Source organism: Pongo abelii, chromosome 22, assembly GCF_028885655.2.
Source record: "Pongo abelii isolate AG06213 chromosome 22, NHGRI_mPonAbe1-v2.0_pri, whole genome shotgun sequence".
In the NCBI taxonomy this organism is placed as follows: Eukaryota; Metazoa; Chordata; class Mammalia; order Primates; family Hominidae; genus Pongo; species Pongo abelii.
The window spans coordinates 32548110-32692288 of NC_072007.2; positions in this window are offsets into that span (position 1 = coordinate 32548110).

Sequence of the window (144179 nt, forward strand, 5' to 3'; positions counted from 1 at the left end):
AATAAAATATTTTAGCCAGTTTGCCACATCTGTTCTGACTGATAGAATTGACAAAGTGGAGACATCAATAAGTCAGCTCACTTACTACTTGTGGAGGGATGCCAAACATCAGACAAGCTCAACTGAAAATGAAAACACTGAAAGAAGTGTCCATGACATAGCATTAAAATTGTCAATGCTTGCATTTTCTCTATCATTATTCCTTTTTTGAGTTGTTGTCTCTTATACTTTGTAATATTATGAGTTCTGGGACATAAAAACTTAGCAAGGCCTGCAACTCATTTCCTCTCACTTGCAGTGATGCCTGTAAAAAATGAACAACCTCAAACAAATCTTTTAGTAAAAATGTCAGAAAGCAGACCTTATAAACACACAAATGGAGTTTATGGCATGAAGTGGAGAGTTCTTATCTATGAGATGTTTGGGGGCTGAATAGATCTGGTCTTTCTAGTTTGCTTATTGCAATTACTCTTAAAGTTTTGTGATCTATGGGGTTGGGATTATCAGCTTGTTAGAGAAATGGGTCAGTTACATGTGTTGATTATTTAATGAGGTATAAAATAAAAATTTTATTTAACCAAGTGGCTTACCCTATGAAGCAATGCTCCATTATACCTTACTCAATACCCACCCACATACTAAATCTGAGATTGGGAAGCATTCTAATGCTATTGAGCAAGGAGCTTCAAAGGACAGGTGCACAGGAGGGCCTCAGATTTCTCCAAGGGAAATGCCTCACCTGTTTGTTTCTTATAACATTAATAAAGTTGACATTGGTTTCAATCATAAGATCTATAATTCATGTGAGTCATATTTGACAATTCAATCTTACGTGTTACCATGTTCTAATTTTAGGCAAGATATTTTGTTCTACCATAGAATGAGATACTTGGGACTTCGTAATTCTTGGTCAAAAATAGACAACTGTTAGTCATTTGCTGATAATGAGATTCTTGAGTGCTAAAAACTGCCAAGTACTCTTCTAGGAAAAGTTACAACTTCATGGTATTTAAAATTAAGTGACTAAGTTACATAATAAACATGCAAATGAAGTAGCGTTAAAGAGTAATGAGGGAGTACGAAGTGCTATCCAATCCAAGGAAGGGCTAGCTATAAAGTAGATGTTTGGCTAAAGTTCTGAATAAATTGAAGAAGTAAGCAATGTTTCTTGTGGGCAACAGAATATTGGGAAAAAAAGAAAAAAGTTTTCATCAACTTAGGTGGAAATTAGTTTGTTGTATGTGTTTGAGGAATGAAAAAGAATGCCAGTGTCTTAAACTGGATTCACTCAAAATCAAAACCTGAGATAAAGATGTACATGCAGTAAGATTATTTCTGAAAATGAGCCATTTGTCAAGAGTGGGAGGCAGAAAAGAGTGAAATAGGCAAGTAGGAAATGCTAATCTAAGCTGTTAGCAAGCTGAACCCTTCTGTAGGAAAATGAGACTTAATCCTAGCGGGGACTCTGAGGGATCATGTAAAATTGATTGCAGCATCTTCCACTAAAGGAACACAGAAGATGCAATTTAATCTATCAGCACCTATGGATTATTGGTCAAGATTCACTAGGGTTAACACTCACATTTTTGGGTTTGTAAATACACAGAATAGCTAAGATTTTTTACATGAAAGTAGAAGAGAAGTCCCTTGGGCAGATAGCAAAAGACGTGTGGTAAATCCTAGGCAGACGCTCTGTTTGTGTCTGGATGCAGCTGTTCTTTGAGGTGATGGCAAGAGCATGAAGGTGAGCTGGAAGATTGGATAGCATGTAAAAAGTTCCTCCTACCCAGCGTCCAATACACTCCACCCTTTGCACTAATCACCTTCAGTCCTTCTGTGTTTAAATTCCAATATATTCTACAGCCTTCCAGATTGTGGCATGCCTCATTCTCTAGGAAATATTTAATAAACAAAGTTAATTGTAATGAGCTTAAGTAAGTGGTTTTTAAGACCGTACTTAATATTTATCCACTTCAGAATTTTCTCATTTTTATCCAACTCTTCAAAATGTATAGATTTCTGGCAAAACGGGGATGGAGGGGGGGTGGCTCTAACTCATTTAACTAAAGAGTCTTTAGTTGCCTTATTCTTGTTAAGATTTAGTCATTACAATTGTTCATTTACAGTTATCATTGGGCAAGAAGCATCCAGGAACACCCTAGGCAATACCTCGATGTACTCCTTGCTTCCACCATTGTGTAGTAGCAATCTCAATATCATGTGGATACAATTAAGTCCTTTTCTCAGTGGTAGAATTTTCTAGCTTTGGTCTGAAAAGTGGGTATAGATCTCAATTTTTAATATGGCAGCTAAGTTAGACATTTGCTCAGCAGCTTTCAATTTTTTTCTGGTTAGAGAAATCAATTAACACCTTAATTATCTCCCATCTGTCTTAACATTAAGCAATATTCTGATCTATTAGTCATTCTTGCAGGTCCTTGTGGGTAAAGGCACACGATTGACTTTCTAATCTTGATGCTCATTATGACAGTTACTTTGAAACTATTTCTGATGATGTGTTGACCTTCTGGCCTCTTCAACACAGAATCCAAGCCCAGTGGTCCTAGGGAGCTCAGTTCCATGGCAGTGTCTTCTAATGTCAGCTCTGGCCTAGAGAAGGAGGCACACCTGGGCTTCTCAGAGATGTCAGCATATATCTTAGCAGTTTATTTTTTATTGTTATTGAAAGAAATACAATAATCTTTGCTTATCTGAAGTTTCACTTTTCACAGTTTTAGTTATTTGTGATCAATCACAGTCTGAGAATATTAAATAGAAAATTCCAGAAATAATTCAGAAGTTGTAAATGGTGCACCATTTTGAGTAGCATGATGAAATCTGATGGTATTTCACTCTGTCCCACCGGGGATGTGAATCATGCCTTTGTCCAGCGTGTCCATGCTGTAGACACTACCCACTCATTAGTGATGAAGTATCCATCTTACTTATCTGATCAAAAAAGCCATAGTATACATAGGGTTCAGTACTATCCATGGTTTCAGGCTTCCACTGGAAATCTTTGAACCTCCATGAATAAAGGGGGATTACTATATCCTCTGATATTTCCCATGAAACATGCTTCACTGGTAGGGTTTCTAATCTCAAATACTGGATTTCTTCCATTTTCCTCATCTACCTGAATCTTCTGAAATTGTTCTGAATATTCTATTTCATCCACCATAGATAATCATTGTTTTTAAAATTTAAATAGCAATTCTAAGCATTGTCTACAGGTGTCCTTGCCAGGACATTAAACATTGAGTCACAGTGGCATGCTCCTGTGTCAATAATAAGCCAATTATTTTGTAGGCCTTGTCCAAATCTTAACTTCCAGATACATTCCAACATATGCTCCCTAATATTTTTCAATACTTATCAGTCATATCTTTTAGTTATTTGGATGTGCTTGTCTTTTTTCTCCTGGATAAATTACTATATTATCTTGCCTTTGCTGTGTTTCACTTGTCCCTACTTAGAGACTAGGAAACTATGAGAGGAGATAGGGTCAGATATTGAATAATCTAAGCATCATCCTGCAAGACACCTGAACCAGATGAGGCCTTTACTAGAGCTCTATGTAAGAACAGCATTTAATATGGGAAGGGAGCTATTTCTTCCAAACTAGATATTGAATCTGACTGTGGAAATTCAATATTCTCAGGGTTTTTCAGATAATTGCGCACATCCTGGGTCCCTTGGTCTTTCTTTCCTACAAATTTGGGCTCTTCTCTGGCATAGGAGTCACATGGGAGTTAAACATCTTTATATTTAAATACTGAGTCTTATTTTCATCAATATCTGCTCTGTTCTGCCAGGATGACTTTACAGTATGCCTTCAGTTGATAATTTAAGGCTGTAATTTTCTTTTCCTTTTTTTTTTTTTTGGCTTCTAAAACTGTAAACTAAGGACAATGAATTGCACAGTCCTTAATATTACTATTGCTCTTATATTGATAACGTGTGTTGTTACTATGCAAAACAATGCTTCATTTTCTCTTTGTACCAAATTCTAATTTATCTCCTGTAAAAATCTTAACTATAATGCAACTACATGACAAGAATTACTGCTTCACTTACCACTGGCAATGGGAAGCTTATTGGAGTTTGGAGCAACATTATTCACCAAAACAATAAGGGCCACTGCTGTCACTAATTGTCTTAGTTTGGGTTACCTGAAAAAAAAAAAAAAAAGCTGATAAAAGCATTTGCATGCATCTGGAGCAAGAGCAAGAGGACAGGAAAAGTGGAATAGTGAGAGACAGAAGAAAGAAAAGTCAATCAGAGGCTGAGTGACTTTATTCATTATTGTAGTTGAGAGTTGAACACTTAAGGCATAAACCTTTTAGTAACCTTTAAGGAGCAGTGTAAAATAGACCTCTTAGTTGTCCAACAGAATGAGCGTGGTTGAAAAAAAGTTGAACAAGCAGAAAATGAGGTTACAAAGGTAAGCACGGATGAGATCACATGATACCTTGGACTTTGGATTTTATTTGCGTTTAATGGGAACTCACTGTTGGGATGATGGCAAAAGAAAAATAACAAGATCTTATCTATATTTCTAAAAGATGCCTGTTGATGCTGTGTGGAGAAGAAAGAGTGGTGTTAGGGAGACTAATAGAAACCTGCATAAGTAGTCCAAACAAAAAAGTGGCTAGTGGTGGCATCAGAGCTAGTCAAGATATTCTTTTGTTTATGAGACAGAGTCTCACTCTGCTGCCAAGGCCGGAGTGCAATGGCACGATCTCAGTTCACTACAACCTCCATCTCCCAGGTTCAAGTGATTCTCCTGCCTCAGTCTCCCTAGTAGCTGGGACTACTAGGGAGGAACCACCATGCATGGCTAATTTTTGTAATTTTTTTTTAGTAGAGATGGGGTTTCACCATGCTGGCCAGGCTAGTCTTGAACTCCTGACCTTGTGATCCACCCGCCTCGGCCTCCAAAAGTGCTGGGATTACAAGTGTGAGCCACAGCACCTGGCCTTTGAAGATCTTAACATCAAATGAATTTTAAAAGTAGGTTCAACATGTGATATGGAAATAAAGACCATGACTATGACACTGAAGTTTTTTGTTTTTGTTTATTTCCCCTTTGATTAGGTGGGTGATTTTTGGAGTGATTTACTGGTACAAAGAAGACTGGCAGGCATATGGGATTGCTGAAATTGATGCTTTGCCTTGGACATGTGAAAGATGCTTGTTTGATTGGCATTCAAGTACAAATGTTAGGTGGAAAGTTGGATACAAAAGTAAAGCTTAGGGCCAATTGGGGACTGGCTATATAAATTCAGGAGTAATTAATCAATAGATGTTAGTTAAAGCCATGGAAACTCACTACTAACATAGTGAGTCATAGGGAGAAAATAATTTCTAAGCATGTAGTGAATAATCCTAATGTTTACTGATTAGAAATTCTAATACTTAGAGACTGAAGAGAATGACAGGAGAAGGAATAGTTAGTAAATTGTATGAAAAACGAGAAGACTTTTATGACCCAGAAAACAAGTGAAGAAAGTGGTTAATGAGAGAGGCACCTGTCACCTTTGTCAAATATTGTTGAAAGGTACCAAGTTTACTTTAGGAAATTAAAAATGGTGAGATTGAAAAGAATGGTTTCAGTGGTTTGACCTTGATGAATGTTTAATTGCAGAGGTATAGCAAGAATAAGATAATAGTCAATAATGGTGAATATATTTATATATGTATGTATGTGTATATATGTATATGTCTACACGCATATACAGATAACTTTAAAAGTTTTCTTTAATACACAGGGACAAGTAAATGAGGAATTCGCATAATTTTAAATTTGATTAGTATGCATCAAGTTAAATAGTGGTAGAACTAATCTAATAAATTATTTAAATATGCCATGGCATGAGAGAGAAGAAATAACTACCAAAAGGAATACACTGATTTGCTAAGTTAGAATGAGATTCAGTGTACAAACAGAGGACTTGATCTTAGATATAAGCACTGGCTGTGTATTCACTGTGAGGAAAGGGAAAGAATGGTTGGGCCTATAGATTCCAGTGGATTGGTTCATTTGGTGATGTAGGTCCAGGAATTCACTTTTAAGTTGTACTATATTTTCGGTAAAATAATAATATTAGCTTAAAATAGGGAGTGAAGAAATTTTCTCACTGAACAGTTACGTGAATTGGCTAGGAAATGTAATAGCCTTGCCAAGAAGTCCTGAGCATACACTCCATGCTTGTGATTATAAATTTAGAGTGAGACAAGTCCATACCATTGTGTGTGCATATGAGTGTGTGTGTGTAAGCAAAGTTAGTTGCTTTCAAATTCACTGATGTAGTTAGAAGGTTATATAGAAATAGATCTTTCCGGGTACGGGATTTACTCAGGTTAAACATGGAAGTAAAATTGAAGTTATCTGAGGAGAAGTAATTATATTAACATACCTTGAATTCTAAGTTGGGTAAGGAGGGGAGGATGAAGAGTGGTAAAGGTGATAGAGTTAATAGACTGGAGTTCAAGGTGAAGTCAAAGTTTTTCTTTTTGTTTCAAGTGGGAAGAGTAAGAGAAATAAGTTGCAAAGTTAGAAATTTTAAATCATAGCCGAGATCCATGAATCTAGATTTCTGAAGATGGTGGAGGAATTGGCAATGATAAACACTGAGGTATGAGAAGACTAGACTATGAAGTATGGAAGAAGAAAATTGTATGATTGATGAAGAGCTCAAGGAATTAGAAGGCCCAAGAGGTGCATAAATGGCACATATATGAAGCAGACCTTACATGTCTCATTTTATATTTCCTGTCTGTTTAGTTTCACAGGGAAAAAATGAAATTATTACTTCTTTTTTATTGAACCCCCTATGATAAATAGCAAAAATGACTACAAATTATTTCATTTATCAAGAAGTGGTATCTATTTCTCCATCTTCTAAATTGGTGTGGGTTATGTGAATTGCTTTGGCCAATGGGAAATAAGCAAATGTTAAAAGCAGAGACTTGGAAAGCACTTGAGCATTTGGGTTTACTCTATGTGTAGTGTTTTGACCTTTCAACTACCATGTGAAGATGCCCAGATTATCCTCCTGAATAACAAGAAGCAAGAAGCAGTCTCTTCCAAATTGCCAAGAGCCTGCTTGCTGTCAGTCATGTGAGCTAGTTCACCACAAATCATCCAGCTATTCATTGACAGCAGAAAACAGCTAGGCTGGCACAGTTAAGACTTTCCAACAAACCCACAGAATTAGGAACCACATACATAATTATTGTCTCAAGCCACTGACATTTAGGAAGTAGTGTGTTATACAGCAATAGATAATTGAGAAACATGTTGTGCTTAGAAGTGGTATTTTCTTTGGAAAGGGAGATGGCGATGACTGGAAACAGCAGGGAAGAAACTATTACGTGATGCTAGAAAAACGTGCATAATCTGTAAATGAAGGTGAGAAAATTATTCTGATAAGATGAAAAAAATGATAACCCTTATTATTTTGTAGTAAAACAGCTGCAAAACTATCACCCCCTCTAACTTTGAAGGTTGTTACATGTATGTAATGAACATATCTAGCACAACACTAATATTGGATGTCTTTGGGGGAAGGGGAAGGGCATGGGTAACTTGACTGTTTAGACCAGAGGAAGCATATCCAAGTCTGCCTTCTAGACATGATTTTAGATTCCTTTTTTTTCCCTGAAACAGAGGCCTACTCTTTTGCCCAGGCTGGAGTGTTGTGGCACCATCATAGGTCACTATGGCATTGACCTGGCCTCAAGCAATCCTCCCACATTAGTCTCCTGAGTAGCTGGGACTGTAGTTGTGCATCACGATGCTCGCTATCTTTTTTTTTTTTTTGTATAGACAGGGTCTCCCCAGGTTGCCCAGCCTGATCTCAAACTCTTGGTCTCAAGGGATCCTCCCACCTTCGCCTCTAACAGTGTTGGAATTATAGGCGTGAACCACTACACGTAACTAGAATTTTGTATTTTGACCCTAAGGGCAGAATTATGTGAAACATTTTGGATCCCTGGAGTAAGAGTGAGCACATTATTCATGTGACAGAAATGTAAACAAATAGCAGGCAGCAGAGAATTGTGATTGAATATCAAATGCTCACAATGCTTCCCTTCCTATGAAGATGGGCATTTCCCATCTCTTGGACCTGAAACAGTCATGTGACTTTCTTTGGAAATGTGACTTTATAGTAAATGTAACACAAGCAAAGACTTGATAAGTGCTTGTATATTGGGGTTGGCTTCTCTTGCAGCTTTTGTAAATGTGCAATCAGTATTTGAAGAAATTCAGAGTAGCTTGCTGAATGACAAGAGAAATAAAACTCAGATGTCTTTGTCACTCTAAATAGCCTGTAGGAGCCACACATGTGAATGAGGATATCCTTGATTGTCTGGATGCAGGATGACCCACCAGTTGATAGCAAATATATATATGTGTGTGTGTGTGTATATGTATATGTATATCTGGATATATATGCGTGTGTGTGTATATATATACATATATGTGTCTATATATGTATACATATATGTGTGTATATATAGACACTTATATACATATATACATATGTGTCTATATATACATATATAGACACATATATGTATATATATACACATATAGACACTTATATGTGTATATATATATACACACACACATATATATCCAGATATACATATATATATACACACACACACACATATATATATTTGCTATCAACTGGTGGGTGCTATCAACTGGTGTGTGTGTGTGTGTACATATATATATATACACACACACACACACACACACACATATACACACATATATATCTGGACAAACCCCACAGCTATCAGCTGACCTGTCCCAGACCCAAGAATCAAGTGGACTCATATAACTGTATGATAATTAAATGGTTAACGTTGAAACCACTAAATTTTGAGATGCTTCCTTAAGCAATGAAATAACTGGAAATCTTTTCTCTCTAGGGATCACTTTGCTGTCAGTGGGCTTTGAAACCACCACTGTATTTTATCCAACCATAGTCACACAAGAACATTCTCATAATGTGGTAATGACATTGTCTTTTTAATTTACCTCAGTGATATACACTTAAAAAAAACTAAACTGAAAAAATAATTATGTCAATGTGCAGGAAGCTTTTGAGAAATATTTTTTAAAAATCCATTCTGGCACTATTCTGTATTATATGAGTTATATTTTTGTGGAAATTTTTTAAGTATAAGCTTCTAAGATATGATTATACACATAGTAATTATAGCATTATCTATCAGCTCCTTATTTCCACATGCTCAGTCTACTTTCTTGGTAGAGATATATCTTATCCAAAAAATATACATTAAGGATTTGTAGTATTATTGTATGTAGTAATTAAGCATGGCTTAAAACCCTTTGAAGTGACTTAATTCATTGTATTTATGCCTATAATTTTAACAATATGTATAAGAAAGAAGACCTCATGGTAGTTCATGTTCTAGATATTTTGCAACAAATGATATGGCACATAATAAAAATATGTGTTGCCTCATTATTCAAAGAATTAAAAACCTTTATCAGACTTACTAGAATTTACTGATCCAAACTCCTCAAACAATTAGACTTTGAATAGTCAATGAGAATATATTTCTTCTCCTTTTTCAGCACTATTCACAGAATATGATATCAATTTTCTGTCACTCTCTCTCCCTGGAGAAACCAATATTACTTTGATTCTATATAGAAAATAAAAGAGGTATCCTGAAAAATAAAAATGGATTTGACTTCTTTTTTTCTGTGTAAGAATTCAGACATTAGCAGCACTGAATCTTATCAGATCAATTCCCCACAGAAGGCTAAAGCCTGCAGTGGTCCAGGATCTGTAAACTCTACAGACGTGAGAAAAGAATGATAAAGGAAGACTACTAAATATTCCTTTGCTAAACCGTGCATGCAATGCATGTCGATTGCCCCTGGTTTTAACTATCTGCACTGTAAATAAGAGCTCTATAAGCCAAGTAGTTAAAGGTGAAAGACTCTTCTATTATCCTTTTAATTCCAATAAAACTATTCAACCAATTTTATTCACTTACACTGTTAATAAAATAGACTCTGCGCTTTAGAAACCTGGCTCAAATAGAAAACAGAAAAAAAGTTCTTATCTTTAGTATTTTTCTCTCCAACTTCTACATATTAATTAATCTTGTCGTCTGTATTTGGAACCATGAAAACAAATTTTATTTTTGTATTCGGTAAAGTAAAAATACTACGTATAGAAAAACTCTAGACAGAGTGAGACTCCATCTCAAAAAAAAAAAAAAAAAAAGAAGAAGAAGAGAAGAAGAAAACTCTAAGAATGAGAAATTGCTATGAAGTTTAATATTGATTCCAGAACATACCCACTGAATAGGAGGAGCAAGGCATCAATGTTAGCTAGTTGAAATACAAATTGAATTTTTAAATTAAGTAAAGTCAGGGTAATCCAGATGTCACCTTGGAAAGGAGACTAAACAAGAAATTTAGGATGTGTTTGTCATAATTTATATTACTCTAATCAGAGGAATCAATGCAATCAAAAGCACCTTATCATTCAGACTACTTGGAGAGAAATGCCCAAATCAAAGTTGTAGCACCACATGTTTCCATTCATATTTCCGTGGTGATATGAACTTCAAATTACAGTGCTCGTATTGAATGCATGTGAGACTAAACATGAATTGGCCTGGCAAGCTGACTCATACCTGGAATCCTACCACTTGGGAGGTCGAGGTGGGAGAATCACTTGAGGCCAAAAGTTCAAGGCCATTTTGGGCAACATGGGAAGACCCTGTCTCTACAGAAAAGAAAAAAAAAATGGTGCGCTTTTGTAGTCCTGGCTGCTCAAGAGGCTGAGGTGTGAGGATGGATTGATCCCAGGAGTTCAAGGTTATAGTCAGCTATGACCACACCACAGCACTCTAGCATGGGTGGCAGAGTGAGACCCTGTCTCTAAAAGATGAGTTGATCATTAAGTAATTAAAAGACATTAATTAAGACAAGAAACTCAAATCAGCGAGTAACAACTAGGAGAAAGGTGTGTGGAGGATTTTTGTAGCAGTTTGCCACAGAACAAGCATAAAGGCTGGAAGGGATGGATATGACAGGTACAAAGAGAGTGACTTAAGTAAATATTCAAGACAGGGATTTTCTGAATACAGACAACTTTTCTCATCTCTGGCGAACTTGAACTAGAATCAGTATTAAGTAAAGATTATGTGATGAATATCTGGCATACATCATTGAATCTACTTCCAAATCTCTTGTGGATCAACTTCTAGAAACAAGGACTGAGAAAGGAGAGGTTCTCACACTTCAGGTACTTTCCATAAAGATTTTTTGAACCTAGGAATCTACTTCTGGGTTTGTTTTCTACTTTCACTATCATCCCAGAGGTCCAGGGCCTGCTGCTCATCGTATTTGAAAAGGAGGCTAAGAGTCAATTGTTTCTAAATTCTGAGGCAATTTACAGTTGATGTGATCTTTTGTTCATGAGCGTTTGAGGCCAAATTTTCAAGTTAACCAATTTTAGTTTATTTTTTCCTGTATGCATGAAATAGATGAGACAAAGAACAACTGATATTTACTGAGCTTCATTTGAATTTTGATGGGAACCCTATTCTCAGCTCTTACTCTAAAGTGCAGTAACCTATCAGTGGTTTCCAAATCCCTGGGGCTTATCTGAATGCATCACTTAAGCTGGAGTTGGTTTCTGAGACTGGGGAATAAAACTTGCTGAAACAGGAATGGAATACTTGAAGAAAATACTGAGGACAATTTTTTTATTAATATTTCATTTCTGGTCTAAAAAAATGATATGTGTTTGATCCCTTCGCTTCACTAGGCATTGTAATTTAGTGAACATTCTGATACTTAGATTTCAGAAATCTTCCCCAGAGTCTCTTCGCAAATTGTGACTCAACTACATTCACAGATGGAGTGCAAAAACTGAGATCAGATGTTGATGTTGAAAGTACTGCAGAAGGCACAAGTAAATGACAGTACAGAAAAAACAGGTCATTAACTGGTGTATGAATAAAGTAACCGAAGGTTTTTCTGATTTTTGAATAGAAACCTTTTGCCTTCAAACACTTTTCTCTTACCCATTTCAACTGGATTTTCTTTTACTTCAATTAGACAACAAGCAGACAACAACACAACTACCTTTATACTAGTGAAGAGTAATCATTTCTATATGAGCAATAATGCAGCATGACAATCCCACAAAATATTGTTTAATAAACTAAGTCTTGTGGATGTGTGTGAAAAAGCAAGCCAGAAATATTCTTTTTTCTAATTCTGTAGTAGAAGGATTTAATGTGATGACTTTAGGTGTGTGTGTATGTGCCTACATGTGTGAACAAGTATAAATGGGTGTACTGTGTGTGTATCACGTGGTGCAAAAGTTATTGCGGTTTTTGGACTTACCTTTAATGGCAAGACCAGCAATTCTTTTTGCGCCAACCTAATATTTAAGTTACATGTTCTATGAGAATTATAACGTCTTCTGCAATTAATTGTTAAATATGAAGTCAGAAAATCAACATTAATGTGTTTGATAAATCTTTGTTGCATATGCATATCAGCTAAGTGTTTATTATACATGACCTCACCTCATACACCTGAGAAAACACATTACACATCTACCTTCATGAAAACATGAACTTGCTACTCCCACCATTATTAGTGTAGACAGAGAAGTATCACAGGTTATGTAGGGCATCATAACTTATCTGAATCTTGTTTCACAGTGAAATTACCGTTTCTGTTTGGGATATTAGAATGCACTCACCTTTTTTTCTCTAAAGTCTCATATAAAAGTGAGTTAAAATAAGTTCCTTTTGGGTATTGTTCATAAATATTAAAACATTAAATATGTTTATCATCACCTAAAAAACATAAGATTACAAAGCTGTGGTTTTAGCCAACTTTTTTAACTTTATGTGCCTAGAGTGTAATATTTCCGGCAATCTGGCAAGAGTTCACACACCTGTACCTCTTCCAGTTTCCCGTGGCAGGTGAGTTTCTCCTTTGTTAAATTGTTTGGCAGGCAGCTGTGAATTTATAAATTTGCAACAGATGTCTCCAATCAGAATCATATACATTGTGTAGTCTAAGGCTGAGTCTGGGAAAGCTGATCAGGACATGGAAGGATGTATAATTTTATTTTATCTAAAAATTTATAAATTTTATTTTTTATGTGAAAGTTGTGCTTTTTACACCTAGGTAAACAATCTAAGTAAAATAAATAAAAGAGTATTCCATAAAATGGATTCAACTGAGAAATTAATCTCAAAAACTTTGGTTTTAAAATATATATGCTTTTTTAAAAATATTTTTCTTGGTAGAATTAAGAATAATATATGTCCAAAAATCATTTTACATCCTTTCAGGGAAATAGACCTCTAATATAATATGAGGTCATCACGCTGACTAAAATGCTCATTATATCTTTATTCTTACTACAAGTAGGAAAATTCATGAAGCTATAGATTACTACTGGGGGGAAATGAACAATTGGAGTTATTAGTTAGTTTAATTATATTTTTAAATGGTGCTCCTGTCTAAATTATTATAATAACATTCTACTTTGATTTAGTGATTCAAACACAAATATCCACATGGAAGCAACTGAGACATAAGCTGAGTCAGGCATGGCCGTTGCTCAAGCACTACCAGTGGTATTATCTTCACATCACTTATCCCAATACACCCCAATGTTTGTCTTTTATGATTTACATAATATTAGATTGTCTCTCTGCTGCCTCTGTCTTGGTCCCCCATTAGAACAAACATACCTTTCTCTGTACTCAACAGATCCCACTTTCTGTCATCCTGCTTTTTTACACTTAGTCTATATTTTATTACTCAGTCTTTCTCTGCATGGCAATTCATTCGAATTCATATAAATACCTACCTCACACACATACACACTTTAATGTACACACATAAAAATAATAAGCATACACAAAAATTCTCAAGATATTCACATACGCATGACCAGAATAATAGAATGCATATTAGTATTAACATATAATTAGCTTATGTTTTAATGGGGTTTTGTTTAATTCAATTTTGCTCCAATCTTCGCTCATCCAACTCTCAGACACATCCTCCAACACACATACATAAACACATATACTCACACAGAGTAAAAACATAGAAAGAAAACAAAACACCAGATTAACTGGTTGTATTCTATGTTAATTTCTTGTTACTATCACATTTATATTATTGTATATAATGTTGTTTATAATATATAATATTACCACATAGATATAAATATTTTATTAGGTATAAGTGGATTTTAGGATTTTTTATTTTCAATAATAATATTGTATAATATCTACTTTTTCTGTATTTTGCCATTCTTACCTTCAAGACAATAATTACTTATAGTCTGCTAAATTCCATTCTAAGCACTGTGGACATAACACTGAACAAAAGAGATCCCAAAGAGCTTAAATCAATGAAAAGCTTTCTAAATAGAAAAACATTCTTTAGTTATAAATTTCTTTCTAAACTCTTCCTTTTATGTTGGAAGGAAAAACATTATTTCTTTATATAGATTTGCTTCCAAGCTATTACATCCATTTTTACTTTTGCTTTTCTGATAGTATAATTTTCAGCTGTTTACACATCTGTTTGGACACAAAATGAGCAGGTAGGGCCCACTAAATCCTAAAATATACAGTTATTTCAGCCAGTATTATCCTATCATTAGCATACTAATTGTGGGATAGTGGCAAGGAAAATTCAAATGATGTGGTTTGGCAGGAGTCCCAAAAGATCAGATGGTTTGTATTATTTCCTAAACTCTATGTTTTATTATTTTATAACTTTATTTTTGTCTCATTTCCTCAACTTCACTACCACAAAACTTTATCTAAATAAGGGTTTCTTTTGGTACCTCAACAAATAATATAACCTTTAATATTTAGAGTTTAACTTTGGACCCAAATCCTTTCACATATTTACTCCCTTGTATACTTTATTATCATACATTCTAGTATACTATCCCAAGGTCTTCCTGTCGAGTTGCTGTCAATATACATGTATAGTACATCAAAAATTAATTGCTTTCTTAGAAATCAGAGTCTCTTTTGATAATCTAAACATCTTCATTCATAGGTTTTAACTATTAGAGGCCACCTCCATTACCTTCAGAAGCAACATAGAACTTCACAAAACTATCTTTCTATTTAAGTTTCCTTCATTCACTTTGTAATTTCTAAAGTGAAAGAAGAAAGTGTAACAGCGACTAGTTTAGAATAGAGAGTGTAGAGACTAATGTAAGGAACACAAAAGAAAATTGAAAAGACAAATGGGGCTTTGCAGGCAAATGAAAAGTTTCTTGAATCAGAGGTAAAATTTAAGGTTAGCTATCTGAGCCAAAGGAAAGTTATTACCATTTCTTGAATATTTGCCATATGACAAGCCTTGCAAGTAACTCTTTATGTGTAAAAGTGTGCCTCATTGCCATTAATATTACCACAAATCATAGGCTTCAGACATGAAGTGTCCAAAGGAATGGAACACTGGACTTTGAAGTTATTCCTAATGATTTAAATTGTCAAGAGTAGTCACTTCATTATAAACTTTGTAAGTTTTATTTAATTACTGATTGGTTACTGGGAGAAACTAATGTGTTAATCTTTTATCACCAAACACAGTTACATGAATTTACTTAGTTGACTTGCCTTAGGAGGGTAAATCCCCTGATAAAATGGGGCATATGGGGTGAACATTTAATTGGGATTGAGGTGATTCAAGGACAGTAGAACCAAGTAAAAATATATTAAAGAATTAGCTATTTTCATACACAAATGCAAATGAAAATGTCCTCTTTGGCTGGCTCTAGAGTGAGAGCTAGCAACATGACATTTTATATTAAAATGTATATTCCTCTTTTTGGAAATTATTATTTATCTGACAGTTAAAAAACAATTGATGAAATCTGGGACAAATAGAGAAACATGAGGAAATATAAACATTTCAAATAAAGGGGATTAAAGAGGGTTAAGGTACTAATTGTACATTTATGTATATAGCATATTTTCATTCATGTTCTCATGTAAAGACAATCCCTTTTGACTTTCACAACTCTTTAAGATAAACATGTTGATGTTTTGTTGTTTTAATTGTTAGCAACAACAACAAAAGTTGAGATTCATAAAATTTAAAATAAATTATAAAAAGCCAAGAATTAATAAACTGACTCAATTTGGAAAAACTAGGTCCAAGATGAGTTCAAAATTAATACGGATTTTTAACTTAAAAGATATTATCTAATGTTTCCTAAAGATATATTTTTCCTCACTAAAATATCTTTGGAGACATGTAAAGAGCTGACCGTTATAATAAAATTAAGCTATAATTCTAATTTTGACCCAATATTTAAGAAAATTCCACTGACAAAATCTTGTGTAGTAAATTAATAAACGCAATGAGAAACTGGAACATAATTTACCATTAAAAGAGAGAAAAACATACAAAACTCTGGAAGATTGAAAAAAAACAGGGTGGTGATGCTATATATTTATCTGAATGCTTACAGCGACCATTCTATCATGTTAAAAATTTTTTCTCTTTTTTCCAAAAGGGTTACTTTTCCACAACTCCATTCATAGTTCCTCTTATAATACACTTCACATATAAAATAACAAGTATATAAAGCAAATCTAAGGGATCAATGGGTGTAAATTAGGATTTACTTTGTATGAAGCAATTTATAATTAAAACAATTCTACATATAACTATAAAGAATAGAGAAGTTCTGTTTAGTAGAGGAAACACTAACTGTAATTTTATAGAGCACTATTTTTAATAAGATCATCAGAGAAGATAGAAAAAAGGTTAGGAAATGTCTTTATCTCAACCCATTAGAGAGAGCGCAGTGAATTTCTGCTATATATTAGGGAAAAAATTATAAAAATTGATCTGATCTTCATCTATGGCCCTGAATGTAGTCCAATGATAAAGATTAAAACCACCCACTACAAATATGTTCATAACCACTTGACATGAATTATTGCAGTTAATCATTTAAAAACCTGTACGAAAAGTATATTCTCTGCAACACATGAATATCTTGAGCCAAAGACATTTTAAATAATATAACTAAGGTCAAATAGTAGTTTTCAGAGCCTGGAAACACACCACCAACGAATCAGCTAAAGACAACTGAAAGAAACTTATAATAAACTAAGTTAAGTTTATTATTTTACAAGTAAAATAAATACAAGAAAAAATAATATTGAAACTTAAAGAAAAACCAAAGATCAAGTATCCCCAAGAAACTTTAAGCAAGGTAAAGAAAGAAAAAGAGAGAGAGAGAGAGAGATAAAAAAATTAAGACATATAAAAATTAACAAGGAGAATTCCTTGACTTTTTAATTTATTTTTATTTATTTACATAAACATTTATCTTGACTTTTATTTTTAGCTTTTGGGGTATTTCAGTTTTTTAGAATTATAAATATTGATGGTCATGAACATGTTTGCACACAAATGCTTTCATAGATCTAATTATTTCCTTACAGTTGATTCTCAGAGTTTAAACAACTTGGATAAAAGATGTAAGCATTTTTAAGTCTCTTTATAACTGTTTCAAAATGAATATGGTGTATGATAGTGTCTTTTAAAAAAATGCTAAATAGGTATGTGCTTAGCAATGGAGCTTCAAAATGCAAGAAGCAATAATTGAGAGGGCTCAAAACAGAAGAGATACTTTAATTTTAAAATATTTGGGTATTTTAATCTCTCAACTTATAGGGCAGACTAATTTCTCAATTTACAGGGCAGACACAGAAAATTGGTAATGTTAGAGAAGTATTGGACAACATTATCAATACACTGATCTTATTGCCATTTATAGAACACTCACTCCATCAACAGCAGAGTATTACTTTCCAATCACATGGACCATTTTTGTGATGCCATATTCTGGTTCCTAAAACAAAGTCAAATATTAAAAGAATTGAAATCATGCAAAACACATTTTCAGAGCGCAGGACCATTGCACTTAAAAGCAATTAATAGAAGATAGCTGGAAAGTTTGCAAATGCTAAGGAGTTGGGTACCATTTTAAGCCTTGAAAATCCCATCTTGAATTCTGGTGGAAGCTGAAACTTGCAGAATTCGGCAAATGTCAGGTAATTGTACAGGTGTAACTAGATGGGTAGACTGGAAAGTCCAAGAGCATGACTTAGGTATCTGCTTGGGTTATGGTGAGGGCCCCATGCTGCATCACATGATGGAGAAGCAGAAGGGGAAGTGGATGTGTGCAAAGACAGCAAACACAAGGGGAAATCTGCTTTACCACAACTCACTCTTGTGGTAGCTAATCCAGTCATACAAGAAAAAGAACTCGCTACTGCAAGAATGTCATCAAGCCACTCACCAGGATGGAGCTCCCATGACACAAATGCCTCCTATTAGGCCCTACTCCTGAAAGTTTCCATCTACTAACATTGCTGCACTGGAAATTAAGGTTCTAGCATGAGTTTTGGTGGGGACATGCAAACCACAGCAATATATATTAGGAAACTATAAATATTGATCTACTGCAGTTGCAGTAATTAAACAAACTTTGAGAGTGTTCATCTAAAATTATAACAGTAACTTTGAGAAGTTATGAAAAATTGTACCACTAGCAAAACTGAAGTCAGAAAAGATTAGGAAAAAATAATAATGTCAATAGACTTATTTATTAAATAAGTTAAATCAGTAAAAAATATTTAAAAGTTTTGAAAACATTCATGAACAAAACACTTATCAAGGCCAGATTAATGTTAAAGTACTATCAAACATTCAAGGAGTAATAATAACAATTTAATTTTACTTTTTATATGTAACATATAAATGTAATAACAGGCTAATTTAGAAGTGTGACTATCACCATACCAACTTATAAATTGAACAGAACTTTCTTACAAAAACTAGACAAGAAAATTACAATCCATCTCCACATTGAGGCACATTAAATGATTCTAAATAAAATATCATAAAAATGAACTCAACAACTTATAAAGAGAATAACACATCAGAACAAATTGGTTTGTCCCTTGAATACAAAGTTGTTTTTTAATATTAAAAATCTCACTCACATTAAGAGATTAAATATATAATATATAATTTTATTAAAAATAAAACAGAAGTAGAAATTCTAAATGTATTTCATATTGTCTAACATATATTATTGAAAAAGTCATTTGTATATTACAAATGAAGGGAAGCATCTTTTATCTGATAAAAGTTTTATAAAGACTGTTATAAATTATTCTTCATTGTGAAGTATTTAAACATTTGTCATTGTCCACAAAAGAAAAAACACAGAGTATCTGTAATTATTCTACCTTATACTAAAAACCTAAGTACATGTATACTTGAAATGATTATTTTAAGATAATAATTGCCTGTATACAGTTTAATATCCTATCTACTAGTAAAGGAACAGAATTTATAAGATGATTAAGCCATGCATTGAATTAAACACATAAAATCACATATAGAACACACATTCAATGTAAAAGTCAATAAATTTTCTTCACATTGGTAACAAGATGTTGAAAGATATAATTTAATAATATTAGAATTCAAGATAGCAATTTAAAAATATAGAATACATAAAAGAAGTCTACAATATATGAAGAAAATGAAAATATACTGTTTTGGATAAAATGAATCAATATTTTAAAAATTTCAAATGCATTCAAAATTGATCCATATTTGTCAATCAAAACATTTATAAAATATTAAGTTCACTTAAGTGAATTCTTCTTGAGACAACACAATAACAGATAGTATAAATGTTTCTGAAGAAACAAAGTAAGCATTAATCTTTTGACTACCAGCTAACAAATGTAGTATCAGAAGGTTTACATAAATAAAAACAAATCAATTGATTATAAAATGATGCCAGATATGAAACTGATCAATATATATGAAACGTGTGTGTGTTTCTGTGTATCCAGGCTGACATTGCAGATGAGAGGAAAACAGTGCTTTAATAGTTACACAGTTCCAAAAATATATGGATCCCTACCTCACTCCATACACAAAAACTAAATCTGGTTAATTACAAACTAACATGGTGACTAAATTAAATTAATTTTATTTAATATTATGTTTTGCAACTGATTAATTCCATGTGATTTAATTTATTAGATTATTTTGACTGGGTTTGTATCTCTTTTGTTGATTTTTTCCCCAAAATAATTTCTTTCTGTTTGTATGAATTGCTATATTCTCTTAACTTGAACTTTCAAAACTTCAGTTTAAAATTTCCTACTTTTTAAATACTGCATTGCCTTTTCTACAATTTAGTGAGTTCTTCTGTGTTTAAGATAGAGAGTAAATATCAAGGGTGAATTTCAATCATTGTGACTCTCTCTAGGATCCAGAAATATATTAGTACTTTACTCTCTTAGGTGCAAAAGTGGAGGAAAAGTTTGACTCCTACCAGCTGAGCTCTTCCCTGGGGTTAGACTAATGTCTCTAGAGCTGAGATTTCAGAAGCAGGAGGAATTACACACGGCTGCCATAGAAAACAGGCAACCAGCTGTTGGCAGCCTCACACTCCAATGCGGGCATATCTCAGTGCCCACTGGAGAACATAACAGTCACAAGCCATATGGCTAGAACAACATTATCTCCCCCCAGGTTATTCTTTTCTCAACCATCTATGAAAAGTTCCTTATTTTTTCCATGTAAAACAATAATGCATTAATATGAAAATTTTTGTACTTGGTAAATTGCATATCTGAGAAAGTGAAAGACAATTTTATTTTGCTGAAATATAATTACTTCATCTAAATTTTATATGTTAGGACAAAAGATAATATGGGGAATCTAAAACAAATTGAATACACAGAAATAGTACAAGTGTGGCTACCAGAGGCAAGGGTAATGGGCTGGGGTGTGAGACAGGGAGGATGGGAGATGTAGGTCAAATGATTTAAAGTTGTAATTACATTGGGTGAATAAGTATTTAGATTTAGTTCACTGCATGAAACCTATAGCTAATAATGTTGTACTGTATAATGGAAATTTGCCAAAAGAATAGATTTTAGATATTCTTGCCATAAAAAAATAAGAAAGGTAACTACATGAAATAATGGCTATGTTAATTTGCTTGAGTGTAGTAATTGCCCCATGGTGTATATGTATATCAAAATATCATGTTGTAAATCTTAAATGTATAGAGAAAAAAAGATATACAAATCATGCTGTGTTGATCAAAACCTCACATATATAGTCTGAGTTTAGATTCTCTTGTGAATGAATATTTGAGCTATAGTGACATTAAAAATAATCATTAAAGATTTGTGTTTTGCAAATTATTTCCTTTCCTTTAAGAAGTCAAACCAAATAATATGGTATTTGTGCTGGATAAGTAAAAAAATAGTAATGTATTATTTTGGAAGGTAAACCTTCATGTGCATTAAATATTAAGAATAGAAAAAAATTTCTTTTGTCATAATTTATAGACTTCATTCTTGAATTTATGAATATCAAAAGATGTCTCTGGCATAACAAAAATTTGTATTTGCTAAATAATAACAAATAATGTTAGAATGAACACTAAATAATAAAACAAACCATAAATATATACAATTGCATCTGAGGAATTCAAATTAACAGAATCAAATTGTAACAAAGCATTTTTTGATATCAAAAATTGTGAGTGAATTAATAATGAAGCAGTGACAAAACCACCAGCAAATAAACAAATGAAGGGGCATCATTTTATACAATATTTTTGAACATTCAGATAAACACATAAACAGGGAGTAGATGACTCAGAAAGGAGGAACACGGAAAAAAAGAGGTCTCACATCCAACTACTGTGTATCCCAGAAAGCAGGACTGGCAGATCAGCAAGATCCTGAGAATACTCGGTAATGACCACAGATTTCGTGACAATAAAACAGAGAGGGTATCTATTATTTTCTTTTTCAGATTAAGAAATAATGGAAATAGTTTCTAGGAAGAAACTAGTGAATTAAAAAATAAACAGCACATCAGATTCCAAAAAATATATGTAAAGGATCAATAAACATTCAATGAATTCAAGAAAAATATCTAAATCTCTGGCTATCACCTTACTAATTTATTATAAAAATATGTGATCATATTTTAGAAGGGAGAAAAGACTGAGTTTTCTAACAAACAAAAAATGTATAGTACTTTATTACACATTTTTGTGCTTCATTTATCAATATTTTAGATCAGTTTACCAAAAAAAGTACATAGCAAAAACACTCAACTCTCAAATATTAACTAGAAGAGAAAACAAATCATTCTTAGATAAAACATCTGCAAATAACCATAATCTATGAATAAAGTATAAATGAAAAGGTGAAAAAGAACATTATAATGTTTAAAATATTATAATGCTTAATCCCAGCACTTTGGGAGGCCCAGGCAGGTGGATCAGCTGAAGTCAGAAGTTTGAGACCAGCCTGGCCAACATGGGGGAACCCCACCTCTACTAAAAATACAAAAAGAAATTAGCCGAGCGTGGTGGCATGTGCCTGTAATCACAGCTACTCGGGAGGTTGAGACAGGAGAATCATTTGAACCTGGGAGGCGAAGGTTGCAGTGAGCCGAGATCGTGCCTCTGCCCTCCAGGCAGGGCAACAGAGTGAGACTTTGTCTCAAAAAAAAAATAATAATAATAAAAAGTTTTAAAAAAGTTAAATTTTAAGGAAAAAAACTCAAAAGAAGGACATTTTTAATGTGGTCTTAATTTTTGAAAAATAATGAAATAATTGCAATATAGTAAAAATGTTTGAAGGTGAAAATAATACACAGAATAATTAGATTAAAGGGAAACTGTAGAACTAAGGAAATGAATTTTAAAACCAAACACCATTTAGAGAAGTAATTAATGAATTTGAAGATAAATTTGATAAAGAGTGTAACCACTACTAAATATCAAAACAGATCTACAGAAAAAGAATCGTGTTTATCACAACTAAAACAATACATTCAAAGAAATTTAAGCAATTACAGATAAATAAAATTAAAAAATAAGTCAAAGATAATCCAACACAAAACAGACCATTAAAGTAATAGAAATAAATATGCTTTCAATTATCTACTATTATAGCATTTTCTTAAGATTGAGAAGAAAAAATGTTCAAATCAAAGGACAAACTGTGTTTTAGATCCCTCCCCACAAAAAAGCATTCAAGCATTCAATACCCTTCAGCTTTGCATTCTTTAGATATTTTAACATATTATTTAAACACATTTGAAATGCGACAATCAAATTAAAGAGATTCTAAATTTAAAATTGTATCATAAAAGCAGTCATATTATGAGTAATTAACAACTCTAAATGTGTATACCTCTAATAACAGAGCTTTTTAATACAAGAAACAAAACCTGATAAAACTGCCCAGAGAAGTAGACAAAATCACAAACAAGTTGGAGATTTTAATGCATTCCTTCAATAATTGATAGTACGAATAGACCAAAATCAGTCAGTGTACATAAAATGTGAACAAAATTAATCAACCAGCTAGACCTTATTGAGACTCTTACAGCACATGCTACTAACAACAGTAGACTACAAATTTGTTTTACGTGATTACAGAACATTTACCAAGCTACGTTGTTCTGGGCCATAACAAGTCTCATACATTTAAGATGAGTCAAGTCATTCAAATTATATTATCTGTCCATATAGAAATAAACCAGAAATCTGGCCTGGCACGGTGGCTCATGCCTGTAATCCCAGCACTCTGGGAGGCCGAGGAGGGCAGATCACGAGGTCAGGAGATCGAGACCATCCTGGCTAACACAGTGAAACCCCGTCTCTACTGAAAGTACCAAAAAAATTAGCCAGGCATGGTGGTGGGTGCCTGTAGTCCCAGCTACTCGGGAGGCTGAGGCAGGAGAATGGCTTGAACCCAGGAGACGGAGCTTGCAGTGAGCCGAGATTGTGCCACTGCACTCCAGCCTGGGCAAAATCACAAGACTCAGTCTCAAAAAAAAAAAAAAAAAAAGAAAGAAACCAGAAATTCATACAAGAAATATCTCTGTTTAAAGAAGAAATCAGCTGAGCACAGTGGCTCATGCCTGTAATCCCAGCACTTTAGGAGCCCGAGGCAGGTGGATCATGAGGTCAGGAGATCGAGACTGTCCTGGCTAACATGGTGAAACCCGCCTCTACTAAAAAAAAAAAAAAATATATATATATATATATATATATATATATATACACAAAAAAGAAAAATTAGCCGGGCATGGTAGCACACTCCTGTAATCCCAGCTACTCGGGAGGCTGAGGCAGGAGAATGGCTTGAACCTGGGAGGCGAGTTTGCAGTGAGCCAAGATCACACCATTGTACTCCATCTGGGCGACAGAGTGAGAGCTGTCTCTAAAAACAAACAAACAAACAAAAACAAAGAAGAAATCAAAAGGAAAATAATAGAGTATTATGTACTAAATAAAAATGTAAACACAGTATATTGAAATTTGTGGGATGCCACTAAAGCAGTAATTTTGAGGAAATTCATAGGCTTGGATACACATATTGGAAAGAATGACTCAGTTTCTACAGAATAAAAGAAAGCAAGGGAGAGAGAGAGAGAAAGAGAGCAATAGAATGAAAGAAAGAAAAGAAGGAAAGAAAGAAAGAAAAAGAAAAAGAGAGAGAGGCAAAAGGAAGGAAAAGAAAAGAAAAGAAAAAAGAGTGAGCTAAGGGGCCAAAAAAAACACAGAAAATTAAAGAGTTCAGGTCTTTGTTAAAAATCTATGTGATTTTTTTCAGGCCTGGCTGTAGGTAATTCTAACGGCTTTACCTGGAGGATCTCACAGGAAGAAGCTGCCCACCTCACACCTGACTTCGTGCACAGCCAGTGCAATGCAGTCTCTGAAGGGAGTTGCAGTCAAGGACTCAGGTCCCTTGGCCAAGTGTACTCTTAAGCATGTCTGTGTTCCTAGCCTAGATGCCTTAATTTGGAGATCTCTTTATTTATGGCCTTAGGGTGAGACCTTCCTCAGGTACCCTTGCAGGAAATTTGTTTATTAGGGAAGAAGTGGAAAACTAGGAAGATAGTTTTCTTCACTCTGACTCAATACTCTTCCACCCGTAAAACTTCCTCCTCTCCTCCTTCACCCACAGGTCCACCAAACTGCAAGAGACTTTCATTTGGGGCTGCCTCAGCCGCGAAATGAACTCCGCATGTGTACTCATCCACCTGACCCTCCACCAGTGGGTACGTTTCAAGTGGGGAAAATGAAACAGTGTGGAGCAGGGCTTTCTCCAGTTTATCCTGTTGTTTATACAGAATGAGTAATGGAATACATACTTGGTTAAAACATTAATTTTGGCTTGGTTTCATTGGTGGCTGGTCTTACACCTTAAAGCTCAGTTCGTTCCAGCTTTAGCAGAGCTCCTGGTAAAAAATAGCATATTAAACACAAAGTAAGTAAAAGAAAAGAATTAATAAAGATCAGAGTAGAAATCGATGTAATAGTAAACAGAAAAGCAATAGGCAAAATGAATGACACCAAAAGCTGATTCTTTGAAAATATCACCAAAGTTGATAAACCTCCAGCTAGACTGATCAGTGAGAAAATAAAAAATAGAAAAAGAAAAAAAAATTGAGAGAATGTGAAAATGGCCAATATCAGAAATGAGAGAAATGATTTCATTTTAGATAATATAGATACCAAAAGGATAAAAATGGAATATTATAAATAACCTCATGCCAATAAATTTGACAGTTTATATAAAAGAAACAAATTTCTTAACACAAACTAGAGAAACTACCTCAAGAACAAGAAATTCCTATGTAACATGAATAGCCTTCTATATATTAAATATATTAAATTTCTAGTTAAAATCCTTCTCACATAGAAACCTCTGAGCCCAGATGTCTGCACAAGTGCAGTGAATTTTCCAAAACATTTAAGGTAGAAATGATGCCGATTCTACACAAACTCCTCCAGAAAATTAAAAAAAAGGAAAGACTTCCAACTCATTTATGAGCCCAGTATTATCCTAACACTAAAATTAACAACCAGATTACAAAAAGCAACAGAAAAAAGCAGATGAATATTACTTTTGAAAATAAATTAAGAAATTCTAAACAATGATTTAGCAAATGGGGTTCAGCAATGTAAAAATAATAATGCATCATGATTGCATCATCCAAGGGAAAGCTTCCCCTCCACCCTTTTCTACAGGCTCACTGGAAATGAACTGACAATAGAAAATCTAATAGGAGAGAAGGCATAAAGATTTATTTAATGCTCATAAGAATGGGGGAATATCATGAGGATTACCCAAGAACTCAGTGAAATCTAGAAGTTTATATACCCATTTTCACAGGAGAAAGAAAGATGAGAATGTCAGAGTAAATGATTTTGGGAGATTCTCTTCAGAAATTGAATGGACTGAGGAAACACACAATGGCTTGAAACGAAGTTTGAAGTTTATTTGGGCTCTAGATATGGTGTTTAATTTTCAGTCTCTTTCTCTGTGAAGTGAGTTTTAATCTCTGATTAATGAAATTTTACAGAGGGGATGGAAGGTAACTGTGTTCCTCTTTGGTGATCCACTTTCGAGGTAGATAAGGAAATTTCTGAGAACAGATACAGAAAATTAAGAGACAGGAGGGAATTGAAGTGGGTCAGAGAGACTATCAGGCTGCTTTTTTAGTTCAGCATATCAAAGCACCATATTTCAGAATATCATTGTCTGGATCATTTCCCAACATGATCAAGAAGAATTTATCCAAGGAGTGCAAGGCTGATTAGAAAGTCAATCCATGCAATTCACTGACTTAACAAAAAGGGAGGAAAAAACAGAAGAAATTATCTGATGAAGTTTAGACAAAGCATTTCTCAAAATCCAATACTCATTCTTCATAAAATGTTTTCATGACTGATATGGTTTGGCTGTGTCCTCTCTCAAATCTCATCTTGAATTTTAGCTCCCAACATTCCCCACATGTTGTGGGAGGGACCTGGTGGTAGGTAACTGAATCATGGGTGTTGGTCTTTTCCATGCTATTCTGGTGACAGTGAGTAAGTCTTATGAGATCTGATGGCTTTACAAAGAGGAGTTCCCCTGCACAAGCTCTCTTTTTTCGCCTGCCACCATACATGTAAGATGTGACTTGCTCCTCCTTGACTTCTGCCATAATTGTGAGGTCTTCCCATCCATGTGGAACTGTAAGTCCACTAAACCTCTTTATATTTTGTCTTGGATACGTCTTTATAAGCAGTGTGAAAACGAAATATTGCAGTAAATTGGTACCAATTGACTGGGGTGCTGCTGAAAGGATACCTGAAATTGTGGAAGCAACTTTGGAACTTGGTAACAGTCAGAGGTTGGAACAGTTTGGAGAGCTCAAAAGAAGACAGGAAAATGTGGGAAATTTTGGAACTTCCTAGAGATGTGTTAAATGGCTTTGACAAAAATGTTGATAGTGATATGAACAGTAAGGTCCAGGCTAAGGTGGTCTCACACAGAGATGAGGAACTTGTTGGGAATTAGAGCAAGGATGACTTTTGTTATGTTTTATCAAAGAGACTGGTGGCATTTTGCTCTTGCCCTAGAGACTTGTGGAACTTTGAACTTGAGAGAGATGATTTATAGTATCTGGCAAAAGAAATTTGGCAGCAAAGAATTCAAGAGGTACTTGGGTGCTGCTAAAGGCATTCAGTTTTATAAGGGAAACAGAGCATAAAACTTTGGAAAATGCGCAGCCTGACAATGCGATAGAAAAGAAAATCCCATTTTTCTGAGGAGAAATTCAAGCTGGTTGCAGAAATTTGCATAAGTAACGAGGAGGCAAATGTTAATCACAAAGACAATGGGGAAAATGTCTCCAAAGCATGTCAGAGACCCTTGCAGCAGCCCCTTCCATCACAGGCCCAGAGGCCTGGAAGGAAAAAATGGTTTTGTGGGATCGCCCCAGGGTTCCTCTGCTTTGTGCAGTCTAGAGACTTGGTGCCCTGCATCCCAGCCACTCCAGCCGTGACTGAAAGGGGCCATTGTAGAGTTTGGGCCATGACTTCACAGGGCACAGCCCCAAGCCTTAGCAGCTTCTTCATGGTGTTAAGCCTGCAAGTGCACAGAAGTCATAAATTGGGGTTTGGGAACCTCCACCTAGATTTTGGAGGATGTACGGAAATGCCTGGATGCCCATTCAGAAGTTTGCTGCAGGGGCACGACCCTCATAGAGAACATCTGCTAGAGCAGTGCAAAAGGGAAATGTGGGGTCAGAACCCCCATACAGAGTTCTCATTGGAGTACCCGCCTAAGGGAGCTGTAAGAAGAGGGCCACTGTCCTCCAGACCCCACAATGGTAGATCTACTGACAGCTTGTGCCATGAGCCTGGAAAAGCCACAGACCCTCAAACGCCAGCCCATGAAAGCAGCCAGGAGAGAGGCTGTACCCTGCAAAGCCACAGGGTGGGAACTTCCCAAGACCATGGGAACCCACCTCTTGCATCAGTGTGACCTGGATGTGAGACATGGAGTCAAAGGAGATAATTTTGGAGCTTTAAGATTTTACTGCTCCACTGGATTTTGGACGTGCATGGGCCCTGTAGCCCCTTTGTTTCGGCCAACCTCACCCATTTGGAATAGCTGTATTTAACCAATACCTGTACCCCCATTGTATCTTTGAAGTAACTAGCTTGCTTTGGATTTTACAGGCTCATAGGTGAAAGGGACTTGTCTTAGATGAAACTTTGGACTGTGGACTTTTGAGCTAATGCTGAAATGAGTTAAAACTTTGGGGGACTGTTGGGAAGGCATGATTGGTTTTGAAATGTGAGGACATGAGATTTGGAAGGGGCCAGGGGCAGAATGATATGGTTTGGCTGTGTCCCCCACCAAATCTTATCCTGAATCTCACAACATTCCTACATGTTGTGAGAGGGACCCAGGGGGAGGTAACTGAGTCATGGGGGAGGGTCCTTCCTGTGCTATTCTTGTGATAGTGAATAAGTCTCACAAGATCTGATGGTTTTATAAAGAGGAGTTCCCTTGCACAACTCCCTCTCTTTTTGCCTGTTGCCTTCCATGTAAGATGTGACTTGCTCCTCCTTGCCTCCTCTCATGATTGTGAGGCCTCCTCAGCCATATGGAATTGTAAGTTCATTAAACCTCGTTTTCTTCCCACTCTTGGGTATGTCTTTATCAGCTGTGTGAAAATGGACTAATACAACAACTAAATATAAAGGAGACTTCTTCAACATAGTAAAGATAATCTATCATAGCTCAATGACTAAAATATATTTAATAATGAAAGAAATAAGTGTTATCAGTAAAACAGGGGAACAAGAAAAGAGAGGTCACTTTCACTTTTTCAATTCAACTTTGTACTGGAGATCCTAGCCAGGAAAAAGAGACAAGAAAATAAAAAAGGCAACTAAATAAAAAAGGAAAAAAAATAAAGCTTTCTTTAAACCCATCTATACATATTTTATATGTCAGAAATTATAAATAATCTTCAATTTATAATCAAATGTCATTATTTAAAAGTAAAGTGCACTCTCAAAGTCTCAAATATCACTTCATAGTTCTAAGTTGGATTTATTTAAAAGTACTTATAAAAGGTATTGCCTTTTAATCTGAAGTTAAAAGAGAATATAGAGATACTTATAAAATGATTTGTTTCAGAAATAATTTTTAAAATCTACCAAGCATGAGTTCAGCACTTTGAAAGAAATAAGAAATGTGTTCCCATGTTTTCATATTTTAAAAATATTTCTATGAATCTTATATGTTTTTATAGATATTTTCACATTATGCATTATAAAAATAGTTTTAATTAATCACCTGCATTTTTACTGTAATATTATTCTTTATAGTATAGATTTTCTTAGCAGAGTTAGTTTTGAAGCCTATCAATGAGATCTAAACTTAAGATAATATTTTATAGCAAAAAATAATCTTTCCATGCATTTTTCAAATTTATGACTATAATGTGTGCTTTAAGGATTCTTCAATGAAGCAGAAGAAAAAGTTAAGCAAGTAATCATCCATTGTATGGATAAACAGCTTCCTTTAAATTGAAAAAGATATTAACCTAGGTATTTACACTACTGAACAATACCTGTAGTAAGTAATTCACATAATTATCCTGGAAATATCATTATTATGTGACTAAATATCATGAAAAAGCCATTTTTAAAATTTGGCTTAAGCAAAAGCAAAGTTTTCCAGCTGATTGCCTTATTATAAAGACTACTCAGAATAGTTGTCAGGTAGCATGTAATACATAAAAACATACAGGGACAAAACCAGCAATGATACTATGACATCAATAAACACATTGAAATTGAATTTCTTTTGTTTCTTCCTATTTCAACTCATTTAGACAGACAGCATTTATTTTAGTATATTTTGAAGGTTAATGGATCTATTTTTATAGTGGCATTATTTATTTCTTGCTGCCTGGTAAAACACTGTCACAACAGTGTTAGCTTTTTATTTCAATAACCTTCACCTAATTGCATTTACTCATTTCAACATTTCATTTTCCTTTTCGAATTCACTATTATCTGTAAGCATGTAAAACTTTTGTTTTAGGAGAATATACCAAAATATTACAGACTTCGCTTTTTACTTCATGAATTATTAATTTGTATATATGCCTCTTTATTTGTCTGAGGCCAGCAGAAAAGGAAAGGATAAGATGTTAGATTTTTATTCACCTGTCTTAAAATTATCACATAAGTGTAATAATTCCGTAGCCATGTTTTCTCTGTTGTTTCTCATTAAAAATTTTGGATAGTGAAAATGGTGCCTTGTATATAATATGAATGAAATATAGCCTCTTGAGAATTGTTCTTATTTTATGTGCTTAAAGAAGATCCATATACACTTGGCCCAATCATGGAGATCCCCTGAAAAAATTTTCTATACACATAAATGGACTATTACTTTTTCTTTCTTTCTTTCCTTCCTTCCTTCTTTCTCTTTCTTTCTTTTCTTTCCTTCTTTCTTTCTTTCTTTCTTTCTTTCTTTCTTTCCTTCCTTCCTTCTTTCTTTCTTTTCTTTCTTTCTTTCTTTTTCTTTCTCTCATTCTCTCATTCTCTATGTCTCCATCTCAGTCTAAGGGGATCTTTGGCCACAAGGAAGTTTTTTTACACCTATGCTGGTTGGACTGGCAGTATCAGAGAGGTAATGATCCCAGAGTGACCCTACATTAATGAGGGAAAAGATTTGGCGAATAAATACTCTAGCATCCTCAGAAAATAAAGCCATATTTTTAAGGCATGTTCTCTTGGTATTTCAGAAAGTTCTCAGCAGAATTGAGCCCCAATATCCCTTTGGGATGATATGCTCATGAGTACCTCCTTTGTTGGCTCCTTTCTTCTTCTCTGTGTTTCACTTCCCCACCTCTCTATCACACCCGTGTTCACCAGGATTACCTTAGAAATACTACTTGTCTCAAGGTCTCCCTTTAGGTCAATCTAAACCAAGATTGTACAACGTAAAACAATGCATGTTCCAGGATGTCGTAACTAGTATAATTTGAGATGCAACTGTATTTGAATAGGATTGATTATTTTGAAATACAAAATACACAGTTTGGAAACATTTTGTTTCCATTCATTCATGAGTCTATTCATGGAATCTTGAAAATACTACAAAACACAAAGGAGCATATTTTAAATCCAGTTTATATATACAAACTAAACAACCATAAAAATAAATCATAAATCTCACAGTATAACAATGATACTTCAAAAAATAAAGAAAAATTATCTCTTTATATTGAAAACCCCCAGTCTTTGTTATTTACTTAAGGTAGCTACTCTTAGAATTTTTGGAGCAATATATGTTGATAAGATTTGAGAAACTTTAAATTGAAATTGATTGCATAATAATAAGAACAAAGGAAGCAGTATATTTGAGTGCACTGAGTGTAGTACATACTGACAAAAGCTCTCCTAGTCTGAAACCTGGTTGGCATTCTTTCAGCCCGCTTCTCAATTAGTTTTTAACTTTGGCCTGTAAAAAACTACAGATTCTCAACATAAATGATCCATTATCTGATATTAATATCTGATATTAATATATGCAGCATAATATATATAGCAGTTTTATCATGGTAACATTTTCTATCCTATTGCTTTTAATCTACTTTGTATTTATATTTAAATTGAGTTTTTGTAGGAAACATTAAGTTATTATTTTCTTATTTGATCTTTCAATCTGGCAATTTAATTGTCATGTTTAGATCACATATATTTAATACGATTATTGGTATAGTTAGTTTGAAATCTATCATCTTGATAATTATTTTAAAGTGATTCCTTATGTTCTTTCTTTCCTTTTACCTCTTTCTACTGTACTTTTTTTTTGGCTTACTTGAGTATTTGTTTCAGATTCTATTTTATCCCTGTTACTGGCCTATTACTTTAACCCTTACTTCTGTTATTTTAGTTATTGCGTTTCAGTTTATAACAAACATCATTACTTATAAAACTTAACTCTCGGCTGGGTATTGTGACTCACGACTGTCATCGCACTTGAGAGGCCAAGGTGGGTGGATCACCTGAGGTCAGGAGTTCAAGACCAGCCTGACCAACATAGAGAAACCCTGTCTCTAATAAAAATACAAAATTAGCTGGGCATGGTGGTGCATGCCTGTAATCCCAGCTATTCGGGAGGCTGAGGCAGAAGAATCACTTGAACCTGGGAGGTGGAGATGGCGATGAGCCGAGATCACACCATTGCACTCCAGCCTGGGCAACAAGAGTGAAACTCCATTTCAAAAAAAAAAAGTCAACTCTCATTTAATATGTTACCACTTTTTTTTTTTTTTTTTTTTTTTTTGAGACAGAGTATCCCTGGGTTGTCCAGACTGGAGTGCAGTGGCACGATCTTGGGTCACTGAAACTTTCACCTCTTGGGTTCAAGCGATTCTCCTGCCTTAGCCTCCTGAGTAGCTGGGCTTACAGGCATGTGCCACCACACCCTGCTAATTTTTGTATTTTTAGTAGAGATGGGGTTTCACCATGTTGGCCAGGCTGGTCTCAAACTCCTGATCTCAGGTGATCTGCCCACCTTGGCCTCTCAAAGTTCTGGGATTATAGGCGTGAGCCAACATGCCTGGCCTATGTTCCCTCTTAAAATATAGCATAAGACTCTTAAAATAGTATGCTTCTGTTTACTTCTTAGCAGGCTCTGTGCTATAAAAATTTGTTTATACACATTTTATTTCTTCCTGTGTTATAAAGTTCAGACTACATTGGTATATGTTTTGTTTAAAATGTCAGTTGTTATTTTTAATATTCAAATAATAAGAAATAATCTTACATAGTTACCAACTGTTACCATGTTATTACTCTTAATTCATTTTTTTCCTTTAATATTTCCGTCTAGTTTCATTTTCTGTCATTTTTAAGGGGTTCCTTTTCATTTCTGGTGATGGTTAATACTGAGTGTCAAATTTATTGGACTGAAGGATGAAAAGGATGAAAATTGATCCTTGGTGTGTCTGTGAGGGTGTTGCCAAAGGAGGTTAACATTTGATTCAGTGGACTGGGAAAGGCAGACACACCATAATCTGGGTGGGCACCATCTAATCAGCTGACAGTGAGGCCTGAGTATAAAGAGGGAAGAAAACATGAAAAGGCTAGACTGGCCTAGCCTCCCAGCCTACATCTTTCTCCCATGCTGGATGCTTCCTGCCCTGGAACATCAGACTCCAAGTTCGTTAGTGTTGGGACTTGGACTGGCTTCCTTGCTCTTGAGCTTGCAGATGGCCTATTGTGGGACCTTGTGATCACGGTTCATTCTAGAGAAATGGAATTCTTTCATTGGTTTTGGGGTTTCTGGAGTGGCTGGGACACAGGGCACTAAGTCCCCAGACTGCACACATCACAGGGACCCTGGGCCTGGACCATAAAACCACTTTTTTCTCCTAAACCTCTGGGCTTGTGATGGGAGGGGCTGCCACAAAGGTCTCTGATGTGCCCTGGAGACATTTCCCCCATTGTCTTAGTGACTAACATTTGGCTCTTCCTTACTTATGCAAATTTCTGCAGCTGGCTTGTATTTCTCCTCAGAAAATGATATTTTCTTTTCTATTGCATTGTCAGATTGCAAATTTTCCAAACTTTTATGCTCTGTTTCCCTTTTAAAACCAAATTCCTTTAACAGCACCCAAGCCTTCCACCAGAAACCCTAAATCATCTCTCTCAAGTTCAAAGTCCCACAAATCTCCAGAGCAGGGCAAAATGCTGCCAGTCTGTTTGCTAAAATATAACAAGAGTCACCTTTGCTGTAGTTCCCGACAAGTTCCTCATCTCCATCTGAGACCACTTCAGCCTGAATTTCATTGTCCATTTCATTATCAGCATTTTGATCAAAGCCATTCAACAAGTCTCTAGAGAGTTCCAAACTTCCCCTCATTTTCCTTTTTCTTCTGAGCCCTCCAAACTGTTCCAAACTCTACCTCTCACCCAGTTCCAAAGTTGCTTCCACATTTTCAGGTATCTTTTGAGCAGCACCCTACTCTACTGGTACTAATTTACTGTATTAGTTCGTTTTCACACTGCTGATAAAGACATACCCAAGACTTGGCAATTTACCAAAAAAAGAGGTTTAGTGGACTTACAGTTCCATGTGGCTGGGGAGGCTTTACAATCATGGCAGAAGGTGAAAGGCATGTCTCACATGGCAGTAGACAAGAGAAGAGAGCTTGTGCAGGGAAGCTCCCATTTTTTAAACCATTAAAAAAAATTCTCCATTTATTTAATGTGTTTAACCATTTATCTGGATTTTTGAAACTATGCAATACAATTATAATAATGTAATTCATGTAGTTGTATTCTAATTCTAGCATCAGTGTCATATGCAATTTGGCTTCAATTGGATTATTTTTCCCTATATTTTCCTTCTTCTTTGATTGTCCAGATAGTTTGTTAGATGTCAGAGCTTGTGAATTTTGCCTTGTTACTTGCCCAATATATTTGTATTTCTATACATATTAAATCTTATTCATGGATATAATTAATTTATTTGGGAATAGTTTAATCCTTTGGGGCTTCGCCTTTAAGATTTGTTAGGTATGAACAGAGAAGTGTTTAATCTATAGCATGTTATTACAAATACCTGAGGCAAGAACCTTCCGAGTACTGTAACCATACTCTGTGAATTACAATGTTTTTCAGCTGGTTGGTGTAAACAGGATATTTCCATCCCTATATGAGCATCTGATCTTGATTTTTCTCATCTTTTCACCTGCTTCTTTCCTCTGGTATTTTCTTTAAGCACATGCACCAATCAGTATTCTACTGAACACTAAAGGAAAACTCTGTGGTCTTCTTGAGTTTTTTACCTGTACAGGTCTTTCCTCTCTACTATTCTGTCTTGGGAACTCTTGGTGAATAGGATAGCCTAACTCTCAGCTCTGCCTTCACAGTTCAGGACTCATCTGGGGTCTGCCTGATTTTCCCCCTCCATGAACTATAAACTGCAAACCCTTTCCAGGTGGTTAAATGGAATAATTTAGGACTCAACTTGTTCATTTCCACCTCTCAAATATCCCACCTGTTGTTTAAATGTCGAAAACTATTATTTTATATGTTTTCTCAGTTTATTTTGTTTTTGTTTTCCATCTGGGAAAGTAAATTGGGTGGCCTCCTTCTTATCTTAGCCAAAGGTGGAAATTCCTATGACATTGTGTCTTGACACTAAAAACAAAATTGTGAATTAGTAGTAGAGAATCTTCTAACTAATATATGATAACATACTGCTGACCTGAGTTGCATTGTGAGAACAGATGAGTAAGAATAGGAAATCTCTTTGATTATGTTTGGATTGTAGGTAGAAAACTTAGATCAAGTGAAATTGTTATATATGCGATGGAGCCTGATATTCACCATAGCACACAATAAAGATGAAACAAGTTTGTAAAAATGTGAAACACTTCAGTCCAGTTGGCAAATAGCTGCTTCATCAATCTTCCCCCAAATCTCCAGCTGACATAGCTACTGAGCCTCTCTCCCCATACCTCTCCAGTTTCAGATTCTAACAAGGTTAACCTTGCATAACAGGTATTCCAGGAACCCGCTTTTTCTCTCTGCCTGGGACCAGGAAGCTTTCCAGATTATGATGATTGTACCATACTTAATGTTAAATAGTTTCCTATGGCCCCCATGATGATGCTTTTTGTGTTATTTTATTCTCAAACTCCTGGAGTAACTCTTTATTTAACTACTTCTTTAATACTTTAAATAAAGTAGTATTTAAATAAAGACAGTTTATTTATCTGAATTCTTCATTTAAATACTTCTTTCTTTAGAAAACCAAGCATTTCTAATAAGCCTTTCTACTAAGTATAATTGTCCTCCAGATTTTACTATTTAGCCTGTTTCCTGAATCCTATGTCGTGGTGACATGTTCAATAGTTCATGAAATCCAGCCTGACCTGAAAATTCAATATATTATGCAATTTGTTTTTTCAGTTAGAAAACTATAAAGAGCAAGAGAGTCCATGTTAATAGTGTAGGGTCAAACTTTAACATGATGAATAAAGTTAGGGAAATAAATAGCAAACCAGTTAAAATTCATTTTGGAGCTCTATTATTTTCACTTCTTCATTTTTTTTCTACTTTTCTGTCCCTTTATTTCCCATTTTGAGAAACATAAGTTTCAGATATTTTTATTCACCTACTAAATATTACTGTTCTGGCAGCAGCTTAATATTACATGTCTTTAAGAAATAGTTGCATTTTAATAGTAGTTCTTAGAAATTAGAAATTTTATTGGGCCCCTATAAATTATTGAAAGTTGCATTCCAAGAACAGTGAGAAACAATAAGCAAGGTGTTTAAAAACTCATTTTTGGACACGTATCTTAAATTATTTTACTTAGATGCAGAAAAAGAATTCCACTTAATTCCAAGGAAGTATATAGCACTAGAAATCTCTTTCTGGAAGACAAAATTCAATCTGTGAGGTTATTGCATGTGATTAATAAACATAAATCTCTCACAGATATCCAAAAGCATTAAAACTTCATGAAGCTTAATCACAAATGTGATAGTTAATGCTACTTAAAATGTTATGTTTATTTTATCAATATATCCAAATATACTGTATATTTGATTTTTTGTTTATTTTGCTTTTGTTTTACAGTTTGGAATTACCATTGAAGTTTACCTGTTGGGTTTGTTTTTATCAAATTACAGCATGTCAAATAGCTTTCACTATTATCAATTAATTAATAAATCAATACGTTGCATGAGAAGAAATAACTGAATAAGAAGATATTCAAAAGCCACTGTAAGTTACTTCAACATTTTTGATGTTTCCAGTTAATTTAATTTTGACCTTCAAATTGCAAGGAAAATTCCACTGAAGTTTTGAAATTTGAAATTAAACTAGTAAAACCCAGCATATTTTGCATTTGTTGGATTCTTAAAACTATGTGTCCTTTGAAAGTGTAAATTCAACACACTGTTTGAAGTTTCAGACATTTTTGTAGTCATTTCAAACATATTGTCGACCATATAAAAGGTTATGCTTTGCCCTCAGTCCATTCACAGAGAATTCTGATTGATGTCAATGGGAGCCATGTGCAAAGTTTGCGGGCACTGTAGTTTGAAATTTTATGGTGTTTTCAGAATATCTTTGAAGTCTAGTTTCTGTGAAAAATATAAAGTTTAAAGAGTAGCTCTTCAGGGCTTATTCTTATCCACAGAGAACATGTTTAGATTGCCTGTTTTAAATGCAGAGCTAAGCTGAAATTTCAAAAATCTAGTATGCGTTTGGAGTGGTTGATTACAAAAGAATTATTCCATTGAGTTCAATTGCTAGACTTGGAGACAACGGTGGCAAATCTATGTTGGTAATCTATCTTTTTAGACTTTGATTCTGCTGCAATAGTGAAAGGTATAAATTGCTATTCAATTTAATGCTAAAATTAACTATATTGCTACCATTAATTTTCTATTTAAGTATCTTCAACAAAGCAAGTAGAATCACTTTTGCATTGACAAATTCAATAGAGTTTGATTTTTGCATTATTACTGAGGAAAGATATTAATTGGTAACAATGCTCTATTATTAATTAAAATTTATTTTTGCAAATATGTTCCAATGAAAAGTATTTAAGGCTAAGTTAAGGAAGGATAATTTAAACCCATTTCCTAAAATTCATAATACTTTCTTGGGCTTGCAGACTGTGGAGTAAAATGCATATTATATAGAAATAATTTTATCAGAAAGAAATTATTATGTTATAAAAGTTATTCAACATATTTTTCTATTTCAAGACACAACTGTCATTTTCAAAATCAAATTCACTAAAAGTATGTTTTCTAAAAGACCACGGTTTCCATTTTGCAGTATAATTAATTTGTGCTTAAAATTAATGAAATCTGTGAGTTTTTTCTAAAGCATTCTTTATAGTTCTGGTACCTAAGAATAATTTGCACAATGCAGGCTTAATGTCCTTGATAGGTCATCTAACATGAGCCTAATAATCCATCTCACTGTAACCGGAAGAAAGTGCTAAAGCAACACTCAAGAAAAGAGATTCATTTGGGTGAAAACAAAAGCACAGGTGACTCTTCAACTAGGAAACAAACATTATGTTGGGGTTTTAGAGTTGACTAGAATTCACTTTTAAGACAATTTAGGAACATAGAACAGGGAGACGTTTAAAAAATAAAAATACAACAAAGATATATTTGGGTTACATTTCATTGTTGTACACCACAGAAAATCAGATTATCTGCTGCCTCAACAATACTTTCAATCGGTTATTGATAACTGAGTGAATAATTCCTGTACAAGACTGTAGATCTCAGGCTGGGCATGGTGGCTTATGGCTGTAATCCAGCACTTTGTTAGGCCAGTGTGGGAGCATCACTGAGGCCAAGAGTTCAAGACCAGCCTGGGCAATATAGCAAGATCCTCTATCTTAAAAGATTGCAAATCTTTATTTTCTTCAATGCAGACTCTCTACTGCAGACTCTCTACATAGCCATTTGTACACCACATATTTCCAGATAATCAGTCTGTCTTCACTCCCATTATCCAATTACTTGCATAGTATACATTTCCAGGGGAGATAGTTTCCTCAACTCATGAGAATTTTGAATTATATCATCTCCTAAGACCATGAGAATCTATTCTCCCACAGTAACTCCTCATAAAGGTATTCTTTTATATCCCCTTTTTCGAGATACCAATGAACGTATCTTCAGTTTCATGTATATTTTTCTTTAAATCATTTAGAGCCATCGACTTCAAGCTACCTTTTCTTTCTGCTCTATAAACATTATCAGAATCAAGAAAGTACAACATCCTGGCTACATTCTTATAATTTAAGGAGTACTGGGAAAAACAGAGAGAATAACAAACATTTTTATCACAAATAATCCATACAAAGAAAAGCAAAGTGATGGATCCAATTCAGATACAGAGAAAAAACTAACCCTTTGAATTAAAAAAATTTCCAGTCTCATGTTTTGTTAATAAGAAGAGTTACATCGGAAAGTGAAAAGTGAATCAGAGAATAAAATCTGAAAGCACTACACATAAAAATTAGGTACCACTGAAAATACTAGTGAACACCTATTTTGATGTACTATTATTTCATCACATTTTTTTTGAGACAGGGTCTCACTCTGTTGCCTAGGCTGGAGTACAATGGTGTAATCATGGCTCACTGCAGCCTCAACTTCCTAGACTCAGGTGATTCTTCCAGCTCACTCTCCCAAGTAGCTGGGACCACACGCACACGCCCAGCTAATTTTTTTGTATTTTAATAGACACAGGGTTTTGCCATGTTGCCCAGGCTGGTTTTGAACTCCTGGACTCAAGCAATCTGTCCCCCTCGGCCTCCCAAAATGCTGGGATTACAGATATGAGCCACCACTCTAGGCCTCATCACATTTTTAATTGCCTACACAGTAGTGATACTCCCTCACCCTCAATTCTGTTTTTTTCCATTTTTATAAAATACACAACTACACATACCAGAGACTATCTTAACAAACACAGTTCTGGCCTGTGTTGTCACATAGAGTAAGTGCAATGGTTTGAATGTCTTCACCAAAATTCTTGTTGAAATTAATTGTCAATGCAACAGTATTGGGAGGTAGGGCCTTTATGAGGTGATTAATGATTTATGCCATGAATGCATTAATTATCACTAGAGTGGGTCAGTTATTGTGAGATCGGGTTAGTTATAAAAATGTGTTCCATCTGATTTTTTTTCTTTCCATCTCACATGCTCACTTCTGCCTTCTACTCTTCTACCATAAGATAACCCTTGCCTGATATCATTGCCATCTCTTTAACTTCCAGACTCTAGAACCATGAGCTGAATAAACTTCTTCTTCATTAAATTACTCAGTCTTTGGTATTCTGTCACAGCAACAGAAAACAACCTAGTATATTAAGAATACCATGAATGGTAGCATAATCTGGATCAACATTATCCAAAGTAAGTAAGGTCAAGTCAGGTTAAAAGTACTATAGGACTGTGGAAATAAACAAAGACCAACCAAATGACAATAAGTAAAGACTATGTATTTGAATATTGCCATACAAAGTGAGTCAGCCACAGCCACTTGCATTTTGGTAAAGACTCAACATCAAGCAGAGGAATGGCAAAGCTTCATAGTGGAAACATGAAGGCCTTCCCTGATTGGAGACTATTAGCATGAAAGAGCTGTGAGTGGGGTAATTAGAAGCCAGACATTGTTGGTGATTGATTAGGGGTACATAGTTGCCTTTCCCTCTCTCTCAAGTTGCTTTGGTCATAAGTTGAAAATGGGGTCAAAAATTTAGAAAATTGTCAAGTCATGGCCATTTTGGGTACAGAAGTTATTGTTTAGCTTTCTGGACCAGTAACTAGAGATAACAGTAAGACTACATGTGTGATTTATAGATAGCAGACCGTCTTCCTGGGTTGCTTTCTGTAGACAATGGGTTGGTCCCTTGGGCTGATTCCTGCCCAGATTGTGGACCAGAGTTAGTTCTATTTTTAAATATGGTGCCTAGCCATTGTCTGTTTCTATATCCACTCTCTCTAAATATTGACATTAGTGGTTCTGACTTGTGCTTTCCTGGTCCTATAATGCTTACAATAAAACATAGCATTTTGAAAGAGAGAGAAAGCTTGTCAGTCATTCATTCTGCCAGTACATTTGAGGTTGTATTATTTTCTATACAAATATCTAGGTTTCTGTTACAAACATAACTAAGAGTGTCAACCTAGCCTCATGACTAAGTACATGGTTCCAGGTCCAGATTGTCACTCCCTGAGTGATCTTCAAAAATTCATGTAACATCCAGTCCCACAGGTTCTTCATTGAATAAATGGGGTGATCAGTAGCTACTTCACAGTGTTGTCAAGAAGTAAACAAATTAATACCTCAAAGCCTTCAGAATGTTGTACAGCACATTAGAAGTGCTCTTATTATTTAGAAAAGATGGTGTATAGCTTAGAGGAATGGATCCTAGAATGGGAGTAAAGAATTTTTTGCCACAGTAACAATAACTTTGTCCCTCTGAAAAAAAAAGTGACTACGATCACAGGATTGGCTTCATAATAAATATAAAAATCTATAGTTTCTCAGGGGCATACATGTAATACTAGCATTTTGGGAGGCTGAGGCATGCAGATTCTTGAGCCAAGGAGTTTGAGACAAGCATGGGCAACATGGCAAAACCTTGTCTCCACAAAAAAGTACAAAAATTGGCCAGGTGTGGTGGTACATGCCTGTAGTCTCACCTATTTGGGATGCTGAGGTGGGAAGATCACTTGAACCTGGGAGGTTGAGGCTTCAGTGAGCTGTAATTGCACCACTGTACTCCAGTCTGGGCAACAGAGCTAGACTTTGTCTCAGAATAATAAAAGATAAAATAAAATTTCTCAGGGAGTTGGTGGGAGGGAGGGGAGGGATGAAAAATTACTTACTGTATACAATGTACACCATTCAGATGATGGGTACTCTAAAAGTCCAGACTTTATCACTATACAATTCATCCATTTAAGCAAAAACCAGTTCCAGTTGTACCTCTAAAGCTATTGAAGTAAAAAAAAAAAGTTTAAAGTTTCTCATAACTATAGCATTTCAAAGTTCTGATTTTGTGTTCATGTATCTAACTTTGCTATCAGAAATCTAGACCAAAGAAATGGAATCTTTAGCACAGATAAATAGATGTAGTTATGTATGAATAAATACAAATCTTCTTTGAGATTGAGCATGAACAATTTCTAAGAACAACAGAACAAGTTTTAGATATATTTTCTAGTAATGCTCTTGGGTTGTGTTATTTGGTTTCAATTGCTCTAACCACCATGACTCAGACCAGATGCTCTTAATCCTGTCTGAGATTCCAAACTTAAAAATAAATTTGGCAGCTAAAATTCTCTCTGCGTTTTCAGTAGTTGTTGGCTTTATTTTTTAGTTCGGTAATAAGCCAAAAAGAAAAATGAAGATGTAATAAATCTAGGGAAATTCACTTCCAAAAGGGCACAGACTGAGTACAAGCAGTTTACTGAAAAATTTTAAATTAACAATATACACAATAAATACATAAAAATGGACAAGTAAAACAGTATCTACTATATTTCCAATTAAAGCAGAGCATAACTGCTCCCACTTATAAGTGAGAACATGTGTTGTTTGGTTTTCTGTTCCTGCATTAGTTTGCTGAGGATAATGGCTTCCAGCTTCATCCATGTCCCCGCGAAGGACATGATCTCATTTTTTATGGCTGCATAGTATTCCATAGTGTATATGTACCACATTTTCTTCATCAAGTCTATCATTAATGGATGTTTTGGTTTATTCTGTCTTTGCCATTGTGAGTATTGCTGCAGTGAACACGTGTGCATGTACCTCTGTAATAGAATTATTTACATTCCTTTGGGTATACACCCAGTAATGGGATTGCTGGGTCAAATGGTATTTCTGGTTCTACATCTTTGAGGAATTGCCACACCATCTTCCACAATAATTAAACTAATTTACATTCCCACCAAAAGTGTAAAAGCATTCCTATTTCACGCAACCTCACCAGCATCTGTTGTTTCTTGACTTTTTAAAAATTGCCATTCTGACTGGTGTGAGATGATATCTCATTGTGGTTTTGAGTTGTGTTTCTCTAATAATCAGTGATGACTGGCTTTTTTTCATATGTTTCTTGGCTGAATGAATGTCTTCTTTCAAGAAGTGTCTGTTCATGTCATTTGCCCACTTTTTGATGTGCTTGTTTGTTTATTCCTTGTAAATTTGTTTAAGTTACTTGTACGTTCTGGATATTAGACCTTTGTCAGATGGATAAATTGCAAAAATTTTCTCTCACACTGTAGGTTGCCTGTTTGCTTTGATGATAGTCTATTTTCCTGTGCAGAAGCTGTTTAGTTTAATTAGAACCGATTTTTCAAGTTTTGTTTTTGTTGCAATTGCTTTTGGTGACTTTGTCATTGAAGTCTTTGCCCATGTCTATGTCCTGAATGGTACTGCCTAGATTTTCTTCTCAGGTTTTTATAGTTTTGGGTTTTACATTTAAGTCTTTAATCCATCTTGAGTTAATTTTTGTATGAAATTTAAGGAAGGGATCCAGTTTCTGTTTTCTGCATATGGCTAGCCAGTTCTCCGAGCATCATTTATTAAATAGGGAATCATTTTTCCATTGCTTTTGTCAATTTGTCAAAGATCAGATGGTTGTAGATGTTTGGTCTTATTTCTAAATTCTCTATTCTGTTCCATTGGTCTATGTGTCTGTTTTTCTACAAGTACCATGCTCTTTTGTTTACTGTAGCTTTGTAGTATAGTTTGAAGTCAGGTAGTGTGATGTCTCCCAGTTTGTTCTTTTTGCTTAGGATTATCTTGGCTATATGAGCTCTTTTTTGGTTCCATAATGATTTTTTTTCTTCTATTTCTGTGAAGAATGTCAATGCAATTTAAGGAGACTGTCATTGAATCTATAAATTACTTTGGGCAGTATAGCCATTTTCACAATATTGATTATTCCTGTCTGTGAACATGGAATGTTTTTCCATTTGTTTGTGTCCTCTCTGATTTCCTTGAGCAGTGGTTTGGAGGTCTACTTAAAGAGATCTTTTACTTCCCTTGTTAGTTGCATTCCTAGGTATTTTATTCTCGTTGTAGACATTGTGAATGACAGTTAATTTATGATTTGGATCTCTGCTTCTCTGTTGTTGGTGTATAGGATTGCTTGTGACTTTTGCACATTGATTTTGTATCCTGAGACTTTGCTGAAGTTGCTTATCAAATTAAGAAGCCTTTGTGCTGGGATGATGGGGTTTTCTAGATACAAGATCGTATCATCTGCAAACAAAGACAATTTGACTTCCTCTCTTCCTATTTGAATACTCTTTCTTTCTTTCTCTTGCCTTATTGCCCTGGCCAGAACTTCCAATATGATGTAGAATAGGAGTGGTGAGAGAGGGCATTCTTGTCTCGTGTGAGTTTTCAAGGGGAATACTTCCAGTTTTTGCCCATTCAGTATGATATTGGCTGTGGGTTTGTCATATATGGCTCTTATTATTTTGAGGTATGTTCCTTCAATACCTAGTTTATTGAGAGTTTTTAACATGAAGGGATGTTGAATTTTATTGAAGGCCTTTTCTGCATCTATTGAGAAAATTATGTGGTTTTTGTCATTGGTTCTGTTTATGTGATGGATTACATTTATTGACTTGCATATGTTGAACCAGCCTTGCATCCCAGGGATGAAGCCAACTTGATCGTGGTGGATAAGCTTTTTGATGTGCTGCTGGATTTAGTTTGCCAATATTTTATTGAGGATTTTTGCATTGATGTTCATCAGGGATATTGGCCTGAAATTTTCTTTGTTTGTTGTATTTCTGCCAGGCTTTTGTATCAGGATGATGTTGGCCTCATGAAATGAGTTAGGAAGGAGGTCCTCCTTTCTAATTGTTTTGAATAGTTTCAGAAGAAAGGGTATCAGCTCCACTTCATATCTCTGGTAGAATTCAGCTGTAAATCCATCTGGTCCTGGGCTTTCTTTGGTTGGTAGGCTATTTATTACTGTATCAATTTCAGAACTTGTTATTGGTCTATTCGGGGATTCAACTTCTACCTGGTTCAGTCTTGGGAGGGTATATGTGTCCACGAATTTATCCATTTCTTCTCGATTTTCTCATTTATTTGCATACAGGTGTTTACAGTATTCTCTGATGGTTTTTTATATTTCTTTGGGGTCCGTGGTGATGTCCCCTTTATCATTTTTTATTGTGTCTATTTGATTCTTCTCTATTTTCTTCTTTATTAGTCTAGCTAGCAGTCTATTTTATTAATTTTTTCAAAAGAAAAAAGCTCCTGGATTTATTAATTTTTGAAGGGCTTTTCATGTCTCTATCTCCTCTAGTTCTGCTCTGAGCCTGGTTACTTCTTGTCTTCTGCTAGGTTTGGAGTTTGTTTGCTCTTGGTTCTCTAGTTCCTTCAGTTTTGATGTTAGGATGTTGATTTGAGATCTTTCTGTCTTTTTTTTATGTGGGCATTTAGTGCTATAAATTTCCCCTTAACACTGCTTTAGCTGCGTCCCAGAGATTCTGGTATGTTGTATGGTATTTTCTTGATTTCTGCCTTAATTTGATTATTGACCCGAGTCATCCAGGAGTAGGTTGTTTAATTTCCATGTAGTTGTGTGGTTTTCAGTGAGCTTTTGAATTCTAATTTGATTGTGTTGTGTCTTAGAGACTGTGTGTTATGATTTCAGTTCTTTTGCACTTGCTGAGAAATTATTTACTTCCAATTATATGATCAGTTTCAGAGTAAATGCCATGTTATGCTGAGAAGAATGTATATTATGTTGTTTTGTGGTGGAGAATTCTGTAGGTATATATCAGGTCCACTTGATCCAGGGCTGGGTTTAAGTCCTGAATGTATTTGTAAACTTTCTGTCTTGATGATCTGTCTAATATTGACAGTGGGGTGTGTTAAAGTCTCCCACTATTATTGTGTGGAGTCTAAGACTCTTCATAGGTCTCTATGAACTTGTTTCATGAATCTGGGTGCTCCTGTATTGGGTGCATATATGTTTAGGATAGCTCTTCTGGTTTAATTGACCTCATTACCATTATGTAATGCTCATCTTTGTCTTTTTTGATCTTTGTTGGTTTAAAGCCTGTTTTGTCAGAAACTAGGATTGCAACTCCTATCTTTTTTCTGTTTTCCATTTGTTTGGTAAATTTTCCCCTATCCCTTTATTTTGAGTCTATATGTGTCTTTGCATTTGAGATAGGTCTCTTGAATACAGCACACTGATGGATCCAGCTTGCCATCTGCACCTTTTAATTGGGGCATTTAGCTCCTTTACATTAAAAGGTTAATATTGTTATGTGTTAATTTGATTCTGTCATCAGGATGCTAGCTGGTTATTTTGCAAACTTCTTCACGTACTTGCTTCACAGTGTTATTGGTCTGTGTACTTCATTGTGTTTTTGCAGTGGCTGATAATGTTCTTTCCCTTTCCACATTTAGTGCTTCCTTCAGGAACTCTTGCAAGGCAGGCCTGGTGGTGACAAATTCTTTCAAAATTTGCTTGTCTGAAAAAGATCTTATTTCTCCTTCTCTTATGAAACTCAGTTTGGCCAGATATGAAATTCTAGGTTGGAAATTATTTTATTTATGAATATTGAATATTGGACCCTAATTTCTTCTGGCTTGTAGGGTTTCCTCTGAGAGGTCTGCTGTAAGTCTCATGGGCTTCCCCTTATAGGTGACCTCGCTTTTCTCTCTGGCTGCCTTAACATATTTTCCTTCATTTCAACCTTGGAGAATCTGATGGTTATGTGTATTGGGGTTGATCTTCTGGTGGAGTATCTTATTGGGGGTTCTCTGGATTTCCTGAATTTGAATGCTGGCCTGTCTTGATAGGTTGGGGAAGTCCTCCTGGATGATATCTTGAAGTGTGTTTTCCAACTTGGTTCTGTTCTCCCCACCTCAATCTTTATTAGAAAAAAATTATGGATACACAACAGATGTATACATTTTTGGAGTACATGTGAACTGTTTATAAAAGCTTACAATGTGTAATGATCAAATATGAGTAATTAGGATATCATTAACTTCAAACATTTATTATTTCTTTTTGCTCGGAACCTCCAAATTATCTCTTCTTGCTATTTTGAAATATATAGTAAATTATTATGTGCTATGGTGGCCTTATTGTGCTATCAAACTTTATATCTTATTCCTTCTATCTAACTGTATTTTTAACCAATTAACCAGCTCCTCTCCATTTTCTTCCCCACACTACCCATTCTGGCCTCTGGTAATGACCATTCTATCCACCACCTCTATGAGATTTTTTTTTTTTTTTTTAATTCTCACATATAAGTGAGGACATGAGATCCATACTTGGCTTATTTAACTTTACATAATATCTTTCAATATCATCTATGTTGCTTCAGATGATAGACTTTTATCCTTTTATGGCTGAATAATATTTCATTGTATGTATATGCCACGTATTCTTTATCCATTCATCTACTGGTGGACACATAGGTTGTTACCATATCTTGGCTATTTTGAACAGTGCTATAATAAATATGGGAATGCAGATATCACCTTGTTATACAAATTTTCTTTCTGTTTGATGCATACCCAGCAGTAAGATTGCTGGACCATACAGTAGTTCTCTTTTTAGTTCTTTTGAGAAACCTCTATGTTTTTCATAGTGGCTATACTAATTTTCATTTTCACTAACAGCATACAAGTGTTCCCCCTTCTCCACACTCTCACCAACATTTGTTATTATTTGCCTTTTTGATGGTAGCCATTTTAAATGGGGTGATACGATATGTCATTGTAGTTTTGATTTGCATTTTTCTGATAATTAATGATATTGGACAATTTTCATGTATTTGTTGGCCATTTGTGTGTAATCTTTTAAAATGTCTATTTAGATCTTTTGCTCATTTTTAAATTGGACTATTTGTATTTTTGCTATTGAGTTGTTTGAGTTTGTCATGTACTCTGAGTATTAGCCTCTTGTCAGAAAAATAGTTTGCAAACATATTCTTCCATTCTGTATATTTGCTTTGCTGTGCAGAAGCTATGTTCTTGTTTGCTTTGCCGTGCAGAAGCTTTTTAGCTTGATGTAATATTGTCAATTTTTGCTTTGCTTGCCTGCACTTTTGAGGTTACACTCAATAAATTTTCCCCTAATCAATGTCCTAAAGCATTTCTCCTGTGTTTTTTTCTAATAGTTTCACAGCTTCAGATTTTACATTTAAATCTTTAATCTATTTTGATTTAATTTTTATATATGGAGAGAGATAGGGGTCTTGTTTCATTCTTCTGGACATAATTATCCAGTTTTCCTAGGACCATTTATTAAAGAGACTCTTCTTTCCCCAAGATGTGTTCTTAGTGCCTTTGTTGAAAATGAGTTGACTGTAATGCATGGATTTATTTCTGGGCTCTCTACTTTGTTCCATTGGTCACTGTGTCTGTTTTTATGCAACTATTATGTTATTTTGACTCCTATAGCTTTGTAGTGTAATTTGAAGTTAGTATATGATGCCTCCAAGTTTGTTCTTTTCGGTCAGAGTTGTGTTAGCTATTCGAGTCTTTTATGATTCCATATACATTCCAGGATTTTTTTTTTCTGTGAAGAACATCATTGGTATTTTGATGGGGATTAGGCATTTTAAATGCATTTTTGACTTAATATTTTCAATTTATGATGGGTTTATTGGGATATAATTCCATGTTAGTTGAGGAGCGTATTTACATATGTGTGTATGTGTATACACACACACATAATCTCCAGTTATTTCATCAGCCTATATGTCTCTAATCTTATAGCACATATAAATTGTTACAGATATTTTTATTGTCCTCATGTATTTTATATACCATTCACATGCTTTTACCCATTGTCTTCAGTTAACATCTCATAGAGCACTGATGCTGCCTCTTCATTTTTGTGTGTGTAGAACTCTGTCTTTAGTAAGTAAACATTTTTGACCAGGCACTTAAAGTTTTGATTAAACATATTAATTTATCCATGCTCATTTCTATTTTATAGCACATGTTATTAATGTAAAAATTAAGTCAACTGGGCTTTACACTTAAAGATATCTCAACAGAAGCCAAAGGTACTATACATCAAAAAACAAGAAATGATTTTTTTTTTGTAACATTTTAACCTTCAGTCTCAATTGGGAGACTTATGACCTTTTGGGGTTTTCCAAATCATCTAAGAAACAGTGATTTCAAATAAGTTTCATCTGTGATCCTGCCCAGCACAACAATGTGGGTAATTTAAAAATTACATGCCATGAGCAATCTGCCGAGAGCTTCCTCTATTACATTCACTGACATTTCCACAGTGCACAGACACATTTGTAGGAGAACTTTGTACAATGAAATGAATTAGATTAATGGAAGAGAAGAGGAGTCCTAAATCCATATAGGCATATTTTGTTGAAACTATTTCTGCAAGTTCTTTTGACAGAAGGAATTCTTCTTTAAATGTCATACTGAAAACTACAAAAAAACAGACTTGTCCTAATTCTGAGTATACTCACAAGAGTGTTTCACTCATCCACTCTTAGAAAACATTTAATAACCAATTGTAGTACATTAAATTCTATTTGTGTGATATGAAATATAAGAGAGATATTAGAAAACATGCCTAATAAAACATTTATTTTATTGGTTTTAACACTACACCAAACACACTTCTATTTTACTAATAAAAATTTTTATTCAAAGAAATTTTTCTCAGATACAGGGATATGTAATTATATTACAGAAATAAGTCTCGTAGATTCAGAAATGTTTAAATGGAAGAAAACCAATAATCTCTCATGTAACTTGCCTGTGGTATAGAGCTAGTTATGCCAAGACTAGTTATAAGATGGTTTTATAATTTTACATTTTTATTTTATACTATTTCTTATACTTATTTATGAAGGGATAATTCTTTTGCCTTCAGTTTAATTTAAACCTTGTTTTGCTTATGACATATAATACAGTGTTAGCTCTAAATGATTTACTGATTTGTCTTTTTAAAAATATTTCTAACCTTTATATAAGAAACAAAAATAAATATACATGTAAAATGAAGCACTTTGAATCACATTTTTGTCATTAATATTAGAATTATAATAATATTTAATAGTGGTTTATATGAGCTAATATGAACGTTCAGAAAATGGATTGACTCATGCTAAACACTCACTAATTGCTAGATCTGGACTTATTTTGTTGCTGTTGCTGTTTTATGATGCTGTTGTTTTATCACTATTTTATTATGCTGTTGTTTTATCACTATTTTATTGTTGTAGTTGTTGCTATAAAACAAAGTAATACATAAAAATAAGATGAACTTGACCTTAGATCCAGCTTAACATTTAATTATCTGACCTAAACAAATTGCTCAAGTTTTGTAGGAATCAATTTCTCTCATGTATGATACAAAAAACCTGGAGTATATAACTTGGAACAAAATATTCTATGATAAATAACTGTATTTCCCATAGGTCATTATTTTAAAGAGTTTTCTTGACAATATTTTGAAAGTTGAGTATATACCTCATGAGGTACAGGTACCAATAACCTCAAATACAAAGAAAAAATACTATAAAATATAAACATTAAATAAAACATTTACTAAAAATAAAAATTACTAAATGCTATGACAAAATATCATCAGTGAGTATTTTCACTTGTTTGAAAATTATAGCTTCTGAATTGCACAGTTTGGTAGCCATGCTGGACAACAAAAGAATAAGCCTATTTTAGATTATCATTTTGTAACATGTTTTAATGAGACTGCCTCTCATATTTGGAAAAAAATATAGAAAATATTTCTGGTCAATAATGTTACACTTTAATTCCTTGGAGCATACTTTGCTATTAGGTCTATATATTTACAACAGGACACAATTACAATGCCAGTTAATGCTATCACTATTTTCAAATAATATACCATTCTTCATCCATAAAATCTACTTGTGTTTTTTAGCTATATTGAAGTATAATAATATATAAAATTCCACCCATTTAATTTATTCATGTTGATGTTTGGACATGTTTTCTGTTTCTTTTAGGTTTGGTAAAAAAACTTATTACTTTGCTGAGGTATAATTTATATCCAAAAACCTTTACATTTTTAATTTATACAATTTAAATATGAATCTGAAGTTACGTATGTTCTGTATTTAAATATTACTAATTATTTGAAAACAAAATAAGTCACAAACTTTAAATAGCAAAGCTCAGCTGAACAATTTTCTTAAGAAGAAATATATGTAAGAGTAAGAAAATCAGACAAAAAACTGCTTCTAACAATTCACATGTAGTGTATGGTGGAAAGCTCTATAGATTGTCTTCATATAAAATGCTTTAAAATTATAAAAGCCAAAATAATGTCCCTTCATTACATCACATAGACTTGTGTATTTCTATGTATTCCTGTATTTACTTTCCACCACCCGAATGTACTAAAGTGTCAACATGTCATCATTATGTTTTACAAGCAAATTGGCTCTTTCGAAATCATTGGTCTCTGTGCACTAATGACATTTATAAGTTCCTATTTTGTTTATATATCTATTTACATGTTAATAATGAGTTATGATAATATTTCTCTTTTCCCCTGTTGTATAGTAAAATATAAACTATTTAGGGCCTGGTGCAGTAGCTCATGCCTGAAATCCCAGCAATTTGGGAGATCAATGAGGGGGAATTCCTTGAGCTCACGAGTTTGAGATCAGCTGGGGCAACATGGTGAAACTCCATCTTTACGAAAAAAAAAAGCAAAAATTAGCCTGGTGTGGTGGTGCACACCTGTAGTCCCAGCTGCTCCAGAAGCAGAAGTGGAAGAATCCTTTGTGCCAGGGAGGAGGAGGTTGTAGTGAGCCAAGATGCCTAGGTGACAGAGTGAGACCCTGTCTCAGACAAACAAACAAACAAAACCTAGTTAGGATTGTTTATTTTTTCCCAAGCAAAATTATTTATGTATTTATTTATTTATTTTTATAAATTTAGGGAATATAATTGCAGTTTTGTTACATAAATATATTGTGCAGTGTTGAAGTCTGGGCTCTTAATCATCACCTGAATAGTGTACACTGTACCAATTGGGTAATTTCTCATCCCTCACCTCCTCCTACCCTTCCACCTTTCTGAGTCTCCAGTGTGTATTATTGTACTCTCTGTATCCATGTGTACATAGTAATTGGTTTATTTGAGATTATTGCTTTCTTTGCTATTACCCATGCCCATTCTACATTTACCTCTTCACATCAGATAATCTTATTTCTATTTTATAAAAATACTGAATGTATGAAGAAATACAGGACTTTTATCTTAGTCCAGTATTTCTCCCAAAATTCTAAACATTAAGTATACAGTCTGATTATTAAAATTAAATAAATGGACACAGAAAGTTTCTTAAAAGTTCAATAAAGATCACATATTCAAGTAATTAACAAAGAAAAATGATTACATACACATAAAAGCAAGTAGAATATATGTTTTAAATTTTTTGAGTTTTACTTACTCAGTTTTATATATGCTGACAGTGAAACATACTTCCTAGTTTTGAGTAGAAAAAATAAATAAAGAAAGACATTTGGGGGTATGATTATTATTAGAAATTAACACAGCAGCTGCCGTGCATACCAAGGCATTCCTCAATAATATTGTCCTCAGGTCAAGACTTCTTGCTCTTTGTCATATGACAATACTTATTTCTTCTGGAAACGGGAAATATTAATGTCTTATTAGGTCATAATAGGGGTAGCAAGCCTTGTTTCAAGAAATAATATATCTAAATAACAGCTTAGGAGGGAACAAATATATAAGTTATTATCTTCATTGTTTACATTCTACTCTAAAGCAAGATAATTCTTTCCAGTGTTTTGCAATTAGAAAAATAAATAAAATTATTGTCAATACTTCTTTTTTTTTTTTTTTTGAGAGGCATCTCACTCCCTCACTCAGGCTGGAGTGCAATGGCACAACTTTGGCTCACTGCAACCTCCATCTCCCAGGTTCAAGCGATTCTCCTGCCTCAGCCTTCTGAGTAGCTGGGACTACAAGCGTGCACCACTATGCCCGGCTAATTTTTCCATTTTTAGTAGAGACAGGGTTTCACCATCTTGACCAGGCTGATCTCAAACTCCTGACCTCAGGCAATCTGCCTGCCTCAGCCTCCCAAAGTGCTGGGATTACAGGTGTGAGCCATGGTGCCTGGCCATCAATACTTCTTAATGGGAAGAATCTATAATCAAATTGTATCAATAAAGCTTGAACCTGAATAGCTGAAACATTTTTTCTGTTTCTTTGTTACAAAACTGAATAATGCATGAAATCAAAAGGGATCTTTTGAGTTTTTTGAAATAATTTCAAAATTCTTGTGCGTAGTATACGATAATTATTATTAGATTTAGAAGAAAACTAAAGAATGGTGAATAAACAATTAATATTTTCCTTTTAAATTTTTGAGCATTGCAATCTTTGCCATAAAAATGGAATCAAGAAACAAATTAAGATCTTAGCAAACAACCAGCACTTTCCCCTGAGATTTGGTCAAGGCTTCTCTTAAAACACAATAATAATCAAGTGAGTAACTAGGGCAATATTTTGATTACAATTCAAAATAAATTGTAATCATGGAAATAGACTGTTTCCTGATAGAAAATTGTTCAGAGCAGTACAGACTATAATCATTACAGTTCTCTAGACAAAACAAAAAGAGATAGATAGATCTTGGAGAGAGACAGAGAGAGAAAGGGAGTTCACTATGGGAATTGACTCATACAATTATGGAGGCTGAGAAATTCCATGATATGCCACCTACAAACTGTAGAGCCAAGAAAGTTGGTAGTATAATTTATCTGAGTCTAAAGGCCTGGTAACCTAGAAGGCTGCTGATTTAAGCCCCAGAGTCCAAGACTAGAAAACCAGGAGTTCTGATGTCTAAGGGCAGAAGAATACAAATATCTCAGCTCCAGAAGAGAGAAATTCACCTTTCCCCTGCTTTTTTGTTTGATCCAGTCCCTCAATGGATTGGGTCATGCTCCTCCACACTGATAAGTGTAGATCCTTCTTACTCAGTCCATGATTCAAATGTTAATCTCTTCTGGAAATGCCCTCACTGGATACCCAGAAATAATTTTTTATCAGCTGTCTGGATATCCCTTAACCCAGTTAAGTTGACATTTAAAATTAACCACTACAGGGATGTCAGCTAAAGAACCGTATCATCTTGCCAAAAGTCCTCAAACATTAAAGCCATGGCTCTGGAATTTTCTAAGGGTCTAAGGATTCAAATTTTAAAAGTACTTTTTACATATATAAATGCTATTTACTGTAGCCAGTTAACCAAGTGAGGTCCAATGTATGATACCTTAAAATTGCATGTTTACATAGCCATAGGTGTATTTCAAGGTATATGATATAGTTTGGCTCTGTGTTCCCACCTAAATCTCATCTCAAATGGTAATCCCCAGGTGTCAAAGGAGGGGCCTGGTGGGAGGTGATTGAATCATGGGGACAGTTTCCCCCAGGCTGTTCTCATGTTAGTAACTGAGTTCTCAGAAGACCTGGTGCTTGGCAGTTCCCCACCAACCCCACCCTCCTGCTGCCATGTAAGACATGCCTCACTTCCCCTTCACCTTTTGCCATAATTGTAAGTTCCCCGAGGCCTCCCCAGCATTGTGGAACTGTGAGTCAATTAAACCTTTTTTTCTTCATAAATTACCCAGTCTCAGGTAGTTGTTTATAGTGTTATGAAAATGGACTAATATAGAAAATTGGTACCAAAAGAGTGGGGCACTGCTAAAAAGATAACTGAAAATGTAAAAGTGACTTTGGAACCAGGTAACAGGCAGAAGTTGGAACAATTTGGAGGGCTCAGAAGAAGACAGGAAAATGTGGGAAAGTTTGGAACTTCCTAGAGAATTGGAGGGCTCAGAAGACAGGAAGATGTGGGAAACTTCCTAGAGACTTACTACATGGCTTTGACCAAGATGCTGATAGTGATATGGACAATGCAGTCCAGGCTGAGGTGGTCTCAGATGAAAATGAGGAACTTACTGGGAACTGGAGCAAAGGTCACTCTTACTATGTCTTAGCGAAGAGACTGGCAGCATTTTGTCCCCGCCCTAGAGATCTGTGGAACTTTGAACACGAGAGAGATGATTTAGGGTATCTGGGAGAAAAAATTTCGAAGCTGCAAAGCATTCAAGAAGTTCCCTGACTGTTCCTAGCAGTGTACAGTCAAATGCATTCACAAGGATGGTCTGAAATTGGAACACGTTTAAAAGGGAAGCAGAGCATAGAAGTTTGGAAAATTTGCAGCTTGACCATGTGGTAGAAAAGAAAACCCCATTTTCTGGGGAGAAATTCAAGTTGACTGCAGAAATTCGCATAAGGAAAGAGAAGCAGAATGCTAATACAAAGACGATGGGGAAAATGCCTCCAGGGCATGACACAGACCTGCACAGCAGCCCCTCCCATCACAGACCCACATTTTCTGTGTTATTGATACCCTATTCAAAGTTCATAAAAGCTAACTAAATCTTCTTTAATTGTCCACTTAATTCTGAAATATAATTTAGAAATAGTTGAGAGTTAGCTCTACATCTGTATACCAATCCTATATATACTTTGTACATACTAATATATAAAGCATATGACTGTCTATAGAGATAGATAGAATATGTAATCATTACTTGATATTCTACTACCTGCAGCTGGCATGACTAGCAAGAGATAGTTTTATATTACTTTTACATTTTTTATTCTAATGAGAACTTGATAATAAAGACAACCAAATAGTCATTAAATAGATGCAAATAAGCATTATAACTTCTCTAGTAATCTTTCTTTATTTTGGTGTTACAGTTTATTTTATGTACCTTCCCATAATTGTAGTCTGTTTTATATTTAATTTTTCTTCTATGCCTCAATTACAAGAGTCTCTTGGAATACAATTTTAGTCCTATAAAAACTCTCTTCAAATTATTACCTAATAAAAGGGGGTTTGAAGTGTGTGCAGTCAGAAGAATGTGAAGCAACAAGCAGAAGAAGGAAGTTCTATTTTTAAGTTTAAAAAGTCTATGTATTTTTGACATATATTTCAAATTAGTTTCATCCTTGGTAATTTGGGATGTATTTATAATATCCATGGAAATATCCCTAAGTATATCACTTAAGTTACATTTTATTTTCTTTTAGATTGGAACTAATACAATATTACCATAATCTGTTTAAGATTCCTATAAATAAATTATATTCCTATAATTTATAGGAATACTTATAGGAATATAATTTATTCCTATAAATAAATACAATAATTATTTATAGATTATTATAAATTATATTATATGTAATTTATTAAATTTATAGGAATTTCCTATAAATAAATACAATAATATAGATTCCTGTAAATAAATTATATTATATATAATTTATTAAATTCATAGGAATTTCCTATAAATAAATACAATAATTATTTTATTGTATTAGATTGGAACTAATACAATATTACCATAATCTGTTTAAGATTCCTATAAATAAATAGTATATGACTGATAAGTGATATTAACTTGTTATCATATGCAACCCATAAATGTATGGATGTCTAATTAACATATTTACAGTCATAATCCTCTCTGTATTAGATAAAAATTAAAAAATCTAATTTTTGATTGTTAAGGTAACAACCAGAAAAGTAACAGAAATAATGCATAAATACATTGCCAATAACATGTTCTTTGTATTTTACTTTGTATTTGTGTTTACATGAAAATTAAAATAAACATGTTATATTAATAGTTATAAATTACATTTTTGTTGTACCTGAAGTATTGATTTCTTTTATGTCTTAAAATTAAAAAAAAGATAGTTTAATGCCTCCATACATTTATTTCACTCACAGATATTGGTATAACTTCTCAAAAATGTAAACATGTAGACAGAGGAGAGGAAAGTGTAAAGCATACTCATCACAAGTAATCACTACTCATTAAGCATTTTCTTTTTCTCAGAAATATCTTCAATCCAGCTTTATAAAAATGATATTGATTATATTATAAAATGATATTCATAGTGATTTTGTTAAACTCTAATAGCTAAAATAGAGTTTAAAAAATGTAAAAATCAGTACTAAGCAAATTGTTTAATTAAGGTAATTTGTTTTGAAAATACATTCTTTGTGATGATTATTTTTCTAATTATTGCCTAGATCTATGTTGTTTAATAGAATCTTTTTTTTTAATATATAAATACAAATTTATACTTAGAATAGCTAAATAGTAAGAACTCTAAAGTCATGGCCTTCGAATATACTTAATACATTTTGCCATGCATATCAAAAATACTAAAACATACTGTAAAATATTTTGTATTTTATTTTAGTGAATCGTTATATAACCCAAAAGGAATAAGTTAAGCTATAATGGATTTGTCTGTAAGTGCTGGAAGGATTTTTATCTGAAGCTGCTGGTATTATCAGAAAAGAACTTTTATGTGTGTTATCTCATGAAGTTTGTATAAAAGAATAAAACTTAGATTGAAGTAAATACCACTGTAAACAAAAGAGGATCCTTTCAACTTAGAATTTTTATCAAAATATATGAGTACACTAAGGAAATAAAAAGTAAAAACTACATGTATTTATGAAGGTTCAAGTTCTTTAAATTTTGAATTTTTGAATGGTATACTATAGATACAACCCAAAGAACAAAAACTAAAATTACCATTTGAACCAGCAATTTCATTTCTGAGTATATATCCAAAGGAAAAGAAATTTAAAAATTAATTAGAAATTAATTAGAAAAAATCTACCAAAGGAAAACAAAACAAAACAAAACACTTGCATTCACATGTTTACTTCAGCACTACTCACAATAGGGAAGACATGGAATCAACATAGGTATTCATCAACGGTTGATTGGATAAAGAAAATGTGGTACACATACACCATAGAATACTACACAGCCATAAAAAAGGACAAGATCATATTCTTTGCAGCAACATGGATCAACTTGAGGCTATTATCCTAAGTGAATTAACTCAGAAATAAAAAGTTAAAGACTTCATGTTCTCACTTAGATGTGGAAGCTAAGCATTGGGTAGACATGAACATAAGGACAGAAACAATGAACACTGGGGACTCCAAAAGGAGGGGGAGATGGCAGAGGGCAAGAGTTGAAAAACTACCTCTTGGGCTCTATGTTCATCTTTTGGGTGACAGGTTCAGTGGAAGCCTAAACCTCAGCTTCACACAACATATCCATGTAACAAACCTGCACATGTACCCTCTGAAATCAATATTTAAAAAATCAACAATTTTTAAAAAGTAGATTCTTACATAAATGACATACAGAAAATACCTACTACAAGTATTGATTAATAAGTGATTAAAATGGTCTAATGGTAAGAATATGAAATTGTGGATGGGATTAGATTGGTGTAGCAAAGTAAGAAAAGAAGAGAAACTATAATAAAGCTTAAAATAATGAATTAGTTACTGATTAATTAGATACAGTGGATAAAGAGGAAGAATAAGTCAAAGTATAACTAAGTATTTTATAGCGGAGGCAATTTTGAGAAGCATATTGTCATGCTTTAGTTTAAGGAGATTATGACGAGGCTCTAGATTAAAGCATAACGTGGTCAGGTCATTTGCATCCATATTAAACTCCGGTTAATAACAGAAAGTAAGCATAAAAACAATTAGTGGGAATATGAAAAAATGAAGAAAAGGCCTACTTGTTGTGGGGGCAATAGGACCATTAATAAAAACATCAAGATAAATGCCAATAAAATGAGAAATACTCATGTGAGAGCAAGACTTGAAGAACGCAGAAACAGAAAGATCATGTTTTATTGCTCCCAATGCTTCTGACATGAATGAAAGGAAATCAAAACACAAAGATCCAACACATTAAGGAATGGAGTATCACATTATAAGCTAGAAATAGAGCAAGGGAAAGTTATATACCTAGTGTTAGACTAAACATGTTCATTTTGAAATTAGCACTAATTGCTTGTTAAAAATGCCAACTCATAAAATATGACATAATATAAACTATTCATCAGTTTCTTAAAAAATCTGAGAAATAACTATGCATTATATTTGCATTGCATGTTGGGGAAACCTGCTCATTCTATTCTGATTTTCAATTTTCTTTGATTTTTATTATTTTTTAAAGAGACACACAAAATTAGATTGTGAATAGACTCCTATTATACATGCTAGAACTTGGTAACTACCAACATTTTGCAGAACATGTTTCATCTTAGCCTCAGTACCCTTTTATTTTTCTGAATATTTTAAAGATACTACATTATTTCATGTCTACATACTTTGTGACGGGTTTTAAAAATACAGTTTCTTGGCCGGGCATGGTGGCTCACACCTGTAATCCCAGCACTTTGGGAGAATGAGGTGGGCAGATCACGAGATCAGGAGTTCAAGAGCAGCCTGACCAATATGGTGAAACCCCGTCTCTACTAAAAATACAAAAATTAGCCTGGTGTGGTGGTGTGCACCTGTAATCCCAGCTACTTGGGAATCTGAGGCAGGAGAATCACTTGAACCTGGGAGGTGGAGGTTGCAGTGAGCTGAGATGGCACCACTGCACTCCAGCCTGGGCAACATAGTGAGTGAGACTCTGTCTCAAAAAAAAAAAAGCAAAAAAAATCAGTTTCTTATAAAACCTTAGTAACTCTATAGCATGTAACAAAATTAGCAATGATTTATCATCATACCTAGTACATATCCAAACTATTGAAATTATTTGTAATAATTTCTCTTGTTAATATTTAAATTTCTTTTCATATGCAAATTTCTAGACATGTTATTATGGCACAGTATAGTCACATAACTATAACAATTATCATTTCATGCCACAAATTGTTTAATTTCTCCTCTCTCACCCTCTTGAACTTCAAATTATTTTTTAAAAAATCACAGATACCTAGTTTACATCTCTAAATATTTCTGCATACATAACTAAAAATAACAACTCGTGTCACATAAGCAAAATGTGATTATTATGCTTTTTAAAATCCAGGTAATTGACATCACTAATCATCAGAGAAATGCAATCCAAAACCACAATAAGATACCATCTCACACCAGTCAGAATGGCTATTATTAGAAAGTCAAAAAATAACACATGCTGCCAAGGTTGCAAAGAAAAGGGAACACTTACATACACTGCTGATGGAAGTGTAAATTAATTTGGCCACCATGGGAAGCCTTTGCCCCAACAATCTCACTATTGGGTATATACTCAATATACAAATTGTTCTGCCATAAAGATATTTGCACATATATGTTCATCACAGCATTAGTCACAATAACAAGGATATAGAATTAACCTAGATGCTGATCAATGGTAGACTGGATAAGGAAAATGTAATACATATACACCATGGAATACTACACAGCCATAAAAATGAATGAGATCATGTCCTTTGCAGCAACAAGCTGTAGACCATTATCCTAAGCAAACTAACATTGAAACAGAAAACCAAATACCTCATGGTCTCACTTATAAGTGAGAGCTCAACATTGAGTGCATATGGACAGAAAGAAAGGATCAATAGATATTAAGGATCTACTTGAGAGTGAAGAGTGGGAGGAGGGTGGGTACTGACAAACTACCTATTGGGTACCATGCTTATTACCTGGGTGACTAAATAATCTGTACACTAAACCCTCACAACACATAATTTACCTACATCTCAAATCTACACATGTTCCTGTGAAACTAAAAGTTAAAAAAAATTGTAAAATATCCAGCTAACATTTGTTAATTACTTCATAAATGTCACACGTGCATATGCACACACACACACACCTTTATATATAGCTAGTGTTTCTATAATGCTTCAAATAAAACTCACATGTTGAAATAGGTTGATTTGTCTTTTAAGTTGTTATTAAGGTATCAATTCTTTCTCTGGTCTTTTTATTTTCTCACCTGCAAATTATTTGTTTAGAAATCTGTATGCACAGGAAAGAGTTAATTCAGCAAGTCTGGTTTGCTTCAACCCTACACATTCCCAAGAAAGGCCAGTCTTTGCAACTGGCCCTTACCTGGGTTCTGGGAGATGAGTTCTAAGCTCTTCAAATATTCTGCCTAATAACAGTGTTTTTGCTGACACCTTTGGGCACAGAACACTAGTTTTATGAGATAGTTTATTAACAGTGTGATCTATAATAAATTGCTGTTTTTGCTCTTTGTGACTGAAGTCTGAGTGTCTGAGGTCAGGCACATAGGTGCTACATACATAAGTAAATGACTCTCAATAAAACACTTGGATCACTCGGCTCAGGTGTGCTTTCCTGGTTGGGAGGACTTGTCACACACTGGCACACAGCCTTACTGGGAGAATTAAGCCCACCGGGTAAATTCATTGGGAGAAGACACATGGGAGCTTGTGCCTGCTTTCTACTACACTTTGGCCCATATGGCTTTTCCCTTTGCTTATTTTTAATCTTCATAATTTTACTATAATAATACTATATTTACGCCATAGTATAATAAATTTTGTGAGTCCTTCTAATTAATTATTGGCTCTAAGAATAGTCTTGGGGAATCCTAACACACTGTATCATTTATGCTTTGTTTCTCTGAGTCCGGATTTTGCTAACCAACTGATGTAGGAGGTCAGACACTATGTCTTGGCTATGTGACTAGAGAGATATAAAAGCCCCCACAGGAAACATGTGCTTCCTTGAGTGCTCTCCAAGTCAAGATTTATCACAAAAATCTCATTGGTTCAATTTCAATAAGATTAGAGTCCTTGTGAGAATATGAAGGATCTTGGGGAATTGTCGAGGAAGTCTTCTACGTCTTCTCAAATGTACACGAACTCTTCTTTTCTTACTGTATTACATTACTAGCCTTTGTTAAATCCTTACTGTATTACATTACTAGCCTTTGTTAAATCCTTACTGTATTACATTACTAGCCTTTGTCAAATCCTTAGGTGAATATGCTCTGTGAAATTGTACTAATTCTTTCAAATATATAAACCTGAGTAACCCTTATACCTATATTATTGAATGAACAATTAAACCTAATATTAAAACAACACTTGAAATAATGGCTTCAAGTGTTTGTGATCTAATATTGATCATGTCAATAACTAAACTAATGAACTTTCAGAGATATAATCAGACGCTTACAAGTCAATATGCAGTCAATTCTGTTGTTATTACCCATGATTTTATTTTTAAGGAAGAAAAATTCTAATTAACCTGTGTCTGTAACCATTGACACTGGGAATGGACCAGAATACCCAGAAAGTATCACAGCGTTTACATCATCAGAAGAAATTGAAAATTTTATCACCATAGTCTTAAATTACTTGTATAAAATGAAAAGCCATTACAAAACTAAAAGGAGTTGATACAAAAGCTTGAATAATTTCATTCTGACTAGTATTTTACTGAACCATATTTTCAAAAATGGTAAAGTGTGTAAGATAGAATCTAGATTAAAAAAAATTAATTAAAATTTGTTTTCTAAGATTACCCAAAGCAGCTCTATGTGAAATGGAAAGTAATTAAGGGATTTCTTACTACTCCTGCCCATAGGAGATGAAAGCATCAAAAAATTAATTGAATAATAAATATCACAACAGGGAAACAACTTTATTTGAATATCACCATCTTTCTGGCTGGGATCCCAGAAGAACAGGAACTCATGGTTTGTCAAGACAGGAAAACAAGTCATAGGTTCTCTTTCAATTCTGCATGTAACAAAAATATATTTTTTCATAAAATAGCAGTATTAAAACTTAGCATAACCTGAAACCTTATATAATAAATAATGTGAAAGAAAAAATAGCACAATTTGTATTTATATAGCATTGTTTAAGACAAAAATATATAAGATTTTTGGAATAATGATTACATAGGCCAAAAATAATGCGTATTTCACACATCGTCATAAAACCACATTATGTCATTTGTTTCTATTACTTTGTCATCTTATGACCACCGTTATTTTAGCTTGTCTGAGGAATGAGAATGTTCTATAGATCTTATTAAAGGCATACTGTTGTTCACCATTTTTATTAGTGAAATGATGATGGAATAGCATGCTTTTTTTTAAATAAAGACTTGAAATATCTGCTGAAAGTATGGACTAGAAATCAATAAGAACTGAAAAGGCAAGTACTGCGACCTAAATTGTCAGCATTAAATCAGAAAGAATCCATTTTTGGCACACAATAACAGGACACTGAGACCATATAGTGGCTTTCCCCATTTACAAAAAAAAAAAAAAAAAAAAGCCTTTAATTACTTCAAAAAACAAGAAACCACAGATCCAGCTCATCAAATTCTACATGATCAAGGTCCTGCTCATCTCTATAAGCCTAATCTTTAGCCGTTCCTTGTAATCCTATAGACACCTCTACAAGGCTCATTGTTTAGTTACATGGAATGTTTCCATTTTTGCGAAGGGCTTTTACGGCCACTTGCTTTGTCAGTACTACATGATATTCATTCAGCCTAAGTGATTCCAAGCAGTATCCCAGCCTCATGGACTTTCTGTTTAACATGAACTTTAGATCACTCTTCATTATTAGTATTCTGAAACATATTTAGATTTTTTTAACCTTCCCTTGATTGGGTTTGATGTCCTTGTCCGGTTTTCTTGAAGCACACTCTAATTAATATTTGCAATCAGAGCATACACCAAGCTTTATTTAACTTGTTTTTCTCTCTCCAAAGATTTAATACTTCCTATGGGGAATGGACAAGTCAGCTTATTAGAATAGGCGGATAGCTGGAAATGAGCAGGAAGGGGAGCCCCTGGAAAAGAAATCCTTAGAGGCGCTGCCCACCGATAGTCAGTGCTGCCCACTGACAGCCAAAAACAATGGCTACAATAGTAACATCTGGCCTTGTGGACTGGGCTCATCAAACCCTGATAGGGATTTATTAGGCCCTAGTCAGAGATAACCATGATAGGAACTCTCCCTGCTGACGAGTGTGCACACTCCTTTAAAAACTCACCCTAGGCCAGGTGCAGTGGCTCATACCTGTAATCCCAGCACTTTGAGAGGCCAAGGCAGGAGGATCACTTGAGGTCGGAGTTTGAAACCAGCCTGACCAACTTAGAGAAACCCCGTCTCTATTAAAAATGCAAAATTAGCTGGGCATGGTGGCACATGCCTGTAATCCCAGCTACTCAGGAGAATCACTTGAATCCACGAGGCAGAGGCTGCAGTGAGCCGAGATCACACCACTGAACTTTAGCCTGGGCAACAAGAGGGAAACTCCATCTCAAATAAAACAAAAAACAAAACAAAACAAAACAAAAAAACCTCACCCTAGAGTAGTCTTTTGCTCATTATAATAGGGGGGAATAAAAACACCCCTGGCTAGGGATTTAACATGCCAATGAGACATGCAATTTATGTATTAGCACATGCGGCCACAATGCATATGTGCTCAGGAGGCCACCCAAAAAATACTTGCTAGTAGCACCCCTTTGTACCTCTTTCATTAATTATCATGTAAGAGACCCCCAGTAAAGGGGCTCCCCAGTGTCAGCCTATGCTGGCTCATTCTCTCCAGCAGCCTTCTCTGACTCAGCATTCAGAGTGTACTGTCACTTTAAATACACTCTGCTACTACTTAGTCTTGTTACATGTCTCTTGGCTGAATTCTTTCTTCCAAAAAGACAAGAACTGAGGACCCTGCAGTGGCTAGTAACAAACGTGATGCACCTTTGTAAAACAAATGTCTAGCACAATGGCTAAAATTAAATAATTACCTAATAATTATTTAATTTTGAAAATTTAAATATTTTTGTGTTGCATGATTTGGCCACTTTTAGGTTTTATTTCACTTTTTCAGTGATTTCTCTCCAAATTGCTCATACACAATTGTTATTTTTGTAGGAGGACACAGATTTAATAATTTTTGAAATATTTATTCAAATTCCCTATTGTCTAGTATAATATAAAATAGTATTCTTAAATACTCTTAGTAAAATATTTGCAGACACTCTGAGGCAAAAGCAATAAATTGTAGATTACTTTTTAAACTATAAAAAGTTTTCCTTTCCACCTGCTTAATATTATTGTAAACACATTTTATGCATGGTATACTGCTACAGAGCAACCCATAAATTTTATTAAAATGGGAAAAATAGGAGCTATCTCCAGGTAGACAGTGTTGGAATTGAATTGGTGGATACCTGCTGGTGTCTACTGCTTGTGGGTGGGGAGAAACTTCCACACATTTGGTCACAGAAGTCTTCTGTGTTGATGGTTGCAGTGTGAGAGCAAAGGAAAACACAGTCTGAGAATTTTTCCAAAGCAATTGGTGTCAGAGAGCTGAGATTTTCTAGGATGGCCCTGGCTCATGGAAACATTGGGCTTTGGGACAGAAAACACGAAAGGGTGAAGAATAAAGGATTTTTGATTCCTGGGTGGCCATGTAGTCACCCTTGGTATGGAGCTGCTGCTATGCTGAGATCAATTACTAAAGACAACAGTCACCAGTGGAATTTAGAAACAGATCCAACCCCCTGGGGGGAGTTGGTTCACTGGATGTGCACCAACTAAGGAAATGCAAACTGATAGGAAAAGAGTGAAACAGTCAACCCTCATGAGAAAGAAAAGTAAAATTCTAACCCCCTAAATGACTGAATGTGCCATGTCTTGGCCAAACGGATCCCAGAGTAACCCTGAAAACTGAATTCTTGGCCATGACAGTACTGAGGTACAAGGCGGGACTCAACTCTGGAGGGGAGGCTTCATCAGACCAAATTAAGGACTCACTAAAACAGAGATGGGGCAGAAGCAGCTTTTCATAAGACTTACCCACCAGTGTGCCATGTCATTTTACTATAGCCATGGCAACACCCAAAAGTTACCATTACTTCCCGTGGCAACAACCTGACAACCTGTAAGTTACCCCCCTTTTTCTAGAAATTTCTGCATAATCCTCCCCTTAATTTGCACGTGATTAAAAATGAGTATAAATATAACTGCAGAACTGTCTCTGAACTGCTACTCTGGGCATACTGCCTAAGGAGTATCCCTGCTCCATGAGGAGCAGTACCTCTGCTGCTGTTGTATACTGCTGCTTCAATAAGAGTTGCTATTTAACACCATCAGCTCTCCCTTAAATACTTTACTGGATAAAGCCAAGAGTCCTCCCAAGCTAAGCCACAATTATGGGGTTTGCCTGCTTTGCAATTAGTATGGCGGGGGGGTGTATTAGTCCATTCTCACGCTTCTGAAAAAGACATACCTGAGACTGGGCAATTAAAAAAAAAAAGTGGTTTAATGGACTTACAGTTCCATGTGGCTGGGGAAGTCTCACCATCATGGCAGAAGACAAGGAGGAGCAAATCTTGTCTTACATGGATGGCAGCAGGCAAAGAGAGAGCTTGTGCAGGGAAACCTCCCCTTATAAACCATTGGATCTCATGAGACTTATTCACTATCATGAGAACAGCAAGGGAAAGACCTGCCCCCATGATTCAATTACCTCTCTCCAGGTCCCTCCCACAACATGTGGGAATTCAAGATGAGATTTGGGTGGGGACACAGCCAAACCATATCAGGAGGTTAGATACACACTGTTTTTGCCCCCTCCTTCACTAGCTGTGATTAGCCTTTTTTCCCTAAGGGATCCACAGAAACCATTTTTTTCAAAAGACTCCAGCACTGATAGCAACAAACCACCTGATGGTACCCTTCTTTTTCAGCCTAGTAAGAAATCACTGACCACAGAGTGGTTCTAGTTAGTCCAAGGAAGATTGAGCAGTAGGAGTTTTATATCCTCTGTTTCACCTTTTGATGTCAGATGGCCAAAAACTCCACTCTGGGATTAATTGCACATGTGCAGCTTTCTCATTTCTTCTTATAGCTTATTAAATAAGTATATTCAACCACCTCGCTCAGCATAAATTCCCGTTCCCTTTGACCCTCTCTCAGTGTCTGTTTCTGGCTTCTGGCCAAGGCTGTGCTTCCCAGCCTGTCAGAATGGCCACCCTGCAGGCTGCAGCCCTTCATGAGAAGTAAAGCTCTCATTTCCAAATTTATTAACCTCATCATCTTTGAGTTGACATTGCTTATTGTTATCTGTATTAGCTAAAATGAAACTGAAGGAAAGTACTGCGTCTGACCTTGATATCATACCAAACTTAGATTTTAGTGAGTCTGAGCTTTGGCCACTAGCCTCAGAGCCACCCCTCAAAGGCAAAATTATGCAAGGACAACAGAAAGCGCCTCCTAGACCTGTGGTTACCAAGAAAGTAGTCAATGTGGGGGATGCGCAAAACTAAGTGATGAGTAAAACCACAGGACATAGTGTGAAGTAATTGTTCCATTTTGTAGATAGGTATCATCAGCTTACTGAGAAACCTTTACTAAAATGTATTCTAATAGTAGCCAATTTAGGAGTACCTTTTAAGTGCTGCAGAGATGAAGAGCATGTTTATGTTAATGCAGGATCCACAACCTGCTATAGTTCGATGGCAGATGAAGATATATAATTCAGACATGCAGGAAGATATTCCTGAGGGAACAGCCAGACTGGTGGACTGGATAAAAGCCACAGGAAGATTTGTTTACCTTCAGAAGAGGGACTGTCTGATCCCCCCTATAAATGTCATGTGGAGCACCCGAGATGAAGTAGCTGTTATGCTTTTATATGCAAACCATGTGGTCCTGGCTTTATGGTGACAGAGATATTCACCCCCTGAATATGCCAGTTACTCAGATCATGGTAAATACTATGGTTAAGGGAGCCTCTTTTACATGGGCACTACACATGAAATTCCTCCCACAGAATTGAACAACAGTTAGAGAAGCCTTATCAAATTTGCTGTCTCAGCTTCTCTTCAGGGATCTTACACATGTTAATAAAAACGTTAGGTTAATTAGGCTGGGCTTGATGGCTCACGCCTGTAATCCCAGCATTTTGGGAGGCCAAGGCAGGAAGATCACGAGATCAGGAGATCAAGACCATCCTGGCTAACACAGTGAAACCCCGTCTCTACTAAAAATACAAAAAATTAGCCGGGCGTGGTGGCAGGTGCCTGTAGTCCCAGCTACTGAGGAGGCTGAGGCAGGAGAAGGGCGTGAACCCGGGAGGTGGAGCTTGCATTGAGCCACAATGGCACCACTGTACTCCAGCCTGGGTGACAGAGCAAGACTCTGTCTCAAAAAAAAAGAAAAAAAGTGGAAATTCCCTAGTCCAAAATTCTAGTAGGCATTGGCTTTTTTTATAAGCCTGAGTAAACATTCTACAAAGGGCTATCAAGAGCAGAATTCATCCCTAACAGCATTCTAGCTTCGGCGTTCAGTGGTCTTAGGCAATCTTGCAGGTACCCATTTACCATATAACATTGAATTTACATTACTTGAAGGGTGGTAATTCAGTTTGGATATACCCTCTAAATCTCACGTTGAGATGTAATCTCCAGTGTTGAAGGTGGGGCCTGGTGAGAGGTGTCAGGGTCACGTCGGAGGAATCTGCATAGCTTGGTGCTGTCCTCACAATGGTGAGTCGCTGGGACTACAGGTGCCCACCACCACGCCCGGTTAATTTTTTGTATTTTTAGTAGAGACGGGGTTTCACTGTGTTATCCAGGATGGTCTCGATCTCCTGACCTTGTGATCTGCCCACCTCAGCCTCCCAAAGTGCTGGGATTACAGGCGTGAGCCACCACGCCCGGCAGGAATTTCCACTTTTTATTGCCTTGTTATAGAACATTACCTGAAGTTACCACTATGACAGAAGGGACAGAAGGGCATAAAATGATCTTGACACCTGAAATACCCGTGCTGTCCAAGATGGCGTCAGAGAAACTAATGGGGATGGCAGTGCCCCCAAAGAGTTCCATAATAAAATGGAAATGATTTATAAAGGATTGTGCTATGTGGGGAATATGGAGAAAATACTCACAAGCAGACATTTTTCCCTCTGGGACTGACTCTGGAACTATGTGAGGAGCTGCTGGATCTTACAGCGCTGTCGAGTGAGTGGCAAACAACGTTATGGTTTATGCATGCCAGTTCTAAAGCAAATAATGACATCCCACCAGGAAAGCTGCTACTCTTTTAAAAGAAGGTAAAAACAAATCACCTTGGTGGGCTGAATTACATCTTGTCTTCTAACAGCGATGGAAGTATTGAACAGTGGTAGAAGTCCCTGGATTTGGGTTTCTATTAACTCATGGGCATTGGCCAATGGCCTGACCCATAGCCACAAAGGCAATGCACACCGGGCCTGTTAAAAAGCTATCCATACACAGCCTTATGGAAATTTGAGGGATGCTGTAAAGTGAAACGTGTCAATGCTTATCAGAAGAGCCCCTTTCTAGGTTTGGAAGGTGACTGGAATTGACAAAACAGATATCCCCATATGCTTCCTTGAACTGGTCACCTGGGTCCAAGGAATGGGTGGATATGAGAATACCGCAGCAGTGAAGAGGTAAGCTGAGTCTAGACATGTTTCTCTTATACCCTCTCAGGCACAAAATGCCCTTAAGAACTCTCTTGTCTGCCAGCAACAGAGACAGAGACCGCCGATGGCTATGGAGCATATTCTCTGTTGGGAAGGCTCAGAACGTAGCTGGTAAGTGAGACTGATGCTGGAAGCCCTGAGTGTCTACAAATGGGTATTGACAGGAATAGACACTGAGTCTAAAGTGGGCTTTGCTTAACCAGTGGAAGATGCAAATGCTCAGAGTGCCAAAACAACAACAACAACAACAACAACAAAACAATAGCAACAACAAACAGAAGATGGTGCCTGGATTTGAGTGGCTATCATTTTTTCAGTCCACGGAACACACTGTACAGCCCACAGTGTCCAATAACATGCAGAGAGAGACATCCTTCTCAGGTCAATAGTTTGCTAGAGAAGTAGATGGGGAATTAAAACACTGGGGGACATAAAAGCACAAAGGACTGTTTTACGTGCCTTCATGAGTGTGTGCTCACACTCAACATGACTGGGACTAAAGGAGTGTCCTGCTAGATTTTTCTCTGTTTTTCTGGTTGATCTGGGGAAGAGAAGATGAGCAGGACGCCGGTATGACTGAAATTCTTGCCAAGGGAGGAGTACACTGGTATAACTAACATTTTTTTTTTCTTTCTTTCCCTAATCCCCTCAGATTTAGTTTTTCTCTACTGCCTGATGCATGGTCTTAAGACCAGGTCTACAACTACAAATGCTGAAAGCAAGGATGATTTCTAAGCAAGAAACTGAAGCTACGTTTTTAAACCTTGTGCCAGAATTCCTAAGGGCCTGATGGGGTAGGTGGTACTTTCATCTCATCTAGCAAGTTTGGGGCTAAGAGTGCATGCAACTATATTGCCTGGTGGTAAAAATAGCTCGCTAGTTCTGCACCTATGTGACTTTACCCTTTTTAAATTGAAGTGGACTGATAAGGAGGTACTTGCTAGACTAGTGTTGCTGCCTGCAATCTAGATCAGCACAAGGGTAATTCTAATGACTCTTCCAGAGGTGAAAATATTTGAATACTAATTATTTGAATACTAATTATGAGAAGAAAAAAAAGTAGCTGAGAATAAAATAATAAATGGGTATTAAGTTGGGGCAAACACATTACATTAATACCTTGAAAGAGGCTCTGAGCAAGAAATGGCATTGTCTTTTAGCTAAATTATAATAGATAACTAAAACGGTGAAGCCGTATGTTTTCCAAGACCATTCCTGCTTTTGGAACCTGATAAGATTGAATGAAACCCTGCAAACCTGAGTAGTCTCACCTTGGGAGACAATAATATAATGTGATGAACTGCACTAATTATTAATGACTGAATGAGATTCTAGTAATATGGCAATATCTACTGAGTTATATGTCCTTTTAAAGTAAGAGATCTGGGTTAGAAGAATAAGGATGGACTGTCAAAATTTGTATTCTTTTTTTAATTTTTATATTTATGTATTTATGTATTTATTTATTTATTTATTTTTGAGACGGAGTCTGGCTGTGTCGCCCAGGCTGGATGGTGCAGTGGTGCAATCTCGTCTCACTGCAAGCTCCGCCTCCGGGGTTCACGCCATTCTCCTGCCTCAGCCTCCTGAGTAGCTGGGACTACAGGCGGCCGCCACCACGCCTGGCTAATTTTTTTGTATTTTTAGTAGAGACGGGGTTTCACCGTGTTAGCCAGGATGGTCTCGATCTCCTGACCTCGTGATCCGCCCGCCTCAGCCTCCCATAGTGCTTGGATTACAGGGGTGAGCCACCGCGCCCGGCCCTGAAATTTGTATTTTGTCTTCATCCCAGTTTCCTGGAATGCAACTCCTAAAATACTTAACGTCTGCAGAAATAAAAAAGGGAAAACTTTAATGAAATTCTATAAACAACATAATGGATGGTTTTGTTTATAATTTTTACCATTATTATTATTTTTCTTCATCCAGGGTAGAGTGCAGTGGTGCCATCTTGGCTCACTGCAACCTTTGTCTCCTGGGTTCAAGGGATCCTCCCATGTCAGCCCCCTGAGTAGCTGGGACGACAAGTGCATACCATTCCCAGTTAACTTATTATTATTATTATTATTGGTAGAGATGGGGTTTAGCTATTTTGCCCAGGCTTGTCTTGAACTCCTAGGCTCAAAGATCCACCCACCTCAGCCTCCCAAAGTGCTGGAATTTACAGACATTAGCCACCACACTCTGCCCAATTTTTACTGCTCTTGAGTTTCTCAGTGATCTAAGGATACACAACCAGAATCTTCACAGTCATCTGAAGGTATAAAGGTCACATGAGAGGCCAGTTTTAGACGCATAAATCTATAGATCTTCTTGCTAAATACAGAACCTAAGGAAATTATTTCCATTTCCTTTGGGGCCCACCCAAATTGAAAACAGTACTACTAAAAGCCAACACTCTGGGCAAAAATAATTTCTACCCAACATCCCTGCTTGTTCTGCATTTTAACAATGGGTTTTTCTTGCAATTAGCATACCACTTTGAATTAAAATTCTGGCAGCCAAATATTTCTGAAAGTATCCCGAAAGTACTGCTACTCAAGTACAGGGATCGCTACATTGTTATTCCAGAAACACATTTTACTAATGATAAAGGATTTATCTTTGCAAACTCCTATAGTCTGAACTGGTTCAGCCTACTCAGTGGTTAAACAGACACATTATCTTAGTGAATTTGCATCCACTGCAGCACACTTTTTAGGACAATTTTAATTACCGATAAATGAAATTAGCAACTCCAGTGATTTATTTTTGGTGTTTAAAAAGTTACAATTTGATATCAATAAAGCAGTGAAAATCTAGCAGAGATAGAAACATCTAAATTAATGATTTTCTATCTATTTTATAACTGTGTGGCCATAGCTCTCTACTGGTAATATAATACAATGTCATGAAAATAATAGTTGTGCAAATCATAACTGTCAGGTACAATCAGCATCAAGATTTTGACACTGTAGGCAGTTAGGTTTGTTAGGGGTAATGAAAATTCAATTTCCAATGACAAATATAAGTATGCAGATTGCATGTCATGGGATTATGCAAAGATATCTTTTTGCTCAACTTGAAACATAAGGCTGTAAAAGGCACTCTAAAATTATACTAGAATATGTTTAACTGCAAGAAACAGTAACATAATAAACATCTAAAGCCTGAAAGATTGTTGTGAAATGTAACACATTTTTTGACTTAGTATAATTATCAAAGGTTTTTCTTTATCCAAAAATGCTTCTTTTTTAACACATCATTTAAATTTATATTAATATACTACTATCTATGGCTGTCTTGAGAAAATACAAAATTTTAAATTCTTCTGAAACAGAAGATGTATGCAAGAAATATTCACAATATATGTATACTAACCAAAGCAATCTAGTGTTCAGACAATATTAATCATAGATTCTTAAAGAAATATCAGACAGCACTCAATGCAACATATACTGAGTATAGTAAGAATGGCCTCTGCTATATAATTAAAAGCATTTTCTCACAGGATAACCCTTCTCAATTCGTAATATTTGTCGTTATTGAAAAAATAAAACAAAAACCGGTTTCTACCTTCAGCAGAAAATTGGTTTAACATAACAACTTTCTCTCCACAGTCCTCCTAAGGCTCCCAGAATGTGTAGAGTAAAATTTGTTTTAACTCACAGGGAAGCCCTTTAATTATATTAAAATATGTTAATAATTGTAGTTTTCATATTTTTTTTTACATTTTTTGAAGTTCCATGTTGTTTCATTTTAGTAGATCTAATGAGAAGGGCTTTAGATCTCTCATCTCCGGGCCGTTATCTCTGGCAATATACCATTTTTCAAAGTATCCTCATAAATAAATACATAGTCAAGATATGATTCCAGAAACAGAACTTCAATTGTTGTGATTACTAGACTTCCATTATCCAGGTTAGAGTGCATTGACTTTATGGTAACCATTATATTTGTACACTGATGAATATTGCAAAAGCTAAAAACTTGCCAGCCAATAGTGTACAGCATATTTAGACCAAAAAATGGGACCTAATCTTGATCTATACTACATGCTTCATTTCTTGGCATTATTATTATTATTATTATTATTTTGAGTCAGAGACTCACTCTTGTCACCCAGGCTGGAGTGCAATGGTGCAATCTCAGCTCACTGTGACCTCTGCCTCCCGGGTTCAAACAATTCTCCTGCCTCAACCTCCCAAGTAGCTGGGATTACAGGTGCCAGACACCACACCTGGCTGACACCAGGGAAAGATGAAAACGAACAAAACAAAAAACCAAAAATTTTCTTCCTTCTCCCTTCAATCATTTCCTAGAAGCTTTTCTCATGAGAGATGTTCAAGAAATGCTTTTTGATTGTTTATTTTCACGTTTAGTACATTAATCACTTAGGTTTTTTTCTACTTGTTATTTTAAAATGGGTAGTAACAGGAATTATTCTTGGACAGGTTAGATTTGGTGAACCTCCAATAACACCCAGTGAATAATTGAATACTATGCATGTAATTAAGCTGAAACTAATACCCTTGATAAGTAATTAAAATTTTCCCAACATCATATAGAAATTCAATATTAACGAAGAACGTAGAAAAATTATGCTATTAGAGGACTTTTAAAGGGTTATTGCTTGCACTATTTCAAAGAAATTCTGATACTTTTGGTTATTAAATTTTTTACATATAATAATTAGATGTAAAGCATAGAGATACTATGTCTGTTTTCCTGCTACAGCAATTTGCATTATCGAGAAAAAGGGAGTCAATATTTGCAGAAATTTATTAAGGCTGAATTTAATTTTGAACTAACAAAAACAAGAACAATAAGGTCTCTCAATATTACCAAATAAGATTTTTTGGTGGGAAGGTCTAGTTTTCAGAATAAGAAAAACCTCTGTGTGTTGCAAGCAAATTAAAGAAACACTTTCAGGACTGGTTCTTTTATCAATTTTTTTCTTCAATCATGCCCTCTTTAAAAAGGCCATTCTTACAAATGAGATCCTTATTGTCTATTTGTCATGTAAATAGGTGGGTCAAGATGTGCTGACATTAATTGAAAATAAATGTCCATACCTTCTTTCCTGAAATATATTTATATGTTGTCATTTTCCCAGAATAGGAACCTTAATCATTGCTGACAGAAAATACTCAACTGCTAATTTCATAAAACATATTCAACCTAAGCAGTAACTTATAGTGTTCTTTTTTAAACACTGTCATTTCTAGACTTATTCATCATTCTTATTTATTGTAAAAGTCAAGGTGCACTAGAGCAATTTAATGTACACCATTAGAAGATAAGAAAACTAGGATATGATCTAAACGTGTCAGACTATGTGAACATTACACCACAAATGATCAGGGATAGTTACAGCAAAATGTGACTGCGTTCAATGTGACCGCATTCAATTTGACCACATTCAAAATCATATATTTAAATTCAGGATTTGGTAAATGATTTATTAATTGTGCTCATGAGATAACTTGAGCTTAACAAATATAAAATGTAGGTACTTATTTATGTACAAGTATATATTGTTAAGCTTATACATTTAATATACATTCTTTCTTCTTCCAACCTGTATAAAGTTGGAAAATATTTATTATATGCTACCTAGACTATAAAACTATAAGTATTTCAGATTTTCCATTTGTCTATATTGCTAATTTTATGCTTTGATCTCTGAGACCAAAGTTACTAATTCTTAGTAGATCTGAAAAAGACTATTCTTTCCCAGCACACACATGCACACACTCATGCACACTCCTGACACAAACTTATTTTCTAGTGCAATATAAGTCTGTTTAACGATATGCCAGTACAGAAACTTCAGAAACTTCTTGAAATTGTAATCAGAAGTATAATTCAGGGAATTCGAAAGTCACAGAGGCTTTTTGTCTAGGGCAGTGGTTGGCAAATTTTTTTTTTTTTTTTTTGAGATGGAGTCTCGCTCTGTCACCTAGGCTGGAGTGCAGTGGTGCAATCTCAGCTCACCACAACCTTCGCCTCCTGGGTTCAAGCGATTCTCCTGCCTCAGCATCCCGAGTAGCTGGGACTACAGGCACCTGCCACCGTGCCTAGCTCATGTTTGTATTTTTAGTAGAGGCGGGTTTCACCAGGTTGGCCAGGATATTCTTGATTTCTTGACCTCGTGATCCACCCACCTCGGCCTCCCAAAGTGTTGGGATTACAGGCTTCAGCCACCTCGCCCAGCCTAGCAAACTTTTTTGGTAAACGGTCCAGTAGTAAATATTTTAGGCTTCTCAGTACGTATCATGTCTGTCACAACTACTCAATCCTGCCATTGCAGTATGAAAGAAGCTATAGACAATACATAATAAAAGTGTGTGACTGTGTTCCAATGAAACATAATTTACAGAAACGGGTGGAGAGTTGGGGTTGAACCGAAAGCCTTAGTATGCAGACTGCAGATCTAGATAAGAGAATCAAAACTCTTGAAGAATTTAAGCCACAAAAATGATGCTTTCAATAGGACCATGGCCCAAGAAAAATCTGGGCAAAGTCTCATATTAACATTTAACAATCTTTATATCAATAAGATTTATGATAAAAGACAATAGTATATATATTTATACCCTGAAATCTATTTAGCTAGAAAGTTATTGTAACTAATAATTTTGGTCCATCAACTATGGTATGAATGTTTCCTCCAAATTCATATGTTGAAACCTTAACCCTCAAGGTGACAGTATTAGGGAGCGGAGCCTTTAAGAGGTGATTAGGTGATGAGAACAGAGCGCTCACAAATGGGGTTAGTGCCCATGTAAGAGAGATCCTCCCGATGGAGCTCATTTGTCCATTATACCATGTAAGGACAAGCAAAAAGGCACCATCTATGAATTAGAAAGCAGGCCTTCATCAGACATTGAATCTGTTGATGCCTTGATCGGGGATGTCTCAACCTCCAGAACTGTAAAGAAATAAGTTTCTGTCATGTAAAAGCTACCCAGTTTATGGTTTTGGTTGTAATAGCTTGAAAGAACTAACATAGTAAATTTCTGACTAGAAATTTCTGTGCTGTTTAAATCGAGATATGGCCTTTTCTGTTTACCTACAAAAATTAAAAATAAAAATGAAGTAAAAATAAATAAATAAACTGAGATATGAGTGTGACACAAATGATCAGTGATTACATATTTGTTGCTTGTTTCATGAATCATACTCAATGTTGTATGTAACACGATGATTAAATAATTGATTTGGATATTTTTGCCTCCGTTTTAAATATTTTTTCACAATTTATAAAATTCTAAACTTCAAAATATTGAGTATCATGTACATTTTATTTTCAAATGCATTTATTATAGGATCACTTTTATGTTACATACATTATTATTAAAAAATGAAAATCCTTTATCCAGTAAAGCAGAGTAAATACACTTCCCAGGTTTGTAAATGACCACCAAAATTTAGTAGTTATGTAATCCTGCAAAATTGATTAAATTCTCAGGACTCAGATTCTACCCCACTAAAATTGGAAATACAACATAACTATCTCATGGGATTATGTAAAATTTAAATATGTGAATACAGACTAAGTGCTTAGAGTAATGCCTGATATATAGTGTGCATAACTTAAAATATCTATCACAAGTATCATTTGTTTTATCCTATAGTAGTGATATTATAGCACAACTTATAAATCTTGAACTAATGTTACAGAATTTCATATTTGAAAGAAATTTAAATTAAATAGGAAACATTACATGTTAATACTGATTGTTTTAGTGTACTGAATTTTCCTCTAGTTTTATAATAAACTATCTCTGAATATATATCTTCGATGTTACATAATGCATGTTTTTACTAGAGTCTAATAACAGGAGATAGGCTAAGATATTATAGATAAAGATTTCTATCAGAATTTTACCCAAAATAACTGATAAACATAAAGCTAATCTTATTGAAATTTATCATTCAAAATACACAAAGAACATCGGTGGTGAACATTATGGTCAACACAAAACAAAACCTTAACTATGCCAGTTTACTTGTGTAAAGTAGGAAATTTTGAACATTTTCACAGCTGACAGTCCTCTTAGTATATTAGTAATACAGAATATATTTCATTGCTTCAGTGCAATATTTTAAATCCTAATAACTCACAAACAAGTTAACTTGTCTATCATTTTTTAGTCTTGCATATGCATAAAAATCTATAGAGTTATGATCCCTTTGGTAGTTTAAAAATTAATTTCCATTTGAGCCTTCCTTTCTCTGATCCAGGTAAGCCACAGGGCACAGGAACAGTGTTTGCTGCCCCCTTCCTCTATCCCATGTCGATTGGAAGCTCTGCTTCTCCTAAACAACATGAGGGGACTCTTAAAGATAACAGGTTTCCAAGACTTGATCTTGTAATTCTGATACAGTAGATGCCAATTGGAACCTGAGAACCCCACATTTTAAAAATAAATTAATAACTCAAGTGATTATGAACTGGCATTCCATAAATCATAGTTTGAGAAAAACAAGAGGAAAATTTAAAGAAAGAGAAATAAAGATTATTTAGGTTTGTGATCTGAACAAAAAAGCTACAACATTCCTACATCCTAACCAAAATATCATAATCAGATATGCTAATTTTTTTCTTTTTGGCCTAATTTTCACTCAAAAATGATTTACTAAATCATCCAGCCATATCCAATAAGATAATTTGGAATGTGCTCATGTTTTAATCTCCAAATTAGAAAACAATATGCAAAATTTTGGATAGAACAAATCCCTTCTCTTGCCTTTTCCCTGTAAAGAAGGCAAATTTTACGTGTACCTTCCTAGAGTTTTCCCTGGGCCTAAAAATTAATTGGCATAAGCCAGATTAACAGGAGAAAATCATACAAATGTGTATCCTTTATATGAAGCAAGAGCCTTTAGGAAGAAGCGATGGCACAAAAATGAGGCCAAAGCTAAGTGCTTGTACATTAGGTTGAGTAGAGAAACAATTATGGAAAGTGTTCAAATTATGTGAGGAAGCTAAAAGAAATATAATAATTATTTTAACAAGGTGTGTTTGTACAGAATAATCCCAAATATAATTCCTCACTGAATAATGAGTCTTTTTCCTAGTATGAAGAGGATGTCTTTCACAGATGAGTTTTTATCTCCCATTTTCAAAAAGAAAAGAGTAGATTAGAATGCCCTTTGATCTGCTATTTCTCAAGTGCCTTTAGTTCAAAATAATCTGTATACCTAAGTGGCATATTTGGAGATGTCTTATTTTGCCACCCTTCATTTTCATTAGTATTATCTTAGAAGATAAGATATATTTGTAAATCAACAATTACACAACATATACTGTCCCAGAAAGTGCAATGTGCATATATTTCATGTTTTTGTTCTGTAAGAAACCCTTCTACCTATAATCCATCTTTTTTCTTCCCTTTGTTCTTTTAGTTACTTACTTCCTTTCTGTTCATCTCCCTTCCAACATTTGTCTTCATCTAATGGCTTAGGTATATTCTGTAAAAGTCAGTTTAAGTTTTCATTTAATAGATTCAGTTTTATAAATAGATATCTTTATATATTAAGCTTTAAATGTTAGGTTTTTTATTTAGCATAAATTATATGAGAAGATACAGGATTTCATCCTGGTTCCATTATTATACAGATCTCTCATGGTTTATAAAGTTTAGTTTCCTGATCTCTAAATTTTAAAAACAAAGACATATAAATTCTAGGCTTCTTTTCATCTCTCAAAGCCTATAAAATTATCTATCAACAGTCTGCCTCAAGGTCTCTGCATGTAAGGGTTACTAATTTTTGAATCTGAAAAATGATTTTGAGTCCTGCTTCCAGCAATTTACTCACTGTGGGGTTTTAAATAAAATTTAATAAATAGCTATCTCTCATCTGTAAAAGTGGAGTAATATGACTTATCAATCTGGATAGTAATGAATATGGTAGTAGTGTTATCTACCCAACAACTTGATGAAGAGGTAGTAACTATGCTAGATAATATCTGAATTATTATTGACATTTTCTATAATATCGCTTTTTCCTTGCATGAATCAGAGGTCCCTCATGGTATGTAGAATTTGACTCACGATATCTAAATTTTACAACTGAAAAATGTAGACAGAAAAGCATTCATTAATTTTCAATATTAATTTACCAGAAACCAGAATATCTAAGGTTCAAATGATTAATTTATTTTCTTGCTAAGTTCTGATAGCTTAGTAAGTCAACTGATGATTAATTTAATATTAAAAATAATTTAGATTATCTCATGTGTTGATTTCAGATTATTTGGGTTTTATTTATTCCACATTTCTTCATCAGGAATTTCTCCAGCCACAAAAGTTGGGTGAGCTTTCTCTAATATATTTGAGATTTGTAAAGGGAATTGGAATAGTATCATTCATTAGGTGAAATTCTATTTCCTCGCAATAGTACTATAATGTTCATAAAGTACTACTTAATTTGTCTCTCCAATAATTCACCTTCTCTTGAAAAACATTTTCTCTTTTTGATGTATCTGTTTAAAAAATATATATATATAAAATGTATATAACATATTATATACATATAACAAATAATATATGTGTATATTATGTATATATAGTATATATAGTATCTATTGTATATATTATATTATATAGTATATATTATTTATTTTGTATATATTATATTATATATAGTATATATTATATATTATGCATATATTATATATTATATACATATATTATATTACATATATTATACATATATTATATTATGTATTATGTATATATTATGTATTATATTATGTATATATTATATTATATATTATGTATATATGTATATATAATATAAATGTATATAACATATTATATATACATATATTATATACAATATCTAACATATATATTATATACAATATATAACATATATAATATATTATATACATTTTATATATATGTTATATATATTTTATACATATATGTCATATACATATTTTTTTTGAGATGGAATCTCGCTCAGTTGCCCAGGGTGGAGTGCAGTGGTGCGATCTCAGCTCACTGCAACCTCTGCCTCCTGGGTTCAAGCAATTTTCCTGCCTCAGCCTCCCGAGTAGCTGGAACTACTGGCGCCAGCCACTGAGCCCAGCTAATTTTTTGTATTTTTAGTAGACACGGGGTTTCACTGTTAGCCAGGATGGTCTCCATCTCCTGACCTTGTGATCCGCCCACCTCGGCCTCCCAAAGTGCTGGGATTACAGGCGTGAACCACCACTCCCGGCCTGAATTGTAATTCTTAATGCTGGAGGTTGAGCCTGGTGGGACATGTTTGGATCATGGAGCTTCATCATGAGTTGGTACTGTTTTTGTGACAGTGAGTCCTCACAGGATCTGGTCATTTAAAAGACCAATGGGGTGTGGTACGTCTTCCACCCCACTCTCTCTTGCTTTCTCCTGTTCTAACCATATAACATGCCTGCTCCCCCTTTGCCTTCTGGCATGACTCTAAGCTTCCTGAGGCCTCCCTTGAACCTGAGCCAATGCCAGCATCATGCTTCCTGTAAAGTCTGCAGAACCATGAGCCAATCAAACCTCTTTTCGTTATAAATTACGCAGTCTCAGATATTTCTTTATAGCAATAAAGAATGGCCTAATACATGTAGTGCCTATCAAGCAAATTGAAACCAATTACTATTACTTGCTGTTGAATTAGTGTGATTGCCACTACAAAATAATAATGAAAATCATAAAGTTTTAATTCATAATGTACAGCTTATTAGTATTTTAACACAGTGGAGGTGAAGTGGACATAAAAAGTGTAATAAAATACATATTATCTGACACTGCAAAATCAAAAGTTTCTAGAAATTAGACTTCCAAATACGAATTAACAATATTTGTCTTGTAACGATACTGATATAGACTGAATGTGTGAGTCACTCAACCCCCAAATTCATGTGTTGAAACTTGATCTCCAACGTGATGGTGCCTTAGTTTATGTGTGCTGCTACAACAAAATACCTGAGACTAGGTAATTTAAAAAGGATAGAAATTTACTTTTTACAATTCTGAAGGGGGGGCATTCAAGATCAAAGTGCCAGTACTTGTATGTGATGATGGCTGCTTTCTGCTTCCACAATGTTATCTTTTTGCTGTGTCCTCACAAAGGAGATGGTGAAGGGACAAGCGAATGCTCCCTTCCACCTTGAGCTCCTTATAAGGGTGACAGTCCCATTCATGGGGCAGAATCTTCATGACTTAATCACCTCTGAAAGGCTACAACTATTAATATTGTCGCATTGGGGATCAAGTTTCAACATAAACTTTGAAGGGAACAACATCACTCAAACCAAAGCAGGTGTTATTAGGAGATTGGGCCTTTGGGAGGTAATTAGATCATTAGAGTGGAGCATTCCTTAATGGGATTATGGTCTTTATAAAGGAGATGCCAGAGAGCTCCTTGGCACCTTCCATAACGTGAAGACACAGTGAGAAAACAACCGTCTACAATCCAAGAAGCAGCACTCATGTGACACCAACTATGTTGATGGCTTGATCTTAAGTCCCCAGTCTCCAGAACTGTGAGAAGTAAATTTCTCACAGTTTATAAGCCACCCCCAATTTATGATATTCTGTTATAGCATCCCGAACAGACTAAGACCGGTACATTTTCATATAAAGCAGTGAAAGTTTTCTATTTTAGCATCACATTCACATAATTTGCTTAACTAAATCTTACTATATTGACTGTTACTTTTGATTAAAAAATAACATCCAGTGACTTATGCATTTGGACAATTTAAAAATGCAAGTTAGAGAACATAAGAGGAAAGAAACAATAAGAGCAATCATATTCAATGGAGCAAGTTGTTCCCCTTCTTAATAATTTTTCAGTATGCTGTAGTCAGTTGTCTAGAAAATGTAAAAATTGTCTAGAAATTGTCATGAAAATGTCTAGAAAATGGAAAAATGAAAAAGAAGTAAACAAATTCAAAACCAATCCAAAAGGCCTATTTTTGGGGATATGATAATTATCAAAGTAACTTATATAGTGTTTTTTATAAAATAGGCAAAAAATACACACAAACACATACAAAAATACATATAAATATATTTAATCCTGATAAAGATTTGATTCTATTGTTATACTCTTTTAAAGGTAAGAAAGCTAAACTACAGAAAGATCGTTACTTGTTTTAAGTCATACAACTAGTAATGAACATAGACCAAAATTTGAATCTTTGAATCTAGGGAATTTGTCTTAACTATTCATAATTATGAATACTATATTATGCCGGTTCTTAGAACTTATATAACAAGAATCTTCATAACCCCCAGTTACCTTTTCTTTCTCCAACTTTCCATCACAACAGCATCTCTTTGAACTGCATTGGCTCTTTACTATTAAATATAAAATTTTTGAAAACAAAGATAATATTAACTTTCTATTCTTCATATTCAAAATGCCTAATATTGCTTACTGGCAGATAATTTGTTCCAAATAAGATTTGTTAGTAGACTAAATTCTCATTCCAAGTTGAGCTGTCCTTACTGTATTCCCGACCACATCTTAATATGTCTTTCTATTACTCATGAAGGACTTGGTTTAAATTTCATTTCCTTGTCAGATGCATTCTAACTCACAACCTTATGAAGTCTTGTACGAATGCATCATGTGTTCATAAACATGCTCCAGGATTATTTATATGTATATATTTCTGTAATAGTGCTTTTGTATTGCATTGTCTTTTATTTTTAAACATCCATATTCCCAACAGGCTGCTTCAGGGCATATATCATGCCTTATTTATTGTTATATCTTCCATGCCTAATAAAGTGCTTAGTGTACAATAATTTCAACAATATAAAAAGTCCTGCAACTTAAAATACATTAATTCCTCTAGTTAATTTGTCTTTTATATTAACAGTGATAATTTAATGTTGGCCTGGTATAGACTCTATATATTAAATAATTAAATCCATTTTAAAATACATTATTTTTCAATATATAATATATGTAAACAAATAAAAGTGAATCTCAAAATTCAGAAAAAAAGGATGAAATCTGTAAGTAAGATATAAGCCATGAAAATTTGGCAGGTTGTCTCAGATAGTGTGAAAAACAAATTTTAAAATCATAATTGTGGGGCTATACCACTCTGCCACTCACAAATTATGCTTTTCACCAAGTCACCATATCTCTTCAACTTAGTTGTGTGTTTTGTAGATAAAATACATATTGATAAGTTTGCTTTAAGGGTGAACTGAAAAGAAAAATCTGTAAAAGAGCTGTGTAAAATATCAGTATAATTTGTCCAAATTACGTAAAGTATAAGATCCCAAGTTATCCATTCTTTTTTTTTTTTTGAGACGGCGTCTCACTTTGTTGCCCAGGCTGCTGGAGTGCAGTGGCGTGATCTTGGCTCACTGCAACCTCTGCCGCCCCCTGGGTTCAAGCGATTCTCCTGCCTCAGCCTCCTGAGTAGCTGGGATTACAGGCGCCTGCCACTGCTCACGGCTAATTTCTGTATTTTTAGTACAGACGGGGTTTCACCACGTTGGTCAGGCTGGTCTCAAACTCCTGACCTTGTGACCCACCCTCCTTGGCCTCCCAAAGTGCTGAGATTACAGGAGTGAGCCATAGTGCCCGGTCGTGACCCATTCTTAATGCATTATTAAAACAGTAACTTTAGGCATTTTTTACTGTGAAACATAGATTGTGAATGTATAATTTTATATTTTAATAATATAATAAATATATATATATAATTTAAACAATACTTTCATTTACTCCCCACATTGATCTCTGCCTTATTCTATTCTATACTATCTTCTATTTAAAAATTTTATTTCAGAATGGGAAAAGATTGGTCAACAGCTACAAAGTTACAGTGAGGAGTAATACATTCTGGTGTTATATTGCACAATAGGGTGACTATAGTTAACAATAACATATTATATATTTCAAAATATTTAGAAAAGAGGATTTTGAATGTTCTAATCACAAAGAAATGACAAGAGTTTGAGGTAGTAGATATGCTAACTACCCTGATTTGATCATTACTCAATGGATACATATATGGAAAATCACATTATAGCTCATAAATATGTGCAATTATTATTTGTCAATTAAAAACAAAGTAAAAGTTTAAAAATGCCATTTGAGAAAAAATTAAATAATTGGTTTAGCTACCCACAGATAAGTCATTTCCTAAACTTTGAACACCACTGTATGATAATCCCAGCTTACTTTGTAGATGGTAAGTAGTGATATCAGAGTAAAATAGGATTTCAATGAATTTTGAAAATTATTTTGAGAGTCATTAAAGAAATTCACAAGTGTGCTGGCTTTCCTCTTTTTTACACTTTCATTAAAATGGAATTTACTCACTCTATTACTGGATAGGAAAGATCTTGAGTCTTACTTTGATTTAAAATATGAGAAATGACATACTTTACTTCTAGATAGAAACATTAAGAAGCTATACACTTTTTTACTGCTTTGATGAGTCTCTATGTTCTATATAATTCAGCTCTTTCAGCCTTGGTCTCAGTGTGAGAAGACATGAGACACAGCATCAGATAGCTCCCACAGGACATGTATTATGAGTAAGAGATAAATGTTTCCTATTATGACTGATAAAGAAATTGGGACTATATTATGTTGATGTTACATATACAAAGTAGTTTAGCTTGGCTTGCTATTCAGATGGGGATAAGCAAATAAATTATTATTAGATATTGAAATAACAGAGACCCATATTACAAAATTACACCTATTATTTCTTAAATGCTACCTGCAGAAACTTGCGTTTCGAATACACTACCTAGTACACCTGTAGCACTAGAGGGAACGGCTGGAAATTAGAATATTTGGATGTTGTGTTTCTCTGTTGTCCCATTTGCTGTTAACCATCACGGAAGCAAGAATAAAAGGGAAGAAGAGAGAAAATATATATATTCAGAAATTGTAGAGTTTCAAGAGGTAACTGCTTCGCAACTTCTAAGGCAAATGATAAAGCTAAACAGATGAATGTTTACACCTATTATGTACCCCAAAAAAGTTAAAAATTAAAAAAGATTAAACAATAACAAATATTCTATTTTTGCCTTGAGAAATAAATCAAAGTAAAACTGTGCCCGTTAAAGCCATTGTGAAATCTCAGAATCAAACAATTGAGGATATGCCACTTGTGGCATATGTCATCTGCTAATGTCTTAAATATGATTAATTTGTTATCAATCTGTGATGGTTGATTTCATGTATCAACTAGACTAGGCCACAAGGTTTCCAGATAATGGTCAAACCTTTTTCTGGGTCTTTCTGTGAAGGTAGTTTTGGATGAGATTAACATTTAATTTGGAAGACTGAGTAAAGCAGATTGTCCCCCCAATGCTGGCCTCATCCAATTAGTTGAAGGGCTGAATAGAACAAAACACATGACCCTCCTTTAAGAAGAGAAAGTTTTTCAGAACACTGATCAAGAAGGCCAAATTCGGTGTCATTTGAAACCATCATTCCTTTTAGCAAATTTTAGCTTTAATATAGGCCATTAAGTATGGAATAATCAATAAGTGGCAGAATGGAAAACTTATTTTCTTGCAGAATCAGTGGGTTATATTATTAGTTCATAATACAGTTTATTTTGCTTTTTATGATGTATTAAGATAATAGTTTAATAAATATAAAAAATTTTTCAACATTTGATGGTATTTAGATACTCAGACATGTTAATAAAAACACAGTCATCTGATTTGGTATTTTGATAATTTTTTCTATTAATCTGGATCTTAGTTGTGTTACTGGAAAGGAAGGCACAATTCTTAATATTTATCTGATCAACTTTTTGCAAAAGTATTTTCATCTGAAAACAAAATAAGACAAAACCAAAAAACTTCATCTGGAAGAAACAAACATTTTATATTTATATTCTCAAAAGAAAAAAGACATACAAATAAGGAAATAAATGATGGTATAGCTATCATTGACATTGCTGTAGACAACTATATATTAATTATGAATTCAATATGCAAAATCCTTTCATACAATTTCTGAAATAATCTTAAAAATATAATGTTATAAAGACTGATTACAAAAAAAGATATTATAAATAGTCATTACAGAATTATTGCTAATGTCTTAATAATGGTTAATTTTTACCAACTTACAATACAGTAAAGTTCAAAGTAATACAGTACAATTAAAAGCATACATTAAATTAAAAGAATATGGATAAATGTATACCCGTATGTGAAAAGTATGTCAACCAGAATTTCAAAATTTTATCTTTATTCTGGAAAGTTCCTTCAAGTCTCTTTCTACCCTTTCTAATCTATCTTTCTGCCAAGGTATCTGCTGTTTTAACTACTATTTTAATTACACCCACATTCAGTGCATAACAGCTGGTGTCTTTTTAATAGGGCAAACAGAGACACAGACACCCAGAGAGTACATCATGTGATAAATGGAGAAACAAATTGGAGGGATGCATCTACAAATCAAGGTACACTAAGGCTTTTCAGCAACCATCAGAAGGTAAGAAGAAGCAAGGAAGGATCCTCCCTAGTACCTTCAGAGAGGGTATAGTCCTGACTAATTTTGGACTTCTGGCCTCTAGGTCTGTGAGACAATAATTTATTTTCATTTTAAGCCACCTTGTTTGTGTCAATTTTGTATGGCAGCTCGAGGAAATTAATAGCATTAATTCACAATCTTATCTCTAGAATAAGTAATGACTTAGAACGGCAGCTCACTTAATTTTTCTCAATCTTAGCATTGTCTGATACAGGGACAGGCAACTATGTCTCTCCCCAGTATTGTTTACACAGGAAAAAATTAATTATGTTAATTTTTATTCTCCCATTTCTTCAAATAAAAATGTAATTTACAAACTTATTGATGCAGTAGTACATTCATAAACCAATTTCATATGAGCATGTTTACAACATACTGTTGTAATATGTTTATAATATGGACATATACATATTACATATATTACATACAATGTACATGTTAATAGATCTATTTAGATAAATTAATTAAGTTCACTTAAAAATCAAAAACCTTTCTACAGTAAATATTAATAATATTGGGGTAGGCTAGGAAGTAAATATTTGACCAATTTAGCTAAATATCAATTTTATTATATAAAGAAAAATAATATAAATAAAAAATAAACACATGACCTTAGATGATATTACTGTAAAGGAAGGCATAATTCTTCATACCTATCTAACTTCTGAAACAGTTGAACAAAAGTAGCATTATATACACTTGTTGTAAATTACTGTACTATGGATACGCAGTTAAAATAACAACAAGTTACTCAGATTAAAACTAGACCAGGGATAGATGCCTGGCTCAAATTCAGCCACTGAAAACATGGTGAGTCCAAAAGATAAGGTTTGTTTTCAACATTCTTGCTAATAGGTGATCTTTCTGGTAGACTCATAGAAAGAGTAAGCACAAATAGAAAGTAGTGTGGATTCCAAAGAAACACGAGGGAAAAGCAGAATGAAGAAGCTATGGCACACATAAAAGAAAAGTAGATATATGCTTCATCTACTTGTCCCAAAAAGTAAATGCATAGATGATATGTCAGTAATTTATTTCTAAGGGGAGATCACTGGAGTACGAAATATGAATCAATGTGTGCTCTTAAGTGAACAATGCAAGGTTAGATTGGAAGTAAAGTTTCAATATGATGACTAGTCTGTATGGCACAAGGATTGAGAGTTTTCAATTTTCTGCTTTCTCTCCCCCTCGCTGCCCTTCTTCCTCTGCCTCTCCACCTCTTTCTCTCTCTTTCTGTTTTTCTTTCTCTTTCTTTTTTCTTTTCTTTCTTTCTTTCTTTCTTCTTTCTTTCTTTCCTTCCTTCCTTCTTTTCCTTCTTCCTTCCCTCCTTCCTTCCTTTTTTTCTTTCTTCCTTTCTTTCCTTTCTTTCTTTCTTTCTTTCTTTCTTTCTTTCTTTCCTTCCTTCCTTCTTTCTTTTTCTTTCTTTTTTTCTTTCTTTCTCCCTCTCCCCATCCTTCTACCCTTCTTACCATTCTCTGTCTCTCCCTCCCTTGCATATGAAGATCCAGTTTCTCAGTAAATATGAATGTATTTCTGATGCTTGAAAACAGAGGAGGCTAACAAGAATACAATTGTAAAAACTGGCGGAAGGAGGAAAATTTTTGATTGAAAAGAGTAAATATAAATCAGTGAACCTACAATGAGTTTTAGTGAAGCAGAAAATGTTTTATTGAAATTTGATTTACTAATTAGAATTGAAGACTAATTCTAAAAATACAAACATAGTTATGCATTGGAAATAAAGGAATTACTGGTAGTGCTGTGGAATCTATACTTCACATGTATGTTCTCTAGAAGAACACACAAAAAAGCAAATATAAAAACACAGGCACTTACAACTCAACTTTGAAGAAATAGGTGTGGAGGAAAACGGTAGAAGACCAGGGCAATGATGATAGTGTTTGAGAGTGTTGAGTTACACTAATCTTGATAATTGAGAATAAATGAAGCTTGCTGTGGTAGTCTTGGCTGAAATAAGATTCAGATAAAACCACAATACATTTGAGCTTTTAAAATGACCTACTACTGGCCCATGAATCTGTCCTGGCTCTTCTGTCCTTTCCACCTTGATTCATTTTCCCTCCTTCTTCCTCACCCATTACTGTGTTCTGGAGGCTGACCTCTCTAACCTTATTACAGGATCTCTTTTCTTCTGACTATGTGTTTGTGTTGGCCAACAGAGAGCTCTGGCAAGAAATCAGAAAAGTGTGAGTTTGTTTGATGTTTTCTTAGTTTTCTTGCCTATGTTATCACCAGGGATGTATGTGTCCCCTCATCACTACTGTCAGAGAGCTCTCTCCGTACATACTCACCTCACATTCATTAACCACTTGTTGTCTTTTTTTTTTATTTATTTTTTATTATTATTATTATACTTTAGGTATATCTCCCAATGCTATCCCTCCCCCTTCCCCCCACCCCATAACAGTCCCCAGAGTGTGATGTTCCCCTTCCTGTGTCCATGTGTTCTCATTGTTCACTTCCCACCTATGAGTGAGAACATGCGGTATTTGGTTTTTTGTTCTTGCGATAGTTTACTGAGAATGATGATTTCCAATTTCATCCATGTCCCTACATGTCTTTGATTGTCCAGACAAAGAGTTAGTAATAGAGTCTTGCGGTCACTAGCCTTAGGATATTGTACTGTGTAGGCTTCAGTTTCCTCACAGTCTATCCACATGGCTGTGAACAGTACTTTCTTTTTTAATTTTTTATTTTTTTTAGACAGAGTCTCTCTCTGTCGCCCAGGCTGGAGTGCAGTGGCGTGATCTCACTCATTGCAAGCACCGCTTCCTGGGAGTGAACAGTACTTTCATTAATCTTTTCTCAAAGTTCACAGTTTATCTATGCCACCTGCTTTTTACTAGTCACTTAGTTATAACTTCACAGAACATTTGGAGTTTTTGTTAAAAGGCATGATAAGAAAACATTCGAAGGGCAAAATTGTTTAAGAAGATTGGACTCTGTGGGAAACTAGAAAACTTGTTACATCTGCAATGCATTTTTGTTCTGTTTTAAATTTGTATTATAAATAACATTTCAAATGTAAAGAAATCTCTGAAGTGCATATTTTATTTAGAAAGAGAACCTTATCTTCTGTTTGTAAGCATCTTAGTTTGGTTGAAAAAAAGCCTATTCATAAATATTTATTTTTCTATCTATCTTACCTTTCTTTTCTCACTTTCCACATTCTGAACCCTGTCTTACATTCTATTCTCTACAGGCACTTTTAGAACCAACCAAAAGGTCTACACATGGTTACCCTCTATTATGTTTATCTAATTTACGTGGAAAATGAAACAAATATTGTGATTTCATTCAGGAAAGAGATGAGTTCATTATATAAACTGCACAACCTATTCTAAAGTCAAGTATGTAAAGTAACAAACACATTGATAAGTAAATAGTCATAAGATGAAAAAAAAAGAAAAGAATACATATTAGAGAAATACAAATCAAACGAAAGCACACAACATTAAGTGTGAAATCAATCCTGCAGCCTGCTGTGTATTAGACTTAAAAGGGATTGGTATGGCTGGGAAATTAACCTTCATAGGATGATAAGAACCATAGCCAACCGACCCGTGATTTGTGATTAGAACAAAAATTACTATAAAGCTGTTTGGTTTGTCATTGCTTATTACAACTGTGATATATATACGTGTGTGTGCCAAATTAAATGTAAGAAAACACGATACATAGATCTAAATAAGTGATGCAGAATTCTCCATTGCATTAATTTTCAGCATTCTTTGCATAATGAGTTTAAGACGTAGTTGCTAACATCATAGAGTTATAAAATTTTGGAGCCAAAATGGGGATTAGGAATTATATTAATTACTTACTTTTATAGATCTGTTATATCAGACACATTAAAAAATCAAATATATTTTCCAAAGACTCACAGGCAATAAATGAAGAAGGCATGATTGCCAGCATGCTGGCAGAGCTTTCCCACCTGTTCCATAGATCATTCTGTGCTTTCTGTAATTAACTTTGTAAGTATAAATACTTAATATGAGACACTTCTCACTTTCCCTACAAAGCTTTCCTCAGTCACCAACAATTCAATTGTGGTAGAAAATTTTCCAGGCCTCAATTCTAAATTGATGGTAGATTAAGGGATTAGTACAATAAATATTTCAGAAGTTTAATCAATCAACTTTTTCTGTTATTTTTGGAGAATGTATCAACTGAAAAATGGGTCAGCAGAAAAATAACTCATGAAAAATAAGTAGTATATATTTGTCACTTAATTATTTAAAATGTATGAAGTATTCATTATGTGCTTGATACAGATTTAGATGCTGTTGATACAACATTGAAGGATATTTTTAAAATAAGATAATTTCAGATAATGATAAGTGAACTCAATAAAATAAATTGCTAATTAGAGTAAAATCAACGTCAAGGAATGCTAGTTTATTAGGTAAAGGATATCTTGTTACATGACAACTGAGTAGAAATGTAATTTCTGAGATAGTAATTAGAAGGTCAAAATAAAGAAGAACAAAGACTCCAATGAGTAAAAAGAAAATGATAAAAGCTACAAGAATAAAAACTTCCTGTGACCTGAATATAGCAGTAAAGATAGTGTGGGTGCAGCAGAATGGAAAGGAGATAATTTTATGTAGTAAATTTTATACAATATTAGGGTGTATGGGTATTATTCTATGCAAAAATGATAAATCTTTGGAGTTTTCTATGATTTTTAAATAGGATTAAAAATATTTGATTTGCAACTTAAAAAGATTACTTTCTTGCTGTAATCAGAAAAAACAAATCTCAGACACTAGAAAAAGAAGAAACAATTCCCAAATAACTTAAAAATTGTGGTATGTCCAGATTTCCAAGAAACTTATTAAAAGATGGACAGTTGTACTAGTCATCAAGGAGATGCAAATTTTGGTACATATGGAATAACCAGTTTCATAGACATGGCTTTTGGGAATGTAAATTGGTACAATCAGTTAGCAAAGATACCAGTACACATTAAAAATATTCATTTCCATAACCTAGTATTTGCTATATACTATTCCTATTTATGCACTCAACAGAAACAAGTACAGATAGACATCAGAGGATATATTTAAGGATGCTCAAATTAGCCCTACTCATAAGAACCCCAACCTAGAAATTCCCTTAATGCCCATCAAAGGTAAAAATACTTAAACAATGCTAGAGTAATGTGATGAGAATGAAGAAACTGTAAGTATGCCTAGCATATTTGAATGAATCTCATAAACATGAGGTTAGGTGGAAAAAAAGATGCAAAATTATACTTCCTGTTGTTTCTTTTTATTTATTTATTTTTTTGAGACTGAGTCTCACTCTATCGCCCAGTCTGGAGTGCAGTGGGGTGATCTCGGCTCCAGCCTCATGAGTAGCTGGGATTACAGGCACGTGCCACCCTGCCAGGCTAATTTTTGTATTTTTTGTAGAGACAGGGTTCCCCATGTTGTCCAGGCTGGTCCCAAACTCCTGACCTCAAGTCATCCACCCTCCTGGGTATCCAAAAGTGCTGGGATTACCAGCATAAGCCACCATGCCTGGCTTCTGTTGTTTCATTTATGTAAAGTTCGAAAACAGGCAAATTTAACTTATACTGAGAGCCATGGCATAATCTTCTGGTCATGGGATATTAATTGTTCTTGAGGTCCTGCTAGTATTCTATGTCTTGATGATATGATTTGGCTCTGTGTCCCCACCCAAATCTCATCTAGAATTGTAATCCTCATTTGTGAAGGGAGGGACCTGGTGGGAGGTAATTGGGTCCATCATGGGGCCAGTTTCCCCCAAGCTATTCTCCTGATAGTGAGGGAGTTCTCAGGAGATCTGGTAGTTTAAAAGTGGCAGTTCCCCTGCTCGCTCTCTCTCTCTTTCTGCCATGTAAGACATGCTTTGCTTCCCCTTCACCTTCTACCACGATTGTATGTTTCCTGAGGCTTCTCCAGCCATGCTGAGATGTGAGTCAATTAAACATCTTTCCTTTGTAATCACCTGGTCTCAAGTAGTTCTTTATAGCAGTATGAAAATGGACTAATATACTTGATATGGGAGGTGGCTATATAGTTTTATACAATTTGAGAAAATTCATCCATTTGTGCATTTATGATTTTTATAGAATGTTGGGAGCTTTTTTCAGTTTAATACTATGTTGGAAAATAAAAAGATTATTATCACTTCTATGTGAAAAAAGATTTTATGTAGACAGAGTTAAAAGAAGACACTGATGTAATTAATGTTAATGGGGCAGGTGGCTGTAACTTAGTTACATTAAAATATAGAAATTTTTACTTTTTTGTTGCTCCAGCCCCCCCTTTCCTCCCACCCCACCACACATGCACTACATGCTATAATTGTTATACAGGTTATGAAAGCACACACAGAGACACAAACATCCACATCTACACATCGATCATTTCTGTTTCTCTTAATTTCTTCATGTGTTTTAAAATGACCACTTGGCATCCTTTTCTCTCTCAAGTTTAGCTTTGTTTTGACCCACCTAATTTGTGTTTTTTTTCTAATATGTTACATTTTTACATATTATAAGTCCAAAATATAATTATGTATTCATTGTTTTATGCTGTTGCCTTTTAAATCAGTTTAGAGAAAAAAAGAGAATATGTAATTATGCTGTATTTTTAAATTACCAATATTATAATCTTTATTGAATCAATTTTTTCATTATATATTTAAATAAATATGTGGTATCATTTGTTTTCATCCTAAACAACTTTTGTGTTTATTTGTTTTTAGAATGTCTTTTAAGCAGGTAGCATAGAATTCTTGCTTGACAGGTTTGTTTGTTGTTCCAGCATTGTGAATATGTCAACTTTCTGCCATTAGGTTCATTTTATTTTCTGATGAGAAGTGAGCTGTTGGTATTGTTGAGGTTCTCTTGTATGTGATGTCATATTTTCTCTTATTACTTTCAAGATTTTGTCTTTAGATTTTAACATTTTGATGATGATATCTCTGTGTGTATCTGTTTTGTTTATATATTACTTGAGTTCATTAAGCTATAATAATTTTTTAATTAAATTTAGAATGTTTTAAGTCATTTTGGCTTTCAATATTTTCTCTCCCTTTTTCTTGCTATTGTTTTTCTAGTGCTCCCTTTTAAGTTATGTTAATGTGCTTAATGGTGTCCACATTTGTCTTCATTCCTTATTCCATTTGTTCCTCATGTTGCATAATATACACTATTCTATTTTCAAGATTGTTGATTATTATGCTGCCAGCTTAAATCTACTGTTGAGCCTGTTTGGTCAGTTTTTCATTTTAGTTATTATACTTTTCAACTTCATAACTTCTAGTTGCTTCTTATTTATAATTTCTATTTATTAATATTATCTATTTAATGAGATATTGTCAATATATCCTTTTTGTATTCTTTAGACATTTTAGGTTTTTGCATTCCTTGAATATATATTTATGATAGCTGCTTTGAAATCTTGGCAAATTCCAACATCTGTGTTCCCTCAAAATAATTTCTGTCCTCTGTGTGTGTATGTGTTGGTCACACTTTCCAGGTTCTTTACATATTTCTTAACATTTGTTAAAAACTAGACATTTTATGAGAACACATGGACACAGGGAGGGAAACATCACACACCGTGGCCTGTTGGGGGGGTGGGGAGCTGGGGGAAGGATAACATTAAGAGAAATATCTAATGTAGATGACGGGTTGATGGGTGCAGCAAACCACCATGGCACGTGTATACCTATGTAACAAACCTACACGTTCTGCACATGTACCCCAGAACATAAAATATAATAAAAAAAGAAAAAAAAAACTAAACATTTTAGATAATATATTCTTGTTACTCTGAACATTGACTTCTCTTCCCCATCCTACTCATTGCAGCCTTTGATGCCATTGCTATTGTCTACTTATCCATTTATTTGTTTAGTGGTTTGGCTTCAATTTACTTAGTGACGCACCCTGCGCAGTGCAGTCTGTGATATCCATGCTCAAATTTTTTTCTTGTTTCTATCATTAAACTAGATGACCTAGAGTTTCCGCCTGAGTCAGCATAAGCCGATTATTGGTCAAAGGTTATACTTACACACCCTTTGCCAGTTAGAGTTTATTCTTTGTAACTGGATGTGTCTGTGCCTTGGCAATTAACATTGCAGTTCAAGGAGATTTTGGTTTTATTTTCTATGTTCAACTATGGACTAGTAGCTTGGATGTTTCCTCCCTCATCACCTGGGGGTGTGTACAATCTTGGGCATACACACAGTCTACCATACCGCAAGTAATGCATGTAATTTGATTTTATTCTGGCTTCCTAGGAGTTGACCTTGGATCAGAGCTTATGGTTCATCCAATGTTTTGTGAGAAATTGTGCATACACTTCTTGTATTAGGGAAGATTTTTATTCATTTTTGATGTATCTGTGTGTAGTTTGGAAAATGTTCTGAGGCCTGCCCAGCGTCCTGGTGTCACTGCAACTAAGTGCATGCAGGCTAGCAAATGAACATAAACTTCTTTGTCCCCAGGCTTGACTATAATCTCAGAAGGGCTCTTGGCTGTCTCTTTTCCAGGTTCTGTTTGCTAAGCTTCTGGTTCCTTGTTGTTTAAATTTTTGCTGTAAGTATCATGGAGTTGCTAGCACATTCTTAATTGCTTTCTTCATTCTATTTTTCTAAAACTCCCCAAATAATCTCTAGCTTTTGAATAGGCATAAGGCTATCCATACTAATAAGCTGCCTTCCAGGTTACCTTGCAAATAGATATGGCTATGTGATTACGTTTAAACCAGAGAAATGAGTACAGCAATGTGTAAAATTTAAGAATTTGTACTTTTTAAATCTTCTTCCTCCATCCAACTGCTGGGAACATGTATATCATGACTAGAACTATATCCCTAATGTTAAAAAGAAGGCTACACTTCAGGAATGGGGAAGTAATAATCTATATACATCCTGGGTCCTAAAGAACTTACATACTCTGAGGTGTTGTTATTTTATCTTTTTTGTGATAGATCAGTATACATCTTTACTGTTAATACACTTTAATTTTAAAATGTGGTTTAAATTTGGATAATACTAATCAGCTTTTGTCTTCTCAATCAATCAACTTATTTACTTTTTTTCTTAAATTACATATGTAGAAAGCTTAATGTGCATGTATAAGGTTGTTTTGCATTGCTATAAAGAAGTATCTGAAGCTGAGCAATTTATGAAGAAAAGAGATTTAATTGGCTCATGGTTCTGTAAGCTGTACAACCATAGCACCTACAACTGCTTGGCTTCTGGTGAAGGGCCTTAGGAAGCTTACAATCATTGTCAAAGAGGAGCCACACACTTTTAAACAATCAGATCTCATGTGAACTCACTCATTACCAAGGGGATGGCACTAAGCCATTCGTGACCCAAACACTTCCCACCGGGATCTACCTCCAACACTGGGGATTATATTTCATCACGGTATTTGGAGGCGACAAGTATTGAAACCATATCAGTTTATGTCTATTGAGTAGCATCCATATCCATGTGGTTTTAAACCTCACAACGTACTAAGTTAACTCAGATTTCTGAAGATTTCTGTTGCATGTCTAACGGCTTCACAATATTTTCATTGCAATTATTTATAAACATGTTTATCACCCATATGTTTCCCCTTTGCTCCAATTTACTAATAAAAGTCTTGGTATCTTACTCACTTTTGGGTGATCACTGATACCAGCACTTAGCTAGGACTTGAATAAATAGCAAAAAAGTTGACTAATTAATTAATAAGTTATTTTTTATTGCACTGATGTTAAGGGAAGAGTAAAGTACTAATGATAAAAATTAAAGTATAAAAAAAGTCATATTCAAAAGAAAAGTTTAATTTGTATAAAAGAAGATACATTAATAGTAAAGGGGTTACTTAAAGAGGACCCAAATAGGAAATTGTATAGCTTAAATATTGACATGATTAAGATAATATCCAATAGTGAGCAGAAGAGATTAGTGGCCATTCTACACAGCACACACCCCTTAGTTCCATGTATCATCTGAAGGTGAATATACCCCTAAAATTAGCGCAGCATGAGATTATTCTTACTATGACCAAGAGATGAGAAATTCTATTTGAATTGCATTCAGAATATATACAACATTGAACTACTTTTCATCATCACTGTTGTAATAATTCTTCTATGGGCCTCCAAATAATTTTATTTACATTACCATAAAACCCTCCTGAACTGTGTTTTCTATTTCCACAACTGCTCACTTTAAGTCTATTCGTAACAGAGAAACTAGGGCAGTTTTTCGTTTATTTGTTTTCATTTTCTATTAGCTTCTAGATCATATTTTTTCTCAACATCCTATAAGAGATCTTCTTTCCATGATGTCATATAAAACCATACATCAGGCTGCATGCTCCAACCCAATTATTTCTATGATTTCTTCTCCTACAGCTCTTACTCTTGGACTCTATATCAGCCACACTTGTCATTTTATGGGTCTGTGTATACACATCTAGCATGTTCTTACCTTAAAGCATTTTCAGTGGTTCTTTCCTCTTCTTCGAATACTCTTTTCTATGATATGAACAAGGCTAACTGTCTTATATTTTCAAATCTCTTTCTCAAGTGCAATCTCCTTAATAAAGTCTACTCCAAAATTATATTTTTAAATATTTTTTTCTTGGAGCTCCAGGTTTCCTTATATTGCTCTATTCTATTTATTTTTATGCATAACATTTGTTACCTTAGGTACCAGATACCTTACTTCTTCTGTTTTAACTCCAGTAGAATATTACTGTACAAGAGTAAAACTCAAGTTTTACTGACTGGTATTCTATAGATATAATAAATGCTTGATAGATATATGCTGAATAAATGGATAGATGATGAATAGGATATTGTGATTGGTATTTTATGAGGCAGTCACACTTCTTGCTTGACTATATTGTTGAGTAAATACTAACAAATTGATATCATGAAAGAAAGAAAAAGAAAGAAAGAAGAAAGAAAGAGAAAGGAAGGAAGGAAAGAAGGAAGAAAGAAAGAGAGAAAGAAAGAAAGAAACAAAGAAAGAAAGAAAGAGAAAGAAAGAAAGAAAGAAACAAAAAGAAAGAAAGAAAGAAAGAAAGAAAAAGAAAGAAAACAAATTACTTTTCTCAGGGTCCCATGTAATGCATGGGTGAGTCCAGTGTAAAATGAAAATGTAATGACTCTAGTTCATAAAGCAGAAAAAAATGTGCTGTTAAAGGCATTAAAACATATCCATCTGTATAGGCTTATCAGGGTGCTTTTTACTTGTTATTTGATGTCATTCTTTCTAAATAAAAGTTTAAACTTTAAATTATTAACATGAATTTTACCACTCATTTTTATATTATGCAGTGCCAGTTTTACAAGTTGTCTTAATTCGGACTGCAATGACAAAATATCACATACTGGATCGCTAACACAACATAAATTGATTAACTCAAAGTTCGGAAGGATGGAAGTTCGAGATCAGAGTGCCCACATGCTCAAATACTGCTAAGGGCTCTTTCCCTGGCTTGCAGATGGATCTTGTGTTAAAGGTGATTCCAAGGAGGAGATATAGAAATTGCTGCTGGTTCTATACTAGATGCTGATGGGGAATCAAAGACAATTAGATGATTGGGCATCTTGATAATTTTTTTGTCCAGGAGGTGAAGACATTAAAATAAATGATAGTTTCAATAGAAAAAGACAGTCACTGTGTTAATAAAAAACGGGAAATATTTAAGTATTGTTGTGTTTGTAGAGTGTCCAGGTGTCTTAAAATACCAAATGTATGAAATGGAATGTATATATCTATATCTTTCTCCACCAAAGTCACGGAGCATCCTTGCTTGATAATTGTTTTTATACTATCAGAATAATTTTAAAATTATTTTTATAATTTATAGCCCTAACCATTATAATAAACATATATGTGTAGCCCTAATTTATAGCTCTCACCATTATAATAAATATATGTATGTATATAATTGTTCACTATTTACTATATATAGCACATAAAATATTATATATATTTAAAACATATAATTATTCACTATTTAAGCATTATAGGGATGATAAACAAATTTATAGAATCAGTGAAATTAGATTTTGGTATTAGCTGGATATATAGCCAGGTTCTGAGATGGAAAAAGTAATGAAACACCAGTATAAGGTTGCTTACTATGTACTCATATATCCTCTGGCTTATATTTAAAAATTAGGAGTGCATGGATAAATTATCCACACTATTTAGTATTACTACAGATTAGTCAAGCACTGCCTATTTAAAGTCAATGTTTATATAGAACAAAGGGACCCCATGATAAAATGTTTTACATTTGGACACTTCTATTAGCCACTTAGGATATTGGAGGCCTGTTACTGTCTGCCTAACTAAAAGCTAATACTTTAACACCACAATTTAACCATCAAATATATTCACAATAGGAAGTCACAAAGTTATCACTATAACTGAAATTTATCTGCATAAAGTTAGCAATATTGACAATACTCAAGGGAAAGCTTGCAGAGATATGATATCCTACTTTATTAATGAATTATAGTTTCTAAAAATGCTAAGTGATAATTTATGGAAAGTGAATCACTTAGAATTTGTTAATGACAGATAAGCAATTCTAAATGCAAGGATTTAAATAGTTTGTTGTTATTTTTGTAGATATATAAAATGAGAAAATCTGAGTTGGTGGGGCATTATATTTGCACAAATTTCTAATGGGAACCTGTTTAAAGGGTTTATAGCCTTTGTGATTAAACATCTCATATAATAGAAACTTTTCAGTGGTTGCCTTCAGCATTTAAATAGTCTCTCTGATTTGTTGATAAGGTACTATGGGGAAAGGCTTATGATCAGCTCCTAAATAAAGCTTCCAGATTTTTCAATTTCTATATGGATTTCCCCTATAATAGATTATGTGAATTAATTTGGTTAGTATTATCTATTATCGCACTTCTGAGAGTATCAGTGGTCTATACAATAAACTAATAATAAATATTAGTAAGATAAATTAACAGAAAATACTACATAACACATTAATTAAACATTTAATAGCTAGACTAGATCCATCTAGTCAATGAGAACTGCTAGATTGCTAATGTAATCTAAAACATAATCAATTATGTTTTACTCATTTTCTGAGTTAAGAATATTTTAAGAATCTTTGTTAGAGTAATAGGAGTAATCTTTTGTCACCAGATTATCTTACCAAAACCAGTTACACTCAGAGCATGTGATATATGGAATTTTAAGATTTTATTATAACATTTTAGTTCATAATGTTACACTGATGATATAAGTAGAAAATTAAATACTTTATCCCCTGTGTGCTGGCATAGTCACAGTTTCATTAGATCATATGAAATGAGAGGGAGAGGAGTTTGTTCTCTGGATGAAAATTAAGGATTATTTATCATTAAGGTGTACAATGAAATTGGGGCAGCAAAAATAGCAGATCTAGTAGCTTTTAATTAGAGAAAGGAGATCAAATGATATTTTAGAATTGATAATATATGGAATTAATAATTTGATGACGTGTTCGAATTTTAAAATGAAGGATGTAGCTGCTAACAAAACAAGCATTATTTGGCTTTTCTGCAATGTGTGAAAGGGAAAATATATATGTAAGAATAAAATAAACTTTGTTTCAATGTTTTTGATGAGAAGAAGTATTGGGGAAAAATAATTTTGGAGTGGGGTGAAGTATTACTCAAAGCTGCTGTATGCACATTTTTATATAATTTTCTAAAATTAAAGTGATGGCAAAATTAGTATTATTAACCAAAGTGATTAGTAATATATGTTGTAATGTGATGATTCATCTATTTCAAAACAAAAGATATTGGTGCTGTGTAGACACTACAAACATAAATTTTAGATAACAAATGTAACAGCTAATAATTACTAACTATATCATGACCTATAATAGGTACTGCGGTTATTATGGTGAGAATGACGTGTTCACTCACTACGTAAAATCTATAAATGACTGCATGACATTCAATCATTTTTCTACTTCTATTTGCCTAATAGCTGTTTAATGTAACGACAAATCAAACAACTTGAATTTCAATCACAAGAGCATCTTATATATTATCTCAATTATAGACATAATTTACATGTGAGAAAATTTATTATGGTAGATCTTGAGACTAGGTACTGATCACTTAAAAAAAGATACCTTCATGAGGAAAGAAAATTCTGAGTATGGGTTTGTAGAAAAGAGAACAAATTCAATAATTAAGAAATAAAAATTAAGTACTTGATGATTAATTACTATGGGTAGAAAATTACTTATAATTTGATGACTTGAATAATTGGCTGAATGAGAATTCCCTTCACCAAAAAAGGCAACACAGTAAGAGAGTAGATCTGACTTGGGAAAAAATAAGAAAAATGATTTCAAAATACAAACATTAAAAATGATTTATACATTCATTTATTTACTCAGAAAATATTAATTTTTTGATTACTAAGATTCACACATATTTCTGAGATCTGGTAATATGGCAGGGAGCTGATATGGTTAGGCTTTTTGTCCCTACCCAAATCTCATCTTGAATTGTAATTTCCTGTTGTTTAGGGAGAGACCTGGTGGGAAGTGACTGGATTATGGGGGTAGTCCTTTCCATGCTGTTCTCATGACAGTGAGTGAATTCTCACAAGATCTGACAGTTTTTGGTTTTATAAATGGTAGATTTTTTTCTGTGCTGACACATGCTCTCCTGACTGCTGCCACGTGAGATATGCTTTTTTTGCTTCTCCTTCACCTTTCATTATGACTGTAAGTTTCCTGATTCTGCCCCAGCAATGCAGAACAGTGAGTCCGTTAAACCTGTTCTCTTTATAAATTACCCAGTCTTGGGTATTTCTTCATAACACTGTGAGAATGGACTAATGCAGGAGCAAAGCATATATGGTTCCTCATTGTATGAAGCTTACATTTTAGTGGGAGAGAAGGTTCCTTCCAAATAAAATCCATATATAAAATAGTGTCTGATGATGTTCACCCAGGTAGAGTAAGGGCAGTGATTTTGTAAAAAATAGGAGACTGGGTGCATTCAATAGTACAAATGCATCAGACAGATCAGATATTTTCCTTGCAAACATATACAAACATTCCATAATTAGGAAGTCACTAACAACCTCAGAGGAAAAAAATAGTTAAGGCTTAATGAGAAGATCTAGTGATTCCAGTCTGGGTTGCTGTAGAATAATTTTTTTTCATTACATGGAAAAAAAGTAAGACAAGATTACCATTCAATGGGTTCACTTTGTGACATGCATAGAAGCCAATACTATGGCTCTATCTTTTGAGAAAAGAAAAAGCATTATTATAAGTCAACTGGCAAGAAGACAGGAGGCCATAGTAAGATCTGATTCACATAGGTGGGGTCTGGGGGCAGGTTTTATAGGCAAAGTAATAATGGGACAGATAGGAAAATGCAATCAGGCATGATCTCATTAGGTCATGCAAAGGGGAAGAGCCAGATCTGCTACAAAACAGGGCATACATCTCTTCATATTTCAATACCCATTCCCCAATACAGGCACTGAGATTCCACCTGCAGTTGGCTTTTTTGTTCCAGCGCCCTGCAGGGTTACAAACTAGGCATGCTTGTTTCATCTGGGCATGCTCAAGCTATGTGACCTGAAACCTGGGGGTCCATTGCACTGAAAAACAACTCATCATTTTGTGACATTTTGCTACTAAAAAAGTTGAACCATATTGGTTCTGTGGTTATCAATCTCATATTTTTTATTCTTCAATTTTGAGGGAAAGGGGGCGATGACTGCTCTAGTGACTTCTTTATAATTAGGGGCATGAATCCAGGTTAGAGGAATGAAACTATTTATCACTTCGTTGTAAAGGTTTTCTAGTAAGAAAAATTACTTTTAGTTTTGATTGGTAAACACAGCTGAGTTCTGACTGGTCTATAGGTGAGCCATGATAGGCCAAGGCAGAAGAGCTATGATTGGTTGATTCAACACAATCATGGTGGGGGTCTCTTGTAGACCTTTGTTAGAAAAGACTAGAACAATTTTAAAGAGGAGCCAAATGCTTAGCCTTAATATAAGGAAAATCATTAAGTCATGTAAGGTAGAATGCAGAAGTGATCCAATACAAGTGGGAAGCCTGCTAAACATATCTGAAAACTTGACCTTTAACCCAGGAAGCCTAGCCAGAAGGCTTTCTAAAGCTGTTTCTACTTATATAAATAAAATAAGAATACTCATAAGTAGTTTTTGAATTTTTGAGGAATCAAGTAGAAATAAAAAGCAAATGCCCCCACCTTTGTTCACAAAATGATACTTTACCTAATAATTGCAAACTATTAAAATAGATATAAAAATAGATAACTTTTGAAAACTATAAAAATAGATAACTTTGAAAGAAAATCCCTTGAATCTAGAAAATAATCTTTTAAGGGAGAACTAACATTTTGAATACAGTCTTAAAAATGATGTCCCTATTGCCAGGTGTGGTAGCTCACACCTGTAATTCCAGCACTTTGGGAGGCCAAGGCGGGCAGATCACAAGGTCAAGAGATTGAGACCATCCTGGCTAACACAGTGAAACCCCGTCTCTACTAAAAAATACAAAAAAATTAGCCAGGCATAGTGGTGGATGCCTGTAGTCCCAGCTACTGACGAGGCTGAGGCAGGAGAATGGCGTGAACCCAGGAGGCGGAGCTTGCAGTGAGCTGAGATTGTACCACTGCACTCCAGCCTAGGCAACAGAGCGAGACTGTGTCTCAAAAAAAAAAACAACAAAAAAGTTGCCCCTATAAATTACTTAATTTCATGTAATTAATTTTGTTTTGCTCTAATCAAAACTGCTATTTTGATTAGCAGTTCCATGAAAAGCAATTTTGGACCACAGCTGATTGCATATGTTTCCAGAGAATTTAAAACAATAACTGTGGATGACAATAAAACAGAACAACCATAGTAAAAAATCTAATGAAAATTTACAATTGACAGGAAAATTTAGGTATATCTGTGGATACAAACATTTTTAATCATAATCATAATAATTGAATATAATAATCATAATCTGATAACATCACAAAATATTCAGAATTTTAGAAACGTCATACAGTTTTGGAGTGCAATGGCATGATCTCAGCTCACCACAACCTCTGCCTCCCGGGTTCAAGCGATTCCTCTGCCTCAGCCTCCTGAGTAGCTGGGATTACAGACATGTGCCACCACACCTGGCTAATTTTGTATTTTTAGTAGAGATGGGGTTTCTCCGTGTTGGTCAGGCTGGTCTCAACCTCCTGACCTTAGGTGATCCGCCCACCTTGGCCTCCCAAAGTGCTGGGGTTACAATATTTTTAATGTGAAATCTCGATATTTACAGGCTGTTATAATTTCTATTAATTATTGCCAACTAAGTCATACAGCAAATTTCTTTGACAAATTCTCTTTCACAATTCTTATCATGACTTACACAGATCATTTATGGCATACTTTGACTTTCTGCTTTGTACTATATGTGTTTCTTGGAGAGCCAATCATTTTACTCCAGGACAGAAAATTACCACACAAGATTTTTTCTCATATAAAATTATTATCTTCTATTCTTAACCTCTCTTACCAAAAACACATCTTTACAACCATGTGTTATCCAAAACCAGTTTTTCATTACGGCTTGCCAGGCAAATATTTACTGCTATTGCCATCAAATCGACAACATTAGACTAGTACCATTCACCAAAACATTTATAACTAATGTGAACTTGAAAAGCAGTTGGATTATTTGCTTAATGTATAAATATCCATTTATTTATAAGCCACTTTGGTACCAGAGACAATACACAAACAGATATGTATACAGACAGGCACAAATAAAGTTTTTATCCTTGTGGGAAATATCAATGGAGCTAATGAAATATGGAGGAACCCCCAGGTCACATCATTCCTAGTCACTATCTGCAAACTGACATTTGGTGGGGGTGATTGGCAGGGTTCTTTCTCTACCTGTAGGGTATAGTTAGAACATTTCTACTTCCAAAGGCCCTCTTGTTTACAATATGCACGTTATTGTAGCCCACAGGGTGGGTAGCTTTTTTGCCTGGGCAGTTGAGCCCCAGGGATCTTACATATGGCCATTTGTTTTCTTCAGCAAACAGCTTTTTGTGTTCTGGCAGGGACTAGTCATGACCAAGAGCTGTGAAGAGGAGCATAGTTTGTTGTCTCATGTCACATTATTTTTGCCTTTCCTGGATTTGGTTATGGCTGTTATTTAAATATTTTAAAGGCAATCTCAACCTATTGAGACATTGGGATCCCCAATTCCCCTTCCACTCTTTGCAGTGTTTTTTTCTTATATCAAAGGTAATCTGATTGATAAAAGTTTTATTAAGCAGTCTCATGTTACCTGAGTATTCAGAGTCAATGCCAGTATATTGCCTTAGACTTCAAAGACTCTCTCAAGAAAGACAGAGGGATTTTCTTTTGGCCCCTGTTATACTTGTATGACTAGTGCCACTACAGTCCGGCTAAAATTAATGTTCCCCATTTTGTGCAGAGCTGGAGCAAGGCCCTGCACTAGGGAGGTGTTTTGGGTCTGTGGTGTGGTGTTTATGGGAATTCCTTCCCAGAGAATCACCAATGGGCCATGTATCTCCTCTTATGCATCTCAGAGGGTCCCTAACATCAGGTGGTTTTGGGTTGCTTAAGTTGCCGGGGTGACTGGTCATCTTATATGCACCTTCCTGATAAGCAGTTGAAGTTCTGTCTGACTCAGGAATGGGGTATGTGCTGGTGGGATTTCCTGAAGGACCACTTCATGTCACGGGCCATAAAACCTCAACGTGTTACTAGTAGAAGGTATCCCCATTACCAGCAGTGAATCCGTATATATCTGCAGCAACTTCAATTCTTGCCTCCTCAGAAGAACGAATTTGACTGAGGGGCATAAGGATGAAGAAGAGACCAAGGCAAGTTTCAGCACAGGAGTGAAAGTTTATTAAAAAGACTTTAGAAGTGGAAAAAAGGAAGATTCACTTGGAAAGAACCCAAGTGGGCACCTGAAGTCAAGGGCATTTATCCTTGATCCTAGGACTTTATAGACTCACCTCTTTCCCATGATTATTTCCTTAGAGTGTGCTTCCTGCAGGCATAGTGCTTTTCCTGCCCTTGGGTAGTGAGCACGTGCAGTGTGTTGAGGAAGATGTATGCATGGCCATCTGAGGCTTTCTTCCCTTTTCTGGTGGAGTATCCCCAGAAGGTCATACTTTGCCATTTTGTCTCTTAGTGCACATGCCCAGGAAGCTGCTTCCCCCTGGCATCTGCATTCAATTAACACTTTAATGTTAACATCTGTGGATCATCAGGAGATTGTCTCTCCCTGGCACCCAGACCCCAGTGCCCACTGCTGAATTACCATTGTTAGGCAGGCAGTGTGATAATTGTTGAACCATCACCTGACATTTCTAGTGGGTGGGAAATAAGAGCCCTCTGCTGCCATGCCCATGCCTATCTAACTGCCTGTAATAAACACTTTGCTGGGCTCCTAGTCACCTAGGAACAGCCTAAAAGGGCCCAGGGGAGCAGAGCAATGTCTCTCGGGAGTCTAAGGACCCTCATCTAGATAATTTTTTAATTAGGCCGTTACTATGAACACCAAGGTTTTAACCATTATTAAGTCAAATATAGTTACACACACTAAAGACACAAACACAGACAAGCAGAAATAAAAATTAAACCAAACTGAGTACCTCGGTGATTATAGCATTTTATTATCACTCTTATTCTTTGGGAATCTAACCTTAAACAGATTCAGGATTCTAAACAGACCACGATCCCAATAGGGTGGGACTAGAACCCAAAATTCCTATGATGAAACCTTGGACAATTTATGATATAGGCACATAGTAGTGAAGTACTCATCCCCAAGACATCTAAGCCAGAAACAGTTTCTTTTTCCCAAATGAGAAAGAAGTACTGCTGAGCCTGAAATGTCGCAGCAGAGAATCAGTGATGTCTCAGCCAAGACCCTAGACAAAACTGTTCTCGGCGGCCATTCTGTCAGTGAATGGGGCCTACAACCCTTGAAGGGACTACATTGCCATAGGCAGATTTTTGTACCATTTGGGTTGCAAAAAATGTTACCAAGAATGGGCTTGCTGCCTAACACTTGGAAGCCAATACTATGGTGTTGGCTTTTGAGAAAAGAAAAAAACTTTATTGTGGAGTCAACTAGCAACAAGACAGGAGGCAATGCTCATATCACTATCCTTGAGCTGAGATCTAGGGGCAAATTTATAGACAGTAACAATGGAAGAGATAGAAAAATGCAATGAGGCATGATCTATTAGAATATGCAAAGAGGCAATGTCAGGTCCTTGGCTCTTAATACCTCCTGCAACAAAACAGGGTACCCCTTGGTTTTTAACTTTGGTCTCCTTTCCTCAATCCAAGATCGTAAGTTCCACCTGTGCTTAACTTTTTTGTTCTAGCTGCCCCTGGGGTCAAAATTGGGCATGTTTGGTTCATCTGGGCATGCTCAAGTTACTTGATCTGCAACCTGGGGATCCATTGCACTGAATAAAACTCATCATTCTGGCTCGGCGCGGTGGCTCACGCCTGTAATCCTAGCACTTTGGGAGGCCCAGGTGGGAGGATTGCCTGAGCTCAGGAGATCAAGACCAGCCTAGGCAACACAGTGAAACCCTGTCTCTACTAAAATACAAACAATTAGCTGGGTGTGGCCGTGTACGCCTGTAGTACTGGCTACTCAGGAGGCTGAGGCAGGAGAATAGCTTGAATCCGGGATGCAGAGGTTGCAGTGAGCTGAGATTGCACCACCGCGCTCTAGCCTGGGTGACAGAGCGAGACTCCGTCTCCAAACAAACAAACAAACAAACAAACAAAAACCACTCATCATTCTGTTACTTTCGTTATTGACAAAGTTGAACTAAATTGAGTTGATTCTGGCATTACAACAATATAGTGCAATATTTAAGAGAAGTTCAGATCATATCTTGGTTGACCCGTCAGAATAATTATAGAGAGAAAAAATGTGCCCTAATGAAGACAGATAAACGCTACTTACAGAGGGTTTATAGCAAGGGAATCATTTTCCATCACTTGTGTTTTGCCAAGATTCCAAAGCAGGCAGGGTGTGGGAACATTTTACAGTGAGGAAAAGGGAAGGTATTAGGTGTGCTCTGATTGGAATTTTTAGCCGTTGTGGTAATAAAGACCACAAAAATAAGAACAAAGGCTGTCTATACATTCAGAGGTTGCTATAACAAGGGAGTTAGTCACCATCACTTCCCTTTATCAGAGAGTCAATATCAGGCAAGAGAGTAGAAAAGCTTTATAGTGAAAAGAAAGGGAAGGCTTCAGGAATTCTCTCACGAGAGAACGCAGGCACAGAGAAACAACGTGGGCTAAGTAGAAGTGGTCATTTTATGTGTTTGATTTGGGGAGCATATTTGACTTTCTCTTCTTGGTCTAGGGATGAAAGTTGGAGGAAAACAAACAAATGAAAAACAGAGATGGCAATCATTAAAACATTACAATCATAGCAGCTGTCTCTCTAGGCCAACAGCTGCACAGATTATGATTTGGTTTCCTGAACCTGTTGCTGCAGAGGTTGGGAAATAGAATTTCATTGTCAGCACTTTAGGAAGCTGAGGTGGGCGGATCACTTGAGGTCAGGAGTTCAAGACCAGCCTGGCGAACATGGTGAAACCCCATCTCTACCAAAAATTAAAAATAATAATAATTAGCCAAGTGTCGTGTCACATGCCGGTAGTCCCAGCTACTCAGGAGGCTGAAGCTGTCTTTACCAGAAATATAAAAAAAAAATTAGCCAGGTGTGGTGGTACATGCGTGTAGTCCCACCTACTCAGGAGGCTGAGGCAGGAGAGTTGCTTGAACCCAGGAGGCAGAGGTTGCAGTGAACTGGGATCATGCCACTGAACTTCAGCCTGGGTGACAGGGTGACTCCGTCTCAAAAAAAAAAAAAAAAAAAGAATTTCATTGTGATATACCATCTTGCTATTTATTTATATTCAGCCTCTCACTTGTGCTGCATTACACTGCCTAAATCCTCCCTCCAAAACTGCAGAAACTAACCCCCGAGCTTCTGGAATTGTCCTCTATCAGACCTAAATTCATGTCTCATTTCTGAAAAGGAGCCTTCATCCAATTACTGGTGGATATGTAGTTTTAAAAGCCCAAATGAATCCCTCCGACAAACAAAATATATGAAGGGATATCCCAGCTCCTGAGTACTCCTATGGTTTTACAAAGGTCTTGCTATAATTAAAATGTAGCACTACTTTTCTTCTGCCCAGTTATACTTCTGTTATTTCCTCTCACAAATGTTGATCATAAAGGTCATTCCCTAGTAAATTTCTTTCAAACTTATGTTTCCAGGGAACCTGATCTGCAACATTGAATAATAATATTTGTATGTATGAAGGCTGTACATCTGAGCTAGAGATATGATGGTCTTGGTGGCCACGCCTGCAAAAACTAACATTTACTATTACAAAGGTTATTTTAAAATATGGTTCATAATTTTAATTATATTTAAATCATATGATATATCTAGGTAGATAGATACGTAGAGATAGACAGACAGACAGATAGATAGATAGATAGATAGATGGATAGATAGATAGATAGATAATTTTTTTAATCTAGACCAAATAACTGTGGTTTGGAAGACACTGAATTCTGCTAAGCAGGTGTTGAGGAATCTTCCCTATGAGGTTCTAAACTTCTAGGACAATTTGATCAGTTATCCTTTGCTTCTTCTCCCCTATTTATGTTTTTTTTTCAAGCTGTGATACGCAAACGTTGTTAATTTCTCAGTTTCTATCTCATGTTATACCTTTCAATTGTGAGGCATTGATATCTGCTTTTATGTTCCTTTTAATGAAGTTATGCTACAACTTCAATGTGCCATCTTTCCTGTTCTAGTAATTTATATTTATTTTTATTCTAACCAATAGATTCTATGCACTAAAGGCAGTAAGCATTCAATGTTTATTAAAATAAGTGTCTATATATGTGTAAAATCTGTTTGCAGAAATTTTCCTGAAATCTTCATAGAATTGATGCTTACATTTATACAACTTTGAATGAACAGAAATGGGACACCATGCCCAAGGAAATAAAAAATATTCTTAAAGTTGTAGAGCTCATTGGAAGCAAGATTAAAAGTGATATTAGAATATATAAATAATTACAACAGAATACCTGATCAACTCATTTTTTCTCACATACGGATTATTTGCTTATTATGAAATATACTTCATGATAATAGAAAAGGCTGAAGATAAAATAACGGACTTTATTTTTTATATTTAAACTGAGCTTGTTTCCTACCATTTATGGGCATAACATACCATTTGTCAAATACTTCACGAACAGAACTTCATTTACATAAACTACCTTGAGCATCAGGCATGTATCATTTTATACATTTGCAAATGCAGTAACCAAGAAGCAGAGATTCACCTAGTTATCAAGAAATCACCTACGGATTAAAACAAGAGCTCTGTATTGGCAAGGCCTATGCTCTTTATCATTTCTACTACATTGCTTCTCAATGTATTATTAGAAATTTTTACACATTGGCCACATTTTTGTCCTACTATTCTTTTACTTCTTAAATAAAAATCTAGAAATGAATGACATTTATAAGAATGCATAATTTTTTACTGTACTGAGGAGTGTGTCTCTAAGATTCTCACAGACATTTCTCAAGCATTTCACTGACGCCAGGCAATGAATTTCACTTGAGTTCTTTTGAATTGGTTTCAAAATGTAGTAGGTTTTAATTAATCTCTTCTTTACTAGTTTTTCTTTACTTTAAAATCCCCATTAACTTTAAATAACGTGTCCCGGGCCATCAACTTTTATGCTTTTGTTTTGTTTTAAGAGTTTGAATAAATTTAATTACTGAGTGATTTCCTAAGGGTTTACAAGTTTGATGGATACATTTTCCTTAATTTTTTTCATCACAAGTCATATTGAAGACTGTAATTTTTAAGATATTAACTATATTCTTATGCTAGCCCCCATGTGATGTATAAAAACAGATGTCAGTCTTTATTCATATATAAGCTTACTTATATGCATATGTTCTGCTAAACTTCCAGTTTACCAGAAATAATGAAAGCTTCATTATTTTACAAATATATAAATATTTTAATTATTTTACTTAAATGTATAAAGAAAAATGAAAAAAAATTTTAAAAGGGAGAGGAAAAAAGAGATACAAATAGACAGTAGATGTTGGTCCTATTCACAACAGTAATTCATGATAATTTACAAAGCCACAAATCTGAACTGAATTTACATTCAAAACTTACATTTCAAAAGCCGTTGTTTAAAGAACAGCTTTTTAATTTGCACACACTTATGAAAGCCTACCCACAGAAAACTTATGCTTTTGAAATAGAAATCAAATATAGGTGAAAGAAAACTTCCTGAGTATTCTGAGTACCTAGAAACAGCCAATATCATGAATGATATAACTTATAAAATAGTACATTGAGATATCCATTTCTCTGACCACAATCCTCTACAATTTAATTATTTAATTTTTATTCTCTCACTATAATTACGCTTTGACAACACAAAGATGTCCAGTCCCTGAACATGTCATTCACTCTCCCTCATGTCTATTTTTAAATTCTTCTCTATTAAGCTAACATTCCACATGGGTGATTGAAACTCTTCACAAACAAAAAATGTGTAATATATTTGCCTCATTGGTCTTTAGTACATCTGCCTGTAAAACACAAATCTTATGCAGTCCAAAATTTAACTTAGTATTTGCGAGAACAACAACAAAAAACTTACACTGCAAGGAAAAGGACACAAACTTTCCAAGCATTACTTTTTCTAAGTTTATGGCCTCAAAGCATCACTAAGTTGCTAAGAATACAAATAAATACTTTTCTTCTTCCAATTCAGTTCTTTTTCAAATCGTTACCCTACTGCATTCATTGAAATGCTAGTTAGATTGTTTCAATTCATTTTTCACGGGTGTAAATGAAGCTATAAGAAGGAAACGGATTATCAAATATCAAGAGTTACTCTCCGCATCAGATATTATTCTTACTTTTTCTTACACTTACGATGACTGAGATGCCACTCATTTCTAAATGAAGAAGTCATGTCAGAGTCTACTTTGCTTAGGTTCTTTGCAGAAATTAATTCTACTGAACATTTACCCCTTCATAAAATTCTTTTTTTTTTTTTTTTGAGATGGAGTCTCACTCTGTCGCCCAGGCTGGAGTGCAGTGGTGTGATCTCGGCTCACTGCAAGCTCCGCCTCCCAAGTTCACGCCATTCTCCTGCCTCAGCCTCCCGAGTAGCTGGGACTACAGGCACCCGCCACCACGCTGGGCTAATTTTTTTTGTATTTTTAGTAGAGACGGGGTTTCACCATGTTAGCCAGGATGGTCTCGATCCCCTGACCTCGTGATATGCCCGCCTCGGCCTCCCAAAGTGCTGGGATTATAAGCTTGAGCCACCATGCCTGGCCCCCTTCATTAAATTCTACATTCTTTCAATTTTGTTTTTTATTTTCTTTACCTTTTTTATTATTATTATTATTTATTATTATTATACTTTAACTTTTAAGGTACATGTGCACAATGTGCAGGTTAGTTACATATGTATACATGTGCCATGCTGGTGTGCTGCACCCATTAACTCGTCATTTAGCATTAGGTATATCTCCTAAAGCTATCCCTCCCCTCTCCCCCCACCCCACAACAGTCCCCAGAGTGTGATGTTCCCCTTCCTGTGTCCATGTGTTCTCATTGTTCAATTCCCACCTATGAGTGAGAATATGCGGTGTTTGGTTTTTTGTGGAAGTCAGTGTGGTGATTCCTTGGGGATCTAGAACTAGAAATACCATTTGACCCAGCCATCCCATTACTGGGTATATACCCAAAGGACTATAAATCATGCTGCTATAAAGACACATGCACATGTATGTTTATTGCGGCATTATTCACAATAGCAAAGACTTGGAACCAACCCAAATGTCCAACAGTGATAGACTGGATTAAGAAAATGTGGCACATATACACCATGGAATACTATGCAGCCATAAAAAATGATGAGTTTATGTCCTTTGTAGGGACATGGATGAAACTGGAAATCATCATTCTCAGTAAACTATCGCAAGAACATTCTTTCAATTTTATAACACCATGATATCTTGAGTTGGGGTTGCTCCTTTGGCCATTCCTAGAATCAACTGCCTTCCTTCCTTAATATTTTACAAAGTTCTCTCAAAGGTTGTTGTTTTGTTTTGTTTTCTCTATACCTTAACTCTAAGCAAAGACCCACATTTTTATTGTCTCCATTGCTGTTATAGTTTCGCATCATTCAAATTAATATTTTCAGGCTAGATTTATCTAATTTGCATATGTTTAATTCCAATTACAAGTAACTCAACAGATGAATAGACAGATAAAAGCTTATTTTTGCCCATTCTGTAGGATATCCTTTCACTTTCTTAATGTTCTTTAATGCACAGCAGTTTTTAATTTTGGTGAAATCAAAATTTGCCTATTTTTTTCCCCTGTTGCTCATGCATTTTGTGTCATAGCTACTGGCAAATCCAAAGTCATGAGAATGTATCCCTAGGTTTTCTCCTAAGAGTTTTACAGATTTAGCTCATTGATTGATTTTGAGTTAATTTTTGTAGTTAGTGTGATGTGGGAGTTCATGCATATCCATTTGTCTCAACATCATTTGTTGAAGAGATGATTCCCTCTCGAAGGAATGGCCTTAGAAACCTTGTTAAAAATCAATTGGTTATAGATGTATGAACTCATTTCTGGGCTCCTGATTCTGTTCCATTGGTCTATGTGTCTGGCATTGTGCTAGTGCCATGCTGTTTTGATTACTGTAGTTTTGTGGTAAGTTTAGAAATTGGAAATGTGAGTCCTCTTGCTTTGTTCTTTTACAATATACTTTTGGAAATTAAAAAAAAGCTAACAAGCTAACAAATAATTCACCATGACCACTTCTGCCAAACATGTAACTGGGTGTCACTTTAATTCAACTCTACTTTTCAAGTCAGATTCTAGAGAATTATTCTTGAATCTTACTCTTTCCCATAAGGACATCCAAAGAAGTGATCAAATTCTATACATCATATAATCTATTTTTATTTATTATTTGTGCCGCTTTTCTTCTCCAAGACACCATTATCTTTTTATTTAATTGTGCTAATTGTTTCTCAAATTTTCTCTTCACCTCCAGGTTTTCTACCCTGCAATCCTATTTCACCCTAATCAATTTTGCACATTGCAGCTATTACTATCTTTTTATGTCATTTTGTATAAGTCATAAAACATTTTCAATTTTAGAATAACATCCGAAGTTTTTTTTCATTTTTTTTTTTTTTTGGTAAGTCCAAAGTTTTCTAACCGACATTACTTCTCAAGAGATATATCACATTTTTATGGTTAATTTTATCTCCTAAAAATTCATATGTTAAAATTCTAACCCCCAGTTTCCTGAAATATGATCTTATTTGGAAATAGGGTCCTTGTAGATGTCATTAGTTAAATTAAAATGAGGCCATATTGGAATAGATGAGTACCTGGTAGAATATGTCTGGTGTTCTTGTGTAAAGTAGAAACATAGAGACAGACACACACAGAGGGACAACAATATATTAAGATGAAGGCAGATATTGGAATGATGCAACAGAAACAAAGGACACTGATAATTATCAACAAACCACCAATACATAGAAGAGAAGCATGAAACACATTTCTCTTTCACAGCCATTAAAAGGAATCTTTCCAAAACCCTCATCAATTTCTGTTGTTCTAAGCCACACACTTTGTGGTACTTTGTTATATCAGTCCTAGCAAAGAAATATGTAGGTCATACATGCCCTAACACTGAAGCTGCAACCTTGCTTAATTATTATCATTTTCTCAACTATTTCAGGCTGTCTTATCTCCATTCCAATTTGACTGTCTACTAGTTATCTTCATCATTCAGCTCTTTCTTATACTATGTCAAATATATCAATAATGTTGGTCTCAATGTAAATGTTTTACTCTGGAATGTCTTTCAAAATGTTTCTTGTGGGATTGGGGGTGGAAAATCATGGCTACAAAGTTCTAAGGGCAGATAATGCTCTCCTATGGAGTTTCAGATCTGAGGAGTTGAATAAATGCCAAGATCAATTAGAAACCTGAGAGGTTTCTGTCCCAGGAACACAAGGGTGGTTGTTTCCTAGACCCACCTAGCACACTTTCTAATTAGTTAGATATTGTCAGCTTCTCATCCTATACACCTAACACAGAAAAAAAGAAAATATTTTCCCATAGAATATAATGTTATTTACAGTCTTAATGGGCTCTTTCTAAAATATCCCATAAAATGATTACTATGTATAGAAAGATGAATGAAAATATGTCTGATAATCCTAGGAAAAGAAACCTTACTCATGGTTGATCCAGATATTATAGTTGAACAGGGAATCTTTAAAATTCTATGCTTATTATGACAAAGAATATAGACTAAGTGTTAAAAAATAAAGATGGAACATTTTCGTTACAGAGAATTGCTATCTGCAAAGTAATGGAAAACAATGGAGAACTTTATTTTCTGGAAATAAACAAATAAATGAAATCTGTAGATCAGGGAAACACAGCCTCTGATGTAAACTAAAAGTGTGCTCTACAAAACAAAGAGTGAGTCTGACTTAAAGAAAGTTCCTGCCTCAGCCTTCAATCAGGTCCATATATGCAAACAAGGAATTCAGATTTGTTCTGTCCTGATTGGTTGGAAACAGCTGGGTATAATTGGGTAATTTCCAGGCCCAAACCAGAAGTTTCTGTTGGATGGCCCTCTCAGGTGGCTGGCCACAGTGTCTCAGCTTAGGTTACAAGAACTATCCTAGCTCAGAGGCGTGAGCAGCATGCTTGTCTGGAGCCTTCCTTGTATGGAACAAAGAGGGCATCATTGCCCTTTTCTCATTCATCATGGCCACTGGGTAAGTTTCATTTCACAAGTGGAAGACACAGCACTAGAAGTCACCTAAAGTAAAGCACGGCAGAAAAAATGAAATAAAATACATGGGATAGGCTCGAAAGATCTAGTATACAGACATTTGGAGTGCCCCAGGAGGAGAGTGGTTATGTTTTATGAAGATAATAGATGAGAATTCTCCAAACCCCTTGCAAATTAACTCATAGAATTAAGACCATCAACCAATTCTAAGTTTAATCACTCTTGCTTACCACCTCTGCCAACTCACCGTCATGCACTTACATAAACTCAGGCACATCACAGTCATATTACTGAAAAGCAATCAAAATAATAAAAGCAGTTAACTTTGGAGAAAAACCGCTACCCTCAAAGGGCACAATGGTAGGGTAGAAACTAACATTTTAAGTGAAATAATAGAAACCAGAGTGGACGAAAAGATAGTCCAAAGATTGACAAAATAACAGGTATATTGGATTCTACAGCCAACTGAAACGTTCTTCAAAAATGGAAGTGAAATAAATGTTTCAATCATAAAAGAGGAAAGTTATTGTCCATCCACCTATCCTAAAAGAAAACATGAAAGTTAATAAAACAAAATTGAATATTATTCATAGCAATGTTTAACCAAAACCATGTACAAGAACACACAGCACCATTATTTCCAAGATCCCCACACTGGGAAACTAACCAAAAGTATATCAGCACACAAAATAGATATATTAATTTTATGACATTTATACAATAGATTACTATACAGCAATTAGGATACATAAAATAATTTTACATGCAAAAATGTAGATGAATCTACAGATATAAGGTAGAATTAAAAAACTAGTTATACAAGGGTTCATATTGTATGATCAGGTTTATTGTAAGTTTCCCTCAGGAAAATGTACTAACAGGTATTAGTACTCAGGATATTGGTTACACTTGAGGGTAGTAGTTCGCAGAGGGCAAAGTCAGAATTCTGAAGAATTGGGAACATTCTGTTTCTTGACTAGGAGTCATGTCATATACTTTTATTTTATTTGTGACATTAAAAACAATTGCATATTTATACTATGTTTATATAAATAATATAACAAATATTAAAAACAAATGCCAAAATGAGAGTTAATGTAAGTTTCACTGTAGGCTGTAATGACTAAATGAATAGAACTGGACATAATTCAGAAGAGTAAAATGGTTTATAAACTTAAATCAATTTTTGTTAATTTGATAAAATATTAACAAGGATTCACAGAGCTGAGTTTTGCCTTGTGGGTTTATTGTAAAGAAACGTTTCCAAGAGTATTGAAAAATATTTTCTTCAGCTTTAAACTTCAAGATAATTAAAGTTGGGGACTGTATTAGAATATATTTTCTTAAAAAACTTCAAATAAAGCTTTTAAAATCTGACCTTCATGAATGTAAATGTCTGGTTTGTTAATTTTGTGAAGACCTGGGGCACACAGTAGAGAAATGGATAGTGATCCTCAAGAGCAGCTGAAATAGGAAAACAAAAAATGTCTTTTTGACCTATGATGGGAGAGATAGAATCATCATAACAAGGCAATGACAGCACAGATTAGTTTCTATGAGAACTGGAAAAAAATTCTCTTTTGTTAGATAGGATTAAAATTTTTAAAAAGTACCTCCTCTTGTGGGACCAAGAAAAAAGGTGCCCTTCTTCTGAGGAGACACTGCCCAGTGTCTGGGAACCCAGTTGTGAAGGCAGAGGGCGAGCTGGTTTTAGTTTTCTCTTGTGTCATTTCTTTTATGCTCTATTTTAACAGACATAAGGGTTCCTTTTGAGTATAACAGAACAAGAGAGAAGGAAACACGGTTCCTCACACAATGACACCACTCTGTCTTCTAGGACTGCTAAATATTAGATTGCTATTAATTTAATTTGCTATTTATGTTTTGACTATTTGATACTGCATCCAAGCCTATGTCCTAAAAATAAAAAGAAAGAAAAACAAATAAACCGTAGCTGAAGATAAACTCTCAATAAAAATTGTAAAATAAGAAGAAATGTACACTAGGGAGATCGGGTTCCCTGTCACCTATGGAGTTAGTCTGTGTTTTGGTTTTGGTCTGGTTTTGGTTTTGATAGGGTCTCTCACTTTCTCCCAAGCTGGAGTGCATTGGAGCTATCATAGTTCACTACAGGCTCAAACTCCTGGGCTCAAGTGATCCTCTTGCCTCAGCCTCCCAAGTAGTTAGGACTACAGACATGTACCACCATGCCTCGCTAATTTTTTGTTTTTTTTATTTTTGGTAGAGACAAGGTTTGGCTCTGTTGTGCAGACTAGTCTCAAAGTTCTAGCCTCAAGCAGTCCTTCCATTTGGGCCTCCCAAAGGGCTGGGATTACAGGCCTGAGCCCAGCCATTGGTTCTTTTTCGAAAAGAATATTTCCAAAGATGTTCTCTCTGCTTACATTTAGCGAGTTGAATATCTCCCTAACAATCTCAAAGCAAAACAACCAATGTATCTGAATGTACAGATAAAAAGACCAGCTGGACTTTAATTATGACCACTTTGACACATAATATGGTGAAATTTTCATATTTAGAGATTAAAAGTCAACATTATTATTTTTGAAAGAATGGATGATCCCTATTTATGGAGATGATAATGATTGTTGAACAGTAGAAGGGTAAAATAAGTGTATAAGTAAAGAATCTTCATTAAAAATAACGTAAAATGTAGGTGGACATTAATGAGTTAATTAGAAAACCTGAAATCAATATATACACTTTGATTATTTTCTCTTCCTCTGGGGAACAAAACAACTTCCTTTAAATCTGTTTGTTTTAAATTTAGCCAGGTGTGGTGGCAGGTGCCTGTAGTCCCATCTACTCGGGAGGCCGAGGCAGGAGAATGGCATGAACCCGGGAGGCAAAGGTTGCAATGAGCCAAGATCGCGCCACTGCACTCCAGCCTGGGTGACAGAGTGAGACTCCTTCTTAAAAAAAAAAAAAAAAAACTGTTTGTTTTTCTTCAAGTATTGGTTATGAGATGGTCACATTATCCTCCAAGGTCATGACAAAGCTTGCCAGGTACCTCATCAGCATTTCTGAAACAAGCTGAAAATTCACTAATGATAGCATTATTACCTAATCTTATTGTGAAGGCCACTTATCAATTTACTACCTGCCGAAAGGCGAGCTTTAAAAAACAGATGAAAAATTATTTAGGGATTCAAATAATTACCTTATAAGGATTTAAGAAATAAAAACAGTAGATCAGAACAAAAAAAAGGAAAGGAACTTAAAAATGGAAAAATAATCCATCAATCGCAGCAGATTATTTACTTAAAACATTAGATTTAAGTTCTGACTTACATTCACAAAGCTTTTGCTAATTTGTATCAGGTTTAATGAGTTTTCTAATTATGTTCTCCTCCACTTGTACTTCCTTGAAAGGCTTGCGATCTCCCATAACTGTACCAAGTTTAATTAATTTTTAATTAATTATATATTACCAACAAATGGTATTGTTTATGCTCTTGTAAACTTCAGGTGCCAGCCTCGACACCTGAATTGCTTTCTGTTGAAACAGTGAACTGGTGATTTTTAAATAAATTTAATATATTAGTTGTACTTTGAGGCCCTTATATTCTGCACTGCTCTGTTCTTTTTCATAAGAAATGATAGTGTGCATATCCCACAGAGCAAGAGCTGTAAACCTAATTAGACAGATTTGGGATCAAGAAGATATTTAAGAGATGAATGTGTTTGCTAATTTTTCAATGATGGTATAGAATCTAAAAATTATCTCATTTTAAGTTTCAAATGAAGAATTGTTTTGCCTCATAAGGACACTCACATGCAGTCTGATTTACCCTTATCTGATTTTTTTTTTCTAAACTCTGCTAATGAGGTTTAGTGGGGAAGAAATGGCTCTCTGCAGAAACTGATAAAGCTACAGGAAAGAGGGAGAATGCCAGAAGCTTGGCAATACACTAAAAAGCATTTCTGAAATTGTGTCCTGCTTGATTTTCTGATACTGTAGCAGAATCCAAAGTGGCAACAAAGAAGAGGGACAGATGGCAGGAAGCAAAGGTGGCAGATAAGAGTGCTAATAAATTTCAATGTTATCCCTTGTCATGGACTTATGTCCCCTCAAAATTCCTATGTGAAGCCCCTAATGCCCAGTATTTCCGAATATGACCTTTTTTTGGAGATAGAGTCTTTAAAGAGGTAAGTAACTTAGAATGAGGTCTTTAGGCTGGGCCCTAATCCAAGATGATTGATTCCTTAAAAGAAGAGGACATTAAGACATACAGACAGGGACACACACACCAGACAGCCCTCCGTGCAGAGTGAAGACCATATGAACACAGCAAGAAGGCACTGAGTGCAAGCCAAATAAAAAGACCTTAGAAGAAACAAAATCTGCTGACACTTTGATCTTGTGCTTAAAGCCTCCAGAACTGTGAGAAAATATATTCAGGTTTTGTTTTTTGTTTTTTGTTTTTGTTTTTGAGACAGAGTTTCGCTCTTGTTGCCCAAGATGGAGTGCAATGGCACAATCTCGGCTCACTGCAGTGTCTGCCTCTTTGGTTGAAGCGATTCTCCTGCCTCAGCCTCCCGAGTAGCTGGGATTACAGGAGCATGCTACCACCCCCGGCTAATCTTTTGTATTTTTAGTAGAGATGGGGTTTCACCGTGTTAACCGGGATGGTCTCGATCTCCTGACCTCATGATCTGCCCCCCCTTAGCCTCCCAAAGTGCTGGGATTACAGGCATGAGCCACTGCACCCGGCCTTATGTTATTTAATCCCCCAGTCTGTGGAATTTTGTTATGGTAGCCTGAGCAGACAAATTAATATACCTTTCCCTTTCTGTAGAGGATACAGTCATTCAAGAATCCACTCACCCTGCTTAGAACAGATGAATGGCAGACTAGACGACACTGGATTGGATCAGAAATTGGAGGGACCAATTCTATCACTGACCAAAAAAGAAAAGAAAAAGTAAGAAGTAAAAGCAACTCCTTTTGCACATACTGTCTGAATTGGTCCATTTTTACACTGCTATAAAGAACTGCCTAAGACTGGGTAATTTACAAAGGAAAGAGTTTTAATAGACTCACAGTTCAGCATGGCTGGGAAGGCCTTAGGAAACTTACAGAATCATGGCAGAAGGCTAAGAGGAAGCAAGGCACCTTCTTTACAAGGTGGTGGGAAGGAGAATGAATGCAGGATGAACTACCAAACACTTATAAAGCCACAAATCTTGTGAGAACTCCCTCACTATCACAAGAACAGCATGGGGGAAACTGCCCCCATCATTCAATTACCTCCACCTGGCCTCGCCCTTGACACGTGGGGATAATTGGCATTATAGGGATTAAAATTCAAAATGAGATTTTGGGTGGGGACACAGCAAAACCATATCACTGTCCAGGTATGAATCTTATCATCACTTTATTCACGTAATTTCAAATTGTCTTTTTACATCACCTAGTAATTCTCACTTGATGTTAGCTTTTATTAAACAAGCAGACACATCAGAAGAATTTTAGGTATGGCAGCATTGGATTTGAGTCTGAGTGCGCTAAGAATCATGTTAACAGCTGTAAAAACCTGGAATAGCTCTGATCAATACCCTAATAGTCAACTAGTAAATATGGGCGAGGCTATTCAGTGGTTATTCTTTGTAGCCACAAGATTAATGTGGTTATTTCTCACAATTCATTCTGAGCATTTTATACCTCCAGCAGTGAAATAATCATTGGGTATAAAAATTGCCTGTGTGAAGCTGTCTAATTTTGTCCTCTTCTACTTTGACTGATTTCACATGTGATGATTGTCCACTATAAACAAAGGTTATTCATTCTTTAACTTAAAAATGTACATTACTGTTAGTAAATTGATTTGAAATAGGTAAGAATTTGAAATTTACCTTGAATTTTTCAAATGCTGTATTTTATACATCTTTTATGATTGAGTCTAAACTACTTGACAAAACTTGCTCACAAAAAAGGAAATTATGTTAACAAGATAGCCTATTTACTACAAAAGAATATGGAGAAAGTAGGGGAAATAAACAGAAGAAAATAATTAAGTTCGTAGTTATCCATAAATATATATATATATATTTATATATCCATAAATAGAATATAAGTCCACATAATACAATTTGAAAGTGTTAGATTGTGCAAGTTTTTGTAAAAGCTAAGACCAATTAAATGCTCACAAATTAGAATAAGACAGTGGGAAGGGGATCTTTTTAAGAATGTATTATTGCTTTACATATATATATGATAGATATATCTATCGTATATCTATCATAGATGTATCTATCGTATATCTATCATAGATGTATCTATCATATATCATAGATGTATCTATCGTATATCTATCATAGATGTATCTATTGTGTATCTATCATAGATAGATATATCATAGATATATCATAGATAGATATACCATAGATATATCATAGATATCATAGATATCTCATAGATAGATATATCATAGATATCATAGATATCTCATAGATATCATAGATATCTCATAGATATCTCATAGATATCATAGATATCTCATAGATATCTCATAGATATCATAGATATATCATAGATATCTCATAGATATCATAGATATATCATAGATATCTCATAGATATAGATATATCATAGATATCTCATAGATATCTCATAGATATCTCATAGATATCTCATAGATATCATAGATATCTCATAGAGATATCATAGATATCATAGATATCTCATAGAGATATCATAGATATCATAGATATCTCATAGAGATATCATAGATATCATAGATATCTCATAGAGATATCATAGATATCATAGATATCTCATAGAGATATCATAGATATCATAGATATCTCATAGAGATATCATAGATATCATAGATATCTCATAGAGATATCATAGATATCATAGATATCTCATAGAGATATCATACATATCATAGATATCTCATAGATATATCATAGATATCATAGATATATCATAGATATCTCATAGATATCATAGATATATATGATATATGATATCACATGATATCATGATATATGATATATGATATCATATGATATACGATACATATGATATATGATATATGATATCATATGATATATGATATCATATGATATATGATATCATATGATATATGATATCATATGATATATGATATCATATGATATATGCTATATGGTATCATATGATATATGATATCACATGATATCATGATATATGATATATGATATCATATGATATACGATACATATGATATATGATATATGATATCATATGATATATGATATCATATGATATATGATATCATATGATATATGCTATATGCTATCATATGATATATGATATCATATGATATATGCTATATGATATCATATGATATATGCTATATATCATAGATCTATGATATATGCTATATATCATAGATCTATGATATATGCTATATATCATAGATGAGATATATGATATATGCTATATATGATATATGAGATATATGATATATGCTATATATATGTCTATGATAGACATATATATCATATATATATCATAGACATATATATCATATATATATCATAGACATATATATCATATATATCATAGACATATATATCATATATATCATAGATATATATATCATAGATATCATAGATATATCATAGATATCATAGATATATATATCATAGATATCATAGATATATCATAGAGATAGATCATAGATATATCATAGAGACATATATCATAATCATAGATATATCATAGATAGATATATCATAGATATATATCATAGATATATATCATATATGTCATAGATATATATCATAGATATATAGATATATATATCATATGTCATAGATATATCATAGATATCATAGATATATATCATATATATCATAGATATATCATAGATATATATCATAGATATATCATAGATATATATATCATAGATATATCATAGATATATATATCATAGATATATCATAGATATATATATATATATGAAGAAAGATGCACAAACATTAATCACAGCAACAGCATCCAACTCATATGAGTAACAGTGGCTATGGTAACAATGTTGATGTTTTTTGCCCACTGCCACTGGGCATGCCCACTTGATAGAGCTTAAACTCCCAGAGCTTTCCTTCAGTTTTCTCCAAACTGTGGCTTAATCTTAAATTTTGGTGTTTGTACTCAACAACCACCTCTTAAGTGTTGGTGCAGTTATGTTGTCTGGTACTCAGAACAGTTTTTGAGATGAGTTTTAACTTCAGCTCTTTATCCTTTTTGGTTCATTTATTTTGGTTTTCTAAGATTTGATATAAAACTACCCACTGAAGTATTAACCCATTCAATATTCTTATAAAAAATTAGTTTTATGCTTTAATAAGAGAACATTTTATATTGCTTAAAACTAAGATTCTTGCCTAAAAAGTAGCATTGATAATTTGCTATGTGTAAGATTCTATGATGTAATTGTTTTTATGAAAGATATGTAATTCTTTATGAAGAGGTATGTAATTCTTGATCTTAATAACTTTGTGGTTTGGATTGGGAGATCAAATAAAAAGGCTTGGGCTTTTAATCAAAATCTAACAAAGATACAACTAAAAAACATATGTTACATATTTATTCCTAACACATGGAAAGTATAAACTATACTTGCAGTGAACTCACAGGAGATGTCTTTAGTTGTGACTGCATGTAAGAACTTTAATAGACTTGAGGCATGTAGGTAGAGGGGTGTGAGGAGGCCGAGTTCTGTCAGGGAATTGTTAATATCTTATTCATGTTTTGTTATCAATGTATGTTATATGATGTATTCATATTTAGTAGACATTTGCTAAATGAATGAATGGATGAATGAATAGGTAGATGAAATAATGGGGCTGATTTAACAATAGTGAAAATATAAAACCACTAAAATGCATTTTATTTTTTCAATAGACACTAGACTAGTCTTTTATATATATATTTAAATATATGAATACCTAATAGTTGAAAAAATTTATGGGGCACATGTGATATTTTGATACAAACATACAATGATTAATGATCAAATCAGGGGACTTAGAATATCCATCACCACAAAAAGTTATCATTTCTTTGTGTTAGGAACATTCCAATTCCAATATTCTAGTTATTAATATATTGAAATATACAATAACTTATTTGTAACAAGAGCTGCCCTATTGTTCTATTAAACACTAAATCTTATTTCTTCTATCTAATTGTGTCTCAGTACTAGTTAACTGACCCCACTTTATCCCTCCCCTAATACCATTCCTAGCCTCCAGTAATGCTCATTCTACTACCTCCATAAGATTATTTTTTTAGCTACTACATAGAAGTGAGATCACGTGAATATTTGTCTTTCTGTGCCTGGCTTATTTCGCTCAACATAATATCCTCCAATTCCATCTCTGTTCTTGCAAATGATAGGATTGTTTATTTATGGCTGAATAAATTTCCATTGTGTACTACAATATGTACCACATTTTATTTATTTATCTATCTATCTATCTATCTATCTATCTATCTATCTATCTATCCACTCATGGACACTTAGGTTAATTCCATATCTTGGCTATTGTGAACAGTGCTTGCAACAAACATAGGGTTTCAGATATCTTTTTATACACTGATTTATTTTCTTTTGGATACATACCCAGCAGTTGGAATGCTGGATTCTATAGTAGTTCTGTTTTTAGTTTTTGGAGGGACCTCCCTTCACACTGTTTTCCATAGTGGCTGTACTAATTTACACTCCCACCAACAGCACACTAATCTGTTTGGATTAAACATTAGTAGATGAATACTGAGTGCTAACTTCAAAATTGTAAGATGCAGCCATAGATGGAGGGAACTGAAGAGAAGATGTAGGGATTTTTAGCTGTATCAAATGGGTATCAGAGAGTATTTAAAGGTAGTTAGTCTTCTACTTTCAGATATTGAAAACTAGAATTGAATCTGCAAGTAATGGAAGTCAATTGAGATGTTTTTGAATAACCTATTTGTAGTATATGATAAATAGTCAATTCTTTTGATTACAAACCTATGATTTAAAGTCTTCCTTATGATGTGGTTTTGACACATTCAGAAAATTCACATAATTATTTTCTCAGACAAATTATTCCTTTCAATAGAGTTTTAAAGTTTAAGAAAATGTGGCACATATACACCATGGAATACTATGCAGCCATAAAAAATGATGAGTTCACGTCCTTTGTAGGGACATGGATGAAACTGGAAATCATCATTCTTAGTAAACTATCGCAAGAACAAAAAACCAAACACCGCATATTCTCACTCATAGGTGGGAATTGAACAATGAGAACACATGGACACAGGAAGGGGAACATCACACTTCGGGGACTGTTGTGGGGTGGGGGGAGGGGGAGGGATAGCATTGGGAGATATACCTAATGCTAGATGACAAGTTGGTGGGTGCAGCGCACCAGCATGGCACATGTATACATATGTAACTTACCTGCACATTGCGCACATGTACCATAAAACCTAAAGTATAATAATGATAATAATAATAATAAAAATAAAAGAAAAAAAAAATTAAAAAAAAAAAAAAACATTAATACACTCATATAAATGCTATGAAAAAAAAAAAAATAAAGTTAGATGAATTTCCAACATTAGGAAGTTAACTAACTTTCAACAGGCATTGATAGCAACTAATAATTTACACTAACTCTTCAAACTGACTTAAAATGACTGATGTATTCCAATCACCTTTCCTTTGACTGTCTTAAGCTATATACATCCATATATATAGATACACACACATCACAATAGTCAACATGGTTGATCTCATGCGCACACATATACACAAATTTTCTTTTTCCTTTTTTGGGGGTTTGTATTTTTCTGATTTGTTTTTCTTCTCTGTCTTCTTAAAACATGTTTTATATTTTGAAAGCCCATTACTGTGTTTCCTATTACTATTACTATTTTTTTACTTTTTGTAGATGCTATGTTGTTATTTTAGTCATATGTTTGATACTTAATATTATTCACATCTAACTATAGATCATTTAAAAACATGGATCGTTAATGATTACATGGTTAGTATAATTAACTACATTAATTGATTTCTATACCTTTAATGTTATTTTCAAAATGTAGAAACATTCTATAGTTGCACCTTAAAAAAGAATAAGTAGACTTCAGGGCTTGAAGTTATATGGTCTTCAGTTTTGTGTAAGTATTTTTTCTCATCACCATTTAAACTCTTTCATTTATTTTGACTTTTATGATTTTATATTTGACAGGTGCATTCTCCTCCATACATAGGCATTGAAATGTGTGCCAATCAGAAAGCAGGAATAAATGTATGAAACTGAAGATGCCTTTAGTGCCATACATGCATTACTCCACTAGACAAAAACGAAAACACATCAAACACCAGATGACAAGGTAAGTTAACAGAGGTACTTCTCAATGGGAAGGGATTAAGTTTTTCTTCTGAAGACCCAGAGCGATGACTGTTTTGACTCCTGGTATCAAAACGAACAAACTCAATAAAAAGGCCAAAGTATTAAATATGTACTCATTTCACATTCTCAAAACTGTTAAGTTCTTGCAGGAGAACTTTGGCCATAATTTGAATCTGAAGGACACTATTGCAGTTTAAATATTTCTCAATCCTTCAGTAAATGATAATATTCAAGTAAGTATGTTCCTACCTTTTCAAAGATAGTGCTTGTACTTTGTAAATGTCCAATAGTATGATTTCCTATGAGATACACGAGATTATTACTATTGACACCAGCATCATATGTAGGTGCATAGAGCCACACTTTGATGTTTGACCTGAAGGAGAACAAAAAAATGAATAAATAAATTTTAGAATGTTTATTTTGTCTTCAAAATTTATGTAAAGATGTTTTGGTGGGATGTTGTTTGAAGCATCACAGGATCCCTTCTGCTCTAGTTTGCCATTTTCCTACCTCCAACACTCGTATTTGCTTATCCATACAGTGATATTATTATAAATTTAAGAGTAGCCAAAACACAATAGCAAATATTTGCCAAGGTAACTTGTCTGGTTTTCTCATAAAGGTATATTACTATTAAGTCTTTACATTACAACCATACTGCCACTGAATATAGCATTTAAAGCGAAATGTAGAAAAAGAGATTACCATTCGAATTTCAGTAAATTTGATATATAACAAATAAATATAATAGAAGCTTTTGACAAAGCTGAATAAATATAACAGAAGATTTTGAAGAAAGCTGTTTCTGATGTAATAAATATAAAATTAACTATGAAACCATTTCATAAACATATCTCATAATAGCAGCCATGTGGCTTCCTAATTAGAATATAAAACATTAACATATTAATAATTTAAAAAATCATTAGCTTTCTAATTGCAAAAACTGTAAATAAAGATTGGCACTTTTATGTTTCACATTGTTTTTAAACATTATGTTTTAATAGAAATGTCTATATACAAAATATCTTAAAACATGCAAAGTTTGTATATTGAAATAACTTTTCCAGAAATAAATTTTCTATTTAAATCACGAATGCCTTCTGTGGCCTCAATGTCAATATCTTTAAGCATTTCTTGAGTTGATTTATATTTTTAACACAAATTTATTCTGAAACATACATAATACTTGTATAAAATTTCGAAAAACTTACTTGAAAACACTCCTGTTGCATCACTTATTTCCTGTTGTTATCAAAATAAGTAATGAACTGGAAATTGTATCAGCCAGTATAATAAATGTATTATACCAAAGGGTTACCTTGTTTGAATAAAAAATTATTATTATAAAATATGTTGGTGTACAATTCTGGACTTTTTTAAATTTATACATAGAAATATTAATAATAGTAATGATTTTAAATGCAAAAAGACAAAGCTCATAACAGAAGTTGATGAAGGACATAAGACATTTCATGTAATGATTTTCATAAGTCTTATTTTTACACTGATTTACTAATTTGTCACAAACTTGGAAAAACCTTATCATGTACTGTGCACATAAGTGTCATTATTTATTGAAAAAAAGTGAATGAATAAACAAATAAAAACTGATGAAGAAAATTTAATTAGGGTAATGACATATTGACACCTATTCTAAATTCTCACACATTGATTATTAAATCTTTAAGAAATTACTGTTGTTAAATTATGAAATAAAGTGTTTTTTGCTAATATTTGATTTTGGTTTATTTATTTTCCTTACTTATTCAATGTTGTGTTTCCTCAGAAGATAATTTAAGAATGTAAAATTCAACACATTGAGTAACAGGGAATTGTGTGGTTTACTCTACACTGTAAGCTGCATGTGTACCTGATAGTTATATAAAATTACAGCTTTTGAGGTGGAGGAATCAAAATATCTTATTTTTTAATACTTAAAATAAAACACATAATTGATCTCTATATAAGAAACACTAGATCAATAAATAATAAATTAATGTTTTCTTGTTTTTTGGAAAACAATAAGAAAATAAGGTTAAACTTATTTTTAATCATTACACAAACATTTTCATTTCATTTGATACATAGTATAGTGTTAAACTCATTTGTTAACACATAACAATGTTTTTCCTCTAATTCAAAAATGATTTTTCATATATATAGAAGTAATGACTGGTTTTAAAATTTATATTACTAAATATAATACTGTAGTGTTGAAATATCAGTATATTTAATATACAATGGAATTTCAAAACCTGAGACATATTTCAGTCCTCATGTTTTCTTGTCGATTTATAGGACACCTTTTCAGTTATATAATTCTTAATATAAGATCCATCTAATTATAACATAATAACTGCTATAGCTTATACATATATATCAAAGCACATTTATAATGTAAACAAACTAAAACAAGCATATAAATATGTAATAATATATTATAAAACACTTCAAAGAGAGGTAAAGAACATCACACACTGGGGCTTGTTGTGGGGTGGGGAGGGGGGAGGGATAGCATTAGGAGATATACCTAATGTTAAATGATGAGTTAATGGGTGCAGCACACCAACATGGCACATGTATGCATATGTAACAAACCTGCACGTTGTGCACATGTACCCTGAAACTTAAAATATAATAAAAAAACACATAAGATTAATATGGTTATAAAATATTACACTGATGTAAAGGACTTTTTTGAGAGATCAATAATTGTCCAATGAGAATCAAGAATTGAAGTATGTCATCAATGTTTTTTCTAAAAATATACTTTCTGAAAACTTATTTGCCAAACATTATGTTAACTGCTAAGCAGCAACTAAAAAATATATTGTCTCCTCCTCAGGAGCATAAAAACAAGGAACTAAGTATTTACAGGCATACACAAGCATTTTGAAAGGGCCATACTACATACCAAAAGCATCATAAACGCATTTTGTTGAATAATTATGAAAGTAATGCTATTGTGATTGAAAACATAATCTAATGTTTAAACCACAATTTGATTTAGCAAAAAAAATAAATAGATAAAGTAACGGGAGATTCATTGTCTAGAAACATGTATAGCATTTTTCAATAATTTAAGCATTTTTTTATTTTGTTGAAAGGTAATTTACATAGCACCAATGTATTAAGCCAATTTGAAGAAATATTAAACAGAACATTTTATTTTTCTACCATACTAAATTAGAAAATCAGGTTTGTAGCTTATATTTCTAATATTCTTAATTAAATATACCTGATTTAGATATTAAGCATACTAGATTAGAAAACAGTGTGCAATAAAAGACTGTCAAAATGTTACTACAATGATTAAAATAGTTCAATGATGTACATATTCCAAATTTTTTTTTCAATTTAACTGAGAGAATTGTTTCTTATCCTCTCTGAAGAGGTTTTATTGTAAATTCCACATTTTTGCTTCTGAAGAAAAAATAATTTCTTCACTGAATAAATGTTTCAGGTTCTGATTTTGAATAAGATGAACTAACTCACAGCAGATCAAGAACAACTAAAAAATGTGGATGAAAATTCAAGAATAGTCTCTTTCTAAAAATAAGATAGCTGCCTAGGTAACCAGAGACTGAGGGGCCAAGTTGCTGATGAGTAGGAAGCTTCAGAGTAAAGAATTGATTTTATTGGGCTCATTTTCTCTTGAATCTTCTCCAAACTTGTTGGAAAAACCACTGAACATCCACCCAAAGGATTGCACATAGGAGGGAGCTGCTTTTACAATATTAAAGAGCTAGAAAGACAAATTGAAGATCAGACCTGTAAAGCAGTGAGGACTTGAGTAGGCAAGATATTGGAAGAAGCAATGAACTGAAAACTTAGAAGTGATTGGGACATTGTAGAGCGATGGGAAGGTTAGCATATTTAATGCCAATGCAGATGGGAACTGAAATTGTTAAAATTCAGTATCTGGAATAAATAATTTTAAATAATAAAAATTAACCATTATAGCATATAAATTAAATCAATGTATAAGCATCAAAATTGCTTTGTTTAAATATTTCTGCAATTATGCATGAGGTTTAAAATCCTGTACATAAAATCAACAACCAAGAAACATTCATAATTTAGTTTTAAAGACACAATGTGTTTGTGTATTTTAATACTATAACAGCATGTTTTTAGACTGTCCTGACTTTTTCTGTTTGAAATTATTTTAAAAACTTTTAAAGACTATCGTAACTTGCTATTTGATATACTTTGGCTGTATCCCCACCCAAACATCATCTTTAATTGCAGTTACAATAGTGCCCACGTGTTGTGGGAGGGACCCAGTGAAAGGGAATTAAATCACAGGGGCAGTTACCCTCATGCTGTTCTTGTGATACTGAGTGACTTCTCAAGAGAATTGATGGTTTTGTAAGGGGCTTTTCCCCCTTTTCTCAGTACTCATTTTCTCTCCTGCCACTCTGTAAAGAGGTGCCTTCCACCATGATTGTAAGCTTCCTGAGGCCTCCCCAGCAGCAATGTGTGACACTGAGAGTCAATTAAACCTCTTTTCTTTATAAATTACCCAGTGTTGGGTATTTCTTCAAAGCAGCATGAGAATGGACTAATACACTATTTGCATACATAATAATAATTTTTTTCTTACCATTATTTACTATTTAATATATCTATCTATCTATCTATCTATCTATCTATATATATATGGTCATTCAGACATTTCTGAACCTTCACTTTGAAGCTCCTGACTGAAATCTTGGATGAGGAAAGACATATCTGAAATATACAACCACATTAAATGAAAAAACACTTGCTGAGGCTCCTTCTATATGGGGTAGTCTTTTATCAAATAAAACAGGATGAAAGTAAAAGAATGGCTGTTTATTATTGTGCCAAGAAATCAGGAAATCAAGCATATACTGGACTGTCACAGAAAACATGGATGTATAATAAGCTTTCACATAATCCTCTGTGACAACAGAACATTAAGTTCACAATATATTGGTCCATAAAGATTGATTAAAGCTGATTCTAAGAGAAAATGAAAAAGCTGATTCTAAAAGAAAATGAAAACACTGATGGGGAACTAAGAAATTCATCTTGAAACTGCAGAAAGCACCGTTTTGAATCTGTAGAAGAAATGTGTTTATATATGTTGCCTCTGTGGCAACATTTTGATCAGTAAAGTCCTCTTTGTAAATGGAGCGATTAATACTATGTGCTTTAAAGAATTAGACTCAAATAATATCTTTCAATGAATGTTATCAAATTTTCTCTCTGTTACTCAGTTCATTTTTATGTAAATCTTAATATAAATCAGTAACACATCATATAGTGTTAATGGGTCATACACAAAAATTTTGTCTCCCCTCATTTTATGATAATTGACATACAAAAGTGTATGTTTTCTTCAGTAAGTACCCAGATTACAATTTTGCTCAAAATATAAAAATTGTGAATATTAAATAGACAATATAGTTACTATTACAAAATATTTATAAAATAACTTTGGGAAATTTGTCAAAATTAGACATAAAATTCTAAAAGCCCTTTTAAAGAAATCATGGACAATTAAAATACTTGGACACCTTTCACATTTGAGAGACCTGTACCACAATAAGTCAAGCAAATTTCTAAGTCTCTGCCTGCCTTAAATTCTTCCCTGCTGAGCTGAGGATAACAGAGGTTGACAACTGTAGCCTCATCCTTCAGCATCCGTGCTAAGTCAGTGGAATCTCTGCTTGGCAAGACTGGAAACACCACCATCTGTAGAAAGGCTGTTACTCTCACTCTGGAATGTCTAGTGGAATTGTAGAATTACATGCTATGATGATATAAAACTTCCTCTCATGTGTGGGTTGGCAATGTCAAGAAATTTCAAGGACAATCCCCAAAATCAATTCAATTACATTGAATGAAATATTTGATCTCTTACAAACTTCTCAACTTTGTCTTGACTAGAAAGTACATCACAAAGAACATCAAAAACTTCATTCTGCTTAAAAATAATCATTATTTATTCATGTGAAAATCATAATTATTATAATTAAGTGTGTGAAAATGAAGAAATTTATTACCTGTTCTTCCACTTTATGCAAACAACATACATTATCCTACAGTTTGGGATACACATTAATTTTAATGTAGTAATATCCTAGACCTGTTAAATGAATCCTAATTACTCCATATTCTCATGAAATTTACAGGTCATTTAAATAAACATCCTCAATTCTATAATAAAGATTGAGAATTAGGTAAGAACTGATGAATTTCATAATCAATTTAAAACTATTCCCTTTCTGATTTATACTCATGAATGTGTTGTTAAATTTTCAATGATTAGTCCTCTTGAGGATGAGGGAAAAGCCCTCATTTTGGGGATTTGTTGATTCCTGTGAGGCAAATACTTCTGTCATAAGTTAATATAAATTATGTAAAAGTTAAACCATTTACTCCTTTATTAGTCTGTTCTCACACTGCTAGTAAAGACAAACCCGACACTGGGTAATTTATGAAGGAAAGAGATTTAATTGACTTACAATTCATCATAGCTGGGGAGGCGTCAGGAACCTTACAATCAAGGCAGAAGGGGAAGCAAGCACATCCTTCTTCACAGTGGCAGGAAGGAGAAGTGCCAAGAAAAGGGAGCAAAGCCCCTTATAAAACCATTAGATTTCATGAGAACTTACTCACTATCATGAGAATTTACTTACTATCATGAGAACAGCATGAGGGTAATAATTCAATTGCCTCCCACTAGGTCCCTTCTATGGCACATGAGGATTACAGGAGTTACAATTTAAGATGAGATTTGGGTGGCTTCCTTTTTCTATTGTCATGCCCCCCCAATAGTTCGTAACTGTCAATATATTTTTTCTCTATATTTTTATTTTTATACAATATTGGATGTTCTTTCAAGGAAATAACCATATGCTTGACATTTTTTGCATTTTTCCAACATCTTCATTAGTATACAGTGTGAGTTATAACATCACATTTCTGATGGTGATAATTACCAAATGAGAATAAATAAGGGTCTACTTGTTCTATATTGAAAATCTACAGGCTGTACTTTTAGCAAATGTCTTGTCTTAGAAGACTTCGTAGAAATTGTCCAAATGCTCACTACTTACAATAATCTCTTCTAGCCCAACTCTAGGATTAGGCATAAACACACTGATTATTCCAGGAGAAAAGCAGATGCTTCCCTAACCACAGTTATTGAACTGGTAAAAGAAGGCAGTACGTAGCTTCTACTGTACCATATTGCTGTTGTGTCTTAGACTCTAAACCCACCAGTAAGGAGACCAGTGCTTTGTTAATCTTTCAGCTCAAATGTCCCATAGCTTAATGATTTTTGTCTTGCTCCTTGATTCAACCTGATTCAGAGGCCTTACTTTGCCATATTACTGTATATATGAACAGTGTGGTGTACATCACCCCATCTCCCCAGGGTGATGGAGCAAAAAGAATCCTAAACGTCTCTTGGTGATTATTGGTTTATATGAGTTTCCCCTTTGTGTACTGCTCCAGAAGTCTTGATATAGGTTTGATCATTATCCATGTTTTAAGACCCCTAGTACAGTGCTCTGGGAAGAATTTTATCTATCACTTTGTATGGGAAGAAATCCTTATGTGTGTTACCTAGAGGCTCTATTAAGCTTTGATTTGGAAAAAAGTTAAACTTATACAATTACTTTAAAACACTTTACATGGCCATATTATGTAGAATTATTTCTAGAGAATGCATATTAGAGAATGTATTGGATTTAAATTGCCTGTTTTTTTTTAATTAAAATCAAATGTGTGCTGATACTAGCCATTAACCTTCAGACTTAGGCACAGAACTAAAGACGTCTGGAAAAGCAACCAGCCTAATTGTCCATTTGCCTTGCCATCTTAACATTAACTTTGCAAAGTAGCTTATTAATTGTCAGACAGTATAGAGCAGTGCTCATGAAATGACATGCTCTTTCACTTTATTCCCTTGTTTCTGAAATTTATTCTGTCTGCCTTAGTGGTTTATTACTTTCTCCCAAAGACTTAAACAAATATGCATCAATTGGCATAATTTGACACTTGTTAAAAAAAGACATTCTTGGAATGGAGCATGATATTGTTTTTTCACCTCAGATTGGCTTTAGTGTATACTCAACTTTGCACTATGGTTAAAAAGTTGTTTCTTAAATGAGCACATTATCCTTGGTTTTGTCCTGTGGGTAAAGTCCTCTGTTTGGAATGTGTACTGTTATTTGACCTAAAGGCATATTTTCTTAACTGCTCCATTTCTATTATAACATATTTCTGTTTCTTTGGTTCACAGGATATATTTACATGTCCTGAATTACTGTAATTACTCAGCCACTATCCAGCTAAACTTTTATATGCACACTCTGCACCTGGATAGTTTATTTGCATTTTAGGTATACCTTTCCCTCCCCTGCTGCTGTAATTGGGACAAATAGGACTTGTTATCACCAGGGAAAACAGTCATTCTCTTTTTCCCCACATTAAATGCTGTTCCCTTAAACACTTCAGTGGAAACCCTGTCTCTAGAGAAATGACATTTTTCACAATTATTTGAAAAATGTGTTTTTCTGTGGTTGGCACCATTATTTGCTTGTGGATTTTATCCAGGTAAATGGGAAAATAATAGAAAGACTGACTGACAGAGAGAGAGAGAGAGAGAGAGAGAGATTCATAGAGAAAGAAGACAGAAGAAGAGAGAATATTTAACCCTAATGAATCTATATATAGTCACTGTAAATATGTTTCTTAACATAAAGAGGAGATCTCCAAAGATTCATTTTGCTAGAATGAATCTTAGTTTAATATTTATTTTTGAGGGAAATAGGTTTTAAATATATTGATTTAAAAAGGCTCACTTTAGATTTTGTCTTCAAAGTAATTTGTAGACTTTTCAATTTAGATGTGTCCCGATGGTTGAGAAAGTTGTGAAGATACAAACAAACAAAATTTCATAACTTATTTTTATTATCATTATTAAAAATTGGTTCATTTTGTTCTTAGATTAAATTTACTTTCAGTAGATATATTTTCTATATTATGGATAAATGAGGTAAATAAATTAAGAACCCGGTTGTTGTCCTTCTGTCTATTTAGAATGTCTTCTGTATCCCTAACTAAATCATACTCAAACTTGGAAGACACTGTTCCAATAAGACTTTCTCCATACAATTATACCTCACTGTTGAATGCTACTTTAACCTTCCCTTTAGCTGGGGTCCCATATCACATCAGGCCTCCGGTTGCTTAATGACACTGGTATTTATGCTTTAGTGGGAAGGAATCGTCAGTGTGATACAGTAACTGTTATGGTTTGGCTTTGTGTCCTCCCCCAAATCTCATCTTGAATTGTAATCCCCATAATTCTCATGTGTCATGGGAGAGACCCAGCGAGGGGTAATTGAATTATGGGGGCAGTTTCTCTCATGCTATTCTCATGACAGTGAATGAGTCACAAGATCTGTGGGTCACATCACAAGATCTGATGTTTTATAAGCATCCGGCAATTCCCCTTCTGACATTCATTCTCTCTCCTGCTGCCTTATGAAGAGGTGTCTTCCACCATGATTGTAAGATGCCTAAGGCCTCCCCAGCCATGCGGAACTTTGAGTAAATTAAAACTCTTCTCTATGAATTATCCAGTCTTGGGTATTTCTTCATACATCATGAGAAAGGATAATACAATAACTGATCAAAGACGTCAGAACCAGAAGACTCTGATTTTTGAAATCTGAATTTGAATTGTTTTGACATTCACTACCTGCATGGCCTTAGTCACGATTACATTTTCTTCTCTAGTTTAAAACTTACTTATTCAACAATAAGTAAAACAAATGAAAACAACTTGTTGACCATCAGATAATCCTGGATATAAAGATAATTAAGACACAGCCTCTGTCTTCAGAAAGAAAATAGGATGGAGTACTGTCTTTAGACATAGGCAAGAAAAGGGCTTGAGCTGGGTTCACTAAACTTGAGTTTAGTGAAGGCCTCCTCAGTCTGTCTCCCCTCCATCAGCTCCTCACCTTCATGGCTATAGCCTGGGGGCCAAGGAGGCATGTCCTGCCAACATCCTTCTTCTAAACTGCTCTTTAGGTACTCAAGATTCCACAACTTTATGTAAACAGCCCCAAGGCCACATACAGGGCATGCATAATCCTCTATTTCTGTCAGTTTTCTTAGGGGCAAAAAGTACTATTAATGTGTACCCCAAAGATCTGAGCAGTGGCTGAGAGACAGATTGGCAGGCTGGCTGCTCATCCACATGGTTACACACTAAGCCTCTCCTAAGTGAGAAGAATAAAAGAGATGAGCCATGGGCCAGGACATTTGAGGCTTAAAAAATTCTAAACTTGAACCTAGAGTTATAGTCATTGCAAAGATATAATTGCCAAGGCCACACACAATGGATCAAGCCTGTAATTCCAGCACTTTGGGAGGCTGAGGTGAACAGATCAAGAGTTCAAGACCAGCCTGGCAAACATGGTGAAACCTCATCTCCACTAAAAATACAAAATGTTGCCTGGCGTGGTGGCACACACCTGTAATCCCAGCTACTCAGTAGCCTAAGGCAAGAGAATCACTTGAACCTGGGAGGCAGAGGTTGCAGCGAGCTGAGATCAGGCCACTGCACTTCAGCCTGGGCAACAGATTGAGACTCTGTGTCTATAGATAGATAGACAGATATAGGTATAGTTTTCAAGATAGATGAACAGAATATAATGTGAGCAGTTGTGAGCTTGATTTAACTTTTACATATTGAAATATATGAAACACAGAGATCTCCAATGAATTCTTGTCCCATATTAATATCTAAACCCCAACTGAACTCTCACAAATACTAAATAGGGTCTGATTTAATAAAAGGACATTTATTGTAATTTAACCTAAGTTGTCAGAGAGGCCACTTTCTTCTTGGTAGAAAGAAAACATAATCTTGATTTAGGCAGATAAATAGAAAGTACCTAATCAAAGTGTAGAAACTCGGGCATTCTACATAGATCCTAATGCTTGCATGATGCTCTTTGGGAAGAAAGCCAAGTTGACATGGGGAGAGGCCCCTTGTTCAACAAAGCCAAGCCATAGGTTTTAAAGAGGATTTGGCATTTAGTTTACTTAAAATGTTAGAAAACATGATCTACTATGGTATTTATTTCCTTTGGTTTGGCTTTACAGTTTTGGGTTTTTGCCCTTCAAAGATGAGAAAGAGGAGAACCAGCTTTGTTACAAACCTATATTGCTGAATTTTAATTGTTTTATAATTATTTCTGGCAAGATTATATAAAGCTTACATATCCCTTAAAGTAGCCACTTTAAAGGTCTATCAGATGGTGAAGTTAAAGGGCTAAACAAACAAATACTTTTTGTATTTGGCTGAAATGTGACATCACAATTTCTGTGCAATCGGATTAAAGTCATACATCTGAGCTTATCACACTGCCTTGAAATTAAGCAAAAGAGCAAGAACTCCCCTTTCAACATGAGGACAACAAGTAAGAAAGTTAAACACATCAAAGTCCAAATAGAGATTTCAAAGAGGAGATTTTCAATATGAATCTATGCAATAGTACAGGAAGAAGACATAGAAAAACTGGCTAAATATTCTCCAGGCTTATAGGCCCAATCAAAGACAAAGATTTATTCTCAGGCTACTTGATCAGTCACTGAAATCCATTGGATTTCTCAGTTTGAAATGAAGGCCAAAGCCAGTGAATAAAATGTGAGAGATAAACTACATTTTACTGCTAAAAGTTTAATTTAAGCAATATTTGAGTATGTGTGAAATATAAGCTTTTAGATCTCTTCTCCTTTAACAGATTTTATGAATTGCCCATTCCATCTCTACCTCATGAACATTTCATCTATTTTGGATAAAGTATGGCTTAAAACATTAGTACTAACCCTACTGTTAGTATTTTGTTTAAAATGTAGCAGGGAACAAATATTCAAAATCAGGGAAACAAACAAACAAACAAACAAACAAAAAGCAAATGTTCCCTCAATTCCTAACAATTGAGAGTAGGAAGAATAAAATGTAAAGTATTCTGCTTTATACTTTCCCTGTGAGTAATTTTCTTTAAAATCCCAAGTAGAACTCTGAATTTAAAATCATTTTGCAGCAAATTTCAGAATTTTGTTGTTTTTTTCAGTATAGTCTTTCTTGTCATTGTATTTAGTTACATTAACTTATACCCTCACTTTAAAGTAACCTCATACTTAGATCTGAGCCCATAACATATACAATATATGACACAAATATAAAAGAAAGCAAGAAATTGTTTACTATAAAAATGAGGAGAATAGTTAACTTTAGGGAGGAGAGCATTGTGATTGCAAAAAGGCACATTGCAGTCTTCCAAGATTTTGGAAATGGTTTTTGCCTTAGTTGCATGATGATTTGTTTTATAATTAATGCATAAAATGCATTGATCTTTTTAATTATAAGAATGCTGAAATCCATTTTGTCTATTAATGATAAAGTTTTTTCAACAGGATTATAGTCTGACTCTATTAGGTTACAGACTAGACAGTATACTTAACCTACATCTCAAGTTCATGTAGATTTTGAAGAGACATTATTTTATCTCTTCATGAGTTTCCTGAGGATGTTCACTCCATCAAGAATAACTGCCATTCAGCTAAAGTTTAAAAGAAGTGGTTTTGTACCACATCCAAAGCTCTTTCAGAAATCATCTAGTCTCATAGCACAGACGCAGGACATCTAATTATGATGGGAAAAATTTTTTGACCATGAAAAAAGGAACATCACATCGTGACTGAACAAAAGCTGTCATTAAAATACAAACTCTGGCCCGGTGCAGTGGCTCACACCTGTAATCCCAGCACTTTGGGAGGCAGAGGCAGGCGGATCACCTGGAGAGTTTGAGACGACCCTGACCAACATGGAGAAACGCTGTCTCAACTAAAAATACAAAAATTAGCCGGGCATGGTGGCGTATGCCTGTAATCCCAGCTACTCGGGAGGCTGAGGCAGGAGGATTGCTTCAACCTGGGAGGCAGAGGTTGCGGTGAGTCGAGATCGCGCCATTGCACCCCAGCTTGGGCAACAAGAACAAAACTCCGTCTCAATAAATAAATAAATAAATAAAACCTCTTAGCTCAGCACGTTGGCGCATGCCTGTAGTCCCAGCTACTTGGGAGACTGAGGTTAAAGGATCACTTGAGCCAGGAGTTTGAGGCCACAATGCGCCAAAATCACACCACTGCACTCCAGCCTAGACAACAAAGTGAGACCGTTTCAAATAAAAAAAAAAAAGGAAAAAAAGAACTTTCTTTAATAATAAAATATTCCACAAAATATTTTATTACAGCTAATCCCATCCTTTCAGCTGACCTTATTTTGGTACAAATTTAGGTGTTTATATAGTCAATTTGATCAATATTGCAGTAAATAAAAGATGCTGACTAAGGTGACTTGGAGGATTAATTTTGTAGTGCAAGCTCAATAAATGGTTAAATATTTATTGTTTGATCAAATTCAAGGGAATCTATTTTACCTTGAAGTAAATCAGTATATACAAAGGAATAAAATGCTTTTCTCTGCAACATCTTCTAGGACTTTTGCGCTGATAATATCAGCATCAGTTTCTCCAATGCATTTGTGGCAGGAAATGGGCAAGGATTTATTGAGTAGACAAAATTGTGAACTGTAGTATCAGTCGGAAATATCTGGGTAAAACATAACTGAACATCTTTACTGTTTGAAGGTGAGTCTTCTAATTATATATGCTCAACAAAAAGATATATCTACTTTCCTCAATCTCTAGTATTTAAGCATAGGCAGGTGTCTGAGACTTGGGCAATGAATATTTCATGTGATATTTAATTGTTGAGAAAGTGACACAAAAGCACAGAGGCAATTGGAGGTTAATAGTCAACAGTTGCTGACTGAGATTCACTCTCACTGTTTGGACAGAAAGTACTCAGAATAAAAGAGGTGTCTGACATTACGAATGTCTAGGAACAATAGTGATAACAACAGCTTCTGAACCAGAGAGTTCTTGATGTTTGAGACTTGATATGTTCTATATCTCTCTTAGTTCCTGAGTATTTTGTAAGTATTAAGTACATTCTTTTGAAATGCCTGCTTTTCCTTCAGTTAGGTAGATTGACTTTCTATTGATATCAACAGAAGATTCTGATTTATAAAGCAAGAAATCAAATTCTTAGCACTGTATTTTACTGTGTTATGTTTTATTGTATTATTTGTTACTGCTGTAGATACTTATTCTTTTGCCTGAAAGAAAATGGTAATACTCACCTCAGTTCCATTGTTACCTCTTTGTACATAGCTTATGTTTTGTTTGTGTTTATCTTTAAGGCAGAACTCACATTTGCTAGGTTAATGGCATGTTATTCATTGACCTTGCATCCTTTTAGTAATCCAAATCCAGGAAAGCTCTTGAGCAAAGAAGACATGAGAAAGCCCCAAGGGTCACCTATATTCACTTGCACTTGACAAAGCCTACAGAGGGTAGCTTTTACTGGCCTTTTATCCACAAGGATATGGGACATGATATTTGTCTCATCCCCAACACATAAAATGCTATTCCTGCTTCTTACAGAGTAGGACTAAAGCAGAACAAATTAGAATGTGATTTCATAATAGCTAGATTAATTTCTTAATAATTTAATGAAGCAATTAAATTTTTTAATGTGAGGTTTTTGCCATAAGTGTGTGTCTTACTGTATACACACATACACATATAAATACATATATGTATATGTGTACGTATACGTACATGTACATATATGTACATATATATATATATACACAGAGAGAGAGAGAGAGAGAGAGAGTGGGTCTGGCTCTGTCACCCTGACTGAAGTGCGGTGGCACGATCACAGCTAACTGCAGCCTTGACCTCCTTGGACTTAGGCAATCCTCCCATCTCAGCCTCCCAAGTAGCTGGAACTACAGGCGCACACCACCATGTACAGCTAAATATTTTTGTATTTTGTAGAGATGGGGTTTTGCCATGTTGCTCAGGCTGGTCTTAAAATCCTGGGTTGCAAGAAATCTGCCAGCTTGTAATCCTAGAGTGCTGGGATTACAAGTGTGAGCCACTGTGCCTGACCTTTATATATTTTGAGATAGCCCTTGAATTGTCAAGTACTTTCTTTCTTTATACCTATGATTATCTGAATAGGGATTAACTTGCAAAATCTATTTACTGTATTCAATTACTTAGAAAATTATTGAATAATTATTAGAGAGATTAGAGAAGACCTTCTTTGGATCTATACTAGTTCTGAAATTGGACTACTTATTTTCTTCATTTTATTCATCTTTAGATTTATGTGCACCACAAGACCCTTAATTTACAGCACAACTATACATGGATATAGATAGAGAAGTATAAAATATTTCTCCTTTTGAACAAAATGAGCCTAAAAATTTTATATTCAGTATTTTATTAAACTATGAACAAATTAAACATGCAAACTCTTAAAGGACTTTACACATTCAGTAGAGAGGAGAAAGTGTGGCTAATAGATAAATGTATTTTTAACTTTGTCAGTGTGAAATTTAGTAATGTAATAATGTTATCATCTAGATGAGTAATTGTAAGTCATTTTAAAAATTGGTACAGTGTAATAGGTCTAACGAATAAGAGATATTTTTGAGCAATTCATAGGAAAGAATTAGATTTTATCTTTAGCCACTCTAACTAGTAATAGTTGGAGTTATTGCCAACATTTAAGAATATCTATTAAAAAACAAATAAAAATCAAAGATGAGAAAAGCAAGAGATTTTGTTTTAGATACTTTATTCTCAGTTTATTTTTATGACAGTATGGTTTTCTCATATAGCATTGAATATGATCAGGCATAATTGTGATTCAAATTACTTATTATGCTTGTTAAAATTTGACTTATTTATGACATTGCTAACCACATACATACCTTCAGTAAGAATACAATCAGCATGTAGCAGCTTCCTTTATGTCATTATACAATAAGTTTACTACTTCAGGCATACATATATATATATATATGATATACATATAATATCAAGTAATGAACTATATATAGAGAGTAGACTGTGTGTGTGTGTGTATATATATATGTGTGTGTGTGCATATATTTACCTGTGCTTGATTTACTATGCATTATTTTATTTGTATTATTACTTGTCATGGCTTATCCTCACTGGTTAAAAAAAGTGTTTATCTGACAAAATGTGAATCCAGCTTTACCAATAGCTCCATGAAAAATCTAATATCCTTTGAAACATAAATTGCTAATGGTATTGGTTTTCATTTTATAAATCCTTATTGATCCATAGTGAATTAAACATGTAAATTGCAGTGCCTTGGAAACAAGCAGTATCTTTCTTTCTAAAACAAATCTGTAGAACTTTTAATTTTTTAAATGAATTGCCACAGAAGGATTGTATATTTTCATGTAAAAGTTTTCAATTGTTCTATTATGCAATAAAATATATATATTTTTATAACCTGTTTTAGAATACAAAAATACTATATTTACAAAAGAGTATGACCATAATAGTTCTACTTTTTCAATAAGGGGATTGGATTAAGCCCCTTGCCTTGCTGTGATTTAAGCTACCTCTTTGACTAATGTTATGGTAGTGGGGTTTGCAACTTGTCAAGAAAATAAAAAGACAAAAATTATTAGATGGCATTGTCATACATTCCCGTCTATCACAATAATTTCTATTAAATCACATAATAATAGTAATGCATGAAAAGCTG